Here is a 135336-nt window from a genome sequence, read left to right as displayed (position 1 = left end):
GGGTGAAAACTAAGCTGGTGACTTTTACTCCCTCGAGTTTTTAAAGCTGAAACATCAGCTGAGAAGCATCTGCCCACTCTAATTCCTGGAATCGTCAGCAGCACCTTGGGCAGAACACGGTCTGGGGGGACAGGGTCTTCAGATTGCTACAATATGGTCTACACTAGGGAGGGCATTTGGCCTATTGGTCAGCAGGCTCACCTTCCACACTAGTGTCCTGACTCCAGCATCCTGCTAATGCCAGCCCTGGAGTGGAGTTCCTGGTTCCCGGTTGTCCCAGCAGGTGGATGCCCCATGCATACAGAGAATGAACTAACACAGGGCTCTCTATCTACCTCTCAAGTAAATACATACTTTTTTTAAAAATTGCCCTACCTTACATGCAGGAAAAAACGCGGTTGAATTTATCTACAGCTATGGAGCTTGGTTGAACTGATCCTTTCCGTTTGGCAGATATTCCAAAGATTTCTCTCACCAGGCCCTGAGCTGGAGCTGGACCCACTTAATGTCACCCAGACAATGAAGAGCACCTCTGGAATTTAATTCCAGAGCCGTTCCGCTTTGTGTCTTTTTGAACTCAGCAACTCTGGGAACTTCACCTGAGTGGCCCACAGTGTTTGGGTTTTCATACTAGATTGTTTCACTCAGCTGAACCATTTTGCATTTTCACTGGTACAGTTTGTTTCTTTTTCCTGCTACTTCCGGGCCTGACCCAAGCCCCATATAATATTACAGAGGAGGAAAGAAGAGGAACGAAGGACTTTTTGGTCTCATCTCTAATCTCAAAGGGAGTGTTCCTGTTCCCCATGAACTATGCTTGCTGCATGTTTTCAGAATCTGTCTTTTTTCCAGGTTAAGACAAACTAACAAAAGATAACAGGTGCTGGCAAGGATGTAGAAATAGAGGAACTCTTGTACACTGTTGGTGGTAATGTATTTTGGTGCAGTAATTATAGAACATTCTATAGAAGTTTTCCAAAAAAACACAAATGGTAACTAACATATGATCCAGTAATCCCACTACAATGTGTATCGCCAGAGAAAATGAAGTCACTCTGTTGAAGGGGCATCTGCATTCTCATGTTACTGCCGTTCTAGTCACAACAGCTAAGAAAACATGGACAGTCAAAGTGTCTACTCACTGATGCAGAAAGTAGGGTTCATACATGCCATGGAATACTACTCAGGTTTACAAAATGATGGTGTATTGAAGTGGAAATAACATGGATGGAAACACCGGTCATTATGTTACGTGAAATAAGCCAAGCACAGAAAGAGAAGTATAACAGAATTTCACTCATGTGTGGAGTCTTATTCTGGGAGAAGCTACCGGGATAGTGGTGGTTGTCTGAGGCTTGGGAGAATGGGCATAAGGGAGGGGAAGAAAGGATGACTAATGGATGCTAACTTTAAACAGGAGTAAGAAATTCTGGTGTTCTATTGCACAGTAAGGTGAACTTAGATAACAGTAATGTGCTGTGTATAAAAGAAACCAGAGGAAAACATAGTGTTTTCCCTGTAAAACAATAATAACTATTTTAGACAGATATGCTTATCTGATTTGGACATTATGCAATGTTTACATTCATCAAGACATATGAATGCCATAAATATGTACGATTTTGTACCACTTAATTTTTTATAATTCTTCCATATTTTCATTTGAGTACTGATTTTTGTTTTTGTTCATTAAGATAATATATCTTATTCTTTAGACATGTTAATATGGCAATTCTATAGAGATTAATACGATAATTCTATGAATAAAAATTGTAAAATATGTCATTTACATTTTTTTTTACTAAATCTAACTTAATCATGATGCTATCTTGCTTATTGCATCATTGCATTCATATTTATGAGCAAGATTGACCTATAATTTCCTTTCTGGGGCTCGGCAGCGTGGCCTAGTGGTTAAGGTCCTCGCCTTGATCCCATATGGCTGCTGGTTCTAATCCCGGCAGCTCCACTTCCTCTCTATCTCTCCTCCTCTCAGTATGTCTGACTTTGTAATAAAAATAAAATAAATCTTTAAAAAAAAATTTCCTTTCTGATCCTGTTTTTTGCTAGCTTGAGTGCCATAGTCATTCTGGCTCCATAAAATAAAGTGGGAATATTTTTCTTTTGATTCACTGATCTATTTGAAAGCCAGAGAGCTTCCAGCTGCTGAGGTTGGGCAAAGCTGAAGTGAGGAACTCACTGAATTTCCTATGTGGATGAGAGGGACCCAACGGCTGGAGTGGCATGTGCTGCCCTAGGGTGTGATGCCCTAAGTGGTATTTTCAGCCTTGTCCCAAATGTGCCCCCTTCAATTGTTTTCTTTATGTAAGAACCTAAGAACGAATCGCCTTATTTTCTGAATGTTTGGTACTATTTACATAAAGCCACTTGAATATGGTGTTTTCTTGCTATTGATAGTGTTTATTTTGCAGCTAATGGATTGCTCTCACTTGCACTGTCTTTCAGTGTTTTGCTCAGTCCTACATCTCCAGGCAGCCATGTTTCTAGGGAAGTGCTGCAGTTGTCTAGACTGGCTCTGGACTTGTACCTGTTGGTCACGTCTGTGACTGTGTTTTTCTCTCACTCCGTTTCACACGGATCTTTTAAAAGGAATGAGTCTTATCTTTTCCAATACACAGTTTTGGTTGCATTGATTTCTTTTGTATGTTTCTGTATTTTGTGAATTTCTATTCTTATAACTTCCTTTCATCTACTTCTGTGGCTCTTTGATTTCATTAGATCTTAGCTGTATTCTGGATCTCCTTATTTATTTTGAAAGGCAAGCACTTCATGCTCTAACTTTCCTTCTGTGATTGAGTCCCGTGAGTTGGCAGTGGGCAGGAAGATGGTAAAATCTTGTCATTTCAGTTACGATTTCCCCTTTGACCTCTGAGCTATGAGTGTTATTAAATGTTCACATGAATGGAGTTTTATAATTATCCTATTGGCTTTGCTTTCCAAGTTAATTGCATTGTGGTGAGAAATCCTATTGGCAGATCTGGATCCTTTACAGAGTTTAGAGGCCAGCTTTATCAGGGTGTGCCCACTTAGGTACCTGTGCCACAGACACTTGGAAGGAATGTCCTTTCCAGGGGCCAGCTCATTAATCCAATCCCAGCAGCTGTCCTGTTCACATATTCTATTTTCTTACTGAGTTTCTTTGTTCTGTTTGACCTACCAGTTACAAAAAATATGTAAAATTATCTTTGAAGATGGACATTTTTTCCTCTGACTCTTGGCTTCCTTATTAATCTGTATAGACAACAGTAAGTACAAATAGAATTAAATCATTCGCTTTCAGGAAAGGGGATCACTTAGCATTATGTAGCAAATTTCCTTATTTTGAGTAATGCTTTTTGCCTGGACTTCCTTTTGATATTCATGAGTATATTAGCTTCCTTTCAATATGTTTCTCATCGATTTTTTTTTAAACATTATTCAACCTTTAACTTTTCTGCATGCCTTAAGCACATTCATTTAATAAGCACATTATTCTTTCTAAAATGCAGCAATTAAAGCTGTAACTGGATGCTTTTGCTTACTGTATTTAGTAACTTGATTTGATTTCCCACAACCGCATTTTGAAGTTCTGATTTGTTGTGTTTTACTCCATTCTTGCCCCTCTTGTCCTTCATTTAGAACAGCTGCTTTTTATCTCCTCACTGGTTCTCCTCCCTTTTTTCTCTGAAGACATAAACGGGGTCTCGTCTATTAGTGTCTGCTTGATTGAAAGTAGTCAACAGTTATAGTCCTCTCCAGGATGGGCCATGCATCCCCCAACCCTATTTTTACGCCATGAGAACTTGGTGTTTGAGCTCTAGCCAGGCTGTCTTTGGCTTGTATATAATTGTTGTTTTCTGTTTAATAGATGGCCACATGTTTATCTTGTCTCTCCTGTAACTCACACTAGGCACCTGAGGTTTTGGGTTTGAATTACGGCTTTAGAATCTCTTGCATGAGGGTTATCATGGCTTCAGAATCCCTCCAAAATTTGTTTGCTACTTCCTCCTGTTTTACTTGGCACAGAACCCTTGGCTTTTTAATCAGGGTTTTAAAGATATTGTTTCAGGGCCAGCTCAACTGGCTAGTCCTACACTTCCAAGCATAGTATCCAATATGGATGCCCATTCATGTTCTGGCTGCTGCATTTTCAATCCAGTTCGCTGCTTATGTCTGGTAAAGGCTTGGGACCCTGTCGCCATGTGGGAGACTCAGAAGAAGTTCCTGGCATTGGATCAGCTCAGCTCTGGGTGTTACAGCCATTTGGGGAGTGAGCCAGCAGACAGAAGATCTTTCTGTTTTTCATTATTTCTGTAAATCTGTTTTTCCAATAAAAATAATACATTTTTTATGAAAGGTATTATTTCACTGGCTTTGGTTTCCACTGTTAAAGAGTTTCATTATTCATTTCATTGCCTTATTCTGCAGGTATTCTCTGATAATTTTTATAGCACTCATTTTCAATATTATCTGTGAATCTTTATATGCCTGAAAGAGTACTTTGGGAAATTGGTGGAAAATAGAATTAAGAGCTGTTTGCTTCAGCACAAAAATCATCAAGCCCATGAGTTGCTTTTTTTTAATATAATATGCATGTCCTGTGACCTTTCTGAAGATGCTTCATATGTGTGACTTGAAAGGCTTTTTTCAGGATAATAAGCATATATCTAATTAAATTTTAATGAAATTAAAATTGTGTGTTTTAATATGACTTGAATTTGTTGCATGTCTTAATCTGAGAATGGTCATCTTTCAACAGATTTGGAAAATTCTCATTATTATCTTAATCCAAAAATATGTAAATCTCAATTGCATTTATCCTGCTTTTATTTTCTTCAAATTTGCTTTGTTGTGTCTCCTATCTCCTGCTCAAGTTTCTCCTTTGTCTCTCTAAACGTAGGAAATGGTTTTGTATCTTTCTCATTTCCAGTATCTGAAGTCTTTGTGGATCTCTTCTGCTTGCCACCTATGGTTTCTCATGGTGTCTTGTCTTCTTGGTTTTAAATCATTTAAAATTGCAACCTACTCAGTTTGAATCCTTGTTTTTAAGAAGTTCTTGATGCCTGAGTTCATTTCCTTTCCTACAGTTAGCACTTGAATTTGGCGTGCAGTGCAGCAAGGTCCATCAGACAGAGCATGGGGGATTCACACCCCTCTGTGTGATGGACCTAGTCAGGGCCCCCAGGTCTCAGCACTAAGCCAAAGCCATCCGGGAACTCAGTTAGAGGCAGGGTGGTCTGACCTGGCTTGTCTTGTCCTGAGCCCTGTGCAGCCTTTGGAGACACCCTCAAGTGCCACAGGATTCTGCACAGACGTTCACACAGTAGTTGGCTTTCTCTTTGGTTTGGGTTTCTATAGATTCAGTTGCTTCTTAATCATGTAGGGGATGCATCTAAAAAGATCTATTCGCATCCTTGGAAGGTTGATTCAAGGCTCTTCTGAAGACACCAGCGTTGTCTGATGTGTGAGTCCACTGATAACATGGTACTGCACTTGCCTCTAAGTTATGTACAGCCTCCTGCGTTCTTCAGTCATCTCTAGGTTGCTTATAATACCCTGTACTGTGCAAAAGCTACACCAACAGTTCGCTCTTTGTTATGAAACAATGATAACCAGAAAGCTTGTATATGTACAGCACAGAGTCAGGTTTCAAAATATTTTTAAATTTAATTCACAGTTAGTTGAATACCTGGATTTAAAACCTGTGGACACAAGGAGTGACTACAGATGGGTATAGTTGTATATATAAAGTAATATTCAACATTTCATCTAGTTCCACTGAGAAATTTACTTGGGTTATCTCATCTGTCATTCAACCGCAAAGGGAACTACTATTTTATTTCAAATAAAACATTCCTAGGCTTCTAGGGGAAACATTTTAAAATCAGATTTTTACATTATTTAAATTTATTTGAGATGCATAGACAGCGAGAGATCTTTAATATGCACCACAGCCCTGTCTAGGCCAGCCTGGAACGAGGAGCTGGCAGCACAGTGCAGACCTTCTGTGTCAGGTAGTTGGCCAGGAACTCAGTTACTCGGGCCATCACTGTTGCCAGATTGAGGACGCAGACTTGGGCTTTAGCTTAGGTGCCCCATATGAGGTGTAGACATCTCAAGCAGCTTCTGAACCACTGGGCCAAATACCTGCCCCTACATGTTGGGCCTCAGTACTTAAAGCAACCGTGTTAAGAGGCTATTGAACCATGAAGGATCAGCTCCTGAGAACGGGTCAATGCCGTTACTGTGATCGACGCACAATCAGCTCAACGGTTGCTAGAGCTTGGCCAGAGGCCCCTTCACTGAGCACTTTTCAACTCGTCCTACCTTTCCAAAATCAAAACACCTTCTTTCTAGAGGTCTGATTTACTCCCTAGGTCCTTGCACAGCCATTCTTATATAAAGCCATTAAAAAAAGATTAATTCACTTTATTTGAAAGGCAGAAAGAGACAGAGACCTTCCATCACTGGTTCACTCCCCAGATGGCTGCAACAGCTGGAGCTGGTTGGTGAGCAGCCAGGAAACAGGAGTTCCTTCCAAAGGTCCCACATGCATGCAACGATACAAAGATTTGGGCCATCTTCAGCTATCTTCCTAGGTCATTAGCAGGCAACTTGGATTGGAAATAGAACAGCTGCAGTATGAACTGGCACCCATGTGGGATGCCAGTTCCTACTATATCACAGTGCCAACCGCATAAAGATGATTCTTAAAAAAAAAGACGAATTACACCATGAAATGATATTCACCAACAGCTGAAGAGCAAAAGCAGGAGGGCTTAGGCTCAGGCATTGCTGCACCCACCCACCTCCTCCATCTTTTTAAACACAAGCTAGAACAGAGGACATTCACATTGAGGGACCTGGCCACCCAAGACAGGCCATGCTGGGCATATCATGCCTGTGTGGGCAGAGTCTAGGGTCTGGCTTGTTTGTTCATTTTCAAACATCTGAAGGGCTGTTGAGAGAAAAAAAGTCTATGTCTTGTCCTTGGAGATCCCCAGGGACCCAACAGGGACTCAGGAGTGGTTGCTCGGTGAATTTGATTTTTGGCTCAAAATTGAAGATGAGAACCAGCTGCTTCCTAGAGAGCTTCCAGCAGGGTGAGTGAACATGTGTCAGAACTGTTTACAGAAACTCATGCATGGCAGGATGAAGCCTGAGACCGTGGGAAAGCAAACGGAGGTTCCCACACTACAGCAGCTCCCTTCCCCTCCTCTGCCTGCCAAGCCTTTTGAAGAGACCTAACCCCACATCCCTCGCAGCTGTCCCTGCCATCTTCCCACTGATGTGTATGGATCAGAAGGGCAGGCACGCTGTGGACAGGAAGAGCTATTGGAGGTATAAGAAATCCACCACCTCCTCTTAAGCTAAACACACTGAAGGCTTGAGCAAGTCGGTGGCCTTGCTCCTAAGGAGACCAATAATTTTTTAGTGGTGTACTTAGCTAACTTGCTTCCCATGTCACATTTCAGCCAACAGGACACACAGATAGGTCCATTAGGGAAGAGGGATTGATGAGGAGCTGTGTCTTTCTATTGTTTTCAAGGTCTAAGACACCTAACCAAAACGCTGGGGAGAGAGGAAAGGTGACACCCAGTGGCTCCCTCAGGGTTGAGGTGGAACCGAGGACTGGTACAGCCTCCATAGCTATGAGTCCAGGAAGTGGGGTTGGGACCAGTGGCGAGGGAAGCCTTCACTTGTGAAGTCAGCATCCCATATTGGAGCACTGTTTTGAGACTTGGCTTCAAGTTCAGGTCCCTGTGAGTACACTGGGAAAGCAGCAGAAGCTGAGCCAAATATCTGAGCCCCTTCCAAAGACATGGGATACCAGTACAGAGCTAGCTTCTGGTGTTAGTCTGGCCCAGACCTGGCTGTTGCAACCATCTGGGGGAGTGAATGCTTAGCACACAGGACTTGCATTTCACACAAATGAAATTCAGGGATTCATTGCTCTCAAAATGAGCTCTCATCCATCTTTCCTTCCTTCCTTCTTTCCTTCCTTCCTTCCTTCCTTCCTTCTTCCCTCCCTCCCTCCCTCCCTCCCTCCCTTCCTTCCTTCCTTTCTTTCTGAAAAACAAGTAGTGTGAAAACAGACTGGAAAATGTGCCATGGGACATGGTAGGCAGCTGCTGCTGAAGAGGGCCCAGTGCTAAGAGGAAGCGCGAGTGAGGTTCCCTGCTACAGCGACAGCAGGTGGATCTTGCCTCCCGCCATTTGATCCCTGGCTCGGGTTAAGCAAGCATGACAGGACCTTTGCAGCTGGCCAGCTGACTCACGCACCATTTTGTTCTGGGAAGAAATAAAGAAGCACTGTTACCATAATTCCCACCTCACATCTGCATATTCTATCACCACATCCACACTGCTACCTCTCAAAGTCCAAAGTTTTGCTCCCTCTGCTTGAAAATAATCTTTCAAATCAAGGTCTGTCAGGAAGATGAAGCCGAACAGCAAGCACAGGCTGTGATTCAGGTGCATTTTCTAGGATCAGTTGAAAGGATCATACAACTTTTCTTTAGCCTATTAAATTGGCAGACTATGCTAATGAGGATTTTCAAATGTTGAACTAGTCTTGCGTCCCTGGCATAAGCACCACTTGATGCTGTGTAACTCTTTATACCTATTTGCCGAGATTGCTTTAAACTCTACCTGTACATCGAGGAAAGATGCTACTCCCAGTTTTTTTTCCTTGAATTATACTTACACGGTTATACACACACACACACACACACACACACACACACACACATATATATGATTTATCTGAGAGGCAGAGAGAGAAACAGAAAAACAGTGGGCACACAGGGAGCTCTCACTGACTGATATTCAAAAACCTGACAACAGGTGGAGGACAAGGTTGGGAACAGAGAACACAGTTCAGGTCGCCCATGTGAGCGGTCAGAATCCAGTACCGTGTTGGTGGGAAACTGGAGCCCAGTGTCTTCCAGAGCAGTTAGACAGGCACCCCAATGGGGGTGTGGGCTAAATTCCTTTTCCTGTTTGATAGAATTTTCAATGGCAATTAATGGGCCTAAAGGGTTTTTTTTTTTTTTTTAGGAGGATTTAAATTAGGAATCTAATTTCTTGTGATGCTATTCTAATAATGTATCTCACAGCTTTTGCTTTTCCAGCAGTTGGTCCATGCCATCTGCCCATTTATGCAACAGGCTTTTACCCAAGATTTCTTCATCCCTTTGGTATCTCTTGGGTGTTATCTCTTGGCTCATGCACCAAGTTTTCTATCAGTTTTTGTGGGAGTGTGTGAATTTTGTTTTCAAGGAACCAATTATTTATTACATCGATTTTCTTTATTCTTATTTTCCAAATTGATTTGTATCTTTTTTTAAAAAAGATTTATTATTATTGGAAAGCCGGATATACAGAGAGGAGGAGAGACAGAGAGGAAGATCTTCCATCCGATGTTTCACTCCCCAAGTGAGCTGCAACGGGCCGGTGTGCACCGATCCGATGCCGGGAACCAGGAACCTCTTCCGGGTCTCCCACGCAGGTGCAGGGTCCCAAAGCCTTGGGCCGTCCTTGACTGCTTTCCCAGGCCACAAGCAGGGAGCTGGATGGGAAGTGGAGCTGCCGGGATTAGAACCGGTGCCCATATGGGATCCCGGGGCATTCAGGTGAGGACTTTAGCCGCTAGGCCACGCTGCCGGGCCCGATTTGTATCTTTTTTCATCCTGTCTCAGTCTTTCCTTCAGCTTCTTTGGTGGAAGCTCAAATCCTGGTTTTAGGGGCTGCTGTTGTGGTGAAACCTCACATTGGAGCACCAGCTCTTACCTGCTTCTGCTCCAGCTCCCTGCTAATGCACGTGGAACCGCAGAAGATGGCCCATGTGCCTGGGACCGCATGGAAAACCCATGGAATTCCAGGCTCTTGGATTCATTCTGGCCTAGCCCCTACCAGCACAGCCATTTTGTGGAGTGACCCAGCGATGGAAAATTTTTGTCTCTCCATATTGCTCTGTCACTCTGCCATGCAAATAAATAAGTATAAATCGTTTAAACAAATGTCTGATTTCAGATTTTCCGAAGTATTTTAGCTGCTTTCCACAAACTGATCAATTTTCATTTTCAGAAAATACATTTTAAAAATTACTCTCCTTAGGACTTCCTTTTGGTCCATGTATTTAGAAAGGCGTTGCTTAATTTTCAATCATTAAATTTCCTTGTCATCTCGTATTGCGTTCCAGTCGGATCCCACTGTGGTCATTGTATTGTTTTAAATCTGTCTAGGTTTGTTTTATGGCAGAGGTGATGATCTGTCTTGGTATGTGTTCCGTGGGTAAGTTAAAGAATTTGTGTTCTGTTGCCATTGGGTAGAATGTCCTATAAATACCTATTAAATCCTGTGGGTAGTTGGTTTTCGAATTCTCCAAAATCTGCTGACCTTTTGTCTAGTGCTCCTATAAACGGACAAAGTAGTTTTAGATTCCAAATACAATTGTGAGTTTACCTATTTCTCCATAGGTCTCGGCTGGACAGTTCCTTCTGGTCATTTGCTGCTGATGAGAGGCTTGCTGCCATCCTGTTTCACTCCCAGAAGAAATGTCATTCCCCTCTGGCTGCCTTGAAGACCTTTTCCTGAGGTTTAAGATGTGCTCTGGTGTGGTCTGTCTTGTTCTGGGTTTATTCATTAGCTTGATCCTGCTGGTGTAAGTGGTTCTTCTTGTTCAGTGTGGGAAATTGGCTTTTTCTCCTCCTTTCCCGGGGCCATGACAGACTTGCTACAGTTCCACAAATCTCTAAAGCTTGTTCATTTTCTTTTACAGTCCTCTGTTTTATTGTTGCTGCTGTTTAGACACGGTCATTTCCATCGTTCTGCCTCCTAGCGTATGGCTTCTTTTGTTCTGTTGCCGAACTCCAAACAGCTTTTCCTTCTGGTTATTTAATTTTTCATTTCCAACATTTCCCCTCAGTTTCTTGTACTTTTCTTGAGTTGAGATTTTCCATTGTGTTGCTTGGAGTATGTTTACTGTGTTTATGATCATCATCACTGCTGCTTTAACATATTTTTGGGTAATTCCGGTGTCTCTCTTCTCGCTGCTGGCCTGTAGTGTCTCTTCTGTACTTAGATAGGTTTGTTTCTCAGTGTGTGGTGAGTTTTGGCTGAAAACCAGTGCCTTGAGAAAGACTCTGGCTTTAATTTGCTTATGTAATGATTAATGTATTTGAAAGGTAGAGCAAGAATTTTCGAGATTATTTTCCATTTGTTCGCTCTCCAAATGACTACAGCAGCCAAGTCTGGGCAAGGCTGGGCAGGATGTTAGAACTCCATCCTGGTCAGGAAACCAAGTACTTGGGTCATCTTCTACTGCTTCCTCAGGCACATGCCCTGTTCCTCAAGTACGATGCCCCGCTCAAGCCTCCGCCTCTGCTCTCACGGGGCTTCCAAGGTGCAGAGCAGGGCAGGTGCTCCAGGCGCCTCGTCACACCCAGGTCCTAGGCATCCATGGTCTTTGCTGCAGGATGGGGCTGTGGCTGCCATGCTTCTTCATATGGGGTTCAGCTGCCATAAAACCATCACTGCCATTACTGTTTGACATTTTAGCAGGCTACCCCTTTCCTGCAACGTTGACTGCACAGGCCAGGATTTGTCGTTCTTTTTTGCCACGGTGTCTAGTAGAGGTTCCTGGGTTGCCGAAATTTCCACGTCCAGGTGAGGATACAAAAGGCAGAAAACAAACTCAGGGCACACATGACTTGCATTAACTTTAGTGGGCTGCCACAGGACATTGCAGACGGGATGGCTCAAGCACTGGACACTGATTTTTCTCACAGACAGTTCCAGAAGCCTCAAGTCCAAGGTCATTTGGGGGTGGCAGGGTTGTTGTCTCCTGACGTCTCCTTGCCTGCCATTCTTGACTTCCTGCTGTGCCCTGACGTGGCCTCTGCCCTGTGCATGTCTGGGGTCTAATTTTCCTCTCCCGAGGACATCAGTCAGACTAGACACTAAAGGCCTTCCCTAGTCTCATCATACTCACTCCACCACTTCGGAGCTGTGACGGATGAACCTCACCACACCCTCAGGGCCTGGGGAATTTCAACCTTCCGCATGAACATGCCCATCCCCCACTGCAGGCATGGGAGGTTCCAGGTCAGTCTCCCTGTTTCTGCTTAGACTCTGGTCTTAACATTGAACTTGTACCTAATGCTGTTGCAGGGTGCAAGCGAGATCACACCAGACATGTCTAAGATTTATTAAGGAGTCTTTAGTAATCAAGCTTGAAGACAACAGAGCACAATAGCAAATTACAAGTCCATACAGCAATCCACCTAATCATAATCCCAAAAGAAACAAATGGTCATCATCCTTAAGTCCATCCATTAAGCTAAAGACCTATGTCCCAGCTTCCCCAACAATATATGTTATCCTAAGAGACATGCAACAAATAAGCTGGACACACTCACAAATAACCTGGACACAGTTACAAAGCTGCAGACATTCACCTTTCCCTGGCTTCTCTGCCCACATTCTACTACTGCTAGGCCTCACCCCTCCTGGAACTCCTGATAGTACACAGACCAGAAACAACATTATAACCATTGTCCCATCTAAGCAGCACACAGGGACCATGCTCAGGGGATTACCTGTCCTGGGTCAGCCAAGAGTCAGGGTGCCAGAGTAATGGAAGCACCTGGCCAGAAAGAGAGAGAGAGAGCCCCTGCTTCATGGGCCTTTTAAAGGGGCTTGTGAGGGGAGTGGCTACACACAACAGAATACCGTCCCCTCTCAGTTGATAGGTGAGTTACAGGTGGGCAGGAGCGAATACCTAAGAGTTTTGGGCTAAAGAGTTGATTAGTGCTCGTTAGGATGGACAGGAACAGGAACTGGGCTTGTACTAAAAATGCCTAGACTAATTGGACTTGCAATATCCTGGCTCATTTAGGATGTGGGGGAAGTAGTTGAGGATGCAATTACTATTCCATTGTGTAGGACCCACCTTCAGGAAAGAGGTTGGGGGACACAGCCAAATTTCATTTGCCCACTGTCAATGGGTGCTGGCTATCACTGGCTGCACCCCATAACAATGCTAGCGGTACAGCAGGGTCTGGGGATTCACAGAGGGTTACTTCCAGGCCTCTTGAGGTCAGCAAAGTCCTCGAAGGCTCAAGTCCCAGGGGGCAGTTTGCACAGAACCCATGTAAATCCTCCCGTGTACTTTACACCAGCTCTAGATGACTGGGAACATACAAGCAGCTGTTACACTGCACTGTGGGGAGCAGGGTCGAAGGACACATGTCTTCATGGTAGTAAAATTCCGTGGTCTAATATTTCCTGCACACACCTAGCTCCAACTGCAATGTGGAGTGTGCTTGAAACAACAGGGAAATATGTCTACTTTTCTGACACTTGGGAATTTATTTTGAATTCTTCTTGGTTCTTTAAGGACCACTCCCATCCCACGTGGCTGGCAAACAGTAGAACCGGATATTTGGATTCCTGCATCCTGAGTCTCTATACCATATTAATTTTACTTCAAATAAAATTAAGTCCGAAATACAGAAACTCAAAATTCAAAGAGTATTAAGATGGCATTTTATGAAACATTGAGGTGCTTTAAGTCTTCACTTTTCTTTCCACGTAACTGCTGCTAGAATTTACCCTTATTGCCCAGTGTGGCTAAGCATCAACAGAACACAGTCAAGGAGACACGTGGGTTAATTCTGTTTGCTCACCAGCACAGGAAAGCCCTATTGCTGTACTTGCAACAAGGCAGATCCCTCAGCAGACAGCCCAGTGACAGTTGGAGGAGCAATGCAGGCTAAGCTTCCAATGTCTCACTAAAGATACCCTAAGCCACTGCTGAGAAAGCCCAGGTGAAGCCCAGTATAAAGCACTTCAGTAGACAAAATCTTTATGTGTGTGTGTATGTGTTTTGTCTTTTATTTTTTAAAGTAACGATTTCTTTTTTTAATTTTTGACTATCTTTACATAGTTAATTATGGTACAAAGGGTCAAGGGCTACAGGAAAGTGAGTAAGACTATTATTTCCACATTTTTTTTTTCTGTATCTGGGGTAAATGGGGAAGATAAAGGGAGAAGTCCTACCCAGCCTCCCACCCATCCCAGGTCCCTGATGTGGGGCATGTTCTGAGGCTCCTGCTCACGTGGTTTTGACAGTTCAACAGTTATGGATTGTGGCCAATCTCGTCATTCCAAGCACGACGAAGTCGCTGCAGAAGCCACTGATTGACATAGTCCACCTTAGAGTCTCTGCCCAGTTTTCACTGCCAACATATGGCTGGGGTAGTTGATTGATTTGTTCTGTCCTCTGTTGTGGTGCCAGATATCCTCTGCAGTTCCAACAGACTGCCAGATCCTCCGTGTGCACCTGGTTATGCTCTCCACTGCTCCGTCTGAGCCTCTGAGGGGGTGCGGCTCTGGCACTTGCACTCCATGGCAGACCATGGAACCTGCAATTCTCTTCATGGTTATGGTTCTGAATCCGGCAGTTCGATGGGGGAGATCCCCAAAGAAACTTCATCTGAGGTGATCCCAGGCCTGATTCTTGTGTGTCCTTGCCAGTGCAGGGTCCGGCACAGTCCAAAGCCCCAATCAGCTGGTGGTTGCAATTGCTGGGTCGGTTCTGTTTCCAGCCCTGTCTTCCACTTGGCAGACCACGCTGATTCTGCCCACCACACACTCAGCCCTCACATAAACCAGTGGGAGCTGCAGCCTAGTTGGGGAGACTCCCCATAACCCCCACCAGGCCCGCCCCCTGCCCTGGTTCCCATGCTTGGCAGTATGTACAGAGAAGTCCAGTCTGTCCCACATCCCTTTCAGCTCTCATACATGTCAATGGGCTTTGAAGCCTAGTTCAACCCAACCAGTTCCACTATCCAGCCCACATACATTCTGGTGGTTGCCATTCTGTCCAGCCACCCCTGCCCCAGTCCTGGTTTTCATGCTCTCCAGTGGGAGTGATAACCCACTATTTCCCTCCTGGGCCCACTCCAGGATCATGCACTTTCCTGGTGGTTCTGTAGGTTAACTTGACAGATTAGACACCAGTGCCAGCGTCTGCTATCTGATGCTGTGGCAAAACTCAACCAACCCTCCCCCATTCTGCTTTATGTTGGCACCAGTAAGGACAGTCAACCAAGCCTGGCTCTTCCCTGATTGGCTCACGTGAGGCCCACAGGTGTTGTTACCCTGCCCGGTCTGGTATGCCTGCATCCCAACTCATGCTCTCCAGTGGATGAGGTGTTCCAGCAAGGGGGCCCTCCACATTCCCCCTACCACCTTTACCCCCTCCCTGGTTCCTACTAGATGGGTGCTGCGACCCAGTCTGGCATGGCCCCCTCGCCTCATCTTGGCATTTGCTAGCAGGTGCTGTAGCCTGGTTTGGCCTGGGCCACCCCCAATTTCAGCTGGTGAGGGTTACAGTCTAGCCCAGCCCAGCATGCATTCTATCCCAGCTGAAATGGGTACTGGTAAGTGTTGCGACCAAACCTGGCCTGACCCACACGGTTCTGGTGCTCAGATTCGTCAGCACGTTATGTGAACTGGTTCAGCCTGGTCTGCCCCTGACATGTGCTAAATGTATGCTGGTGGATACCTTTCCCTGGCTTGGTCTGCGCTGCTCCCTATCGTATCGTGGTTCTTACACTCACCTGCAGGGACTGTGTCCTGCCAGAGGAGTTGCCCAGGCTCCTCCATCAGAACCTCTCCCTATACCAGATCTCGCACATATAGGTAGGTCCATGAGTCAGCCCTACTAAGTCCATCTCCTGCCCTAGCAGGAACAGTGGCCTTTCCTGACTGGCCTTCAACTCATCCTGGTTTTTACTGTTGGCTATTTCAGCCCAGCCAAGGCTCATTCATACCCAGACACAGCTCACACATGGCTCAGTAGGGCCAGAGACCTTCCTATATCTACCCTGGTCCTCCAGAGCACCAGATGGTGCTTGAGTCTAGCCCAGCTTGGTGCATCCAGTCCCAGTCCACACTTGTGCCAAGGGAGACTGCAGCCATATCCAGACCAGAACGCAGCCCTCACTCCAGCCCCTGCACTCCTCAGTGGGAACCCCAACTCAGCTTGGGTGTCCCCTTAGCTCCCCAACCCGGTCTGTTCCCAGCCATAGATCATGCGCATGTCAGGGGTTACTCTGATCCAGCTTGGCATAGTCCCTTACCTGTCTTGGCCTATGCCTTACATGCTGTGGCCTAGAGTCCCTGGCTCATGCAGACCAGTAGGTGTAAGACCCTAGCTCGGCATGACTTGTGCTCCATCCTGCTTTCTATTTTTGCTCGTGAGCTAAGGTTTGCTTGGCCCTGCCCAGTTCACCCTGTTCCATTACCAATTTACACGTTAGCCAGCCATTGGAGCTACTTTGCCCAGCTTGTCTGACCCCCCAAGTCTGGACCATGTGTTCACCAGTGGGAGCTATGACCGACCAGGGGAGTTTCCCAAGTTTCTCCACTTGACCCACTCCCAGACCCAGATCTCATACATGCCAGTGGGTATTAGGCCAGTGTCCGGCATAGTCTGGCCTTCCATGAGCTGGTGAATGTTGCAGCCAGGCCCACCCCACACCCTATTTAGGATGCACAATCAGGTGCTGCTGCCTTGACCAGTCCAGACTGTTGTCGGTTCCTTTACCTGTGAGTGATGGCAGGCTCCTTGGTCACACCTAGCTTAGCCCATCACCACCCCAACTCTTGAGCTAACCAGTGGGACCAGTATTTCCACAGGGTTTGGCCCACACATTCCAGACAGAATCTACCCCCGGAAATGGCTCTCCCATGTGCTAATTAATGTCATGGCCCTGCCTAACGTGACCCGTCTCCTGATCCATCATTCTGTCAGGTACTAAGATCTGGTCTTGCTAGACAAGCTCCCAGCCTTAGCTTTTGCATGGACTGGTGTACAGTGGTCAGCACTGTTCGGTGATAACAAGTTCTACACAGGACTCAAAGGAGGATGGTATATCAGTCTGACCCATAAAGATCATCTGGTTCCTCTCCTCCAAACTACCAGGTCTCAGTATCCTCACTTACCTTTAAAGGAAAAGTTACTCTGTCACTGGGAGTCTTCAGGATTGATTCGCAACCCAGAAGCACAGTGGGCTCAATATGGAGCTAACTAGATAGCAATTCAAAACCCCAAAACCCCAGAGCTCACCACTGGGCAGCCAGCAGGTGGAGCCTGGTGCCAAATGGTGCACTGGCCACTGGCAATAAGCTCACTGTGTGTTCGCAGTGGCTGGAATCAGGGCTCCAAGCATGGAGTCCAACCTGGCCTGGGACCTGCCAACAGCCAACAGGCTGCTGGAAGTTCTAACCCCCAGACTCTAAGGTCACCCCCTCCCGATCCCATCCACCGCATGATGTTGGCAGCTGGTGGGGCCCGGGCCCGCCCTGTTCTCCAGAATTCCTCTCTCAGTGTACTCACCAGGAAGGGAGTAGCCTGCCCAAGCACCAGAGGCTACGAGACCAGGGAACGAGACCCCAGGCTTCTCTTACAAGGGTGCTAACTGCACTGATGGGGCCCAAAGGCCACACCTTAGTACACCTGCACTAAGATTAGGTTTCTACAAGGGAATTTAGGGAACGACCCGACATTCACACCACACTACCCTCTTCCTGGGCCATTCGTGGGCTTAACTTGCCATGCGTCCCTGGATACATTATCCCTTTGCTTTGAGAACTTGACACAATTCCTACTCCATCCTTCCCTGAAAACATGGTGGGAATCATAAAGAAAATCGAAAGAATGAACCAGGTGCTGTCAAGTAACAGTGTCAAGAGGCTTCTGTGCTTTGGGGTGTCGGGCTACTCCCAGTGTGATGTAACAGGGTTAATCCTGGGATCTGGGGTCTCTTCCAGCCTGCACTGCATGGCCTGGCTCTGTAAAACTCACAGGGACCCCTGTCTGCACTTCCCCATGAATGGGCTCACCATGGCCCACGTGAGTTCCCAGCTTTATCCCTGCAGCCCAGTCAGTGTCACCTCACCAAGTTCAGGAAGAAGTGATGAATCCAAACCTTAGGAAGCATCCTTGCGGCTTCAGCTCCAGTATCTTCCTGGAAATGCAGCATCCTTGGCTATGGCCAGCATCCTTGGCTATGCGCCAGACAATGATGTAACAAACAACTAAAAAATAAAATCCCAAGGTGATTTTGAAGGACAGGCAAGTGTTGTTGACATGAGTTAGGTATCTCAGCATGTCCTGGTTTTGAATGTTTATGACCTCAGAAGCAAGTATTCTGCCCGCCTGTTTACCCAGCGGCTGTCCAGGCTTTTGTTGCTAATGGGTGGAGCCAATCAACTTGGAAAATGTGCTGCTTTAATTTATTGCATTGTTCTTTAACTTAATAAAACAGGAAAAATAACAACTTAGTATTGTACCTAATGAAAACAGAAGCTCTCACAGTTTTCACTCAATGAGCTTCTTAGTCCACAAATCATCCTGCTAAAGACCAATGGTCCTTCTTGGTCTCCATCGACGCTGTGCGGCCCAGGAGGGTCACAAGCTGACTCTGATTCTGGGGGAGATCTGAACACTTCATACGGCAGTTAGCTCCAGTCTGAAACCCTGAAATTCACAACGCTCTAAAAGCTCTCGCTCTCCGAGTGCCACACTCCAAGTTTTGGATTTTGAAGCATCTCAGTATTCAGATTACGGATGCTCGACTAGCAAGTCTATGGAAATATTCCCAAATCTGAAAAACTGAACTCTCCAATATTCTTGCCCCCAAGCAGTTGGGTACGGGATACTCAACCTGTACAACACGCACAGCCTCGGCTCCACAGCATTTACGCAGTTTTCAGTGTTCACACGTCCCATTATGAACCACACGAACCAGGATGTCCATGAAGTTTCGTTTAAATTCTCCAATGGTTTCCTTAGTAACCCAGTGTCGGTTCCAGGCAGAGATGAGTGCCAATGTTTACATTCAAAGTCCACAGGTGGTAAGATTCCATATTTTATTAAAATAGTATATTTAACCACGGTTGACCAGGAACTTCATTCCCTCCCGCACCCCTCCCCCCCATATGCAGCACAATACAGTAGTGATTTCAAATATCCTTGGTCATGATAACCAACAGAAATATCTCAAAGTCAAGTTTGTAGCTAAAAACTAGACCGTGGAAAAATTCTGGATTAAAACGACACATAAAGCTCTCCAACAGAATTCTTTTTACCTGCCTGAAGGTGAGTGCCGGGACACCACCTACCTGACAATACTGCTCGCTCTCCGTATGCATAGTGTAACGTCTCATTTATAAATAACATCGATGTTTTTCATTCCATTTAATGTCCTTTTCAGCTTCACAAAGAAACCAGTAAATAAAACTGTCAGTGACAGTCACGACATAGCTCTCACAGCGAGATAAAAAACTTGGAAGTCGGCAGAGATGCATCTATGCTATTTTACATCAAAAGACAGATCCAAAAAGTGCAAGGCAAAGTCTGCAGGGTTCTGAGGGGAACTTTTAGGCACATCCATTTCTTTAAAGCAAGCTTCAGGATGAAATTCCAGTTTGTTCTTCATGACACCTGTTAAAAAGTCTTTCTTTTTTCTAAAAAAAAAAAAAAAATACATCTCATCAAGTGTAAAACATGGAGTTCTCGTGTCCTAAGAGGTGAGGGATTCAGCTGTGGCGTGTTCGTCCCTTTTTGATTCTGGCAGGCTTTGGTTTGGGGATGTACTGGTTATTTGCTTGGTATTCCAGTTCTTTACGGAAGTAATGAATCGCTTTGTTTAGGCCTTCCTCCAGCGGGACCTGTGTGAGGACACCACGAGAGAGAGAGAGAGAGAGAGAACGCATCAGTAGAAGGCTTCCCTGCCCCAGGCCTTGCAGGAGGCCTCCTACCATAACAGACAGCTGGCTTCAGGCCTCACTTCACGGTGATGAGAGTGTCACTGCATCCTGAAAGCAGTTGCAGGAGGGCTCCTGGCTTGTGTCCATGCAAGTGGGGCAGAGGAATGGCCGAGACTGGGGACCCTCCACCACCAGGGCATAACTCCTGCACGTACCACAGGCTCCCATCCCAGCATCAGCTTTGCTCTTCTGATGTCTGGTTTTCTTTTCTGCGGGTCATCCTGGGCTTCAGAGAGGAACTGGATTTCACTTCCACTGCCTGGAAAAGGGGCAAGAATCACAAGATGCTGCCTGCAGTGGGGCAGATATAGTATGGGTTCTTTGCACATGGTTTTCAAAGCTGTCAAGCCACCTGCAGGACAGAGGACCGCCCTTGGACACCTAGGGAATGTGGGGCAGACCTTGCGCAGCTTCCTTCCGGTTCCATGAGAGCTGCAGCATGGGGTGCTGGCATGCAGGCTCGTGTGGTTAACACAGCCAGGCTCTCACATCCCTCTGGGCTGAGGAACTGCGCTTCTCACACACCAACATGCACGCAGACCACAGTGCAGATTCTGCTCAGGGATGCCCTGCGGGGTCCAGAGGCTCGCTGCCTGTCTAAGCGAGCCCCGCCCTGGGTGGCAGGGTTAGGAGTGGGAGGCACACAGCAATGCCCTCCGTACACGCATCCTCCCTAGGGCGGCACAGACAGCCTGTGATGGAGAAGCTGGCATGTGGATCTGCCCAGAGCCGTGTGAGCTGCTGGAGCCATGGGAGGCTGCAGTTCGTGTCTGAAGAGCTCTGCATCCTACGCCCGGGGAAATAGGGTCCCAGCTGTCCAGGCATTAGAACAGCGCAATGACAGCTCACGCCAGGTGGGCTATGCGGCTCGTATCAGAGCGCTTTCTAGCATGCTGAGTTGTGGGGGCAGTCATCAAGCCAGTCCCATGTGTCTTGATTTGAATTTCTGGCTTACCTCCCTCCAGGATCAGGGCACCACAAAGAGCTAAGCTACTAGGCCTCCACTAAGACTTAGGTTGAGGCCCAGGACACACAAGATTCTAAAGTTCAAGGGCATGCCTGGACACGAGTTCTCCTTCTAAGGTGACAGAGCCCACGGCACGACAAAGTCAGCCCAGCCAAAGCTGCAAGCAAGCATTTTCAACTTGCCAAAAACTACAAGCCGGTGTTGTTGCTACAACACCCCGAGTCTCCAGGCTCAACAAGAACGCGTGCTGAAAAATCAAATGACCGTCACCTATGCAGTTTGACCTAAAGGAATCATACCCCCAAATGTGGGACAAATCTACTCTTCTAATGTGTGCAGACCTTCAATTAAAACGGAACGAACCAACTGTACCTCCTTTTCTTTTTTATTACTTGCATGGAGAATAGGAAACATGTTCTTGATAAAAAGTTTGCATTGTCTAGTTCAATCAGCCCTTAGGAATCGCCTATTTTCTCACCAAGGTATCATCAACAAATTGGGGGGGGTGGGTGCCACCGATTTCATTCAAGACACGTTTTCTCCTACTTACCGACAAGGTTTTTAATTAACTGAGCAAATTCTAGGATTGTGTGTTCTTCTGGGTTTCCCTGGAGAAGAAACAGTTTCTGGTTATAAGAGAGATGACAGTAACTCAGCAAATCTTCAGACATGCTGTCTACTTCTCGCCTGTGAGACGCCAGACCCTGCCTAATGCTCCGCGGGGGGCTCCACTTACCAGGCGGATTCAACCGAGCCCCACGCTGACCTCTACCTGGGCTACGGAGTGTCCGTGGACAAGGGCCTGTGGCTAGGTCAAGGGCATCTAATGTTAGCACATATGTACTGCCTCAGTTTGCAGCACAGTTGCCCTTACCTAAGGCTTCTGTAACGTCAGGGTCACTTGGCACAGGAAGTCTGAGCTCACACATGATCACGCATCTCCTCTGGGCGTGCTGTGTGTGTAACCTGCTCAATGATGAGCACGCTCACAGACAAGCCTCCTGCGCAGCCTCGAGACAGACTGCAGGCTGCTACACTGAACTTCTGGGGGCTTTGAGGAGAACCGGTTCTTTCCTTTTCTTCTTACACACATCATTGTAGTGACTGTCTACTTCCCTTCTCAGGCCCAGACATCCTAGTTTGGCAACTCCATATTCTAAATACTTCGCATTCCCAATTTCCCAGCTGAGTTTAAAGATGGATGGTCAGAGACCACAGGGGGCCCTGGTTCTTATAAAAACCAAAACATCGGGCCTTGGGTTTGGGGGCAAGTGCCGCTCCTCACAGTGTGGCGGCTATGGGGGGTGCCCCTGTCAGGTCGGACCCAATGCTGGGGGCTCATGCCAAAGACACTGCCGCAAGGCAGTGAACGAGTCCTCGGCCTTCCCCAGGGCGGCCAGTGCACCATGTGGTGCCAGGCTTTGCCTGCTGGCCGCCCGGCGGCAAACTCTGTGATTTTTTAAGATATGTTTGCTGCCTGGGGACACCCATGACTAAGTCCAATTTTAGTGTAGGGGAGTAGTGAATCTTGGGTGATTCCCAGTGACAGGGTCATGGAAGTTTTAGGCATGCGTGGGGACTGAGACCTGGTGGTTTGGAGGGAAGTACCCAGGAGACAATTACGGTTAGTCAGATACACCAACCCAATTCGGAATACAGAAATGGCCTGTTTGCCTAGAACATCACTGATCGTCACACACCAGCCCACACCAATGCTATGGATGGGGGCCTCTTTGGCAGTGATGGGTACCATTACCCAACTGTTTGGTGGAGTGGTGGAGTGGTCACATCTGGCAGGGTCAAGACTCTATCCAGTATGCGAGAGAACTTGGTCTGGGGGTAGACTCTATGGGGTTGTGTGGGCCCAACCCTGTGGAAATACAAGTTCCCCTGGTTAGCTCGCAAGCTGGGGTTGGGATGGACTAAGCTAGATGTGACCATGGCACCTACCATCACTCACAGGTAAAGGAACCCGAAACAGTCAGGGCAGGATGTGGGGTGGGCCGTGCTGCCACTGGAAGGGGACAGAATGGGCAGGGCTGAACAAACCTTAACTCACAAGAAACAACAGAAATCAGGTTGGAGCACAGGTCATGCCAAGTAGGTCCTTACACCTACTGATCTGTGTAAGACAGGGATGCTAAGCCACAGCATCTAACGGGACAGGACAAGAGAGGGGCTCTACCAAGTTGAATCAGAGCAACCACTGGCCTTCACGAGATCTCAGGCTGGGATTAGGCCCGGTTGGGCAGCTAAGGGGATACTCTAGCTGGGTTGAGTTTCCCACCAATGAGCGCATGGGCTGTAAATGGGGCTGCGTTCCGATCAGGATACGAGTGTAATCCCACTTGGCACAAGTGTGGACTGGGAATGGAAGCACCAAGCCGGGCCAGACCCCAACACCATCTGGTGCTCTGCAGGACCAGGGGAAATGTATGACAGACTAGGCTAGGTCTCAGCCCTTACTGAACCATGTGTAAGCTGTATGGGGGTATGGAAGAGCCATGGCTGGGTTGGAACATCCAACAGTAAGAACCAGATTGGGTTGAAGAACAGTCAGGAAACACCACTGATCCTGCTAGGACAGGAGGTGAACTGAACAGGGCTGGCTCATGGACCCACTGGTATGCGCGAAGCCTGGCACTGGGAGAGTTTCTGATGGAGGAGCCTGGGCAACTCCTCTGGCAGGACACAGTCCCTGCAGGTAAGCGCAAGAAGCACAATAGCAAATAGCCCAGAACAGGCTATGGAAATTATCCCACTGGTATACACATGGCATGGATTGGGGGCAGACCAGGCTGAACCTGTTCACATCACCCGCTGGTGAGTCCGAGCGCCAGAACAGAGTGTGGGATGGGCCAGGTTCGGTTGCGACACATACTAGTACACAATAGGGAATGCCAAGGTGAGATGAGCCGTACCAGATGTGGTTGCAGTGCCCAAACAGCACATGTGATAATCAGGGGGAGGAGGCAAAGCTGACAGGGGAATGTGGGCTCCCCTGCTGGACAACTACTTCCATTGGAAAGCGTGAGTCGGGATGGGGGCAGATCAGAATAGGCAGGGCTGTTACACCTGTGGGCCTCATGTGCGCTAGATAAGCGAAGGGCCACGGTGGGCTGACTGTTCCGACTGGTGCAAGCAAAAACTAGAGTGGGTGAGGGCTGGTTGGGCTAGCTACAGTACTAGCTGGCAGAGGCTGGCACTTGGAGCTAATTCTGTCAAGTCAAATGCCAGAACTACCTGGAGAAAGCATAATCTCAGAGTGAGTGTGGCCTAGAAGGGAAATAGTGGGCACCTCTCTCGGGGCTACCACTCTCATTGGACAGCATAAACACCAGGACAGGGGCAGGGGTGGCTGTACAGAAGGGCACCTGCCAGTAGGTGTGTGGGCTGGATAGTAGGTTGGTTGGGTTGAGCTGGGCTTCAATGCCCATCGACACGTGTGAGAGCTAAACAGGATGTGGGACAGACTTGACAAGCCTGCGGTACGTACTGGCAAGCCTGGGAACCAGGGCAGGGGGCAGAACTGGTGGGGGTTATGGGGAGTCGCCCCAACTAGGCTGCAGCTCCAACTGGTTTGCGTGAGGACCGAGTATGAAGTGGGCAGGATCGAACTAGACTACAACACCCGTTGGTTCACGAGGAAGACAGGGCTGGAAACAGAACGAACCCAGCAATCCCAACGACCAGCATGTGCATAAGCTGATTGGTGTGACGGACGGTGTCGGACTCTGTACTAGCAAACTCGCGCAAGAATCAGGCCTGGGATCATCTCAGATGAAGTTTCTTTGGAGATCCCTCCAACTGAACTGCTGATCTTAGAACCCCAACCATGAAGAGACTGACAGCCAGTGGATTCTGAATAGGGTTCATTGCGATTGGAACTGAGAGACTGGCAGCAATCCAGAACTGATGAACTATCAAAACTGTATGAGCAGGACCCTCAGAGCACGCCTCCCATTGGGGATCTGGGATGGGTGGGAGGTTGGGTGGGGCTTTTCCCTTTGTTTTTTTTCCCTGACCCCAGATACAGGCTAAAATGATATTGATGTGGAAACAATGGTATTACCCACTTTCAAAAAAAAAAAAAAAAAAAACAAAAAAACAAACAAAACAAGCCTGGCTAGCTAGCAATACAGAGCCCTGGCAACAGGAGAGAAGGTGGGACTTCCGGGGCTGCTGGAAGACATGTGAGTCAGCTTTTACGGAAGATGAAGTTTCTAGAAGGGTACAGAGTCCCGCAACAATCCAGGGCAAAGTCCATCCAAAAGGAGGGAAGGAAGAGGCTACCTAAGGAGAAGTGTGGCTGCTCTCACAGCTTCGGAAGGAAATGCGACAGGGCTGGTGCCGTGCTGCAGCGGGTTTCGAGGTGAGCATTTAATGGACACGCTGCATGTGTGCTGACGGAAAGCAGCACCAAGGCTGGTGCTACGTGGGGTTCTGAGCTGCCCCAGGGCGAGCCGGGCAGAGGCAGGACTCACCAGGTTGACTGGGCTGCTGACGTTGCTGTTCATGAGCGCCACGAGGCCGTTCACCAGGTCACTGGAAAAGAGGAGGCGAGATGCTACTAACAGTAACAGCCAGAGCTGACAACACACAGCCATGCGGGGAGCAGGTGAGGATGAGAGAGAGGACATCCTGTAGACCGAGGCGCTGTCTGTGATGCTAAGGGACTTATACATGACATGGCAGCCACGATGTTTGTGGGCCTGGACACGGTCAGCGGGATGACAGCTGGCTGAGCGGCGGACTCACTGCTTTGGGGTATTTCTGAAATCCTTTAATAGTTAAGGACTACAGATGAGCTAGAACAGGCATGTACCCAGCACAGAGTTCACAGGGTTCGTGATGGAACCCTGTGTTTGGTGTGAATCCACGAGCTGACCTGTGTCCAGGCTGGCGGGGATGCTTTCAAACAAGATCCTTATAGTGATGAACCCATCTACGTAGGTCCTGTCCTGTGCTTGCAAATCGGAGGAAGCCAAGCCAAGACAGCTGAGGGGATGTGGTCAACGGGAACGGGGCTGCCTGGTGGCCCATCTCCAGAGGGCTTGGTGTCAACCCAGGCATCTGGGTGTCTCCCACGCATCACCATCTGCTGGGCCATGGAGGTGAAACCCATGAGCAAGCTTTGGGTTACCGAGGTTTGTTCTGATTTCCAGCAGCTTTAAAGTGTGCCTCTGTTACTTTGTGAAAATGGCACCTCACTGCTCAACACTGGCTTCCCCTGCCTCAGCTCCTCCTGGGCTGTGTTCTCAGACTTCTTTGTTGGAGCTTGGTAACACGGACCTCTCCCCCTTTGTCCAACTCCATCTGTACCAGTGGGGAGCTGGTTACTATAGGTCATGGTCAGTTCCCAAACGGAAATCCCAGATAGGCATTATTTTCCTTTTATTAAAGAAAAAAAAAAGGGGGGTGGAGAGGCTAGGGTTGTGAATTTACTAAATTGGTTCTTTCTGCTTTCTCACTTAGAACAAGTGGGTATGTGACATGAGCATGCATAAAGTGTCCTATCTCACTGTTAAGTCACCGCTGAACTCAGATGGCTTGCTCTCCTTCACAGAGGATGTGCAGGGCACTCGGTCAGCAGGACAGCGGTCCCGCCATCACCAAGCTCCAGCACACACCTGCACACACTGAGAAGGAGACAGTGAAAGCAGCCGTCCATTGGCCTGGACACACGCACACAGTCGGAAGAGGCTCAGTCTTAAGCAGCTGTCCGCACTCGGGGCAGGCAGACAGCGCCAAGTGTGTCTTACAGGGCAAGTCGTCTTTCTGGCCACCTTTAAGGTGAAAGCTCGCTTAACCTGGGGCTCTTGGAAAGTGTCACTTTGACAGAATGACTGTTTCAAACAACACCCGTTATGTCAATGACGATGCAAGTGCCCCAGGGAAACAGCCACGCAGACATTTCACTGTGTGTGCTGGCCAGCTGCACACGGGTCCCTGCTGACCATCAAGGGGGGAACAGGGAGCGGAACTTAGCGTGGCAGCTGTGGGCCCAGAAGGTGCTGTGCAGGTGCAGGTGGGGCGAGCCTTGTCCCATCAGTCATCCTTTCAGACTGCACTGAAGGGAGACCAGGCTGCATTACCGTGAGCGCTGGCAGTCGCCTTGCAAGTCAACTGGCCGAGCTTTCTGAGTGGTCTGTCAGGCCCGCATGGGAGCTGCGAGTGGGCGCTGTGACCGCTGGGTGAGAACACAGCTCAGGCAACTCCAACTGCCCGAAGCGTTTTCATCGCTAGCTCCCCCAACCCCTCAGTGAATTTTGCCTGTGATGCCTCTGAGAAGTGGGGGTGACCAGTTTCCCCTCTGCTGTGTCCCTCCTACTGCCACACTTGGGGTGGTGGCTGGGGGAGCCCGGGATGTCACAAGGTCCTTCAAGGCAAGTCCACAGTCTGTGGATGTTTGAGTGCCCTGGGGACAGTGGACCCTGCGGGGGTGGGCACATGACAGAGAAGGCAATGACAGCGAGCTGTTACGAACAGCTAGTCTCCCTGCACACAAGAGCTATTAGTGTGGTCTTGCCGCAGGAAGCAGCCAATACAGCATGTGGGCCCTGAGCTCAGCGTTCCAAATGAAGCAGTCCTGAAGGAGCGGTGCCCACCACTGTCGTGCTAAGCGGCTTCTTAGACTAAGCTCCCCCGAGTGTCCCGGGCAGGGCTGGTCATATGACACTTCTGCCCTGCGTGGCATGAGTGGGGAGGTCAAGCCACTGGCTGAGAGGCAGGTCGAGTTGCAGCTTTCTTCTGGACCAACTATGAAAAGGCTGGTCTACAGCGATCACTTCCTCTTATTAACCAGCAGTTCCACTTCTCCAAGACATGGCTACCCAGGACCCTCAGCACATCAGACTAAAGTTGAGGAAGCGCTGGCAAGTTGCCCAGATCCGTGCCCTCTCAGCTAGCCCCTCCACCCCACAGTGCCCAGGAGAAGGCCCCCGGTCAGAAGGAACAGCACTTTCTGAGGGACGGTTGCATGGCCATGACTCAGAGACAGGACTGTGGGTCCCAATGCTGCAGCCTGGCAGGAGGGTCTTGCACAGCTAACAGAAGTGACGGGCTGGTGAAGCCACTCTTACAGACATGACTGCTTAGCAGAAAATGTTCCCCCCTCAGCCCAGCCTTCTGTCTAGGAGCCACTAACCAATCTGATACAGTAATGAAACAGTGAAAACCACCCTGTGAAACTATTCTAAAGGATGTTTTGGTTTTTTATCTCTATTTAGTTTCGGTTCAAAATTCAACATTAGGATACTCCCAAATGTCCCACTCTCAATGAGAACTCTCATCTGTGCCCCAACGCTGTGTTTACCATTGGTCAGGCAGCTGCGGGATGTGTAGTGTCAGGTGTCTAAGGCCATCTCTGCCAGTGTGGAAGTCACCCTCCGGGCTGGCAGTTCCACCTGTGCAACGCTAGGTGGCAGCAGAGGATCAGCACAGGAATCACACAGGAGTCAGAGCAAGCACTTCGCTGTCAGTGATGTTGGTTGCACATCCACACACACATATCCATGACAATGCACAGAGGGCCTGCACTGGCCCAGCCCCTGGTTCGCACCAGCACTGTGTCACAGTAGCCCGGGCTGGGCCTTACCTGACATACTGGAATGCCCTTGTCTGGGAGCCGGATCCATATACCTGGAAGGAAATTTGCAGTTAGGTCTCTGCAAACATCACGCGTGCACTGGAAGGTGGGGCTCCATTTAACTCCAGGGGGTACCTGGACCCCAAAGGGGCAGTGGTACTGACTCAGAGCACCTCCAGGCCCATAGCTCATCTATATTTCAAACTCACAGTCTACTGGTGAGGTGGTAGCACCTGAACGAGGTGGCTTCCATTAGAAGCGGATATGGCAGGTACAAGTTATGCTGCTGGGAGTCCATGTGGCCACAGTCCTGCCACCCACAACTAACCCTCCCTGGCTGCCCATCAGAACAGCTAACACTTGGCCCACTGCAGTCCGCACACCTTCTGGGGATAAGCAGGCATGTCCTAATGTTGCTATATGGCTTTCCCAAGTGATTCATTCTATCATGCGCCAAGGTCACATGGACAGCTCCAGGAGCAGCTCCCAGCCCACTCTGTGTCCCTGGCATGAGTCCACACCTGTGCATCGCAGCTCATCCTTGCCAGTCAAGTTGCCCTTCTCCTGTATCCCAGCTGGCCAGAGCTGCTCACTCCTGGGGTGCTGCTCCTGGCTTACCTCCACGCAGTGCTTGCTCTGGCCGCTGTCCCTTTGGTTCCCCACAGGGAGCTCCTTCCCACCAGCCCAGCATGGACCTCCGCCTCCTGGGACAAGTGCAGACTGAGCACCGCCATTCAGCAACCCACTGAGCTCTGAGCACTTGGGAATGTCAGGGACCATTTGGGAGCTTTAAGGATCTGTGTGCACACCGTGAGCTGTCCTGGGACAGGATCCAAGCCCACACAGAATTCATGGAGGTGTCTTGTACATCTCAGGCACATAAGCAGTGTTTGGGCTGCTACAAGTGACGCATGTGCGATTTCCCACCTGTGGCACCGTGCCATGCCAGAACCAGTTTAAAATTTTGACTCTAGACTGGGGATGCTAAACCTGCCAGAGACTTCCTAAGGCCACAGTCCCAGGGAGTGACAGGGCCCCAGGTGTCTGTCTGCTGATCTCCCGTAACTTGCTTGACTAGGCATCCCAGCGTGAGTGGCCCTGCTGGCCTTTCCCAGTGGGACGCTGCAGCAGCTGGGCCCACAGGACCTAAGCAGCAGAAGGGGCAGGGAAGGGCAGGGCAGGACAGCTTCATGAATTTCTTTTTGGTAACTTGCCATTCACTGATCCCCACCCTGGTCTTTGGCTACAAATCTCTTCTTGCCTAGGCTGTGCCTGGAATGGAGCACACCCCCACCCCATAGCCCCTGAACTGTCTTCCCCTGGTGGGCTAACAAGCGTCACTCTCCAGCGATGTCCCTAACAGAGTCTACAGCTTCTTTCCATAGTGAAGGCCTAGGGCGGATGACTTCTGGTGTCACGGTGTGAGTGACAAGGATAAACATTACACCAGCACTGAATGTGCAGGCTTCCCAACATTTCCCTTTGGAAGACTTTTAACAAGAGACATGATCTGGAATTAAGTTCCAATCCTGCCACACCAGGGCTGTCCAGGGAAAATTTTAATAAAATCATTATATCTTTTTTCACCTGGACACTAGAGTCAATTGTGGTAAGGCACAAAGCAGAGTTAAGACCCCCTGTAAATGTGCCCAGGCTTCTTGGAGGAATAAGCCCAGGAGAGTGGGAGTTTGGTGTAGTAGAAGCCTTCTGCTGACGCAGGTCCATGCCACACTGACCCTTCGCTCTGGCTCCCGACCGGCAGCAGCGGGAGACGCCAGCTGAAGTGCCTGAGCTCCTGCCATCCCTGTAGAGTCCCTGGCTCTGGCATGGCTCACTCACAGCCAGAGTGGGTATTTAAGTAGTGCACCAGCAGATGGGAGAGTGCAGTCTCTCTTAAATAAATAAATCAAATTTAACAAAAACAAATGAGAATACCACGAGGCTTCACGAGCTGGATTTACCCAAATGACTTTTCAAACTCTGTTAACAGGGATCCAGTGTTTCCTGGATTTCTATATGATTCCACTCAAAACACAGCTTCAATATACAATACATTTAGGATAGCAAAATAGTCCCTGGGGTCTCCTAAGAGGTACCCTAACAGGCAGTAAGGAGCAATGCACTAACAGGCTCGGGGTGTCATCCTTGCAGAGGGTCCGGAGAAGGGCCGGGTTCTCAACAGAGCAGCTGTAATGTCAGTGGTCACACGAGCTCAGCGTCAACAAGGAAGACTGGTTCAGAGTGACTTGCCAGAAATGGGGCAGCAAGGGCAAGAGGAACACCTCTATCGCTCCTCCTCAGGAAGGCTGGCTCTGGGCAGTCCCACGAGACTCTGCTACACTTTACCTTTCAACTGGCCTGAAGTGGATGCCTACTGGGGACTGCATCGAATTCCTGGTGGGAAGTAGACTAGAGCGTGACAAAAGCAAACCGAGCATCCTGAAAAGGCTCCGTTGGGCCTCCGAGGCACCAGAAGGCTTCTGGAGGGGATGAAGTCAGGTATACTGTGGATTCATGACGACCCCGGATGGCACCAACAAGCCCTGCTCTCCTGACCCTGGCGCACAAGCACGTTTGGGGAGAGGGGAGCCCAGGGGTTGCTATCACCTGCCTGCCAACGATCCGTGCCTTCTCAGGGTTGCCTGGGAACTCACCCTCCGGCCAAGGAGCCCACACATCAAGAAGTGATTTAATGATTTACTCCACTGATCTTACAGGTTGACCAAGAGTCACTGACTGTGGTGGCTCAACTGGTACTGGGGCTGTCCCCACGAGTGGAATTCTCAAGAGAACAGCTGGCCTGAGGGGTTCCCAGGACACTGATCCCTCAGAATTCCAAATGCTAGCACGAGGGAAATACAGGGTGAAGGAGTTTCCTCTTGCAACAAAAGCTACAACTGCGAGCTTCCAGCCTGGTCCTGGTCACCGTGCACCCAGCCATGAGTGTGGTCTCCACCTCATGCCACTTGGATGCTGTGTACTCAGGAAAGCAGGGACACAGCTACAAAGGTGACAACCTCCTGGTTTTGAAGGGCTTATCCCTGAACTCGCAGCACTTGGTAAGCTAGAAAAGTATTATTTCAGTTGATGACAGGTGCAGTGGAAACAATACAGTTACAAGTAACCAAGGTGAGAACCATTATAGATAATGGGACTTCAAAAAAGTTCATGGCCCACATATGCCCTTCCTTTTGCCCACTGCAATCCAACAGTGCTTCATAGCCACATGGTGACCACTGAACGGCATTTAGACACAGCCCTGGCTCCGGTGCAGGCCAAGAAACATCATCCTGGCAGGTGTGCAGGCAGGAGAGATAAGGACAGACAGCAGGACAAGGCCTTGCAGGTCCTCAGTGGGGCAGGGTGACCATCACCTCAAGCTTGCCCTTCTTCACTAGGGGAATGGGGAAAATACGTGGATATTAAATGGCAACTGTGATAATGTTACTCCCTGTATCAAGACTCACTCATCCCTCACCACTTGTGGGCTACAGTGGCCTCAGTGGCAGCACAGGGCACCCACCGTGAGTGGCTCCCCCTGGAGAGCTTGCAGGATGAAGTTGCTGACCACACGCCCATCATTCATGTGCATGCGTGGCCCAAAGGTGTTGAAGATTCTGGCCACTCGCACTTCCACGCCTTCCTGGAAGAAGAAAGAGAGAAGAGAAAGGAGAGGAAGTGAGGCAAGCCACCCTCTGTGGTGCAAGAAACAGTCTGTTGCTGCCAAGTCAGAACGGCTTCTGTGTTGATTCCAGAAGGTCCTCATCAGACTGACATGGGGACCCAAAGGTGGCCAGAGGCTGCAAAGCGGGAAAGGTGCCAATAAGAAAGTCCCCTCCCCCCACCCAGTAAATATCTGATTCCAAATGAAATCACAGCATGAATACACCTTTAGAAATGATTATTTGAGGTAGAGATGTCAAGGCAGAGGCATGGAAGACAAGACTGTTAAGACAGTTCCCACCCACAGCAGCTGTGGTTGGACCAAAGACAAAGACGGGCCATCAGTTCAACTCCGGTCTTCGCTCCCAGGCAGGTGGCAGCAACTCAGCTAACTGGGCCATCACTGTTGCCAGGCCCCCTCCTCACTGGGATCTGGATTCCCGCAGAGATGGAGCCAGGAGCCAGAGCCCACTTAGGTCAACCATTACTGAAATCACCAGCTCCGCACCCTGCCACCTGCCCCTCAATAGCTCTTTATAAGCCTTTTCACATGAGGTACTGTGCAAATTTGCCACCCAAGAGAGGTGTTACGTTCATGAATATTTGACTAGTAATAGAAGACTAAGAAAGCCCTCTGCCCTGGGAAAGCAGAACTATAGATCTGCTCTTAAAAGGTTACTCTGCACCTATGCCACTAACATATTATAACAAACAAACAAACAAAAAAGAATCTGTTTTAGTGTTCAGCTAAATATGATTTAGCACCCCATGGTGGTTACCAGCTATAGCCAGGGACACAACAATGCTACTGGACGCGGCCATCTCCGTGTGTAACTCCCTACCCCTTCACTCCTTCTATGCATGTTTTAAATGCTTCTATTGCTACAGTAAACACATGCGCATTTTTTTTAAAGCACCAAAAACTTCCTCAACGGATTTCTTAAATTTCACAGACTGCCTGCCATGGAATTGCATGTTTTCACTGAACACCTTGGTTTAGCGGATCTTCATGTGTGCATGTGTGTATTTAGCAGATCTTCATGTGTGCATGTGTGTATTTAGCGGATCTTCATGTGTGCATGTGTGTATTTAGCGGATCTTCATGTGTGCATGTGTGTAGTGCCTGTGTGTTCTCTGGGTATTAGAGGGCATGGAGTGTGTGATGTGAGAACCTGAGGCTCTTGCTTCCCACTGCATCCATGTGACATTAAGCCTCCACTTCCCCTCCAGCTCCCTGCTGATGAGTCTGAGAAAGCAAAGGAAGACAGCCAAGGGCTCGGGACCTGCAGCCGTGTGGGAGACCCTGAAGAAGCTCCTGGCTTTGAACTGACTGAGCTCCAGACACCGCAGCTCTTTGGGGACTGAATCAGCAGATGGAAGATTCTCTCTTCCTTAGTGTAGCTCTTTCGAATAAAGAAAGAAATCTTTAAAAAAGGAGGCACGTGGGGGGTGGAAGAGGAGCAGAGTTTCACAACAGAATGTAAATTTAAAAGTTTCCATCTGTATTTAACTGACAAGGTGAAGAAAGGATGAATAAGGCTTAGAAAAGAAACCAGAAAATAGCTGAAGCCAGGTGCCCAGCAGACACAAAGCTGGATGGACTGGGCTACCTTTCCAACAAGTGACGCTTGTTCCTGGAATTGTATGTGGGAAACATGGAAGCTCTTCTCTTTGTATTAATACGTTCACATGAAAAAAAAAAAAAAGCATCAAATGGCAGAGAAAAACAAGAGCTGGGCTCTGTGGATAGTACAGGCAGCCCTGGCCCAGCCCTGGGAGCAGTGACACTTTCCTTGGGACTTGGCCCTCGAGCCCGGACACACTAACAAGACTAGCTACTCACTCAACTTGGGTTCTCTCAATAACCACACACAGGGACCAGCACTGTGGCTTAGCAAAGCAAAGCTGCCAAGCAAAATACCAGCAATCCGAAAGATGCCAGTTTGTGTCCTGGTTGCTCCCTTTCCGATTCAGCTCCCTGGTAATGGTCTGGAAAAAGCAATGGAGGATGGCCTAAGTATTTGGGCCTCTGCCACCCACTGGGGGAGACCTGAACAGAAGAAGTTTCTGGATCCTGATTTTGAACTAGAACAGTCCTGGCTATTGTGGCCATCTGGGGGAGTGATCCAGATGGATGGAAGATCTCTGTTTCCTCTCTTTATCATGTCACCTTGACTTTCAAAAAGAAAGGAGTACAAGTAGCTCCCCTCACAGACACTGAACTCCATGTGCTGACTCTAGTTGCTGATGTCTGTTCCGTTCTCGCCAACCCACATCTCGGAGAGAGCTCTAACTAATCTATCTCAGACCTGGGCAGAGGGCCACCAGGAAACCCCAAACTCTCCCTCTCCAGGATGCAGTAACCACGCTGAAAATGCAAGCAGTGCCAGCAGGCCGTGGTGTTCAGCTGAAAGGCTCACTCAGCTGTGAAGGGCCAGTCAGCAAATCCTCCTGGCCTGCTCAGCCCAACACCGCCTGCCTCCTGATCTCAGTCTACTGTCTCTCACTCAGGGCCTCTGCACACAGGCCAATGCTCACAAAACCACACCTGACTCCCCTGCAGCCACAGCTCCGTTCTGTGGTCCTGCCTCTCATGGGGAGTCACGAGGCATTTATGACTCCGAACATCAAAAAAGATCAGGAGATCTCTGGCATGCGGCCCCATTCTGGGCATGTCACTCAGCACCTGCTGTAGAGGCCCCGATGCCTCGGAGCCAAGGGTGCACTGCCTTCTCTCACTCAGCTACAGCTGGTTGGGGGAAGAGAGGCCTCTCACTGGAAGCCAGCTGTGGACCTGTTTCCAGGCCCAGGAGCTGGAAGCAAGTTGTGGAGTACCCTCTTCCAACTCTATATCCTCCTCAAAGGGGGCTGCAGGGAGGAGGTGAGTGGGCACAGCTGTAACACTGACAAAGGTCAGGTAGACGCAGGCACTCCAGTGCATCCTCAGATAACACGCCACCTTCTTCGGAGAGCGAGGCCTTCAGACAGGTGCAACAAGGCCTGTAAGTGACACCTACATTAAGTGAACAGAAGCGAGCAGCAGCTGAGTCCCAGTGCCAGGAAACAGCAGTCACTTTGGAGGCTGAGCCACAAAGTCCTCTTCCCCTGTGAAGCCACACCCAGAGGGTAAACCCAACGTTGAGTGGCAGGTGCTTGGGTAAACCCTCCCCGGTGGCTAAGGTGAACCTGGCTCAGAGAACAGTGCTAATGTCTCGTGTTGTATGTCTTTCGCGTCTTGACAGGGCAGTCTCTGTGTGTCCCCAGACAGCCCTATGGCTTAACAGCTTTGCTTCCTTCTTGTTTTGCTGGTTTTCCTGTTTTTCTACGCCTGGCAAAACATCCAGGCATAGCATAACATGTCAGCTATGTGTGTTTGCCCGCACAGGTGAAGAAAGGCACTGTTTTCCTCCTTCTGTGGCCTTGACCCAGATGAGAGCGAATGAGGTGTGGGTCCTATCCCCAGAGCCCCGCTGGGGTCACCTTCTTAAACCAGTGAGTCTCCACCTGAGGGACCTCACGACTCACAACACAGATAGCACGGGTGGCAGACTAGAAACTTCCCTGGCGTCTTCTTAATGTGGACTTATCAGGGCTCAGTGAGGCCCACAGTGACCTTACCCAAGTTCACTTTTCTTGACTATATTGCCCCTTTTCCCATCAGGACTCAACCTATCTACTGTCTCACACGCACCAAAATCCCAGCGGGAGCACCCGGGGTAGGAACACGGTCACCTCCGGCTGAACGCTGCCCGTGAGTCAGGTAAGCATGGTCACCCTCCGACCGAATGCTGCCCATGAGACAGGCGAGCACAGTCACCCTCCCAGCGTGCCTCCAGGAGGCCTTTCTTAGGATACCTTCCAAGTGACATGTCAGCTGTGCTCAAAGAGGAGACTGGGCCCTGGGCCAGGAGGGCAAGCAGCGTCATGAACCCTAAGCACAGAAGACCGGATGCTATCTCAGCCCAGGACCCCAAGGTCCACAGTGTCCTTTCCGGAAAGTGCTAAGCCTGTTGTCCACTGGCAATCCTCAAGCTTCGGCTGGTGATGGAGAATAATCCAGGTATTGTTGCAATGTGCGGAGTCCAAGGTGGTCCCGCAGGGAGCACACTAAGAACCAGGCCACAGATGTGACCTTGTGTTTAGCAGTAACCACCTGGGGGGCCTCCCAGGGCGAGATGCACACCAGACCCCACACAGGCGGCCCTATGCCATGGGAATGATGGGCAGCTCTGGCAGAGGACGGTCCTTGCTCCGCTCTGGGAAGCTGGGAACAGCTGTCCCCATGGCTGCCAAGGAGTGCAGTAATTACAGTTTTCAGGGAAATTCCTTCTATGCAACTGAACTCCTGGGACCCACAAAACAGAAATTTAAATGTCAACATTCCAGAATTATCTGGCTGCTGTTTTGCTGAGGCCTTCAGCGTGTAACTTGTACGGATCCTATGTGTGCCTGTGGAGACCACACGACCATGGCTTCAATCCAGGTACCCAGGCCAGAGCCTGGCATCCCATCAGTGCTCAGAAGTGCTGGTCTATGACTCCTAAGCACGATAATGATGATGAGCACAGACCCGAGGGAGGATGTATATGGATAATCCATTTGCGCACCAGCTTTGCCTGTGAGAACTCACTGAGAAAGAAGTACAGCCATTAGACTACAGAAGAAAACAGTTGGTGATCCTTGACACAGTGACATGCGCCCCTCATGCTCAGCTGTCTTCGTTACCAAGGCACACTAAGGTGTGATGAGGACCACCTTAAACTCCAGGTATTCTGGGCTCGAACGTGATGAAGGCATGTTCTTCAACTAATATCTCTTAGAATACATCATAATATAACCTAATAGCCCCGAGGAGCTTAAAAGTGATCAGTTCTGCTTCTGGCTAAGAAATAAAGCAGAAAGCCTCAAACATTCCTAATGGCACAGATTATTTAACGGATCTGTACCACTGAGCTTCAGTGAACAGCAACAGAATTCCTGGGAGCCTCTTCCCAGGAAGTGGACAGCAGGAGCCTGCTCAGTGCTAAGTGATGGAGGACAATGACAGACTGTATGTGGATGACAAGGCCGGGGAATCTGATCTTGGCCCCAGGCTTGCACTGCTGGCTCTTCCGGGACTAAGATATGTGTGGGGTAACTCCCTGAGCATGATGTAGCCACGCGAAATGCTGAGCTCCCTAGCTTGCAGATGGGCTCTGCTCCCAGGGACAGACACTGCCAGCTATCACCAGCCTGCCCTGGGACATTCTGAGGCCACATTTATTTGCCAAAGTGTACTGTGGTACTAAAGGTCATTTTCTTGAGGATCTCAGAGTGGGGACCCCAACACAAGGACACACTCCCTGAGAAACTAGGCAGAACAGCCCAGGCCCTGTCTGAGCCCCTGGGAGCCCGTCTCCTGAACTCATAGATCCTGCACAGCCCTCAGGTAGGCACAGGAGGTACAATGAACTCCAGCATGTCAGGGGAACGACCTGAGTGGCCAGCGGGCTCCACCACATGGTGGCAGAGCCGGCATGGAAATTTTAATTTCTGAAGTATCAGGGTGAGCAAATCTTTACTGTGAAATAGCCATGTCCAAAACAGCCTGTGCAGAAGGGACGGGTGAGAAAGCAGGAAATAACAGTGAGCCGAGCAACAGGGAATTCATTTTATGCTTAAACAGGCGACTGATCTGCCAACTTGGGGACTTCACGTATGCAGAAAAAGCTGGAGGTGGCTGTGGACAAGCTGGCAGCCTATTTACACCCATCAGTCACGTAACAGCATTCTGCTCTATTGGCTCATCTCCAGCAAAGCTTTTGGAGAGAGAAACAGAGAGAGAGAGAGAGGGGAGAGTGAGAGAGAGAGAGAGAAAGCTGTTGATAATACTGCTACAGCATGCTTTGGGGCAATTGGGCCTCCCCAGGATCCAACCCGGGCACAAGGAATCCTGCCTACTCCGTGAGCAACGGGATGTGTTTCTGTACCTGCTTCATGTAGGCGTAGCACATGGTCTCTGCCACCCGCTTGCCTTCGTCATAACAGGCCCGGGGTCCAATGGGATTCACGTGGCCCCAGTAATCCTCACTCTGAGGGTGCACTTCAGGGTCTAAAAGAGAGAGAAAAAGAAACTGCTTTTATCCATCTTTCCTGGCAGTTCATATACAGTGGAAACGATGTGGGATTCTGATTCAACAGATCCCTTGCAGGAAAGCACAGAGCAAAGCTCAGGAATCTATGTGCACTCTATACCACGTTCCAGTAACTCGGTGGCTTGGCTTCTGATACTGAGTGAGCACAGCATTTTACACAGGGAATAAGCATAAGAGATTAAGTCTTTCAACCTGAACTCTTGCCTATCTTTTATAATTTGCCAACGTTTTTTGTATTAGGCAAGCTATAATTGAATACAATTTATATGAAGAGACAGATGGCTGAATTTTATGTTGATCAGGTCTACAATTACAACAAAACATGTGTCTTGTAAGCAGTGCACTGACTTTCACAGGTGCCCTGACTGGAACCAATCTGAGACCCAGACAAGACGCAGCACCGAGCTGTGCAGGATGGGCAGGGGATGGGGTCTACCAACAGCTAGGCCTCCCTTGACCAGCGTATGCATCAATCACATTTTAAGATATGTGTTTGGGAACAGACTATTAAAGAAACCAAGTAACGTTCTTTTTTGACAAAGGTATATTTCTGGAATGTGAATTAAAATTTACTTTATCTAATAGCAAGAATTTGGACCAAGAAGCCTGGACGAGACCCAGCAGTCAGTATTAAAAATTCACATCTTGTGATTCCTGCCCCTGGCCTGCTTCGTGTCCACTGGGGCCTGAGCAGACACAGAGAGATGAATATGCACGGACCGCTGGGTCACGTGTCTAGGCTGACCAATGCCTGCGGCGCTAACACTGCATCCACAGCACTGCACAGGCACAGAGCAGAGGAAGGTTGCTTTCCTGGAGAGGAGGCTGAAAATTCCTTTAAGATGGGAGCACTTGGGATGAGTTTCCCACCAAGGGGTGTATGTACTGGAATGGGGGCTGCGTTCTATCTAAGAAACAGTTGTAGTCGCCCGAGGCACTAGTGTGGGCTGGGATTGGATGCACCAGGCCGGTTCAGATCCCAACACCATCTGGTGTTATGGAGAACCAGGGTAGGTGTGGGACTGACTAGGCTGGGTCTCAATCCCCTTCTGAGCCATGTGTGAGCTGTATGTGGGTATGGACGAGCCATGGCTGGGCTGAAACATCCAACAACAAGAACCAGAATGGGGTGAAAGCCAGCCAGGAAAAGCCACTGTTCTTGCTAGGACAGGAGGTGAACCGAGTACGGTTGGCTCAAGAACCCCCTGGCAAGCACAAAATCTGGCATTGGGAGGGGTTCTGATGGAGGAGCCTGGGCAACTCCTCTGGCAGAACACAGTCCCTGCAGGTAAGCGCAAGAAGCATGATAGGAAACAGCCCAGAATAGGCCATGGAAAGTTTCCCACTGGCACACATTCGGCATGGGTCAGGAACAGACCAGGATGAATCAGCTCATGTCATCCACTGGCAAATCCGATCACCAGAACAGAGTGTGGGATGGGCCGGGTTTGGTTGCGACAAAACCAGTACACATTATGGAATGCCAGGGCGTGGTTGCCTGTACTGGATATGAATGCAGCACCCAACCAGCACACGTGAGATCCAGGAAGAAAGGGGCAGAGCTGGTGGGGGGAGTAAGGGGCTGGTCCCCTTGCTGGACAGCTACTCCCACTGGAGAGCGTGGGCTGGGATAGAGACAGACCCGACTAAACAAGGCTACAACACCTGTGCACTGCATGTGGACTAGATCAGGGCCGCAGCATCAGCTGGCAGAAGCTGGCACTGGGGACTAATTCTGTCGAGTCAAATCACAGGACCACCTAAAGAATGCATAAACCGGGACAGAGAGACCTGGGAGGGAAAAGTGGGTTCCCCCTTCTTGGGTCACTATTCCCGTGGGAGGGCATGAAAACTAGGACGGGGGCTGGGGTGGCTAGACAGAGAGGCACTCACCAACATCCGTGAGGGCTGGATGGTTGAATTGGTTGGATGGTTGAATTGGTTAGATGGAACTAAGCTTTAATACCCATTGACAAGTACGAGAGCCAAATGGGATGGGGGACAGACTGGTCTACTGCTACACATACTGGCAAACCAGGGTAGGGGGTGGGCCTGGTGGGGGTTATTGTGGGTCGCCCCGACTAGGCTGCAGCTCCCACTGGTTGATGTAAGGGCCGAACCAGACTGGACTGCAACACCCATTGGTTCCAGTGCAACTCGGGACTGAAAACAGAACCAACACAGCAATTGCAACCACCAGCTGATCGGGGTGATGGACTGTGCCGGGCCCTGTGCTTGCTAGAACATACAAGAAACTAATCTGGGAATACCTCAAAGTATCTTGGGAGATCTCCCCAATCGAACTGCTGGACTCAGAACTCTAACCAAGAAAAGACAGAAGACAGAACAGGACAATCATTCATCTCAGCTATATGTTGGCAGTGAAATATGGGGCAAACGGAGACTTTATGATGGACCATATCAATCAGTGGACGACCTCATCGAGCGAAACTGGCAGTGATTCATAACTGGAGAACTATTAACACCACTTGAGCACATATCTCAGAGTATGCCCCACATCCGGGACTTGGGGTGGGCGGGAAACCAGGTGGGGCTTCTCCCTCAATATCCCCCTTTACCTCAGATACATGATGGAAACAATATTGACATAATAGCATTACCCAGTTCCCTACCCCCCTGAAGCTTTTTTCTTTTCTTTTTTTTTCTTTTTCCTTTAACTGTAATTAACTATGTAAAGATTGTCAACAACAATACAATAAAATAGATTAAAAAGAAAAAAAGATGGGAGCACTTCCCACTGCACGACAAGAGAAAAAGTCTAAGGCAAAGAGAAAACTTATTTACAGTGAGGCACCCAATGGCCAACCTGAGATTTCCTGGGGAGTCTCCACAGGGGCTGTGCGATCCTGGCCCCAAGAGAGATGGCCATGTGCTGGCAAAGAAGGAAACAGAAAGGGCTGGGCATCCATCTGCCCTCAACTGGCACCAGCCGGGCTGAAGGGTCAGGTTGCCTAGCCTTAAAAACTAGCCCCTTCCCCAATCATTTTGCCACTTACAAAAGTTAGGATCTAAATTAAAAATAATTAAATCAGTCTCCCTTTCAGCACTTGGCAAGACTAATAGACTTAAGCCGATGTGCCCAGGTTTACTCTCGTTATCAAACATTTAGGGATCAGCAATGGCTGAATTCCACCATCTGTGCCCGAAAATCATATCAAATACATAGACCATGAGTGTGGGGGGAGGAAGAAGCGTGGCCATGGCAAAGACATCACTGTGCCCTTCCGGAGGGAGACAGTTCTACCCTTTAACCATCTGACACACCACCCAAAGTGAGTGATGTGCCACTTTGCCACAAGGGTTACAGAGAATAAGAGGGGACTTCAATATGTTTATGGAGGAAAAGGCACCTGGCACAGGGGTTAGGATATGCGATACGTTAGAGTGCCTGGGTTCCAGTCCTTCCTCTGTTTCTGATTCTGCCTTCTTGCTCATGCAGACCCAAGGAGTCAGCAGGTGACAGTTCAAGTGAGCAGCTTCCTGCCATCCTCAGGACAGACCTGGATGGGCTTCCAGCCTCTTGGCTTCGGCTCAACCCTGTCGCTGCTGCTGTAGGCATTTGGGAAGTGAACTAGGGAACAGAATTTCTCTCGCTGTCTCTGCTTCCCTCTGCCTTTCAAATAAACAAAGCTTAAAAAAAAAAATCTTTAAGTTTCTGGAAAACAAAATTAAAAGCTGAATTAATTTTGGTGCCTGCCATTTTGAAACTCATGTTTAGTGTCTTTATAACACGTGTCTTCTTCGAACCTTGTGGAAGATCCCGGAAGTTCCCCCAAAATCTAGGAAAACGTCTCGGTTGCTTCATCATTTCTCTTTTCTACGACAATATGAAACAGAAAAACTATGCTGTCAGGCTCTGGATTCCACTGCATCACCAGCAGGTCTCCAAAACACTGCAGAACAGAACCTCAACTGCAGTGGGCAGACAGCTCTTAGGTTTGCCGCCGGAAACACCACCTGCAGTGCCGGCATCAGCTCCAAGTCCTGGCTGCGCCCCTTCCAGTCCTGCTGATACACCTGGAGAAGACAGCTCGAGTTCCTGCGCCTCTGCCACCCATATGGGAGACGCGGATGGAGCTCCAGCCTCCCAGCTTTGGCCTGGTTTAGCCCTGGCTGTGGCCATTTGAGCACTGAACTAGTGAGTGGAAGATCTTTCTTTCCCTCCTCTGTCATTTTGCTTTCAATTAAATAAATCCTAAAAATAAGAGGAGGAAGAAAAAGAGCAAGAGAGAGACAGCTCTCCTCCAGGCTCCTTGTGTGCTTTTGTAAATAGTGGGCAAGGAGGGATGACACAGCTTGCAAACACAGCCCCCTGGGTGCCTGGCACTACCTGTTCGAGGTTCTTCCAGAAACTGGCACACCACAGTCCAGCACATGCCATCATTACCCAGCAAGCTTTAAAGGTCAGCTTGCGAGGTACAGTAACTTTGTGTAATAGAGACTGCCATATCCAGATGTGAAGATACAATTCAATATGCATCCCTATTTCCAAAGCAAAGACGGATTCCCAGTGAAACTTACGGACTTATGACTGCTTATGAAGCAATGTGTTATTGTAATAATACGGGGAAAATCAGCAGGCAGGGTGGATAAAATCCCAGACCCTATGGAATTGTACCATAAAACTAAACAAACAAACAAACAACAAAACCAAAACACACACACACAAAAACCCCAGCAAAAACAAAAACAAAATTAAAACACACAGGCCAACTTGCAGGCCACAGCAGGCCTTGCACAGGATTCTTCCTGAAGAACACTGAACTCCATCTACGTAGGCTAAATGCTCCTGAATGGAAGTGACCTGGGGCACTTGTGGAACGCAGTGGCTCCTTTCCCAGTCAGGTGGAAAGCGGTCTTCCTAGGAGTATGGTAACATCCGTGCCTCTCAGAGGACCATGGCAACCACAAAGGTCAAGATGGGAAGTTTCTCAGTTGCTCTGTTGGGGAAGAGCACCTGCAGCCTGGGACTGCTTAGAGATACCATCCACATTCCATTTCTCCTGAGCCCAAGACAGAATGTAAACAGCCCTCCTGACCAAGGAGCAACCCCCACAGGGGCCCCACTCACCTCCATACACCTCGGACGTGGAGGCCAGGAGCAGACGGGCACCGACTCGCTTTGCCAGCCCTGAAAAGGCAAAGGCAGGATTAAAGTATTTCTCAAGTTATTTGACCAAGTACTTTTTTTTGTGCCCAGTTTAAACAGTACATTAAAGGTATCTGATGAGCTACCGAGTTACCCACTCTTAGCATAGCTGGTTTGCAACCAAAATCCAAGCAGAAGCAAGGGCAAGCATACAGTGCGGGGTTAAGATGCTTCTTGGGAGGCCAACATCTATTCCAGAGTGTCTGGGCTAGAGTCCTGGTTTGAGCCCTGAGTCTAGCTTCCTGTAAGGTATACCCTGAGAAGCAGCAGAGGTTGGCTGAAGCAGCTGAGTCCCTATACCCACACTGGAGATATGACTGAGTTTCAAACTCCTAACTTTTTTTGACAGACTCCTATGCCCTCTGTACTATGCCCACACTGGGCATATGTACTCCTATGCCCACACTGTACTTCATCCGGTAAAATCCCCCTGGTAGGCAGTGGGACCTTCGCACCTGGTCTTCAGGACAGGCCACCTGCCTCAACCTGCTCGGAACCTTCCAACTGTGCCCGTGCAGCTCTCAACTGGGCCATGCAGCAGCCCTCCTAAGGCTTCCAGGCCCAGCTCATCCACCCCTTCTCCAATGCTGCTTGCCCTGCTCCTCAATTTTCCTTTTTAATCTACTCTAGTACTTGACTGTACAATCACGCACAGAAGGAACTAAAACACAGCTATCTCCAGGTACCATGGAATTGAGAGCCCTTCAGGCTCTTCTCCAGAGTCCCTGTGGCCTCAGCAGTTTTGAGAAGGCCATGATCTTTATGAGGCCCTTTGCTTTCTAAATACACCCCATCACTGAGCAAAGATTGGAGGAGAGGCTGAGCTGGGCACTGCACCTGGCAGGGACTCCCTAGCAGATCATGTAGAGAAGGGAGATGAGACACGGATGTACACATGTATGGGCAATGCTGGGCTGGGCTGGGCACTGCACCTGGCTGGGACCCCCAACAGGCCAGGTAGAGAGAGAGATGAGGCATGGATGTTCACACGTATGGGCACTGCACCTGGCAGGGACCCCCAACAGGCCATGTAGAGAAGGGAGATGAGACACGGATGTACACACGTATGGGCACTGCACCTGGCAGGGACCCCCAACAGGCCATGTAGAGAGGGAGATGAGACACGGATGTACACATGTATGGGCAGTGCTGGGCGAGGGTGGGCACTGCACCTGGCAGGGACCCCCAACAGGCCAGGTAGAGAGGGAGATGAGGCATGGATGTTCACATGTATGGGCAGTGCTGCGGGGCTGAGGTGAAGGATCTTATCAGAAGAGAAAGCGTGTCTGAGCTTCTGTGGGAAAAGACAGCCATGAAGGTGCACCTTAAGCACAAGACAGCACGAGGATAATGTATGGTGTGGAGACAGAAAGAGACCTGAAAGAGAGGATCTGAATGTTCTCATATAAAAAAATGGTAAATGGTTTGAGGTCCACGATCCAAGTCATGTGTACTGAGATCTGAATGCTACATAATATGTACAAGCGCTGAAACATTACACATACAGTTGGTAGGCCACAGCTACGTTAGAAATTTTGAAAATTTTAAATAATAATTAGATATGGTACCACTAAGGGTGAGGACTTGGTGATCACTGGCACTGAGGCCACCCACCATGTGCTAGGGTGAAGGAACGTCTAGAGAGACGGAGTGTCGTCTGGGGACTTCACAGACCCACGCCCTGCACACCCTACACCAGTAATCAACAGCACCACAGCAGGGCATCAGAGACGGGGGTGTTTTCAACAAAGGGTCTCGTGGGCATTTCAACTTCACCTCATCGCAGCACAACGCACACAGTCAGCCCTCGGCAATCAGCCAGCTAGTTTCATACAGACAAAAAGGAGGAAAACGCAATGGTCAGCCCGGAGTGTCTGTGATCACTCAAGTGTGTTCACACTCATCAGTTACAAACTGTTAGTGCCACGCATAGAAGTACATAAAGGTTATTTAGACTTGCTCCCTCACGATCAGCTCTGAAGGAAGTATCAAATTCCGGGGGCTTGGCAATGAGGGGACCAATACAAAGATTAGACACCAATTTAGTTACAGCTGCTCCACTGCGCATGTGGTTCAGTTAGCTACAGTCAATTGCCATCCAAAAAAAAAAAAAATGAGGTAGAAGCTTTTCGGAAGCAAGCAGAAATTCCTAAGTTCAATTTTGTGCTGTTTTATGTGATAAAATCCTGTATCAAGCCACTCAGTAACTCAGGTGGTCAGATCGACGGCTGTAGTATTATAGTTCTTGTGTTCAAGTCACCCTTCTCTTACTTAAAAATTGCCTCTGAAAGCTAGAAGAGTGATGGTGCCCACTCAAATATGCCAACGAGAATTTATAAAATGCTTCTCTAAGTGAAAAGGTTTAAGTTCTCAATAATGAAAAAATTTCCAAGTATATGTGAGGTTGCTGAGAACTATGGTGAGAATTCATTTTGTACTCATGACATTGTGAAGGTAAACAAAACTCATGCCAGTTTTGTTGTTACACTTCAAACTACAGAAGCACACCGTGGTGTGCGATGAAAAAATCAGTTAAGATGGAGAAGGTGCAAAATCATTGGGCGTGGTATCACCCATGGTCTCATCTACTGCAGGTGGCCTCCCAGACAAGATGGGGCTATTCTACCTACGCCTGAAATCTCACAGGTCCCCAGCCAGGGCAGCAAACAGAAGACAACGACAACTCACCCAGCATGTTTAGCGTCCCAATTGTATTGGTCTTCAGCGTCTTGATAGGATTATACATATAGTTGGGAGGGGAGGCTGGAGAGGCCAGATGGTATATCTGATCCACTGCAGAAACAAAATAAAAGTCTGTTATTCCTACAAAAGGCAGGCATGTATGCATGCGCGCGCGCGCGCGCACGCGCGCGCGCACACAGGCCCTCCCAAGAATTCTACCATTTATTAATGGCAACAGTGTTTCTTTCACTGAAATTCTAGTTGTTACCATGTTACTATGTATAGACACTAATTCACATTTGGTAATTACAACAAAAATACAAAGTCCAGTCTTCTAGAGACAAAACACTCTGAGTCGGTGGAAATCTGATCACCGAGTTGATTGTTTTCTGAGGTACCTGTCCCAGATAAAACACTCAAATCACAGAATTCAGCCTGATTATCCAAAGTAAATGTTTCATTTTGTTGTGAAGCAACATACATAAAAGATCTGGGGCTGGGAGTGGGCGAAGTAGGGAAATTGTAGGGACTCGTGTAGTGGGCTGCAGCTCCCACTGGTGAGCGGGCCTGGCCTGATGGGCAGTGGCACTGCCAGCATAAGTGCCAGCTACTTAGGGGGATTTTGGACGAGACCTGAACGGGACGAGGGACGAACTGGGCCAGTCTGATGCACAAATCAGTATATGCAATAATGTGGCTGGGGTCGGGGCCTGACGGGAGATCCTGGGGGGCCACCCTGACTAGGCTGAAGTTCCTGCTGGTGTGCGTGAGGGCTGAGTGTGTGGTGGGCAGGGTTAGGCTAGGCTGCAGCATTCAGTTGCAACCCGTATATCAGATGGGGTTGGGGAACTAATCGGGCAACTGCAACCACCAGTGTGTGTGTAGGCTGAGGTGAGAGACGGAAAAAGCCAGGCCCTACACTGGCTGGCACACAAGGAGTCAGGTCTGGGGTCATCTCTGGTGAGCCTTCGTTGAGGATCCCCCACACCCCAACTGGACCACTGGACTCAGAACTGCAAGCACAGGGAAAACTACAGGCTGTGTGGTTTGACTGTGGAGTGCATGTGCCAGAACTGGGTCTCCTCAGTTGCTGAAGCCTGTGTAGTGGATAGCAAGCCCAGAAGCACACGGGGGACACGACGAGCAGTTCACCGAGTCCTGCAGAGGACGTCTAGTACCATGCATGCAGAACAAATTGGACAGTTCTGGTCAAGCTCTGACAGCAAATATCTGGGTGAGTGGAGAGATTAAGGTGGACCATGCCAGCCAAAGGACCTTAGCACAATTTCCTCATCCCTGCAGCAATGAAATCAACAGCATCTCAGAACCATCAAGACCACTTGGGCAGTACTCTCAGACATGCTCCACACTGGGGACCCTGGGATGACGTCGGGTGGCCATCCCCCATGTCCAGCTGCTGATGTGTTTGGGCTATTGGGAGTGGCTCAACCCCCTTCTCTCCCCACTTTTCCCAGATATAGGAAGAAAAAAGGCTGCAAACAGTAATCTCAGCCATCTTCCTCCATTTCTTGACCCTCCCTACCCTAGTTGGTGGTCCCCGTGGAGGTGCATTCTTAACAATGTAAACATCACCAAAAACAAAATAAATCTATTATTATTAAAAAAAAAAATCATCCACAGCTCCACCCAATACCACCTTGCTGAGGGCCAATCCTCCAGGAACAATGGGTTCCTAGGGGACACCCACACTACACCCCAACCCTGGTGTATCAGACAACCGCCTAAGTTGTCTTCACTAAAACTGCAGCCTAGTCCTCATGTGAACCCCAAATTACCGGCCAAGTGCTTCAAAAGGAAGCAGGAAGCCAATAAAAAACTGACTACTTCAGAAATGTTAACTATTTACGCAATCTTGGCATTGTGAGAATATACAAGGCACAGAAGAAACAGCAAAGGAATATAGGCAGATCAGATCATATTGAAATGATACCAGCTCAATGAAGTGGAAAGGCAACAGCTAGACTGGGGAAGCAATGCTGTAACTGTGTCCACCGGCTCACGTCCCTACTGCCTAAAACTCTGAAAGTGAGCGAAAACAATTTGGAATTCGTTTTATGAATTAACACTTTAGAAAGTCTAACCTTTTTTAGCAGCCAAAGAAATGCACACTGAAACACTGCTTTCTGTCATGTCAGTGAAATACTGCTAGTTGTTTAAGATAAGGCTCAATATGCTTAATAGAGAAGAGAAGACGATACCACTGAACGATGAAGGAAAGACAACAGCATGCCTGGGCGCAATTAGCAGATGGTTTCTACTGCAGATAGAAGATTCAGACAGGGGTATTTGTAATAACCCTCTCTGGAGGATACCGAGTAGCACTAAGTAGCTACGACATATTCAAGCAGTGAGAACTGCTCAGCAGTGACACTGATTCCTCAAGGTACTTTTTACTGGCACGCAGGAAATGGTTACGATCTGACCCGAAGCACGGAGGACGAGTGGAATGCTACACTCCTGCGGCAGCGGGCGTCGTGGGAGGGGCGGTTAGCTGCACACTTGGAGCTGGATCCAAGGCTGAGTTCTCGGCCGCTGTGCAGTCAAGTCTGACCTAAACTGACTCCAGTTCGCCCTTGAGGCAGGGGTTGTTGAGCCGTGGTCACATAAAGGCGACAATACAGTTAAGTCTGCGGGCTCCTCAGAGGCGTCTATGAGCAACACAGCTTACAGAGTCTTGGAGGAAGCGGACTGTAGTCTCTGGAAGCCTGCTCAATGAGCAGCCCGCGTGGCTGCTCTACTCAAGTACCGCAAACCAGGTGCCTGTACACAGCAGGCAAAGTCTGACAGCAAGGTGTCAGCAAAGCCACGCTTCCTCCAGCAGCTCTAAAGGAGAATCCTCCCCTCACCTCCTTCAGCGCTCCTTGCCATGGCCTCTGTGACCCCACTCCACCTTATCCTCTCTCATCTCCGCCTTCCTTACAAGGACATGGGATTTTAGTCCATCCACAGCACTCAGAAATCCCTGGGCACATTTGCTTGGGTTCATTTGCAAAGACTCTTTCGCCACCAGCACACTGAGACCCCACCCCTGGCACTAAGGTGCTGCCCTGCACACAGTCAGCTCATTTCAAAAGCAGAACACAACACTCGGCGCGGCCAGGCCACAAGGACGGCCCTGGGGGAATCCAGCTGCCCCAGGCGGGACCATCTACCAAACGGAAAACAATGACCACGTGCAGGTTCCTCTCACCTTCAATGTAGAGAGGCTCCACCACATCGTGGTTAATCAGCTCGAAGTTCTCGTGGCCAATCCAGTGCTCCACGTTTCTCTTGCGGCCTGTGAAGAAGTTGTCCACCACGGTGACCTCATGGCCGTCCATCATGAGTTTGTCGGTGAGATGGGAGCCCACGAACCCTGCGCCTCCGGTTATCTGCAGGAGGACATGCATGTAAGACATTCCTGGAAACAGCACTGGAGAGCGTGGTGATAACCATGCGTGGCGCAGCCAGTCGCAGGCCACTCCCACGGAGACCCTCCCTCAACCACCAACCAGGTATTCACACACGCTCTGGTGGACACACTAGCGCGACGCTCTAAGTCACAGCAGTCCTGATGCTTAACAGCCAGCACTACTTCCAAAATGTCCTTTTATCAGAGATAAGGAACTGACACCCAAGCTCAGTTTTTCACTGAGGTCTGCAGGACAGAATAAACCTACAGCCATCCGAAACACATGCTCTCTCCGCCATCAGTTTGTTTTACCTTTAGCCCTCCTACTGCTAAGATTCAGAAACAGCAACATTCTGCCCCCAAGTACTTAAGTGCATGAAATTTGGTCCTCAGTGCGCTGATACAGGGATGCTGCCTCTGGGAGGAATTAACCTCCCAACAGTCCACCCAAGAGGACTGTCTCAAAGAGCAAGCCCAGCTTTGCCCTACCCTTCTGGTCTTGACGCATGATGCCTCCTGCAAGCAATCTTGCCATAATGACACCTGCCATGCGGTCTCCGCCAGAAACCAAACGAAGGGGGTTATATGATAAATGAATTCTTGGACTCCAAAACCATGAGCTAAACACACTTCTCTATACAGAGCTCGGCTCCAGGCATTTTGTTGGGACAGCAGAAAATGGACTTACAAACCTCCATTCCACAAGTGCACCTCCACAACAACAAGAAGATTCTGAAGAAAAATGACTGAATTTCAAATTTGACTCACTACTAACATGCCTGATTCATAAAATTAAACTTCATTGCATTAATAAATCTTCAATTTATTGTATTTGGTCAAAGGTTCCACAGTATCTAAGTCAAAATTATCCTATTTTAAAGAACTTTAACCTCTTCTGATTAATAAACATATATGTAAATGTTTCAAAAAATATTCTGTGGCAATGTAACTACCAATTTACCTAAAATAGCTGGCTGACAGCAACGAGCTGAGTGTAATGCACTAAACTATACACCACCATCTCTAACAGGTCAATATTTTGGCAGTGATATACACTTCCTGGGAGGGGCATGCGTTTGGGGTGGTGGTCAAGATGCTGATTAAAATGCGTGCATCGCATATCAGAGTGTCCGAGGGCAAGTGCCAGCTCTGCTCCCAATTCCTGCTTCCTACTAATGCGAACACCACGAGGCAGTGGGGACGTCTCAAGTAGTGGGTTCATGGCATCCACACCACAGACTCTGCAAGAGTTCTCAGCCCACGGCTCTGGATGCACCCAGTGCCAGCTGCTGGGAACATCTGGGGAGTCGTCTAGCAGATGGAAAAACCTGTCTTTCTACATTTCAAAGAAATAAAATTTTAAATTAAAATAATTATAGAAATTCACCTGGATTACTATGCATTTCAATTATTTTCTTGAGCAACTCTCTTCTATTGAGAATACTAAAGGACTTGTGTGACATAAATGGGAAGTTATAACATTTTTTCCTCAGCACGTTCAGCCCACCAGGCGAGTATTTCAAACGGAAACCAAACCCAGAAGCACAGCCTTTGGAAAGCTTTCTCAGGAACATCACCAAGCTCGTTCCCAAGGGACACTACCGGAGGAGAATGAAGACTACTTTCCTGCAAATGCTTAGGACACGGAGAGCTTTGCAATGTAGGAGCTCAAGTCCACGTGCTTCCAGTGCTTTCTCTGGTGGGTCCTACAGGCAGCTCAAGGTCAGCAAGCACACCCACTTTCTTCTACACTTCCCAACAAAACTCTCCTTTGTCCTAAGGCTTCACCAATCACTGAAAAGCCTTTATGGTCTAGAAATAATGTGTGAGACACATGTGCCAAATGACTTTCCATATGCTTACCCTATGGGACAGCAGATGAGTGGGGAATGCTAGGTCCATTTGTAGTGATGCTGTGTAAAGTGAATTTTACTCTGGAACATTCGGGATCCATGGAAAGAACAGCCCACATGGAAACAGTAACCCTGGCACTACTGAGTAAGTTCCATCTACTAGTGCTGCTGGAGTTTGCGCATGGTCCCCCAAATGCATGTGCTAGAAACTTAACATCCAGGGCCACCACGTGGGAGTTGCAACTTAACGACAGGGGATTAGTCTAGAAAGGTGTTGTCCTCATAGATGGATGAGTGCTGCTACCTCAGAAGCAGATCCATGATTACACGGATGACTGTGGCCTCTTCTTCCTCTCTCCTGCCCTCTCTTTTCCTTTCTGCCATTGTATGATGGAGCACAGAGGGCTGGTAGCAGGCCTGGATCCTGGCGCTCCCAGCCACCAGAACCATGAGAGGCTAACTTCTAGCTCACAGTAAATCACCTAGTCTGGAGTTCCCTGTTACAACAACACAAAACACACTGACACAAGACCATCACATTTTGATTGGTCTGATAAGAAAAAATTAACCTTGAGACACCAATGATTTCAAATTCACACACATTTTGCGAGTGACAGAAAAAACCCTGAATGATGGGCACACAACTGTTGAGATTTTAGAGTCTGGGCCCAATTTATGTAAGCCTTCTTGGAACAGCAGGAGGAACAGAGTCTTTGGGATACACACTGCTACAACCCAAATGACAGGTGAAAGAAAAATAGTCATTTATTGTCACAGACAAAAAAAAAAAAAGAAAGAAATTCTGTGAACAGCTGTGTGAGGCATTCCACAGACCTATTCTCCAACAGTACCCAACTGATGCAAACTTCAATCAGCCAATCAATAACCAGAACTGTAGAAGTCGGAGACAGGCATTTGGCCTTGTGCTTTAGAAGCTGGTTAAGATGCTGATGTTTTTTTTTTTTTTTGCATATATCTATTGCCCATTTGGATTGATTCCTTGGAAAAATATCTGCTCATTTCCTTCACCCATTTCTTCACTGGCTTGTTTCTTTTGTTGTTATGGCCATGCTGGAGATCTCTGTATACTGTGGATATTAGCCCCTTGTCTCCTGGGTAGTGTGCAAAGATTTTCTCCCACTCTGTTGGCTGCTTTTTTATTTTGTTGATTGTTTCCTTGCTATGCAGAAGCTTCTTAGTTTAATGTAGTCCCCAAACTCCCTAGCAATAAGGGAAATTGAAACAAAACAACATTGAGGTTCCACTTAACTCCAGTAAGGATGGCGTTAACTACCAACAATACCTGCTGGTGAGGACGTGGGAGGGAAAAGGAACTCTACTCCACTGCTGGTGGGAATGCAGGCTGGTGCAGCCACTGTAGAAGTCAGTATGCAGATTACTCAAGCAACTGAAAATTCTATTCCTGGATCGTCAAAGAACCTGATACATGAGAAGGCAAACATGCACCCCTGCGTTCACTGCAGCACAATCACAAATTGCAAAAACTTGGAAACAACCTACGTGCCCATCAACAGAGGACTGGATAAAGAAACTGTGGCTCATCTATTCTATGGAGTACTACTCAACTATTAAAAAGAATGAAATACAATCGTTTGTAGCCAAGTAGGCTGAATTGGAGACTATTATGCTCGGGGAAATGAGCCAATCTCCAAAGGTCAGATACCACATGTTTGCTGTGATATAAGATAACTTCTATCAAAAATCTCAACGTTAATATCGCTAAGGATTGTTTTGCTCATCTTCTTATGGAATGGCTCTGTTGTTTCAATTTACACTTTTGTGGGGTCAAATCTAATTATTTTTATAGTGAATCTTGTCTTTTCACACTTACTATTTATTTGTATGTCTCCCATTAATTGATCATTCATAAGAGATGGATTGCTTGTAAACACTTGAGGTTGCAAATATCCATTTCAACACTGTTTTGCTACCTATGATGAGTAACGAAGGTCTAGTTTTTAACTGTAATTTCCTCAGTGCCACAAGGATGCTGCACTGGCGTCTATTCCTACAGGAAGGTTCTTGATTCCTGTTTTCACCACCCCTCTGATGTATTTTTATTTTAGCCGCATGCTTGTTAAATTCACATTGATGAAAACTTATTACTTTCACCCTTATGTGGACTGTGCTCAATGGTGCTGTAATTTAAGGGATATAAAATGGAAGTGTAGCAGGTTTGATATGTTCATATGTGGAAACAAAGTGCTGTATGTCTCTATACATAGAGACCAAAGATGGACTCCCAGTGAGAGAACTGAATATATCCCAACAGTAAGATGATGGGCACTGACAATGTCCACGCCTACCTTGTTGGGAAACATTTCAACATCATGATGGACTTGTGACTGTTCATGGAGGACATCCATTATAAAACTAGAGGGGAAACCAATGGGTGGCGGGTAACCTTGCGAAAGGGCCTGGGCAACCACCAAGTCTATGGAACTATATCATAAGACAACATAAAATATTTCTAAATGTAAAAAAAAATGCCAATGGTTAAGTACCACTGTTCAAAACCTGCCTCTAGCTCAATCCTGACTTATTTCCTGCCCACCCAGCCCCTTGCAGGCAGCAGCGATGGCACCAGCAGCTGGGCCCCTGCCACCCAACTGAGACACCTGATTGAGCTTCCAGCTCCTCGCTTCAGCCTGACCCATTCCTGACCAAGGTGGCCATTTGCAGAGGAAACCAGCTTCTCAAACTAATTTAAAAAAATCCAAACCACAAAATTCTCTCAAACTTGTGTTAGGCATCTATACCAAATGGAGTAACAATTTCAACAAAATCTACACGAGAAGAGCCAAGAGAATATGACACTTGGTTCATGACCTCCTCCCTGTACCTTCCTCTTCCTCTCCTCCCCACCCAAGTTCAGAGCGTGCTGAGTGTGGCTGAATGCTCCTGGACAACACAGCGGAGAACCACAGGATTCGGGTTCCCCCGGCCTACTCCTAGGGCCTGGGCTCCACAGCCAGAGGAAAGGCAGACCCCTCTATCCTCAACTCCACAGCCCTGGCTCGCAGACATCCTCTGCAGACAGAGCTCATCCATGCAAGGGGCTCCACAGCTGTCCTCACAGGAACTGACTTCATTTCAAAGAAAACATAGGGAAGTTCAAGCACAAGCATGTTCTCAAAAGCAGTGGGAGCTTAATGAGCAAAGAGCAAGGGACAGTCGCTCAGAATAAACATGCCGGAATCGAGATCAGCTCGTCTGCCAGAGGAAACCCAGGAAAGGGGCAATGAGGAGCCTTCCCGGCATAGGAAGCAACCTCAAAATCCACCTCTGAAAAGGCCTGGAATTGAACTGCATCTGAGGGAGACTTTACTCACAAAGCACTGTTGGAAGCAAACATCAGCTGGCAATGATCAAAACTTAACAGTTGGGTGTGATGCCACAAGAGGCAGACAGCCGAGCCCAGGAGAGAAGGAGACAGTCCACGGAAATCTGTCAGAATCACTGCTACCAGGGGCTGAGGCCAAGGCTACAAGGCAGACTAACAGGCAGACGTTTCAGGATGTGGGGGAAACTGACCTCCATGAAAGAAAACAAAGATGTCACTTGAACATACAGGCTGCAGGTGCGGGCTGCAGGCAACATCAGAATTCCCACAAAATAGTCATCGCTCAACATCAATAGGGATCTGGCCCAGGACCCCACCGATGCTCAGCTTCTTCACGTGAGAAGTTTAATTTACACATCATCTAGGCAGATCTGTCTGTGTACTTTAAACTGTCTCTAGCTTACTTCTAGCACAAACGTCAGCGTACCACCGCTACATCGTGTTGTTCAGAAAAATACAGAGCCTCAGATGATTACAGGACATCAGTATGTGCACAAATATGAATTCAAAGAGACGACAGGAAGGAGGAGAAAGAAGGAAAAAATTTCAGAGAAATAATTGCTGGGGTCAACACTGTGGCACAGTGGCTAAAGTTGATGTCGACAACACTGTTATCTCACGGGCCCTGGTTCATGACCTGGCTGTTCCTCTTCTGCTCCATCTCCCTGCTGATGTGCCTGGGAAAGCTTGGCCTCTGTACCCATGTGGGAGACCCAAAGAAGCTTCTGGCTCCTGGTTTTAGCCTGGTCCAGCCTATCCATTGTGGCCATTTGAAAGTGAATCAGTACATGAAAAGAAATACATCAATGGTCCTGAGACCCTCAGGATGAGCGTCACAGGACAACTCAACAGGCAATCAGCAGTCATTTCACTAAGCTATGCTGGACAGCTCGGCAGCCACAGACAACAGAAGGATGGACGATGCACCCTTACATAATACTATATTAAAAAGCTTCTCAAAATGGATCACAGACCTAAATTAAAACAGTAAGCTCTAGTCAACTTAAATCAGGAAACTGTTTCTTTTCTTCTTCTTTTTTTGGTAAAGACTTATATAATTTTTATTGCAAAATCAGATACTCAGAGAGGAGGAGAGACAGAGAGGAAGATCTTCCGTCCGATGTTTCACTCCCCAAGTGACCACAATGGGTGGTGCTGCGCCGCTCCAAAGCCAGGAGCCAGGAACCTCCTCAAGGTCTCCCACGCGGGTGCAGGGTCCCAAGGCTTTGGGCCATCCTCAACTGCTTTCCCCGGCCACAAGCAGGGAGCTGGATGGGAAGTGGAGCTGCCGGGTGATGGAGGCCATGCAGTAGGTGTGTATAACACGAAGGTGTGAAGAGAACAGCTCCCTGACTGGCAGGGCCCGGGGAGCTACCAGCTGCTTAGCAGGGCTAAGTGGATTCATCTCTGACCACCTTGACGCAGTTTTCACTCCCCCTCGCATGGACTCTCAACCACCCCACTATGTAATCTATTGAGGCATTGTCTGCCCCTGTGAGATGGCTTTTACAACCAATGTGAGCTTAAGAGTTAATGTTACTGAGGATGTCCTGGTGAGTGGGCCTTTAACTACACACAGGAGTATAATTAAGTCTGTGCTGTTTACCCATTGCCATAAAATCTGGCCCAGATATTTATCATGCTTTCCGGGGAATGGCTTGATAAGAGGAACTCTAAAAGTTATCCTGTTACTGTGACCCTAAAGGTCATTCTGCTATGACAAAGAATATAGTTACTGTGACCCTAAAGGCCATACTGCTATGACGAAGAATATAGCTACTGTAACCCTGAAGCCTATCCTGCTAAGGCAAAAAATATAGTTACTGTGGTCTTAAAGGTTAGCCTGTCCTTGCAATTCTTTAGAATATAGAAAATGTAGCTGTTTTAGTTGTTTTCATAAATTTTTAGCTAGAGGAAATATAGGGTGATTTCACTAACATCATAAAGAGATATTTTTGATTATTGTTTGATCACTTATGAAGTTGTAGAGCCTGCAGTTGTGGAGGAATGTAATGTTTATAACTTTTTGTTTTAGATCTTCATGGTTTTTCTCTCTTGATGTATTTCTCCCATTTAGTGATAGATAAGTTGAATAAGAATTGTATTAGGAGTGTATTACTGCATAAGATGTGTTGTCTACTGAGAAACTCTTGGTTGCAACGTTGGAATGGATAATGCCTTGTCTAATACTGAAACAATTTGTGGAATTGTCTTTGGAAACACTCACTCATCCATTGTAGAGTTGAAACTTAAATAGAGTAACTTAGTTCATTGCTAACTGCAATTCTTTCCGCCGTTTTTACCCTTGCTTTACTTGTTTGGTTAACAAACTGTGAGCTTACAGACCTATGGCCAACTAATGTCAATAATCCTGATCCCCATAGAACAAGGCCCCAGTCCTTTTAACTCATACAAGATAGGGGTCTGGTTGATGCAGATGGCGCCTAGGTTATAGCCCAGACCTGAGGAGAGCAGATGAAGACTGGCAAGCCAAGATAAGCAAGGAATGTGGAATCCTTCCTCAATCATTTCTCAGGAAGTTGTAAATTGTGCCCCCCTGAAGCTGTGTTAATATGCTCCTAAGAAAAAACTTTGTACTGCTTCTGTATAAATAAAGCGGACAGCTTTCTCGTTTTGTCCACTACGATCAAGGAATCTGGTGGTCCGTCTCCTTCTTTCTCTCTTCACGCCTCATCCACGCACCCTTCCTGAGTTCCGAACCTCGGCTGGAGCTGGACTCCGGCAGCCGGGATTAGAACTGGCGCCCATATGGGATCCTGATGCTTTCAAGCTGAGGACTTCAGCCGCTATGCCACTGTGCTGGGCCCGGGAAACTGTTTCTTAAACACGGCAACAAAAATTTTTTTAAAAAGTCAAGGGGAAAAAAAACAGACTTCAGCAATGTGCTTCAAAGAATACCATGGAGAAAGGGAAAAGCAATGGGGTCACAGGAATCTGGCCTAGCAGCTAAGACACTCCCAGCCGACTCGCAATGCCAGATCGCACTTTCCTGCTCATGCCTACCACAGGAAAAAGATCTGATGGCGCAGGTGACTGGGCAGCACGTGGAACCTGCACTGAGCCCCCAGCTCCCAGTGGCGGCCTTAGCCAGTCTACCAACGCAGGCGTTTGAGGAGAGAACAAGCTGCTTTTATCTAACTCTCAGTTTCAGAAAGAACATATTGCAAATCATGTATTTCATAAGAACCTCCTATCTATGCCATATAAAGGATTTTTATAACTGTATAATATAAAGGGAAAATAATCCAATTACCAAATAGTCTGCGTTATCTAAACAGAACATTTCTCCACAGATATGGAAATGACCGGGAAGCTCTTGAAAAGATGCTCAATGTCATTAGCCATCAAGGACTTGTAAATCAAAACCTCAGAAAGGTCTCACGCCACACCTAAGGGGCTAGGACCGGAAAGGCATAGTAACAAATGGTGTTTGGTGTGCACAGGAGCTGGAAGCTGATGGCTACCACGGGGGCGGGGGGGGGGGCGGGCGCAGAAGGGCGGAGTTTGCCTCCGACCAAACCAGGAACTGATGGCAGAATTCTGACGGGCCCCTCAGGTGGTGAGACCACTGTTGCACCAATGAGGGGCACAGACCCATATCTGGGGGGATATAAGGACCGAGGCGACCCCCACCCCATCTCGGCTTCCATGTCAAGGAGAGTTTACAAAGCCCCTTCCCCGTCTCTTCCATGCTCTGTTTCCTCTGCAGCCCACTCCTTCACATCTGCTTTTCTGCTGCCTGGGGAAAGGAAGCCCGTGACCGTGGGTCCCTGAAATAAAGGCCATCTCAATTCTTTTCATATATGTGGCTGAGTTATTTTTTCCCTGGTGGTCGGTGAATCTGTCATTTTGGCGAGTGGCGAATCTAACAGAAGCCCCAAGCACGGCTGCTGGAAATGTATGATGCTCCTACCCTGGCAAACTTCTGTTGGTTACTCAAAAGGCTAAACAGCTTTCATACGATATAATAAATGTACTAATCAAATGTGGTAGCCATACAATGTATTATCTGACAATGAAATACATAAAGGCTGATACGAAGTGTAACGTGAATGATCTTGAAAACATTCTACTAAGAGAAGGAGCCTGTCACAAACGGAGGACTACCACACGAGTCCAGCTTTATGAAACAAACGGCAAAGCTTTGTGAACAGAGAGTAGATGTGGGCCATCTCCGGCTTGCAGTGTGGAGGATGCTGGAAAACAGGTAATAATGGTCACAGGGATTTTGAGGCTTTGGGATTGGATGTGGTGATTACTGCACAACTCCATAAACAGACAAAGTACCACTGGCTTCTAGACTTTCAAGGGTGAGCCACACAGTGTTCGGCTGTTATCTCCAAAAGGCTGTTACTTAAAAAAAAAAAAAGTTCAGTCTCTTTGCTCACATTGTGCTGCACGACAGGCAAAGAAAACTCTTTCACTGATAAATTTGCACTGACCTTCAACAGGGGCATGATTAGTCAAGAAAGCGTCGTAGTCACTGAAGTGATACAGGAACCAGGAAGGTTAAAAACCGGCATAATGGAAAAAGAAGGCATCATACTTTTCCCAAAGTTTCCATCCTATCTAACAGTTCACTCCTTTCCAAAAGCCAGAAGGACTGGAAGACTGTCCACAGAGAAGCTTACACCTGCTAGCTCCACAGCAGTATTACTCAAAATGCTGTCAGAGGATTAAGGGCCACAAATGTCCATCAACGGACAGGCAGAAGAATAAAATGCTGTGTCTGTCCACACAATGAACTACTGTCCAGCTACAAAAAGGAATGGAGTACTGATTCATGCTATGGTGTGGCACACCTCACTCAGATGAAATGACCACAAAAGGTAAATGAATGTCGGCAGCAGATCGTTTCAGAGGCTGTCCAGTGACTCAGCTAGGAAGGGAGAGTGACCACTAGAGGGTGCAGGTCTCTTTTCAGGATTATAACAAGCAGAAGCACTGAGAAGGGCCCAGTACAGTAGCCTAGTGGCTAAAGTCATTGCCTTATATGCACCAGGATCCCATATGGGCACTGGTTCTAATCCTGGCAGCCCTGCTTCCCTTCCAGCTCCCTGCTTGTGACCTGAGAAAGCAGTCGAGGACGGCCCAAAGCCTTGAGCTATTGCACACATGTGGGAGACCCAGAAGAAGCTCCAGGCTCCTGGCTTTGGATCAGCTCAGTTCCGGCCATTGTGGCCACTTGAGAAGTGAATCATCGGACAGAAGATCTTCTTCTCTGTAAATCTGACTTTCTAATAAAAATAAGTAAATCTTTAAAAGAAAAAGGTCCTGAGAAATCAACACACCAAAAACTCAAAAAGTGGAGCTACTGCAAAAACTTATCCACAACATAATTAAAGCCATATATGAAAAACCCAACGCCAGCATCATACTGAATGGAGAAAAGCTGGAACCCTTCCCACTGAGATCTGGAACAAGACAGGGATGTCCACTTTCTCCACTACTATTCAACATAGTCCTAGAGGTACTCGCTGAGGCCATAAGACAAGAAAAAGAAATCAAAGGAATCCAAATGGGAAACGAAGAAGTCAAACTCTCACTATATGCAGATGATATGATTCTTTATGTAGAAGAGCCAAGAGACTCAATACAGAGACTGCTAGAACTTGTACGAGAGTTTGGTAGAGTGGCAGGGTACAAAATTAATGAACAAAAATCAACAGCCATAGTGTATGCGAACAGCCCCAAGAAGGAAAAAGACTTAACCAGCAAGATACCATTCAAAATAACAGAGAAAAGTATGAAATATCTGGGAATAAATCTAACCAAAAATGTAGGAGACTTATTCGAAGAAAACTACAATCTGCTTAAAAAAGAAATTGAACAAGACCTCAAAAGATGGAGTAACATCCCATGCTCCTGGATAGGTAAAATCAATATCATTAAAATGTCTATACTGCCAAAAGCAATATATACATTCAACGCAATCCCAATCAAATTGCCCAAAACATTCTTCATGGAACTGGAAACAATGATCCAAAAGTTCATCTGGAAGCACAAAAAACCACGGATAGCTAGAACCATCCTGAAGAACAGGAAGTTAGCAGGGGGAATCACAGTTCCGGACCTCTGGACATACTATAGGGCAGTGGTTATCAAAACAGCGTGGTACTGGCACAAAGATAGAGAGGAAGATCAATGGAGCAGAATAGAAACACCAGAAGGAAACCTACACAGATACAGCCAAATAATCTTTGACAAAAAGACAAACGACAATCCAGGCAAATGGGAAGGTCTGTTCAATAAATGCTGTTGGGACAACTGGTTAATAGCCTGCAGAAACAAAAAAATAGATCCACATCTCTCACCATACACTAAGATCAGATCTAAATGGATAACAGATCTAAACCCACATCCAGAAACCTTCAAACTTTTGGAAGAAAATGTTGGAAACACACTGGAACACTTAGGGGTAGGCCCTCACTTCCTAAAAAAGACTCCAAATGCAGTAGAAATCGAGACCAAAATAAACAATTGGGACCTCATCAAACTAAGAAGCTTCTGTACAGCTAGAGAAACAATCAACAAAGTAAAAAGGCAACCCACAGAATGGGAGAAGATCTTTGCGCACGACATAGGTGATAGAGGGCTAATCTCCAGAATATACAAAGAGCTACAAAACAACCAAAATGTCAAAACAAACAAGCCACTCAAGAAATGGGCACGGGAAATGGGCAAACACTTCACAAAGGAACAAACCCAAATGGCAAATAAACATATGAAAAAATGCTCAAGTTCCCTGGCAATAAGGGAAATCCAAATTAAAACATCAATGAGGTACCACCTAACGCCAGTAAGACTGGCCCACATGAATAAAAGCACCAACAACACTTGTTGGCGAGGTTGCGGGGAAAAGGGATCCCTACTCCACTGCTGGTGGGGCTGCAGGCTGGTACAGCCTCTATGGAAATCAGTATGGAGAATATTCAAACAACTCAAATTCAACATACCGTATGATCCAGCAATAGCACTCCTAGGAATATATCCAGAACAATTGTTTTATGAGAAACCAACATGCACTCCTATGCTCATAGCAGCACAATCAGTAATTGCAAAAACATGGAAGCAACCAAAATGCCCATCAACAGAGGATTGGATAAGAAAGCTATGGTTCATCTACTCCATGGAATACTACTCAGCTATTAAAAAAAACAAAATGCAGTTCTTTGTGGCCAAATGGGCCAAACTGGAAACCATAATGCTAAGGGAAATGAGCCAATCACAAAAGGTTAAATACCACATGTTTGCCTTAATTTAAGATGATATGATGTTATGTATAACATGTTATGTTTTGAATGTTATATGTTGTGTATAAACTAAATTGAAGTATAGGTGAGGTGGTCACAGAAGGTGGCTGGGAACTCGCATTTACTTTTAACATGTTGGTTACTCATTACTATGTCAATTAATTCCATAATGATGTAAATTTTTGCTGATGGTATGATGGAGCTTTCAATTGACTGGGATAATACTCTGCTAGCTCTGTCTTCAGACCAGAGAGGGTATACCTAAGAAGACGTTGAACTTGACTGGACAATAAGATGCTGGACTCTATGTTTGGTGTATGCTTGCAATGGGGGAATCTCAACTGAACTTGAGCTGTGGTTATGCAACAAGGTGGAGGAATCCACCATGGTGGGAGGGTTTGGGGAGGGGTGGGAGAACCCAAGTATCTATGTAACTGTGTCACATAATACAATGTAATTAATGAAGTTAAATAATAAAAAAAATAAATAAATAAATAAAAGAAAAAAAAAAAAAAAAAAGAAAAAGCCTTGTGGGCAGGTGAGGACTTATGTGTTTGGCACTGTAGCACCTGGCTACAAATGTACTCCAAGACCATATAAATTCAAATAAACAATTTTAATGATAAAAAAAAAAAATAAAATAAAAAAAAAATAAAAAACAAATATCCTTAACTCCGTAACTGGATGCTCAAGCGGTGTATAAACTCAGAAGCTTACACGTGAATTCTGTGCAATGTCAGTTGACTCTCAAGTCAAAAACAAACAAAAACTTTCTTTAGATTACTAATACCAACGATGTGCAAACTTACCAAAATTCTTTTGCGATCCTTTTCTGATAAAAACTTCACTGGTGGGTATTTCTGGGTGAAGCTGTGTAATGTGGAGAGATTGAAAGTGAGAGTCAATCATTTCACAGGACTGTTCTCCCCATCCACCCTCAAGGCCACGCTGGGCTGCAGGACCGCTACTGTTCGCCACTTCTCCTGACTGAAAATGAGAATGGAGGACCAGAAGACTGTCTAGCTGAAATTTAAGAAATATCTGAACCTGTTCCTTGCTCGGAATTAAACTGACAACATGTTTTGAGAGGTGAAAATTTAAGAAGCCTCTTGAAGCTTTTAGAGGGTCCCCTCTCTAAATCACGTTAGAAACAAAGAACAAGGGAGGCAGTGGCGTTTTGAAGACACCATGAGAAGCATGGCAGAAAGCAGCAGCATGAGGCTGTGGTCCAGTGCGGGAGACAGGGCCTCCCATGGTTCCGGAGACAGATAGGTGCCTCCTGTTCTGGGCAGTCACAAATCCAAGCTCCCCTTTCTGACCAGCGACCCTGGCAGCAACTGCTGTCTGTCCATGCAGGCTCTGATCCTTCCTCAGTATCACCTTATGTTTCGATGCCCTCTTGCTCCCCTAAAGGCACCATGGGGTCCTCGGCTTACACAGAGCCAATGAATCCAGACTGGAAACTGCGTTCTTGAAATGACTGTTAGTAACAGAGGCGCTTCAAGAAAAATCCAGATGACCAGCTTCATAGTTCCTGTTTGAATTTCAGAGGTGTTAGGCCAGGCGGCACAGGCTTTATCCAGAGTGCCTGTCCCCACCACAGGCCCATAGCTAGCACAAAGTACATTTTCTTTCATTTTTGCTTGATGAAACAGAGTGTAATGTGTCATGGGACAGAAGACCTTGACAAGTGTCCTTTGCATGTGACGCAGTGTGCAGGGGTATTTAAACCAGTACAAGAGGCCTTTCTATTATAATGTAGACACACAGTGCCATTAAGAGCTTACAGAGTCTCAAAAAAAATCAAGTTTCCCTTATAGACAAGGAAACCAGAGATAGGCAGATGGGAAGGTGTGCCTGGGTACCCAGGCCTTCCCCTTGTTAGCTCTGTGACCCCGTGAGCAGGGGTTAACTACAGCTTTCCTCCCACGGGGTGCCCTGGCCACAGCCTGTCTCCAATGCATACTGCCCACAGTGAGCCCCCGGGCTGCCCTGGATACAGTCTGTCTCCAGTGCGTGCTGCTCACAGTGAGTCCACGGGCTGTCCTGGATACAGCCTGTCTCCAATGCATACTGCCCACAATGAGTATTCTGTCACTGGGTGACAGAGGCAAGTGCTGCTTTCAATGGGAGGCAATTCCGTAGGACTTGGGGGAGAGAGAAGCCAAACTGTCAAATAACTTTTGAGTCATTCTATAAGCTCCCGCCAGCATCCAGCATTCAGCAAGGGGCTGGCAACACAAAACAGAACTGTCTGCAAGTTCCCCTCACCCTCTGAACTTGCAACATTCATGCCTTTAGCCTCAGTGCCATCCCACCCACACTTAGTCACACAGCACAACAGAAACTCGCCTAGCTCCCATCTGCCCTCAGAGCACCATGATGCCAGCCCAGGCTGAAGCCATCCCCTCACTCACTCACTGTGGAAGCCTATTCTCTGCCCCCTCTGGCGGGGAATGGCACTGCAGCTATGTGCAGGAACACAGAAGTGGACGGGGAGAACCGACCCTGTGAGGAGCGCTCCTGGAGCGAGCAGATCAGTTTAGTCAAGAAACCAAGTTGTATTCCAAGTTGCTAGCTTAGAATAAAAATTTCCCCCAGTATCTGCAGGTCACGGGTTCTAAAGTTCCCTGTAAACACCAAAATCCAGATTTCAAATCCCTTCTATACTGTATGCCTATGACCAACACATTCTCTTGCAGTCATCAGATTGGTCTTGGGTGACTCACACTACCTAATACAATCCAAATGCCAGGTAACTAGTTGCTGCATGGTGATGCTGAGGGAATGATGACAAGACAACAACAGGTCCCACCTTTCTAAAGGCATTTTTCCCCACCAAATCATTTTCTGAGGTTGTTGGAACCTGCAGACAGGGGAGTCACAGAGCCCGTCAGAAAGCTTCATGTGAAACTTAGTGTGCTATTTATTCCAGGAAAAAAACGATAGGTGGCTGTCTTGTACTCTCTGTGAACAAAGAGAATGCATGGGTGCTGACACACGCAGTGACTTGTGCAGGATGGACTAAATGGAGGGTATCTAGTGTGGCTAAAACCTTTCATCTAAAAAGCAAAACCTGTTGGCTTCCTGCTTTGTTTTCTTTTAACATGTGGCAACAACTTTTAGATTCATATGCATCATTAACTCATTATGGCATTTCCGCAGAGTGGGCAGCACCTGCAGGCGGCCACTCGGTGTCCCTCAGCACCTGTTCCATTTACCCAGTGTGGCAGGTGGGAAGCAGACTACAGAGAGGCACGGGGCTTCTAGAAGCCTGAAAACAGGACTCCGTATGGGGCCGATTCACTCAGGCACTTCCAGCTGAGCACCTGCTGTGCTAACCACCGGGAAGCCTGCATTCCTGAGCAGGAGACAGGCAAGCAGACAAGAACTGAGAAGAAAACGCCAAGTGGACCTTGGCCTATCTCCTCTCCAAAACAACCCTGCACTACTTACACATGTGATGCTAGAACTAACCTTGCTCTTTAGTAGAAACGTTAGTAAAAAGTAGGCTTATTTGGAATACACGTTATTATCATTATTCGCCATCCATTTGAAGAACAAAGCCACGGAGGTGAAATGAAAAGATATGCAATTGGTCCTCCACATCACAGGTTCTGCAACACGGATTCAAGCAATTGTGAACAGAAAATATCCAGGGAATACAAGTAGAAAGTTACATCTATATTGAACACATGTAATCTTTTCTGCTTGTCACTAGTACCTGCACAATAGAATATACAATCTACTTACACAGCACTTACATTGTATAAGTATCCTAGAAACGACCTTATCCCTGTGGGAGAGTGTGCTTGAGTCAGAGGCAAACACTGCACTTGGCACAAGGGAGCTGAGTGAGCATCCTCCAGGGCTGGGTCCTTTTCCCCAGAGCCACTGCTGACTGCAACAGTGCCACAGGCTCCTCCACCCGCTCCTCCACTCCACCAACCAGCAGACCCTAGGAAATTCTTAAGCCTAAATTCTTATTCTTGTTTTAACAGATCTTGTTTGTAAGCTCCAGGGAAGTCATGCAATTGACACATTTCTCATTTCAAAAGTTCAAATAGGGGTGGACTATAGAGCAGGAGTCAGCCTATCAGTAAAGATGCCCGTGTCCCACCTGCAGTGCCTGAGTTCAGTTTCCGGCTCCAGGGCCTGCCTCCTGCTGCTCCCAGCTGCACCCTGGACAGCACTGACAGCCACTCTGGCTAGAGACAGGGACTGAATCCCAGGGCCTGCCTCCTGCTGCTCCCAGCTGCACCCTGGGCAGCACTGACAGCCACTCTGGCTAGAGACCAGGACTGCGTCCCAGGGCCTGCCTCCTGCTGCTCCCAGCTGCACCCTGGGCAGCACTGACAGCCACTCTGGCTAGAGACCAGGACTGCGTCCCAGGGCCTGCCTCCAGCTTCTGGCCACCAGGTGCATGTGGGGAGTGAACCAGCAGATCATAACCTCCTCTTTATGGCATCTCACAGCCTCTCAAATAATCAAAATTAAAAACATGGATATTATTACCTAAAGAAAATGACTGTATATAGATTTTTTTTTTCTTTACTTCCAGTGGGTTTTCTTGACATACATAAAATATTTTTTAAGCTTCCTTTAAAATATCTCTATATAACTTTATCAAAGGCAGGATTTCTGGCACCTATTCAACACAATGCTATCAGGAATGGAATTTCTACAAAATCACGGCAAGAAAAATTTAAAGCAACTGCAGCCTCATGTTACTAAGGCAATCTACTAAAAATAACCACCAGCTTGCACTCCAGTATGAGTGGAAATTAAGGCTGCCCTGATTGCTCCGCTGAAGATAAGAACGAAAAGAAGGAGCATTCCTCTCCACTCTCATCCCCTGCGATCCCTTAATGCAAAAAGTCAAAATGAATCTGCTCTTCATTTTTCCTTTTCCTTCTGGACTCCTATAAATACTGACTCCCACCGACCAAACTCATCGCAGGAAGAGAATTACATAAATTCTAAAAAACCATCTCCAGTTTTCTTTTTCAAATTTTTTTTTCTTTTTTTTTATTATATTTTTTGACAATCTTTACACAGTTAATCTTTTTCAAATTTTCTTACAATTTAGTTGTTACTTCAGACATACAAAGTTTTCTACATAGACACTCAAAGGAAAAGCTCTGGTGCCAGAAATGCAAACATATTAATTTTTTTAAGAGTCACAGAGAGGACCTGGCGCCATGGCCTAGTGGCTAAAGTCCTCGCCTTGAATGAGCTAGGATATCATATGGGCACCAGTTCTAACCTGGCGTCCCTGCTTCCCATCCAGCTCCCTGCTTGTGGCCTGAGAAAGCAGTAGAGGATGGCTCACAGCCTTGGGACCCTGCACCCGCGTGGGAGACCCAGAAGAGCTCCTGGCTCCTGGCTCCTGGCTCTGGATCGGCGCAGCTCCAGCCACTGCGGTCACATGGGGAGTGACTCATCAGACGGAAGGTCTTCCTCTCTGTATCTCCTTCTCTCCATATATCTGACTTTGCGATAAAAATGAATAAATCTTTAAAAAAGAGTCACAGAGAGGAGGAGAGACAAAGAAAGATCTTTCATCTGCTGGTTCACTTCCCAAGTAGCCACAAGGGCTGGAGCTAAGTCAATTCAAAGCCAGGAGTCAGGAACTTCTTCTGGGTCTCCCACACGGGTGCAGGGTCCCAAGGCTTTGGACCATCCTCCCAGGTTACAAGCAGGGAGTTGGATGGGAAGTGGAGCAGCTAGTACATGAACCAGCACCCATATGAATCCTGGCGTTGTGCAAGGTGAGGATTTAACCACTAGGTTATTGCACCAGAAGTGCAAACATTTTAGAAGTGTGAGTGACACAGAATGTGTGACCCACAAGTCACATGCTCTGCAATCTCTCCAAGTCAAAGAGGAGGAGGAATTTACTTTGGAATGGAATTCAAGTAAGCGTTTCTGTCATATTACACAATTCTGGCTTCTTAGCCACTGTACCTAGACTTGGCTTCCCAAATTCACGCAAGACATAAAGATCTCAGTTATACGGTACGTTAATGGATGGATGCTAATGGCTGATGGATTAGGATGGAGAACTGACTGTACCATGGTGGCTAGAAGGGAATTCTCACATGAGGCTCAGCTGAGTCCTGTTCAGTCTGGCTTCTCTGCTTCCGGGCTTGCCATACAGTCATTCCTTTGCACCTGCTCCACCAGATGACAGATGAGGGAGTGTCCTAAGCCTGAACTCTGACCTCCAAGCTGCAAGCCTAAACATTTTCCTATTCAAGAATGCCCTTTGCATTCCTGAAGGTATTTTAGTTAATGTAACACAAAGCTAATGGAACTCCTGATGTACATTGGGTACAAAAGCAAAAACCGACAGAGAAAGCACGATGTACTGGACCCCACATCTACAGCTCCGACAGTGTCTCCACCCTCCAGACGAGTCAGCTCTGAACTCTGCTGGACTTAGTACACGCACAAGCCAGCTGATGTCCTGCTCAAGTTATTCACAACAGTTTACACACGGGAAAGCCCTCACAGACCCAGATTCATTCTTCTTTCAGAGTTCCAGTGGGGCTTATACTCAAATGGGCCAAAAGATCAAAATGTTTAATGTGGACATCTGTTTAGACTGTCAATCCATAGAAAAACGAACATCACAAGAGAACTTTCGTAATCTGCGCGGTAGAGATAGATAGGCGGACGGAAAGAAAGCGTCTGTCCACTGCTTCATTCCCCGGATGACCAGCAGCCAGGAATGAAGAAGTCCATCCTGACCTTCCCTGTGGATGGTAAGGACCCAGGGTCTGCATTCCCAGGCAGCTGGAGTCAGGAACCAGAGCTGCATCCAACTTGGCTACTCTGGGTAGGTGCTGTGGCACAGGGGACAGGCTGCCTCAGGGAATGTCTGCCATTACATCCAGGAATGCCTGGCTACCTCCCAGCTACTCTGCTTCCAGCTGAGCTCCTTGGTAACGTGCCTGCGAGGAGTGCTGGAGTCCTTGCTGCCTACGTGTAAAACGAGGATGCAGTTCTGGGCTGATGAATTTGGGCTGCCCCACCCAGGAGGTTGTAAGCATCTGGAAAAGCTATCCTTGCAAGGAAGATCTCTCTGGCTTTGTGCCTGTGTGTGTGTCTCTCCCTTTCTCGCCATCACTCAGCCTAAAAAAAAACATTAAACAAACAGAAAAGCACAGAAACCCAGCTACCCAGACACAGCCAGTGTGCTCCTTACTTGAAGTCTTGTTGCTATGCTAAATGTTCACTCCAGAAGGGCTTTAAAGTTAGAATTTACAGTTAGGCTTTAGGAAGATTTTTCTGGAAATGTAAACTGAATAAGTAAATAAACATCCTCGATTCTGGAGAGAAGTCATGACTCATCAGAAAGAGTCTTTCAAAAGAGGAAAAAAAAAGATTTAAAAACTCTACCTTCAAAGTAAAAAGTCTATATTGACCTTTTCATGGAAGGGTTCTTTGAAGGATGCCTTCCATTTTTCATGATGGGGAATTAATTATTCAGCTGATATGAAATTAGATACTGACTTTCCCATATCACAAAGCCTAGTATCAGCATTTTTCTCTATTCAAGATGAAGGCAATACATACCTTTTCTCCAAATCTCTGATTTTCTCTCTTAGTGGTTCAACAATCTGGAATAATAATAATAATAATAATAATCAATTTTAAAACAAAAGCAATCTTTTACCACTTTTTTACCCCATTCTGACATTTCAGATACACATGATAAGATGCAAAATCGATTTTAATTTCTACCAATTGACTTCCAATCTGAAATTCAGGCAACTTATTTGAATCACCATGCTAGAATTAAACAGGTAAACTACATGCTAGATCTTATTCCAGTTACTGTTTACTCACCCACCTTACTAGGAAGAATAGAAAGGGATTCCAGGTTCTTTAAACCAGGCAGGTCAATACGGCCTCTCTCTTTTCAGGAAGAAAAGAATCCCCCAAGAGCAGCCTAGGAAACTTAACCTTCTGTTCCTGCACTGAGATCCAAGCGATCAGCATGGAAACCGCAGGGCACGGGTGAGTCAACCCACATTCACGTTTATAACATGCGCTTGGGCAGAAATAGAGTGACCCAAAGCTTCTCTATGACGCCGGAGCCAACATGAATGACTCCAGTCTCTTTCTACAGCCAAGCGTGGCTATTTATCCATGGCCTCACACTTGTTTTAGGGTCAGGACCTGAATAGGGGAATGCACACTGGTACTCCTCCATCTCTTCAAGGCAATCAGTTCAAGTGTGAGTCAATTCTTTCTGTCGCTAAGGTGAAATTTAACGCATCACACCCTTAAAAACAGGCAGTGGTCACCAAGAGACCGCTTCTACAGGAGAGTAAGCAGGAAGCCTCCTCTTGATTAACGGAGTAATCTTCTGAGCAATGGTTTTGAATCCCACAACAGCACTAAGTTATCCAAACAGACACCAGCACCAGCAGAGACAAGGGAATGGAGAAATGTAGCAATGCAACAGAAGACACCGTGGAAAGTGACTAACCTCTTCAATCTTGCTTTCAATTTTTAGTTCACCGGTTTCCTGGATAGACCTGTTGAGCAGAAAGCTACAAAACTGAGATCAATTGAAAGGCTCTGTGACTTCAAGATTTGCTTCCAACAAATCATGACACAAGCACCTCAGCCCATTTCCTTGTCCCGTTCAAGTGTCTGTCCTGGGTACTCACTGCCTCTAGAAGGGTGTGTCAGCGGGAGCAGAGCTTGTAAACCCATCCATGCACACACCCCTATCCAAAGGGACTGGATCTAGAACTCCTCTCCCACACTGAAATCTGATGATATTTGTCCCTTACATAAGAAGGGATGTTTCTGCACATAATCTAGGCACATCCTCGTCCCATTTGCTTTAAGTCATCTCTAAATGATCTCTGATGCCCGACACAATGTAATTGCTATGTAAATTGTTGGTACACCGTAAGATCGAAGAAAGAATGACCAGGACAACAAGTCTGTACATATTCTGCTCAGATGTAGCCACCAGAGAGAGGCTCAAATCCATTTTTAATCTGCAGCTGATTAAATCCAGGAATACGGAGTGCCCCGAGCATTACCTGACGGATTGTTGGTATGAAACGGAAACAATCTCCTTTCCGTCTTGCCTCCATGATGGGACTTTTAAGGAGAAGCAAGAAGTGTTTCTGTAAGAGCACGTGTTTGTCTGCTGAACCTTTTCCACAATTTAGTGCAAAATGGAGTATTTCCAAGTGAAAACACAGAGCTCCTTCAGATGGGATCTGGGCACCCCACCTAGCCACACACAGCCGGCCTTGTCAGGAGACACAGCAGCCCTGGTGGCGGGATGCAGACCAACACCACCCCACCCACCTTGCAGGGCCAACCTCACAGGACAAGCTACCTGGGGCACAGGCACCGTTCACACAGCATTTAAGGCTGATGCCAACTTCATCATCACAGCTCGGAGTGCTATTCTGACATTTCTCAATGTCATGAAACATAGCAGAGTGAATTTTTCTTTAAATGAAAAACTGTGCTAACAATGTCAAATGTTTTAAGATCAATGCTCATTACTTTTTGTAGATTAAAAAAAGTTAATTACTTATTTAATTTGACTAATTTTTAAATCCTTCTATGAAGACACAGCTTTTGCTTTTACAAGTGTCCCTCCTGACCAATTAGGAAGCACAAGTTACTCACACTTGGAGTACAAAGCTCCCTAAGGCTGCTTTGATATACACAGGTAGCCTCAGGCCCCACATTCCAAACAGGCTGAGCACCCCTCAGCTGAAAGCCCTAAAGCTAAAATGGTCCAAAATCCAAAACTTCCTGAGTATTGATGTGGTACTCCAACTGGAAAAGTCAACATTTTATCTTATGTCACCTGGCACAGTCAAAACATACATATAAATACTGCATAAAACCACCTTCCAGCTATGTGTCTAAGGTATGTGGGAAACATCAATGATGAATGTTCTGACTTGGGTCCCCACCCAAGATATAGCATGATGTACAAGCAAATATTAAAAAAAAAAAAAAAAAATCCCAAATTCAGATCACTTCTGGTCCCAAACTTGAGTTAGTTCCCTGGAGCCAGGTCAGCCGGGTTTTCCGAAGGCTGATCCCTCTGGCAAGGCTCTGCAGGAGCAACGGCTGTGCTGCTTGCCAAGCTACCCGCACGTGGACACTGACCTTCAGTGGTGTGAAAGCCAGGGTGTGCCCTCTGCAGGGGAGGGCAGGGATTGGGCAATCTGGAGGAAAAGCTGCTTGGGTAAGTTAATATCAGGTGACCCTGTGAATATTCATGTAAGAAAAGAAATGGCTTTACGTATGAAATACACAAAATTCAATTTCATTTCAAAAATATTCTCTGATTAACCCATGATATCTATGGCACATCAGTAGCAACTAAAATGTGTCTATAAAACCCAACCATAATACAATTAAAAACAATTACCTCATATTAACGAAGTTTCCCCAAACAGCTGTGAAAAAAGAAGACAAAGATGAGATTTAAAACCACAATACTCAGGGTTTTATTTTGATGTAAACATGATTTGTAATCAATATTTTAAAGCTGACTGAGAAAATGACATTCTAATCCATGAAGACTATAAAGTCGCCACTTGATTTTCCAAAATCCACCTAAAATGAAAACAGAACTCCTGCTTGGCCTTTGCAGTTGAAGGGTGATGAGCTTCTGATGAATAGAATGGCCCAACCTTTGCCTGGGAGAGGATTCTGCAAAAATGGAAAGTTTGCATTCCCGAAGGGAAGTGAAGGGTTCAAGTCAGCCCCTGGCCCTTTAAATGTTGATGAGGCTCTGAAGCTGAGTTTTAGCACCATCAGTTCTAGGCACTCACCAATTTCCCTTCTCCTACAGTCCGATCTGCCAGGCTCTCCCTGGTAGGCAGGCCAGTGCACACAGGCCAATGGACACAGTCCTCAACACAGGGTCTAACCCCAGGGTCTAATCCCTGGTCTAATGTTACTGCAGGTCACCGCTGCAGTTTGAATGTCTCCACCCAAGCGCCTGCTGAAGTGAGGTCTCCACATCAGTGAAGCATGATGAATTGGGACCAGGTGGGCAGACAGGACTGGGTCTAGTGGATTAATGGGTCACAAGAAGGGTATCTTTGTTGTGAAGATCGAGTTTCCTCTGGCAAGCTTGCTGTCCCACTCCATGGTGCATTCCCTTCTGCCCTGACCTAGCAGATGCCTCTGGCATGCACTTGAACTTCAAGAAGCAGGACTTTGATAAACCACTTTCCTTTGTAACTTGTTCACTCTCTGACATTGTATCACAACAACACAAACCAGACTAAGACAATGGTTTGAAAATGCAACTCTGGACCAGGAGCAATCATTGTACAGAAACCTTTAACATAAAGTGTGGAGACTGATATTTTATACACATTTCCAGGTGGCTTTCCTGCAGCCCCTTACCAGATCCTGAATGCCTCTGGGTGCTGGGGACCCTGGGGTGCTTCCAGGGCAGGAGACAGATGCCTGCCTAGGACCGGGGAAGGACGGGGGTGAGAGGCAAGTAACCCAAGCATCTCTGTGTTGATATCCTCTGGTCCATAGTGAGGCTTAATATTTGTAGTACGATTTAGTGACAAGAATCATAGTCTTACAGGAAATTCCCACTGTAAAAAGGGGAGGGGCCCAGGCCAGTAGACTAATGGCTAAAGTCCTCGCCTTATGCGCACCAGGATCCCATGTAGGTACTGGTTCATGTCCTGGCTGCTCCACTTCCCTTCCAGCTCCCTGCTTATGGCCTGGGGAAGCAGCAGAGGATGACAGAAAGCCTTGGGACCCTGCACCCATGTGGGAGACCCAGAAGAAGCTCCTGGCTCTTGGCTTCGGAAAAGTTCAGCTCCGACTGTTGTGGCCACTTGGGGAGTGAATCAGCAGAAGGAAGATCTTTGTCTCTCCTCTCTCTCTCTGCAAATCTGATTTTCCAACAAAAATTAATAAATCTTAAAAAAAAAAGGCAGTGGGGGGAGAATGTTGATGATTCCATAAAGGCACTTCTACCTTTAAACAGAAGAGCAAACTACTGACAGAGCAGGCAACCATAATAAACTCTAGTGGCAAGGAAGTGAGAAATGCGAGAAACTAACATACAGCCGTAGGAGGTTCATTTAAAAAAAAAAAGAATGTCTACATCTTTGGATGTAATTTTACTTTAGAGTATTACTCTCAGGAAATAATTACATATACTCATACAAGAAAGCGGTCTTCAGAAACATCATGACCTTATTTACGCTCACACCCACAAGTAAGAACAAACCTAAACACCCCCAAGCTAGATCAGTTATGCTACAACTGTTCAGGGTCATGGCTGACACTCCTGTAACCAAATACAGGTTAACAAGGGGAAGGCAGAATGACGTCAATGGATCACAGCTACATAGTAGCCTCCAGAATGAAGAGCCAAAGACACAGGGTAAAATCTCTGCTTTATGCTTATGTGTAATGGCCTGGCGACAACTGCAGAAATGTGACAGTGTGTGTGTGTGTCAGTAACGGCCAACAGAACCAGGAGCACTTCCAGCAGGGCCTGTGGGCTCACGTTCTTCCTGAACCCTCTGTGCAACATTCCTTCCTGCTGGCCGTGAGCCAGGGGCCTGTCTGCACTGAGGATCCTCACCTAAGTAAACAAGGGAGCCCAGACAAATTTCTTCGTGGTCAAGGGGAGGGTAGGAAGCCTGGACAAACAGTTTCAAGTTTTAAGGCTGACTATGAGGCAAGGGAAGCTACTTTCTAAGGTCTCCCTTAGGAAGAGCTTGGAATGGAAGGCGGCAGGAACCAGGACGACCTGGGACTTGGTGCTGCTCTGAGGCCTTCCAGCCTCCTCCAGTTCAAAGGACCTGGCAGGCTCAAGGGCCATTCTTTAGAGTTTTCAGAGCCCCAAACACGAACCTGTTGCTATGACACAATCAACTGACACAATCAATACCTGGCATGACTTCCACGCTCCAAATTACATCACAAGAAAGAGACTGAAATTGCCCAAGTCCTGAGCTTATTGTTCCTGAGTGATTCTTCTCCCCTGTATTTATGTACCTATGTGCTTTTGCAAAAGGAGGGGAGAGACTGTGAGTGCCCTGCCGCACGCTGCATGCCTCCGGGGTTCCTCAGTTCTTGGTCTCCAGCCGACTCCAACACTGAGAAGCCCCCACTGGCTGACCAGAGCCATCCAAGGCCACGAGCACTTCACTGTGCCACCTCCAACAACAGGCAGCCTCTCACCTGCTCTGCTGAAGAATTATCTAGCCTATCAAGGAGGGGCCTTCTGTGCGGCGAGGCCCTCTACAAGGTCTTTTCCCATCTGTTCACTGTTCCAAGTTTACTCAGCTCTTTGCTTTCCAATCTCGAGTCGGTACAAAATGTCTTTTGCAGAGGCATCTTCGAATCCCTCTATCATGATCCGATCCATCTCAATGAGCACCAGAGGCTGCCTCCCCAGCATACAGCTTCTCTTCCTGAGCCTTTCTGTCGCTCCCCAGCCCCCAGCACTTTCTTCACAGCTCTCCTGGGGAAGCCGGTGAGGGCCAGTGTGAAGTGTCATCCAAGCCATGGCCTCAATCACCCTCTGTTGCTGCACAGTAACAGACAGAAACGATTCATGCCTAGCCTGCTTTCTGAGGCTCCCATCCTTCCTGGCTCTTGCAGATGTCTCGCCCCAGATGGCCTTTCCCTTGCCTCACCATTCCCTCCTCCCCAGAACTGCCCCCTGCAAACATCCCTGTCCACCTCAAGCCGTCAGCTCCTCTGCAGGGGCGCTCCTGGCCAGAACAGACTCCACATGCCAGTATTCCATGCCTAGGCCTCCACAACCACACCAGGGGACACTGGCGTTGCCCATGTGACCGTGGCATCCTCTCTCGCTGGATGCTTGTGGTGTGGGGTGGGGGGTGCAGAATGAGACGGTTTCTTACCCTGATCTTGGTGACAATGGGCACATGGGCTCCAAGCACTAACTTGGTTAAGTGGAAGCCAACTTTCTGCCTTTCCTTACAACACGTCTTATTTTTTAGTCTTGGGGAGTGGTATAGACAATAAATGTTAATCATTTTTGCCTCAAGTCTCTGAGGTCCCTTACACTAACTGAGAGCTGCACCTGCCTTGCTTGGTGAGGAAGAAGACGCAGCACTAAGGCCCAGAACAAAGACGGACACACACAGCACCCCTGTGGGCTGCAAGGGTAGACACAAGTACTCCCCAACGACTAGGAAGCCCCACTCCATGGTTTTGCATGGGGAAGCCTGGAAGGCTGCACACTGCTCAAAATTACTGCTGCTTCTAGAAACCTGCAGCCTGCTTGCGTTAGTCTGACCTAGCTTGCAGTACCTCAAAGGGACAGCCAGGCATTATTAATGGATGATCTCTACAAATATCTAAATTAAACTCTTATACCTAACACCTGGAGTCAGTATCAAACGAGTAAATACAAGAGACATAAATCCACTATTACTGACCAAAGGTTAAACTGAATTCCTCTGAGCACATTTCAAAACACGCTGATTTTAACAATACTGTTGCACACAAATTGAGGACCAATGGTTTCACAATTCTTGTTATGACTTTGTATATACTCTGTGGTATACCCAGTTCAAGAAAGTCTAAATATTCACACAGGGTCAAAAGTTGAGTTATTTTCAAGCATATGATTAAAAATGGCGGCTGGTTAAGTGGCGCAGTGAGTTAAGCCACTGTTTCTGACACCAGCGCACACATCGGAGTGCTCATCAGCCTTGGCTGCTCCGTTTCCAGTCCAGCATCCTGCTAATGCACCTGGAAAGGCAGTGTGGATGATGCCCAAGCCTCCCCACTCCACCTGCTGCACCTGCTACACCTGGGGCACCTCCAGCACATTCCAGCCTCAGCCCTGGCTACTGCAGTCAATCGGGGAGTGAACCAGTGGATGGAAGATCTCTTATCTCTTCATCCTTTCTTCAAAACAAATCGTCATAAATCTTCACAATAAAGAAAAAATGAGTGTCCTTTCTAATGAAGAAAAAAGAACACAGCAGCGCTTTTGCAGTCTGTGTTAGTCTAAGTAGGTTCTGCATGAGCTAGCACTTGACATAGATCCTTTCGGAGCACAATTTGAATCTGAAGTGGGGGGTCTGTACAGATTTGGTAAGAATTCCTAAAAGTCCAGGGCAGGGGTCCCCTGAAACACACAAAACCCCGTGCCCAGAGCTTTCCAAAGCCTCCAATGAACCAGAGATCACAAGCAGCTGAGAATTCGCGAGAGCTTGGAACTTTTGCGAGAACAGGACAGGCAGCACAGAGCCTGTCAACCCACCAGGGAAGGCAGGTCTGCAGGAGACATGTCCACAGCACTGCGACAATGCTGGATCTATTCCATTCGCTATTTCAAACTAGCAAGCCCAGGTATTTCACGCTGTATCCCATGAAGAGGTAGGACTTCAGGAAGCTGCTCCACCCCTGCTCCAGCACAAGCCCATGGAACACAGTCTGGGTCTCCGTAAGGCATGCCTGCAGACCTGGATGGGCAGCCACACCAGCTGTGCCTCTCAGACTCCTTCACTGCCCACCCACCAGACACCTGAAGAACCTGCGCTGCAGGGCAGGACGGGTGAGACCCAGCACACAACACCTGCACCTTCTACTTGGCAGTGTGTGTTGTGACCAAAATGCAGCAGGATGCTGGGGGAGGAGAGCCTGGGAAGCTGGTTGGAGAAGCTTCCCCTGAACTGAGCCGGTTACCAGAAAGCAGGGGAGGTCCACCCAAAACTGCAGGCAGCAGGAGCATGACACTCATTCTAGGAAAAGAAAACAAAACAAAACCCACAGTACAAGTCACCAGCTGGGCACCGGGCACCTAATCCACACTATGCACCTAGACAATCGAACTGAACCAGCATGGGGAGAAAAACAGCAGGAGCACTGGCAGTCAGCAGGCATAAATGCAGGTCTTTTTAAAATCAATTAGCAACATAATTTGCTGAGTTACTCCTATAGGCCAAGCAAGCCGCGAAGCTCCAGGAACAAGGCTCCTGCCCGTGCCAATCTTCAGCAGTGAAAAGCTCTCCAGGACCTAGCAACGAGTGAGGTCGGGGTCAGGGAGCTCATCCTCCACTTGCAGCCCACAACTTCCAAGCTTCCTTGGGCCTCCACGGCATGGACTCCAGCCTTGAGTCAGAATCTGCTAGATTCTCCAACCTGCCAGGTCGGCCCTCGCCTGAGTCTCCTTCCAACTCCTGCCCTCCCTCAGTCCATTGAGCTCTCGCCCCCAAAGTCACTTGTGGGTGCCTCAGCAATGGAACCCCCACCAGCTGCCCCCAGGCCCGTTCACCTAACAACAGGCTTTGGGACCAGATGCGCTCTCGATGTTCTCAGATATCCCGGGGATGGGACACAAGTCTGTACGTGGAACTGATCTGTTTCATATGTGCATTATCCACAGGGCCTGGAGGTCATTTTTTCCAGCCTTAAAAAAAAAAAAGTTTCATGGTGTGACATTTTCCATTTGTGGCACCACACTGGGGCTCAAAAAGTTCAGACTTCAGACATTTTTAGATTCGGATGCTGGGATTACAGATACTCCATGTTTATTGTCTGTCTCCAATAAAATATAAACACAGATTTTCTGTTTCCTTCATTAGTTCAATCTAAAGTATGCAGACAGAGGAACACCGTACGTGCTGAAAGGAGGAATTATGAAAGCCTCCCTAGGTCACTGGGATCACTGCCCCGGGCAGGAACTGGCAAACGTTTCCAGCAAAGAGTAAGAGTGAATACTTGAGCGTCGGCAGGCTCCTGCTCTCTGTCCTACTGCTCCACGCTGGCGACGCAGCAAGCACAGTGAGCACCCGGTGAGCGCACACCGTGTTCTTACGCCACTGCAATCGCATTTCACATGACTCTCGGGTGCTGTGACTAACGCTTCTGCCGTAACTTTTTCCTGATAGACTCAAAATTGTTAATTTTTTTTTTTTTAACTTTGGCTCTGACAGAGAGAAGGAGAAGCCGAGGCCTGGGCAGCCCAGAAGAGAAGCCACTGCATTGCAAAAACGCATGGAGGCTGTCAGCACAAGTGGGCCAAATGATGGGCACAGATGAGCCTGCAAGAAGAGCTGGGGAGGGGCCAGGCAGGCAGAGGCCCCTGGGGAGAGGAAGAGGAGCGAGATCACAAGATGAAGATGGGCCATGCCAGATGGATGTAGTCATAAAATACTCCCCAGCAAAGTCCTATTAATGAACCAAAGATGTGTGCCATCATGTTCCTCTGCTACTACAAAGACGGCAAGCCTGGGTCAGTTTGCACCAAAGCATGCGGGTGGAGTGTGCGGCCAGAGGCTCCTGCCTGCATTGCAGCAGACCAGCCGACAGAGAAGCTGGGGTAGGGCAGAGCTCCAGGGCCTGGGAGTGAGTGTGCTGCAGGATGGGGAGTGGTGGCGGTGCGGCAAATCGTGGTCTGGGATAAGCACATGTTCAGGCCGTGTCAAGGCATCTTAAAGCAATCCTGGCCAGGATGTCCACCTGGTGAGAATCTGAGACCTGGAGCTTGGAAGGCCAACACCAGCCAGGGGAGCCTCAAGGGTGACCGGGTGAAGGCTCCTTAGGATGCGGCACGGGTCACTGCATGGCTGCCAGGTGGTGGACACAGCCTTGCAGCCAAGCCACACTGCTGCCATCTCCTGAGCACCTACTCCAGGCAGACCTTTCAGGCTCACCAGTCTATCCACAAAGTCAGGCTATCGTTATCTCACACAGCCAGCGGCAGAAAGGAGCGAGGGAAGAGCGAGGGATGTGCTCCAGCCCACACAGTGGCTGCCTGCCCAAACTCTGCCATGCCTCGCCCTTCCATGGTCTGTGTGGAGTTGCCCCATCTGCATGCAAGGACTGTGTGCTCATTTTCAAGCTTGTTCTCAAAATGAGTCCCCATCCCCACCTTGCCCTGACTCTGCAGGTGTATCATGACACGTACGCCTACTGACAGAAACACCAATGAAATCCACAAGGGGCAGGAAAGCGGGCTCCCACATGGAACTCTCCCTGGCTAGGGTGAGGGCATTTTAATAGAGGTCTTGAGCAAACAAGGCACCCTGAGTACCTTTTAAGTATCATTGGCAGAGAAGGTTCCAGGACTAGGCTGCTGCTGGACTGTTTGTTGTTTGCACGCTTTTCTGAGAATGTTAACTGCACCAAGATGTCTGACCCATAACCATGTGGCCGGTGCTCACCGCACAGCTGGACAGCGTCACTGTGGTTTTTATATAGGGAGTCTACAAGGTGGTACTTTTCAACCCTACCCAAACATTGTCTGATGCGCTTCCTGTGGGGGAAGCCTCCATGTCTGCCTTTGAACCTGGGACTTGTGCTGCTTACATCACAGGAAAGGGTGGAGATGACTTCTGAAGATAGTCACCGATGGTCAGCGCTGCTACCTTACCAGCTGGGACATTCAGTTATAGAGCCTGGGCCGCCATGACAGACAGCGATCAGCCTGAACCTACTGAGACGCGGCAGAGTCTGTCCCTAGAGACCCGTGAAGCAGCCACCTGCAGGTGAGCTCTCAGCTCCTGGGTTGTCTCAAATGAACTCCCCACTTCATTCCACACTTCTGACCCAAAGAACCTAGGGGTGTGGTAAGATGATGGGGGCTTCCTCCAGAGGCAGTGAACTGGCTGCTTAAGCCAGCTCTGCCACTCTGTAACCTAAACTTCAATCAACCCACTGAGGCACTCAGATAGCTTTTCCCATTCAAGCACTCCCTGGCAGGTGTGGCTGCACCAAGAGGCACAGCTCTGCAGAGAACAGCCAATCAGGCCCAATCGTGAGGGGCAGAGGAGCAGGTACTGATCCTCCGAGTCCCCGCTCTGGCTCCTGACGCCAGCTCAGCATCAGGGCGGCCCCTGGGAGGCAGCAGTGATGGCTCAGGAAGCTGGGTCCCTGCCACCCACATAAGAGACCTGGAGTGACTCTGGGCCATAAAGCATATGGGAAGCTAGCTTACAGAGGGGAGCTCTCTGTGCCTCTCAAGTAAACTTTTTAAAGCTTCCTAGCTAAAAGAAAGTCAAGGGCCAGGTCCAAAGTCCTGGCAAAATCCTGAGTGCCTCCAGCCCAAGCTGCCTGCTTGTACTCCTCCTGTCCCCAGCTGAACCAAACATCGGATGTGTCCAGGAGAGAAGTGCCTTTACTCACCCCCAAAGCAGCTCAGTGATCCCAGCTCTCTGGAAAGAAGCCAGTACCTGACTCGCCTTAGGAAACTTGGAGGTGGCAGAGTTTAAATGTTTTCCCAAAGCAGATAAGAACTTAAGTCTTGCAATAATAAAAGCACTGAAAGTCTGGCTTAAATTGGCCTAGGTTCCAAAGAGAAGATATTGTTCTCTTTTCAAATTTCTCAAATAAGCAGCACGTGCTGAAGTGAGAGTGCAGTTTCTCTTTTCTACTGAGAGGCTGAGGCTGCTAAAGGGTGGGCAGCATAAGCCACCACAGAGCAGTCCCTCCCCGTGGAGCACACCCTGCCCACGAACCCTCCGCCTGTTTCCCAGCCTGCCAGGACAAAGGCCCCCGCCACATGTGGCCCCTCAATTATTGTGTGTCCTAGCCTCCAAAGTGGAATCTATGGTTCAGAATCTGCCCAATCACATTCTATTAGTAGGAGAAAACAGACTAAGCCATTCACCATCAATTTCAGGGGAAGTATTTTTGTCCAAAGCTGTCATGTTCATTAAATGGGTGGTTGAAAGTGAAGGAAACTGGGGCAGCACAGCACATTAGGCCATCACGTGCAATGCCAGCATCCTATACGCAAGTCCTGGTCCAGCTGCTCAGCTCCTGGGCCAGCTCCCTATTCCCATGCCTGGGAGGCAGTAGGATGTATCTACAGGAGACCACATGGAGTCCTGGTCCAGCTGCTCAGCTCCTGGGCCAGCTCCCTGCTCCCACGCCTGGGAGGCAGTAGGATGTACCTACAGGAGACCACATGGAGTCCTGGTCCAGCTGCTCAGCTCCTGGGCCAGCTCCCTGCTCCCACGCCTGGGAGGCAGTAGGATGTACCTACAGGAGACCACATGGAGTCCTGGGCCAGCTCCCTGCTCCTGGACCAGCTCCCTGCTCCCACGCCTGGGAGGCAGTAGGATGTACCTACAGGAGAGACCACAGAGAGGTCCTGCCTCCTGGCTTCAGCCTGGGCCAGCCCCAGCTGGTACGCGTGTTGGAGGAGTCAATCCGTGGATGGACTGCTTCTTCTTGTCTTTCCTTTCTGCCACCCTGCCTTTCAAAAAAAGCAGTATTTTTGAAAAGTGCAAGCTACTGTGGACTTTGTAGATGATGTCTGGTTCATTAAAAAGTCTATACAGGGCCCGGCAGCGTGGCCTAGCGGCTAAAGTCCTCGCCCTGAATGCCCCGGGATCCCATATGGGCGCCGGTTCTTATCCCGGCAGCTCCACTTCCCATCCAGCTCCCTGCTTGTGGCCTGGGAAAGCAGTCAAGGACGGCCCAAAGCCTTGGGTTCCTGCACCCGTGTGGGAGACCTGGAGGAAGCTCCAGGTTCCTGGCTTCGGATCAGCGCAGCACCGGCCCGTTGCGCTCACTTGGGCAGTGAATCATCGGATGGAAGATCTTCCTCTCTGTCTCTCCTCCTCTATGTATATCCACCTTTCCAATAAAAATAAATAAATCTTTAACAAAAAAAAGTCTATACAGATGATAAGTGAAAAAGGTAATCCGGACAGTATAAACATAGAGTTGATTTTTGCTTCTTAAAACTACACCATGTATATCTGAATATTCTAAAGGGAAGTCTGGGGGACAGAATGTAACGCATTTCTATATGTTGGTACTGAATTATTTTGACTTCTACAATCCACAGGAAGAAAGTTCAAGTGCATTTTTGAAGTCTGTAGAGGATGCTGATTTGGTTTAATGAAACCACAGGGTCCATATCAGGGCTTTCAAAGTACAATGTACAAATCCTGCAAAGCATAATTTTAATTATAAAATAAAACCCAGGTCCTGTGCTGCGGAGTAGTGGCTTAAACATCTACTGTCCCAGGGTAACATGTAGGCGCCAGTTCAAGTGTCTTGGCTGTTCCCCTTCCAATCCAACTCTCTGCTGGTGTGCCCAGGAAAGCAGCAGATAAAGGCCTGAATGCTCGGGTCCCAGCCCCCCATGTGGCAGAACCAGATGGAGCTCCTGGCTCCTGGCTTCAGCCTGGTCAGGCTCTGTTCATGGTGGCCACGTGGAGAGTGAAGACAGAAGATCTCTCTGTGTGTGTCTGTCTCTCCCTTTCTCTCTCTTCCAGACAAATAAATATAATTAAAAAAAAATTAAACCCGCACAATTTCTAAATTAGAACAGCGAGAAATTCAAAATTAATTACTTACTATCTCAAGGACAGCACAAAGGGTGGCCCCAGAGAAGGACAGGAACTTTCTGGAAATGCAGGCTCTTGGGCCCAAAGCAGGGCTTGTGTGACCATCTGACTGCTCACGTCCACCCAAGATTCACAAGCTGAAGTCCTAACTGCCACGGTGACGGTGCTGGGAGAAGGGGCAGAGCCCTCAAGGATGGAGCCAAGGACCCTCTGGAAGAACCCAGGGAGTGCCTTGCCTCTCTCCCACATGATGAGAAGGTACCACCTGTGGACCAGGAAGTGAGTCCCTGACCAACACTAAATCTGCCCACGCCTTACACTGGACATCGAGTGGACAATGGGAATCTCTACCACGGGAGAGCACTCCATATCGCTGTGGATGCTGGTCTACGATGACAGTGTAGAAAGTAGGCATCTGTGGAATTACAAGCTCTGGGATAGGCCCAGCCACAAGAGCTCCAACAAGTGCTCCAGGGAGCGCTGCTGCGACCCACAGCCCGCCTTTACTCTCCCCGCTTGTCTCTGCACACAGCCGGGGTTTGGGCAGCACAAAGAACAGAGTGAACACACACACCAGGAAGCATCGTGTCAGACGCCTTGCCCATGGAGACATGCCATGTCTCCCTGCCTTGCCCAGACAGCTGGCAGACCCTGTGCCCAACCCTTTATCATTAAAAATGTTTTATTATTGACGATAACTACATTTATGGGCACAGAGGGAAATTTGTGCTTTTGTGCTCCTAAAGCACCCAGGTTTATTGACAGTTGTTGTGAACTGGGCTGCAATAAACACGGGAGGGCAGCTAACTCTTTCATATACTGACTTAATTTCCTTTGGATAGAATTGCAGAAACAGGATAGCTGGATTACACTGTAGGCCCATTTTTAGTTTTCTTGAGGAATCTCTGTTATTTACATTCCCACCAACACAGTATTACAGCACCTTTTTCTCCCAAACCTCCCCAGCATTTGTGATTGTTTTGGTTTCTGGACGACATCCACTCCAACTGGAGTGAGGAGACTTCTCACTGTGGTTTTGACTCACATTTCCCTAACACTGAACTTTTCTTTAAGATGTATTTCCTTAAATGAGAGGCTGAGTGACAATCAGATAGGGAGAGATGGACTTTCATCTGCTGGTTCACTGCTCAAATGACTGCAACAGCCAGTGCTGAGCCAGGAGCCTGAACTCGTGAGTCTCCCACAGGTGCGATGGGTCCCAGGGCCATCTTCAGGTGCTATCCAAGGCACATTGGCAGGGATCTAGACACAGAGTGGAATAGCCAGATCTCAAATTAATGCTCATACGGGATGCCCACACCGCAGGGAGCACTTAACCTGGTGTACCACAATGCCAGCCCGAGCATTTTGTTGTATCTGTTGGTCACTGTATTTTCTCCTTTGAAAAATCTCTTTTCACATCCTTTGCCTACTTAGCTAGATTCTTAGCTTTGCCACCGTTACTGACTTTCTTGAACCGCTAATCTATTCTGAATATTCTGTAAAAGATTTGTTTTATTTTTTTACTGGAAAGGCAGATACACAGAGAGAAGGAGACAGAGAGAAAGATCTTCCATCTGCTGGTTCACTCCCTCAAGTGGCTGCAATGACCAGAGCTGACCTGATCCAAAGCCAGGAACCAGGAGCCAGGAGCTTCTTCCAGGTATCCCAATTGGGTGCAGGGCCATTTTTTTACTGCTTTCCCAGGCCACAAGCTGGGAGATGGATGGGAAGTGGAGCATCTGGCATATGAACCAGTGTCCATATGGGATCCCGGCAGATGCAAGGTGAGGACTTTAGCCTCTAGGCTATCACACCTCTGAGTATCTATATATATTGCTATATATAGATATATTTATTAAAGATTTTGTTGTTTTTATCAGGAAGATTTACAGAGAGAAGGAGAGACAAAGACCTTCCATTTGCTGGTTCATTCTCCAAGTGGCTGCAACAGCCCAAACTGAGCCAATGTGAAGCCATGATCCAGGAGCCTCTTCCGAGTCTCCCGCGCAGTGCAGGGTCCCAAGACTTTGGGCTATCCTCTACTGCTTTTCCAGGTCACAAGTAGGGAGCTGGATGGGAAGTGGAGCAGCCGGGAGATGAACCGGCACCCATATGGGATCCCAGCACATGCAAGGTGAGGACTTTAGGCAGTGAGTCACTGTGCCCGGCCCTATTCTGAATATTAACGCTTTATCAGAGGCAGAGGTTGCTAACACTTTCTCTCCTTCAGTTGGTTATATTTTCTTAACTAGATTTTAACAGATTCAGTATGGTTTGCAGACATGATTCTAAGAAAATAATAATATTCCTTTCCTCCTTCATTCTCCCCTTAGTTTTTAAGATAATATATTTTAGATTTACATTATGGTAAAGTAATACTTCTTCGACTAAGAAGCTTAACAAGTAAAAGGCGAAAAGACGCTAATAGGAAAATAGACAATGGCTAGAAACAGTGACCATTTACCCATACACTAAATTTTAAAGTAATCACAGATCATTCAAAGTATATTTGCATGACATTAACTACTGTTTTGGCAGAAGTATAATATTTCATTAAACTATATCAGCAGCAATATTGACAAACACAGGAATTTCTTTCTTTTTTAAATTTCAGCTCTCACATATAAGAGAGAACACACAGCATTTGCCCTTCTTTCTCCAGCTCATTTCACTCCACAGGACGTCCTCCAGTGGCAGTCATTTTGCTACAACTGGTAGAATTTAACTGTTTTAAGTAGTTAAATGGCATTCCATTGTAGACACAGATGACATTCTCCTTACCCATTCACTTGAACAGGGCACCTTGACTCCACACTTGGCTATTGATACAGTGTATTTCTGCCTTTTGGGGATATACCCAGTAGTGGGATTGCTGGATCATATGGTAAGTCAATTTTCAGTTTTTTTTTTTTTAAATCTCCACACTGTTTTCCATAGTGGCTGTATTAATTTAAATCCCCATGTCACTGTTCCTTCCTTTTGCTAATCACTTCCTTTGCTGAGCAGAAGCTTCTAGTCTGATGTAACTCCATACACTTTTTCTGCTTTTACTGCCACTGCTTTTGGGGGTCTCACCCTGAAAGCCTTCTAGAACAATGCCTTGCAATGTTTACCCCATAATCCTCTTTAGTTGACAACTCAAGTTTAGATTCTTGATCCCTTTTGGCTTGATGTTTTATATAGGGTATAAGTGGGGGGTATTATTTCAAACTTCTGCATGTGAAAATCTGATTTTCCCAACACCATTTATTGAAGAGACCGTCCTTTCTCCAGCGATTGTTCTTAGCACATTAGACAAGAATTAATTGGTTGAAGATGTGTGAATATATTTCTGGGGTTTCTATTCTGTTCCATTGGTCTACATGTCTATTTTTATGCCAGGACAATGCTGATTTGGTTACAACAGCTCCATAGGATGTCTTGGAAGCTGGTAGTGTGAGCCAGATGGTCTCCCAGCCTTCCAGCCGCTGCTCTACTTCACAGCTAGGAGAGCGGCACCAACGCTGGGTGGGGAAGGCAGGTCTCCCAGAAGCTGGCAGAGAGGGGCTCGATCTGTGAGCGTGACTTCAACCTCTAATACCAGGTGCTTCGGGTTTTCTCACTGGAGGAGGAGAGCGCTGCCCTTCTCTGAGTAGCTGTCTTGGATCCCCACCTCCGCCCCGCCCAGTCCACTTGAGTATCCACCTGGCAGCAGCCGACCAGCTTCACAGCCCTTCCGGTGCTGCCATCTCCACTTGGCACCACTCTCTCTCACAGCAAGATGGCTTGTCCTGAAAGCTGTTGTCCTTGCCATTTTCCTGTTCAAGATTTCCAAGTCACCACTGTGACTGCTCACCTCTGATTATGGAAAGAATCATGTAATAGGGCTGGCATTGTGCAGCCCAGAAGGCTCACACCTCAGAGCCTCCCATCCCTTTGGGTGCCAGTTCATGTCCACGCTGCTCCTCTTTCAACCAGGCTCCCTCATAACGGCCTGGAGTAAGCAGTGGAAGATGGTCCCAGTGCTTGGACCTGTTATCCCTGTGGGAGACTGAATGAAGCTTCTGATTGTTCTGCCTCTGCCATGGCTGCTGAGACCCCCTGGGGAGCAGATCGGAAGATGAAAGATCTCCATCTCTCCTCTCTCCGAAATACTTTCAAATGATTAAGTAAGTCTTTCAAAAAACAGATACGCACCATTGTATTATGCTCATTAGAAAAGAGAAAATTAAAAGCACGAAGAGGTCAAGACTGTCATGAACAGACCATGGTTTGCTTACAACCCATGAGAATGTAAAAATGATCTGCAATTCATGGAAATCATGCTTGGGATGGTGCAGTGATGTTCGGCAGCAGCAGCCAAGGCTACAGTCAACGCCAGGGTCACCAGGGAAACCACCACACTCCACAGAGCTGCACTTCCGGGTCAGGAGGGAAACCACCCCACTCCACAGTGCTGCACTTCCGGGTCACCAGGGAAACCACCCCACTCCACAGTGCTGCGCTTCCGGGTCACCAGGGAAACCACCCCACTCCACAGTGCTGCACTTCCGGGTCAGGAGGGAAACCACCCCACTCCACAGAGCTGCACTTCCGGGTCAGGAGGGAAACCACCCCACTCCACAGTGCTGCACTTCCGGGTCAGGAGGGAAACTACCACACTCCACAGAGCTGCACTTCCGGGTCAGGAGGGAAACCACCACACTCCACAGAGCTGCACTTCTGGGCTGAGAGGGAAACCACACTCCACAGTGCTGCATTTTCAGGCCAGGAGGAGGGAAACCACCCCACTCCACAGTGCTGCACTTCCGGGCTGAGAAGGGGGGAAACCACCACACTCCACAGTGCTGCACTTCCAGGCAAGGCTAAGTATTCAGTTGGGCAAATTCAATGTACTATCAATGCGTCATGTTTTCAATTATTTTTCTTCCAGAATATTCCCTCTTTGTAAGCCCGACAGCATCCACGTGTGTGAATGTGAAGTAGCAGCAGTGAGTTATACAATCCCTTTTCATAACACTTCATGTGAAGGCTTCCAGCATCCACTTTAATGAATTCCTTGCACCTGTCCCCCTTGCCACCGTGCGGCTGCTCCTCCAGTTCCCCCGGCAAGCAGGCAGTACAATGGGAGCACTCCCAATCCTCCAAACCCAAAGAATACCTTCCAGCTTCTACACAACAGGTGCACTGCCCAACTATGAAATCAATGATGTTGGTCGCAGATGGGCCTCCTGATGGCAAGGAGCTCTCAGCAAAATCCCCCATGAGGGCTTGGAAACAACTAGAAGCAAGGCTCTTTACCTTTACTCTCTGATGCAAAACCTGGCAGGATCATGCTGTCTTCCTATCACCACCAAGCACGCCCAGTAATTCCCCGGCTTGGCTCTAATGCATGGCCACAGTCCAGGTCCTCTCTCCCAACGACTGCTGACCCCTGGGTTCCCTATGTCCCCAGGCATCCCAGCAAATCCTGAGGGCCCTTTGTAAAAAAGCAGTATTCACCACTCCTCCAATCACCTCTCAGTTCTCAGTCCAGTTGTCCTCCCAATGCAACACTGAACACTAATCATAAAGGCCTCCTAAGGGCCCAGCATGATAGCCTAGTGGCTAAAGTCCTCACCTTACATGCACCAGGATCCCATATGGGTGCCAGTTCTAATCCTGCCATCCCCTATTTCTCATTCAGCTGTATAGCAGGCAGTTGGCTCACCCCCTCTGACAACGGGGTACTAGAGGATCGAATCTGTGAGGAGGGAGCCCCACAAGAACTGAATCCCTGTGCTAACCATTTCTGAAGGTAAAACTGAGGTTAACAATGATAACAGGGCCTGGAGCGATAGTGTAATGGTTAAAGTCCTCACCTTGCATGCGCCGGGATCCCATATGGTCACAGGTTCTAATTCAAGCAGCCCCGCTTCCCATCCAGCTTCCTGTTTGTGGTCTAGCAAGGCAGTAGAGGGCGGCCCAAAGCCTTGGGACCCTGCACCTGCATGGGAGACCTGGAAGAAGCTTTTGGCTCCTGGCTTCGGACTGGCTCAGCTCCAGCCACTGCGGCCGCTTGGGGAGTGAACCATTGGATGGAAGATCTTCCTTTCTGTCTCTCCTCCTCTGTGTATCTGACTTAGCGATAAAAATAAATAAATCTTAAAAAAAAAAAAAAAAGAATGATAGCAGAATGTAGACTGCAACAAGAACTTGAACACAAACTGGTTGAGACCCCAAGACATGAAGACGTATTTTACAGTAAAGCCTCACTGATCTAAAAATGAAGTTTTGTCCCTCAGGGGTCTCATCTTATTCAAGCAAGGTGTTAGAATATCAGTTGGGGGTCCGGAGGGTGCCGTGGCCTAGCGGCTAAAGTCCTCGCCTTGACCTCACCGGGATCCCATATGGGCGCCGGTTCTAATCCCGGCAGCTCCACTTCCCATCCAGCTTGTGGCCTGGGAAAGCAGCCGAGGACGGCCCAAAGCCTTGGGACCCTGCACCCTCATGGGAGACCTGGAAGAGGTTCCTGGTTACTGACTTCGGATCAGCGCAGCACTGACCGTTGCAGTCACTTTGGGAGTGAATCATCAGACGGAAGATCTTCCTGTCTCTCCTCTCTGTATATCTGACTTTGTAATAAAAAATAAATAAATCTTGAAAAAAAAAAAAAAGGAACATCAGTTGAAAGGAACAGAAGCCTCCCCCACCCCCTGGAATCCTCACCAGGCAGTCCATGCTCCCAACTCCCTCGGAATTTCTCACCAAGCAACTCACCCGCCCCAACCAGCCGCCCAGAATCCTCACCAAGTAGCCCATTCTTTCAGCTGCAAGAGGACAGTATGACACAAGCCCACTACACATGAATGAAGTAAATTTCTGCATGGGAATATGTGCTCCGAACAGACCAAAAAGAAAGCAAATTTGAGAAAAATTGAGGCATAACACCATGATGGGGTCAGCATGCCACATCCCATGCGGGAGTGCTGGTTCAAGCTTCAGCTGCCCCGCTTCCGGTCCAGTTCTCTGCCACTGCACTGAGAAGGCAAGCGAGGATGGCTCAAGTCCCTCACTCCTGCCAACTGCCTGGGAGACCCTGCTGGAGCTTCCGGTTCCGACTTCAGCTGAGCCCAGAGCTGGCTGTAGCAGTCATTTGAGGAATGAATCATCGGATGGAGCATCTCTCTTGCTGTCTCTGTAACTACCTTACAGATAATAAACGAACAAATTTTAAAATTTACATTTTAAAAGGCTTGGAGAGGGAGACAAATCATCCTGTTGGGGAGGGAATGGGGAGGTAACCGAAAGAAGCTTCCCGCTGGCTTCCATAGAATTTGAGTGCTAAAATTATGAACTGAAAGACTCCACCACCTTGCTGTGCAAACTGTACCTAGCCCTTAACCACCACGTGCCTCAGCACCCAAATCGTCCCAATCAGCTTAGCAGCAATGCTTGCCCATGACGGGGATTACGAACAGGTGGCCGATCCCGAGCAGGAAGCTTTCTGGCTGCAAATCTTCACGGGACAAAACCATTCTGCCTTCGCCACTCACAGCAGTGCACTGTAAACAGGCCAGCTCCTGCCCATCACACAAGGTCCAGTGCTTGGACCTTCAGAAATGTCTTCAACGAACCTTTAGAAATGTCCTCATGTGAAATGTTAGGGGATGGCATCAAATATGGGGAAGATGATAAGCAGAGACAGGAAGGAAGCGAGCTACCCAAAGCGAAACTACCGCAATTCTGAGAGACAAGCATTAAGTGAAGGGAAGTAGGTGTCCCTTTCCCCCGTGGGCCTCACCAACACCAGATGTCTAGCATGCTACGCAACACTTGCCACGTTATTACCTTTACTCATACAGTCTACCGAAGCAGATGCAGTAGCAGCTTATCTAACAATCACATTAATATGCAAGGGCACTGCCAACCGCTTATGGAAATTTATGAAAAAAAACTGCTTGTATTTCAAAGGTTGGGGGGGGGCAGCAAAATAAACCATAAAATGAACTTTTCAAGCATCCTTGTATATATACCCTGAGGGACCAAACAAATGCAGCTTCCGAATTTTCTCTCTGAAGGGAAGAATGGATTCATTACAAATAAAAGAGCGCCAAGGGAGTGCGAGCCACTGGTCCAGGGTGGGCAACATCCAGGTCAAAGGTAGAGAGCCGCTGAGGCCATCTGGTTCTGGCCCCTGTCAGGGCGACCCAAGGTGAGACTCAAACTACAGTGAACCATTGGCACGCTAACTGACAGGCTGACAATGCTGTATGGCTGGAAATGCTACACAGCATTCGGTAGTCAAAAATACTGCTTCTCTGGATCCTATCACCGCCTCTGTTTGTCACATTAAACAAACAAACAAGCAAACAAAGAAAATGGGTTGGGGGAATAATAATGAGTCTCAGGTTACTAACAATGCTGTTTCTAATTGGGCCACTGGTTAGGAACAATGAGAGGGCAAAAACCTCATTTACCATGTACTTTCATGCATTTCTTGGTATGTATACTGTATTTCAATAAGATGATTTAAAAATGAAATAGATTTCATTTACAAAGAGCGCAAAATATTTAGAAATAAGTCTATATTTGGGAAACAAAAACAGTTCAAGTAAAAGAAAATTTGTATAATAGTATACTTCTAGATGAGGAAGTTAAATAAATACCCAGATGACCCTCGGCAGCGAAAAGGTTTTCACGTCCTGCCCGCGCCCACCAGCACAGGACCAAAGGAATCTAACACAGCACCCTTGTGGTGCCCCCAGTCTCACATGCCCACCATGGGCACACTGCTCTCCTCCCATCACTTCTTGCTGGACACACAAGGCAGAAGCGGGCAACCCTGCACAGCCCATGATCCCACACAGCAGCTGGCAGGGTTGCCAGGCCTCTGGAGACTGCTGCGGGCCCTGCCTCCCCCCCTCCCCTGCCCCGGCTTCCTGCAGTGCCAACCATAACATTGATCGGGCTATTCTGGGACTTCGCACTGCCCAGGAAGCCAAGAAAAACAAAAGCAGTGAGGAAGTAAAGGTAAAGCCAGACTTCTCACCATGCTCCTCAAGAAAGGGTATGCCCTGGAATCGGACCCTGAGAGCTAGGAGACAGCCTGGCAGGTAAAGTCACACTGATTCCTTCTAGCAGGTGGCATGCCGTGACAAGAACAAGATGGGAAAAAGGGAGGAGCGTAAGAGGCAGTGGAGAAAGAAGTCAGCCTACGCTCTCGGGTGAAATCTTCTTGTTAATATTTCCTGAGCTTCAAGGAGTTCCCTTACCTGCAAGGTGTGGGACCTGACAGGTTCCAGCTTTCAGGTACTTTCAGGTCTGGGAATATTTGCATATACATAATAAGGTATCTTGGAGCAGGTCCTTAGGACTCAGTAGAAAACCCCATGTGCTTCATAAAAAGCTTACACATACAGCATGAAGGTAACTTGCCACAATATTTTTAATCATTTTGTGCGCGGTGTTGCGTGTTGCAGAACACTGCATTCCTGGATGAGGGATGTTCACCTGTAATGTGTTTGGTATGGCGTTTTTATACAGAACACTGCAGAGAAACTTGACGTATCATTGAAAACACACAATGCCCACGTGACACGGGCCAGCCTGCATGAGGGACTGGAGAAGCTCGCCTGCGTGTTTAGCACAGGCAGCCTCGGCAGCAGGCACAGGCTTGAGGACTGCGATTTCTCTTCCACTTTACTCCCTGGTTTTCTTCCACAGTGACATGTGAAATAGGGTGTTTAAGAGAGGGCACAGCAACAGAGAAGGAGTTGGGGTGCACGGGTGCCTTCAAAAGCCTGCATGGGAACTGGTGATGCAGGGCTCAACAGGGCACATTCAGGCAGGTGCTTAAAAGGACATAGTATATGGGCCCAGCAGCGTGGTCTAGCGGCTAAAGTCCTCACCTTGAACGCCCCTGGATCCCATATGGGCGCCGGTTCTAATCCCGGCAGCTCCACTTCCCATCCAGCTCCCTCTTGTGGCCTGGGAAAGCAGTGGAGGACGGCCCAAAGCTTTGGGACCCTGCACCCGCGTGGGAGACCCGGAAGAGGTTCCTGGTTCCCGGCATCAGATCGGCACAGCACCGGCCCGTTGCGGCTCACTTGGGGAGTGAAACATCGGATGGAAGATCTTCCTCTCTGTCTCTCCTCCTCTCTGTATATCCGCCTTTCCAATAATAATAAATTTTAATAAATAAATACATAAATAAAAGGACATAAGTGTGCAGCAGGTGGCAAGAAACAGATGGATGAACCTGGAGTTTATTCCTTGCCTTTCGGATGACAAGGCTGGGCGCATCTCTGCTGAGGGTCCCATGGGCCTGGCTGTCCAAAGTTGCTTGGAACCCTGTGATACCTTCTTCCCCAAGTGGCTCATTCACTGAGGCTGTGATCTCTTTGAAGAAACCCTTCCAATTTACCATTGTTACTTTTAAAAATTGAAAATATTATTGCCTACAGAAAGTAAAAGAATGCAAGACTTATTTTTGTAAAAGTTACCCCAAGTCCCTGAGTGGGTTGAATCAGGACCGGCATAACCACAGTTTGACAGAACCAGCCTCAAATCATTGCTCTCATTTTCCTAATGTTTTCTAAAGATTTATTCACTTTTATTTGAAAGGCAAATTTACCGAAAGAAGAAAAGGTGCAGAGAGAGAGAGAAAGAGACAAAGATTGTTCACCCACTGTTTCACTCCCAAATGGCCAAAATGGCCAGAGCTAAGCAGATGTGAAACCAGGAACCTCTTCCAAGTCTCCCACATTGGTGCAGGGACTCAAGAACCTGAGCCAGCCCCTGCTGCTTTCCCAGGCCATAAGCAGGGAAGTGGACTGCAAGTGGAGCATCGGGAGACTTGAACCTGCCTGTCTGGGATGGAAGCCCTGAAGTCTGAGCCTGCCGTGCACAGGGCCAGCCCCTCCCACGTTTCCCTGCCTGTCAGGATGCGGCCATGGTTCGGCACCCAGAGAACCTGGTAAGCAGCCTCTTACACATGGAAGTCCTTGGACATCAGCACACCCTTGCTCTTGACGTCTCAGGCGTCCTGCACTGTTCCGGCTGCTTGGACAAAGTCACACAGCCCGCGGAACTTACACACAGTAGGAATTAATTTCCCACAGGCTCCATCAAGGTGTGGCAGACGCAGTGTTGGCTGAGGCCCCGATTCCCACTTCACACATGGCACCCTCAAGTGGCCAAAGGGACCCAGTAGGTCTCTGGGGTCTCTTTCATACAGACACTAACCCTAGGCCTAAAACACGCCCCAGAGACCCCCACCTGGGAGATAAGGATTTCAACACACAGGTGTTGGACCATGGTACCGACCTATAGATCAGTACCTTATGAAATCTACCAGTGAGTGTATTTACCCAGACCGGGGGCCACAGGAGAGAGCAAAGCACAACTACCAGGCTACAGAAGCTGACTCAAATGAAATTGGATTCTGTACACTTAGCTCTCTGTAGCCTGAATGCTCACTCCCCGTTTACTCAGCTAACTGAATCAAATTCACGTGGTGCAAGCTTTCCCGGTTGTACCTTTGTGGACCGAAGGGCTGCTGCTGTCTTCCAGATCTGTCCATCTACCACTGGCTGACTCAACGCCCTGGGCCCTGGGGGCATGCTTGCTCCTGGAAAGCCCCACAGCCCACTCCTCTCATGGGGCTCAGCACTTCAGAACTATGCAGGCAAAGAGAAAAAGGATGAAAAGCAAGACTTCCAGGTCCTAAGTGCAGCTTCTACCCACAGGACACTTCTAACACCTTACAGGTAGGTTTGTCCTACACCAGGAGCCAGGTCTCCACTCCCCTGACAGCGGCTGTATGTCCAAGATCTTGAGTTCATTCTGACCCTGTGCAGCCGGGGTTCGCAGAGACCCCAGAGGCTGTCCCCAGTCCTCCTCAGGTGTCACCTGTGAGTCGCAGGCCTCCTGTTCCCTTGATCAACTGGCTCTCAATCGAAGGTGCCAGGTGCGGTATTCCGTCAGGACAGAAGACAGAAGGCAGTGTAGTTCACTCACCAATGCCAGCTCGTCACAGTGTCAACTTACAAACAGCCCAAAGGAAGAGAGGTACAGGATGAGGCACGGGGAGGGCCAGCACCCTCCCAGCACTTCACTCAAGTCTTTACAGAGCCTGCGCTCTGGAAGCCACCCCTTTCCTGCAAGTTAGGACGCTCTAAGCCCCTAACCTTTGGTCATTCCCCTTGGCCAGTCCATCCTGCATCCAGGCTAACCTCCAGTGTGTCAAAGGGGATCTCCTAGGACAAGCAGGGGACACTCAGGAAATCAACAGGGGTTTCAGGAGACCTGCAACAGAAACCAGGGGCACAGAGCCAATGTATGTTTGTGCTGTATCACCCAGGTTCAAGGACACACCTGCAATTTAATCCCAAAAGACAGCTGTCACCCAATATATAAACATATATAAAGAAGTCCTTAAAAATGAGTAGAAGAGGGTCTAGTGCAATAGCATAGCGGCTAAAGTCCTCACCTTGAATGTGTCGGGATCCTATTGGGGTGCCCTTCTAATCTTGGCAGCCCTGCTTCCCATCCAGCTCCCTGCTTGTGGCCTTGGAAAGCAGTCAAGGATGGTCCAAAGCCTTGGGACCCTGTACCCATATGGGAGACCCGGAAGACTTGGCTTCAGAACGGTGCAGCTCCGGCCTTTGCAGCTGCTTGGGTAGTGAACCATTGGACAGAAGATCTTCCTGTCTGTCTCTCCTCTCTGTACATCTACCTTTCCAATTAAAAAAAAAATAAATCTTTTTAAAAATGAGTAGAAAAGGTGAAAACCCCAACATAAAAACGAACAGACTGCACCAGAAAGATAAATGAATAGGCCTTCCACATTTGAAAAGATGCCCTGTCTCCTGAAAGTGCCCAATCCCATCTGCTGTCTGAGTTTCACACCTACACATAATCCAGGAGCAAACGAACATGACAAGGAGACACCATTTTCCATGTGTAAAACACAAGCATGTGTCAATGAGGTGCTGGGGAGTGGCCGGGGGAGAGGAGACAGCAGCTCTCAGGCTCCGTCCCTGGCTGCTGGCAGCCTGCACATCACCGGGCTCCGTCCCTGGCTGCCGGCAGCCTGCGCACTCACTGGGCTCCGTCCCTGGCTGCTGGCAGCCTGCACATCACCGGGCTCCGTCCCTGGCTGCCGGCAGCCTGCGCACTCACCGGGCTCCGTTCCTGGCTGCCGGCAGCCTGGGCATTCACCGGGCTCCGTCCCTGGCTGCCGGCAGCCTGGGCATTCACCGGGCTCCGTCCCTGGCTGCTGGCAGCCTGCACATCACCGGGCTCCGTCCCTGGCTGCCGGCAGCCTGGGCACTCACCGGGCTCCGTCCCTGGCTGCTGGCAGCCTGGGCATTCACCGGGCTCCGTCCCTGGCTGCCGGCAGCCTGGGCATTCACAGGGCTCCGTCCCTGGCTGCCGGCAGCCTGGGCACTCACTGGGCTCAGTCCCTGGCTGCTGGCAGCTTGCTCATCACCGGGCTCCGTCCCTGGCTGCCGGCAGCCTGGGCACTCACCGGGCTCCGTCCCTGGCTGCTGGCAGCCTGGGCATTCACCGGGCTCCGTCCCTGGCTGCCGGCAGCCTGGGCATTCACCGGGCTCCGTCCCTGGCTGCTGGCAGCTTGCTCATCGCCGGGCTCCGTCCCTGGCTGCCGGCAGCCTGGGCACTCACTGGGCTCCGTCCCTGGCTGCCGGCAGCCTGAGCATCACCGGGCTCCGTCCCTGGCTGCCGGCAGCCTGGGCACTCACCGGGCTCCGTCCCTGGCTGCTGGCAGCCTGCACGGCACCACGACGGGATTTCTGACAGCAAGACGGTTGAAGAAACACCAATGGCCTTTCCTCAGGGTGCTGCAGCACACACCCACAGCAGTGCCACACGCCCATAGAGATGGCAGCACGATAAAACTATGTGCGGCTCCTCCAGAAATACCGAGGGGGAACAAGGAGAAACAGCGTGTGCATTACACGCCCTTTGGGCAGCATTCAGTGTGTGCACAGAAACAGACTCAGGCAGGTGGGCTCAGGATCACACACCAAGCAGGGCAGTAAGCCAAGAAAGAATGGGGGGCGGGGGCGCCAGAGACTGCAGGAGACACCCAAGTGTAACTTCGGGGGTGTTCTGACTTTTGACGTAATTTACAGTCTTAAACAAACAGACCTTCAAAAATGAACCTAGTTTTCGGGGGGGGGAATTATTTCAAGCAACTCTCCAACAAAACACTCTGTACACCCTCACGTGATACAGTCTGAGGAAAAACCACCAAGAAATCCTGCATTTTCTGCAGCTGGCTGTCAGCAGGGTAACCAAGAAGACGGTTCAGAAACTACGCTTTTTATGAGAGGAACAAACATGTACAACACGGACGCTGAGGATGAGGCTCTCCTGACGGTTCAAGGAACGAGAGGGCGGGCTCCATGGGACAGCGGGCTGGGGGACAAGATGGAGAGCCAGGCGGGAAGAGGGACCTGCAGGAACTCACAGCCGGCAAGGACATGTGAGAAGCCCCCCAAAATAAACTCATCTGCCACTCACAATGGACACATCTAGCACTCAGAACCTTCAGTTCTGAATAAATCTCTGTTAAAAGTTAGTAACCAGGGCTCCCTGAGGAAACAGGTAAAGTCCGATTTGGAGCAGAAAAAGAAAAATGAACCCCGTAGCATCTAGAGATCAGAGAATCGCTTGAAGGCTGAAATAGTTCATGAAGGCCACAGTGACTTAAAAGACCAAACAAACAAAAACACCCAAACACATCAAATTGCAGTTAGACGACTGGTGCCTCCCAACTAAGTCCTCACCCCAATTCCCAGGACTTGTGAATGTGACATGAGCAAACGGTCCTTACAGATGTGAGTAAAACTTTGAGACTAAAGATCATCCTGGATTATCCAGCTCTACTTTAAGTCCAGTGATAACAGGCAGTGGCTAAGGGTGGGGACGATGCCCACGCCCCAAGCCCCAGCACCCCAGGCTCCCCTCTTGGTGCAGCCCCAGGGAGGCATTGGCGACTGGCTCCTTCCCCCCCACGGGACACGTGGACTGAATGCCCAGGGCTGGGCTGCAGCTCCAGCCCTGTCCTGGTTCCCGCAGCGATTTGGACTGAATCAGCAGATGGGGGCTCTCCCTTGGTCTTTTTTCTCTATCCCTCAAATAAATAACTAAATACAATATATTTTTTTAACAAAAGAAACAGGAGAAATCTGGTAGATGGAAGGTGAAGCCTGGTGAGGGTGAAAGAGGTTGAAGCGAGGCAGACAGCCAAGACGGCCGACAGCCGCAAAGGTACCTGCACAGGCAACTAGGCTCTCCAGCCTAGTGTGGCCTGCAGAGCTTTGACAGCAGAAACTTCTGTTCTACAGCCCCCAAGTTTGGGGGTAGCAGCATATCCCAGCAACGATAGGAAAGTAATACAGAGACTGAGAAGAAAAACGGAGGGAAAGTTCTCAGAAGAAGCTGTTCAGAAACAAAAGGTACAAGGATTTTAAAAATGAGAAAGCTACCACTTGCAATCCCCAATATAAAAACTGATCTAAGAAGGACGGTCAGTGGATGCTAAATGGCCTGGAAGCAGGACATTTACACGGTCATCAAGAGCCAGGCAACAGGGCCAGGCAGCATGGCCTAGTGGCTAAAGTCCTCGCCTTGAACGCCCCGGGATCCCATATGGGCGCCGGTTCTAATCCCGGCAGCTCCACTTCCCATCCAGCTCCCTGCTTGTGGCCTGGGAAAGCAGTGGAGGACGGCCCAAAGCTTTGGGATCCTGCACCCACGTGGGAGACCTGGAAGAGGCTCCTGGTTCCCGGCTTCGGATCAGCGCAGCACCGGCCGTTGCGGCTCGCTTGGGGAGTGAATATTCGGACAGAAGATCTTCCTCTCTGTCTCTCCTCCTCTCTGTATATCTGGCTTTCCAATAAAAATGAATAAATCTTAAAAAAAAAAAAAAAAAGAGCCAGGCAACGGACTACACAGGGAAGACGCACCTTACGAAATGAAGCCACTGGAGGCCACCCTCTCCAGGGCACTGTCAACAGTGGCACCTCACACTTGGCACCATCAACAGTGGTACCACTTGACGTTACACATGCCCTGACGTAACGACCACTTACAGACATTATATAGTTTAGGGCCAGCACTGCAGTACGGCAGACGCCAGTTTTTATAAGGCTAGCATCTACACTAGGGTGTCTGTTTCGGTTCTAGCTACCCCTTTTCTGATCCAGATTCCTGTTTAAGCACCAGAGAAGGCAGCAGAAAGTGGCCTAAACATTTCTGCCACTACTACCGTGTAGACCACCGCCGAGTTCCAGGCTCGTGGCGTTGGTCCTGCCCCGTCCTGCTGTGGTCCACCGGGGAGTGAAGCCACTGATGAATGGTGATCTTTTCTTCTCTCTCTCTCCAACTTTTTTCTCTTCTCTGCCCTGCTCTTCTGTCTCTCCAGCTGATGGAAGGTTCTCTCTTTTTCTGTCTCTTTCTCTCTACTGGTCTCTCAAAAAAAATAAATAAAGCTAAAGTTTACCTGAATGCAATTTTAAGAAAACAATCATACAAATCTAGAATGCTGGAAGTTTTAATTAGAACTGCTCTGAGCTTTTTGTCTTTCTCTTTTTTTTTCTTTCTTTCTTCTTTTCTTTCAATTTCTTTAAGAAAGCAGTGAAGGCTGATGCAATGACTCAACTGGCTAATCCTCTATCTGCAAGCTCCAGCATTCCATATGGATGCTGGTTCGTGTCCTGGCTGCTCCATTTCCCACCCAGCTCCCTGCTTACGGCCTTGGGACCCTGTACCCACACAGCAGATGGGAAGAGGCTCCTGGCTTCAGATGGGTTCAGTTCCAGCCATCACGGCCATTTAGGGAGTGAACCAGTCAGTGATGGAAGATCCTTCCCTGTCTCTCCTTCTCTCTGCAAACCTATCTTTCTAATTAAAAAAAAAAAATGTAAAATGAAAATTTAAACAAAAAGGCAAAGCAAAAATAGACGAAAAAAATCTGCCTATTATAGCTTAAGAGACTTACAGACAAAATAACCAAATTATTACATATATTATACATCCTGACTGAATCCTAGGTTAAACAAGATAAAACAAAAAACCCAGAAGAGACATGAAAGGTACAAGTGGGAGAAGTTTAAATGTGGACTATATCTTATATAATACTAGTGATGTTCACTGTTAGGGTGTAATATGGTAATGAGATTACATAGGAGAAAGCCTGTATTTTTAAAAGATCTGTGTAAAAGTATTTAAGGGTGAAGTGGCAATTAAGCCTGAAATTTGTAAATAGCTCAAACAAAAAGTGAATATAAAATTTTTATTAATAGAGTGAGACAAAGAACAAAGAAGAAAAGGGACTAGTTTATGCAGGTAAAGTGTTTGGGTGCTGCTGAACTATTCTCTGAACAGACATGACAGAAAAGAGGCACGGAAATTTTTAAATGTTAAAGTTTAAAAACCGTTTCCGGGTTGTGTGTCCAGTCCCTGCTGGAAGGGGCAGTCCTCAGAGGGTTCCAGAGTGCGTTTCGGGGCTCGCTGGGCTGCAGCGGGATGGGGGAGTCCAGGAAGCAGGGCTGCAGCAGCAGCACACACGCATCTTGAAAAGGCCCAGACACGGGTCTCTCCACAGCACCCTGCTGCCTGCAGTCTGCCGGCGTCACCATGATGTCTAACCCGCTGTGCAGGCTCCACGGCAGCAGACCAGGAAATGCTCCCTGAGTGAATTTTTGAGGGCGGCCAAGCTGCCTCAAAATCAATGTGGCTGTTGATTAAGGTCAAAACTGTACTCTACTGAAAGTCCCGTTTCAGAGAAGTTTGCGGTATCACCATAAAAGCACAGCTGGAGCACAGAGACAGGTTATTTAGACGGTGTTCGGGCTTTACGTCTCCTCAGTGGAGTAAGGGCAACAGGAAAGGAAGGTGCCCCAGTTCCAATGTCACTGCATCAAAACCCAGCACACAGCAAGAGGCACAAGGATACTGCCACACACTGTGGGTGCAGAGCGCAAGAGCTGAGGCGAAGACACAGACCCCAAAACCCTATCTAAGTGTCACAGAATGTTTTGCTCCTTCTTGATTTTTCTTTATTTTGTTCCTGCTTAAAGAATAAATCTATATAGACAGGGTAAAGGGGTGGAAGAATTAGCAACAAAACATTGCTGGAGCGGTGGGTGCGGTGGACAGACAGGCCAAGCCTCCACCCTGCAGTGCTGGCCGCCTACACGGCCGCCTGTTGTGTCCTGCCTGCCCCACCAGCGATCCAGCTCTGCTTAGGGCCTGGGGAAGCAGTGGAGAATGGTTCAAGTCCTGGCACCCCTCGCCCACATGGGAGATCCAGAAGAAGTGTCTAGCTTTGGATAGGCTCAGCTTCAGCTACTATGGCCACCTGGGGAGTAAACACAGATTGAAGACTGACCTCTCTTCTCTTTGTATATCTAATGTTCAAATAAAAACAAGCATATCTTCAAAAAAAACAGGCTATGGGAACAGCTAGCTGGGACAGCGGGACCTCGCACTGGGGCAGGGTAAGTTAAACCTCCACTTACAACACCAGCATCGCACGGCCTAGTGTCAGCAGAAGTCCCAGCTCTTCTCATGAGCTAGCACTCCTATTAACATGTCCAGCAAGGCAGAAGATGATGGCTTAAGAACTCAGACCCATCAAATGGAGACTCTGAAGTCAACTGTGTCAGCCAACGGACACTGGAAGGGCTCCCTCATTTTTGGATTGGTAAATGTGACAGCATTGCAGAACTACCGAAACAACCTGGGAAGAACCCTCGAGCAGACTCCACATCAGGACCCAGGGTTAATACTGGGTGGCTGTTTCCCATCCCTGGGTACTGGGTTTGGGAGGCTGGGTATGGCTTTTCTCCTTATCTCCTCTCTCCCCCCCCCCCAGAAACAACAAGAAATAGAAACGTTGGAAACAATGATCACATCCACTTTTCCCTAACCCCCAATCCTTCTCACCCTGATGAATGCTGTAAACACTATCTAAAATTAAAACATAAGAAAAGAACTTGGGCCAATGCCACTCTCACGGGAGATCAGGATGGAGTGCTTGGTTCCTCATCTGCAGCCTAGCCCAGCTCTTGCAGGCATCCGAAGAGTCAACCAGTAGATGGAAGAGCCTCCCCGCCCTCAACACTGCTCTCCCCTCTGTCAAAGGAATAAACAGATCTTCACAAAGATAAATGAATAAAAAGAACTGGTGTATCTGCAACAAGTGAAGGCATAAGCCTGACTTCCAGAAATGTCTGGGCAACAGGACAGCTTCTGGCTCCAGTTTCTGTTGCCACGAAGTCCAGTGAGTCCATCCGTGACCTGGAGCAGCCCGGTCCAGCTGCAACAGTGGGGGTTGTCACTTAGCCTGCAGCTCTCTCTTGACGCAGCTCCAGGACACAGCAGGAGAAACAGAGGGTCTATCACCTGCTGGTTCCCTCTCCAAGGGGCCACCATGAGCCCGCATGACAGAACCAATAAGGCAGCAAGGCGGGAAGCTTCCAGCAAGGAACAGCAAGGGCATGCTCAACGGACACTAGCCATCAGCTCCCGAGTTCCCCACTCGGTAACACTCCCAGGTAATCAACTGGAGCTTAGCCTCAAACTGTAAAAGGAAAGGCATCTGGAGGAGGAAAAAACTGAACACAGAGAACTATCGTTAAGAGAACATAACCACGGCAGCAGAATGAGCCAACTGGCCAATCCTCAGCCCACAAGAGCCAGCATCCCACATGGGTGCCACTGCATGTCCCAGCTGCTCTACTTTGGATCCAGCTCCCTGCTTGTGGCCTGAAAAAAACCACAGGAGGATGGCCGGAAGCCTTGGGACCCTGCACCAACATGAGACCCAGGAGAGGCTCCTGTCTTCAGATTAGCTCAGCTCTGGCCATTGAGACCACGTGGGAGAGCCCGATGGAGTGAAACAGCACATGGAAGACCCTCTGTCCCCCCCTTCTCAATAAAAATAAATACATCTTTAAAGAGACAGAGGACCCAACCCAGGCTGGCATTTGGCTTCATGGTTAGCACTGCTGCATGTCATTTCAGACGACCTGAGTTCAAGTCCCAATCCCAGCAGCTGAGTCTGCAAGTCCGTAAGAGACTTGGACTGGGTCACCATCAGCATTTGGAGAATGAAGCAGTTGGTGCGACAAGCATGAAACAGAAACCATATTCTAGGTTTTTACTAATTCAGTATAGAACTCATAGAAATAAAAAATGATGGGACAAAACGTATAAAATCATGAGCAGAGTATAAATACAAAGAAGATTCTGAAAAGTAAGGCTACACTTTAAAATACTGACAGATCAGAAAGATAGTGAAATAAAGTACTTTTCCAAGCAATACTACAAAATGACCAAGAACAACTGGAAACTGTCAGAAATGAACAGTCACGGGGCCCAGCGGCGTGGCCTAGCGGCTAAAGTCCTCACCTTGAATGCCCCGGGATCCCATATGGGCACCAGTTCTAATCCTGGCAGCTCCACTTCCCATCCAGCTCCCTGCTTGTGGCCTGGGAAAGCAGTGGAGGACGGCCCAAAAGCTTTGGGACCCTGCACCCGCGTGGGAGACCCGGAAGAGGTTCCTGGTTCCCGGCTTTGGATCGGCACACACCAGCCCGTTGCAGCTCACTTGGGGAGTGAAACATCGGACGGAAGATCTTCCTCTCTGTCTCTCCTCCTCTCTGTATACCCGCCTTCCCAATAATAAATCTTTAAAAAAAAAAAAAAAGAAATGAACAGTCACAGATGCTGGATGTCCAGGGCTCCAGGACCCCCAGCAACTGGAGAAAGCAGGCCAAGGCCTCGTACCAAGGCTTTGTGAGCTCTGGAGCTGTAGCAGCCAGGCGGTCCCATTCAGCCACAGCAGCCAGCTAAACGGAAACCCACTTAGGCGTCACAAATTGATCCTCCAAGTATATTCCAAGGGCTTTGGGTTAGTGGGAGGCAGGGCTAGGACACTAAGCACCATCATCTTGAACGCTGCAAGTTATTTATCCAGAAGGGAAGAAAGCTCGAACAGCAACTTAACACTCACTGCTGAATGTAAGGTTCAGATGCAAAGGACAGCATTTATGCTGATTCCCGGGCAGGCCACAGTGCAAGGCTGCACCCAGCCGCCAGCCAAGCGGCAAGGAGGGCCATCCCAGTCAGATCCAGGAGCGTCACATTGGGACTACCAGGTGCAGGGCTGCACCCAGCCGCCAGCCAAGCGGCGAGGAGGACCATCCCAGTCAGAGCCAGGAGCGTCACATTGGGTCTAGAGAGGGAACAATGACTGCTAGGGCCATAAAGGAGACCCAACAACTTTCCAGCAAGAAAACGACTGGCTTGAAAGTCCTTCGCAACATGAGAAGCCAGCAAGGGTTGGAACAACACTTAAAACTTTGAAGGAATCCTTTCTCTTGAATTCCACATTATGATCTAGCAAATGTGACCGAAAAGTCACATACAACTCTTCTCCAGTCTGACCCAAACCAGGGAGTGAAATGCGACAACCACACGGTCAGGACACATGAGCGCTTGTGGCTAGCAGCGCCGGGTGACAGGCAGAGCTGGGGGCCACTCCTGGGCACACAGAGCTGGGGGAAGGCTCCGCTCCAGGGGACAGGCAGGGCCAAAGCTAGTATCCACTCCTGGGCACACAGAGCTGGGGGAAGCTCTGGGATCCTTGCAGCAGGTGCACGTGAGTAACAAGCTGTCACTCAGGAACATCTCAGGGCAAAGCAAGGACAACTGGCCAAGCATATGGAGTTGGATTAGCTACAGTGCGTAGACAGCAAAGCAAACAAGACAAACAAACAAAAACAATGTACAACAGGGTTCACCACGAACAGCGTCTACACAGTCACATACAGAAACACTAAGTGTTGATCTTCTCAAAATCACACCACATCTTCGAGAAAGGAAGAGAATAAACAATCCTGCTCCAAAGAACAGAGTCACTGCGTACATAACAGCTCCAACTGAAAAGTCAGGAAGCTGTGATTCAGCGGAACAGAGATAAATATCAAAATAATGAGCCAGAAGTGAGGCACTTCTGCTGGGGGAGAGGGATGGCATGGCAGGGCTTGTCATGCCCTAAGAAACCCTGCAGCGGTTTTTGTAAACGCCACAAACATGATCTAATTCTTAAACTAAATGCATACTAAAAGATAATAATAAAAAAACGCATATATATATATAAAAAACCCACAGGTTGGTGTGAGCAGTGACCGGCCGGTGACACTGCTCTGACTGCTACGAGGGCTGAAGCACACAGACACAACCCTGAGCTGAAGGACCGGGAACCTCATGGCTGCCAAAAGCATACGCGCGGAAGAGAATTCGAGGGCAGTGCCCAACAGTCTTAGCGCAACCAGAAGGCAGATGCTGGGCCACAGTGGGGGACAAAGACTTCGGGAAAGTTCTAAGCAGTGGAATGAGAAAGACTCAAGGATATGGGGTCCCATGCTTTGAGCCCTAAGTGGAGACAGCAGGTCCCTAAGTGCATGGGGTTTGGTCCCGGCACACATTCACGCCACTTGCAATGGATCCAATCCCACCCACCTCCCCTTCTGGGAGAGTTTTTCAAAGTGGGGCAGCAGAGACCACAGCCAGAACACCACAGGAGAACCTATTAGAAACCCGCACTCTCGGGCCACACCCTAGACCCACTCAATCACCTTCAGGGGCTTCCGAAACACCCTGTTAAATCTGAGAGCCTCCATGCTAGACTGAGGGTCTAGCCGGCTGGAGCCAACAAGCTTCAACAACAGGGGACCCTGAGGACTCAGTAAGCTCTGTGAATGAAAAGCTAGTGAGAAACTGGCCCTGTGATTCCCTGGTCACTAACTCTTTGGAATTCTCCACCACCAATTCAACAGTGAACCCGCTGTTCCTGAACCTGGATCCCAGCTCCAGCTCGGAAGCCCCGCTGAGCTTACCCTTCCATCCAAGTCACCATCTAGGGACTTCCTAGTCGCTCTCAGCCTTCATTTGCGCATCTCCAAATCGGAAAAAAGGTATTTCCCAGGGTCAGGATAATTCACTAGCCATGCCTCCGCGCGCCCGATTTCAACACACAACAAACTATGGTATCATCACTGCCCTTCTTAGAATCGTTCAACTTTTCTCCGCTTTCTCGTTCACGTCTAATGGCAAACACTTCTGCAGAGCGCCTTTTCCCTAGCAAATCTGCTCACATCTCACGCCCATCCCAGGCCTGAAACAAGCAGCAGCAGCAGCAGCAGCAGCAGCAGCCCAGCTCCACCTCCCTGGACAGCAGGGCTACAGCACACACAGGACGGCTGTCCTCACACTGGCCTAACTAGAGCTCAGCTGAAGTCACCTTCCCGGTCCACACACACACACACACACACACACATCTGGAATTACATGAAGTATCCGTCCCCTCCACCCCCCACGCTCACCCCAATCAGCCACTGTGCAGGTTGGACTGGGAGATAGCTCCAGTCTGATTTCGGAAAAGTAACTAACAGAGGCGATTCAAATACATGCCTATAGAAGAAATATCCCTTTAAAAAAAAAACGGGTTTCTGCATCCCTTAAGAAGCAGAGGGTCCAGCACGTGCCTGCAAAGTGGCCCAGTGCCCCGGCTGCGCGCGCCCCGCCCGGGCTCCGGGGACACCTGGAGTGCAAGCTGGGCAACCACGACAGTGCCAGCCTGAGCAATTCTCCTGAGGAGCGAGCGAGCGAGCAGTCGAAGCGGGGACTCTGCCAACGGTATTTTGATCCAGCCGAGCGGCGCGCGCGGCCGCGGGTGTCCCGAGGGGTGTTCCCGGCGCGGCCACCCTCCGGAACCGCCGGCTACCGGGGCGACGTGGACAGCGGTCGGCCGGGGACGCCGGTGGGCAGCGCGCCCGGGGCCTGCGACCCAGCCGGCCGGCAAAGGACGCCGGTGGTCAGCGCGCCCGGGGCCAAGGCCGCCCAGCGCGCCAGGCGGGCGGACGGGGTACCCGCTCCCCGCGCGCGCGCCCCGGGGGCGGCGGGACCTCCCCTCCTCTCCCAGCCCGGGAATGAATGGGGCCGCGCGCGGCCCGCCACACTCACAGGCGACGTAGGCGAGCAGGGCGACGGCCAGCAGCAGCTTCATCCTCCTGCGGTTGACGGCTGACACGAGGCGCAGCAGCGCCTTGCTCACCATGCCCGGGAGCCGCGCCGGTCCGCGGCCCTGCTGCACAATGCGCCGCGGCGGCCCGGCGCAGCCCCGCCCCCCGAGCGCTCCGCTTCCTGCCGGCGGCCGCGCTGCGCAGGCGCGGCCACGCCCCCGGGGCCACCCCACCGCCGCCGCCCCGCCCGCCGGCCGCGCAGGCGCAGTGGGGAGGGGCGGGCCGGCCCGGCGCAGGCGCGGTCGGGTGTGTTTGTCTCGCCCTGGGGTGCTCCCTGGCCCGGTCCTGCACGTGGGGGGCGCCGGGGTGTGGCCGTAAAAGGAAACCCTTATTTATGCTGTATTTGGCCGCGTCTTTGAAACTCTTTGAACGGCCCAGTTGACTGCTGCTCTGTTTGCTTGGCTTCTGGCGCTCATTCAACGGCCGCGAAGACGGCAAATCCCGGAGCTCGGCCTTCCCTGCCCTCTTTCCAAATGGAAGGAGTTTTGTATTTATTATTTTTTTAAGATAGTGAAGGAACGCTGGGTATATAAATGTAAACTAAGCCAGAAACGGACGGGCCGTGCCTGGGACGCCTCCCCTTGGGTGTCCCGTTTCCACCTGAACGCAGCTCAGCGGCCAGTTTGTTCCCATGTTAACGTGTCTGGGATGTGCAGGGATCCACAGAGGGCAGGACCTCTGGACAGGGACAGACAGGGCCACCTGCACAGACCCCCGAGAGGCCGTGCGGTGGGAAAAGAAATGCACAGGACTTTTGCCCAACTCAGCAATCCAATACCGTTCTTTGTTGGAAACTTCCAAGAAAAAAAAACAAACTACGGATAAGCAGCGATACATCAAAGTTTGTTACAGCCTTCAAATGTGGTGACTCCGGGGTTCCACCAAGGGCAGAGCCACGCTGTTGGCCATGCTGGCCAGCTGCAGAAGGGCCCTCCTTCCCAGCAGAAACCCAGGGTGAGTGGTACACCTTCCGTGGAGTTCCTGGGTTCCCAGGAAGGCCATTCCCCCTGGAGTGGAGCAGCTCAGAACAGACCCTCCCTGTCCCTTACTGCTGGCATTTTAGATTTGAATAAGATCCATCTTTGCTTGTTGGTTTTGAAAAGAGGAGTACCTCTCATTCTGTGAATCCATGATTTGTTTTAGGTTAACCATGAGGAGCAGAGATGGTAGAAAACATTTGGTAAACACCTACCCTCTAGCCACAATCAGATGTGAAACCTCCAGGCAAATTTGAGGCTTTCAGGTTGTACGTGTTTTGGAGCTGATGGTGATGGGATGCTAGTCATGTCTGTGCAGAACTCCTTCAATCCAACTTTTCACATCCCTTTTTTCCTGCTGCCAGCCACTGGTGCCAACTTGGCCTCATTGGAATACATCTGTAGGAATGTCATTAGCCCCTGCAGCCACTGTGGAGCTGCGGCCATGATGGCTACACGGAAGGCAGTTGGGGGCCCAAGACCCTGCTGTCCAGCCCAGCTGTTGGTAGAACTGGGGAGTTGACAAGCACAGCATGCAGCTGGTGGAGTTAAGCAGGCTTGGGTAAAAGGAGATGGTGGAGGTCTCTGAACACTTCTCGAATGCTTGGGGATCCCTGGCCTACTTTCTTTCTTTCCAGCCGGTCCCTGCCTGCCCAGAAGCCTCGATCTCACCCTCGCTGACAATCCCTCGCTTTTCCAGTGGGTCTATTAACAATATTTTTGAGCAATTACTGGTGACAAGGCAGTGTTCCTGACACTTCGGGCAATTTTTATATGGCTCCTCTCCTAGAATGTTAAAAGCCGGAGGAGGAGAGTAAAACTAATATATTTATGAAATTCCTACCATGTGCCCGGGCTGTGAAGTGAAGCCGGTTCTCACAGTGTCTCATTGAATTCTTCTGACAGCGCTCGGGGGAGGGTAGCTGTTACTGCGCTTCTCTCTCCCCTTCCTTTAAATCTTTCTAAAATGTATTCATTTTTAAATGGACACTGAGAGCTGTGTGTATTTGTGATGGGCAGCACAATGTTTTCTGGATACACTGTGGAATATCTGATTTGCATGCCCCCATGGGCTCACATACTTGTTATTTTTTTTATGGTGATAGCATTTGAAATCTTGCATGTTTTCCTTGTTATTAGCCCTAATCCCTGTGGTGTGCAGGAGTCCCTTGGACTTCCTCACAAGTGAAAGTTGGCACCTCTTGGTCAGTGCCTCTGCTATTCCCTCCCCTCCCCTCAGTGTCCGTCTGCTGTCTACTTCTGTGAGTTCAACGTTTTCAGATCCCATCTCAGAAATGGTAAGACTTCCTTCTGGTTTTTCAGGCCAGGTAGTAGTCCATTGTAGGTACGTCCACATTTCCCTGCACCATTTTTCTATCGGTGCACCGTTGGGTTGATTCCACTTCTTAGCTGTTGTGAACATTGTGTTATGAGCTTGAGTGTTGTACCAACAGCTGTCTGATACCCTGCTTTTGATTTTTCAGAGTGCATACCTAGACATGGAATTGCTGGATTAGTTGGTGGTTTTATGCTTAGTTTTTTTTTTTTTTTTTTAAGAACGTCTATTCTGTTCCTTGGTGTTTGTGTTGCAGAGAACTGCATCTGTGCACATCTGGCGAGTGTCCATGCTTACCGTCATGGAGCTGTGAGTGGGAGGCTCACAGGTCTCAAGCCACACCTTGCCCCTGTTGAGGACAGCTTTCCATAGGTGAGCAGAGCCTTGGGCAGGAACAGCTGCCATTCACAGGAGCGTGTGGTGAGTGCACACTGCAGTTGCATGAATGCCTATGGAATTTCACAGAGATATGCTTTTAAGCTGTGGAGTGGGGCTTGTCATGGCCTGTCCAGCTGGCATAGGCTCACAAGAACTGGCCATCCCCAGTTCTTCCTGTGGGAGTATTTACATTGACAGTAGAAATGAGCGTTGGCTATGAATCAGGGTCTTTGTTTCTATCAGCTTCTTTCAGCTTTTCAGTGAGATGGTGGGAGAGAAGGAAAGAGGGAGAAAGAGGGCTTGGTTGGCTGTGCTATTCCGGAAATGCCTGACGTGAAGTACAGGGTCACAGGGTCTTCCTGATTCTAAGAGGCCACACAACCTAGAGCAGAGTCCCTCTCTAAAGGGTGTTATTCCATGCCTTCTCAGGAGAAGGAGATATGGGAAGTAGGCTGTGCTTTCCTATGGCTTTAATTCCTACCTCATCATCCCAGGAAGAAGGTGACTGCAAACTGGCTTAACAGCACAGTACAAATTAATTGAAATTACAATTTTAATATGCCTGTTCTTGAGTCATTTTGTTTTAAAGATGTATTTATGTGCTTGAAAGTCAAGACTTACAGAGAGAAGGAGAGATCTTCCACCTGCTGGCTCATTCCCCAGTTGACAACAGTGGCCGGGAATAGGCCAGGCCAAAGCTTAGGGCCAGGAGCTTCTTCCCAGTTTCCCCCGTGGATAGGGAGGCGGGTCCCAAAATGTTGGGCCATCTTCTGTTAGTGTTCCCGGGACACTAGCATGGAGTTGGATCAGAAATGGAACAGCTGGGACAAGAACCCACACCCATATGAGATGCTGCTGTGGGAGGTAACAGATTTACCTCTAGCCACAACCTCCGACCCCCAAGTTACTTTCTTATGACTTTTTTGAAAGAACAGCTTTACATATTGGTGGGAAGGGCAACAAGGGAAATCCCTGAGCCTATGGAACTATATCATGAAAAAAATTGTTTTAAGTTCTAGGGAAAACTTGAGAGGATGTTGCGAGATCTCATATTTCCTATGGTGAGCATCTTGCATCCGTATGGGTTTCTATCATTTTGTGTCAAGAGTTCACATTGCTGTTGACCTTGATTAGGTCAATGCCAGCTGAAGGAGTGTTGATCAGATTTCTACCCTAGAATGTTGTTCTTGCCACCCTTTCTCTTACAGCGCTCTTTAGAAAGAAGCTAGCTAGACACAACACATCCCGATGGGTGGGTGGGTGAGGTGTGATCTGCCCTCTGTGAGGGAGGAGGAACTATGTTACATGTTAGCATCCACCCATCTTTGTGTGGTAATCTTTTCTATTTTCCTTAACCAGTGTTTTGTTTATCTTAAGAAAGACAGACTGGTAGAGAGAGAAAGAGCACCCACTGTTTGGCTGACTCCCTGAATGCCTACAGTGACTGGGGCTGGGTTGGGCTGGAGCTGGGAGTCAGAAACATAATCCAGGTCTCCCATGTTGGTAGCAAGAGTCCAATTAATTCAGTCATTATCTACCTCCCAGGATTAGCATTAACTGGAAACTGGAAACAGAAGCTAGAAGCAGGAATTGAAGCCAGGTACTGGTGGCATAACATTTGGCTAAATGCCACTCCTATTTTGCCCCCTTTGCTGTTTGTATTCCCTTGCTTTCTTACACTGCAAGACACACCAAGCTTATCTTGTGTATTTCTTAGCACAGTCATAGAATCACATTTCTCTGAGGATTCATGGTTCTTTTTGTTGGGAAACAGCATTGGTAACCTCAATATGAAACTAGATGTCCTGACATGACTGGGGTATCACTGTTCTAGGCCTTACTACCTGACAGAACATACAAATATATGTGTGCGCTGTAACCCATGCATGTAAGCATGTTAATGAATATTCCTAGAGGCGACCATCTGAGTGTCAACAGGAGTTCTCACTGATGTCTCCATGTCGTGTGTACTGATGCTTGGATCAGCCTGGCTCCCTTCCCTGCTTAGCTGAACTCACTTCAAAGATGAGAAACCTGACTGCCACTGTCTGATGAAATGTTGTGTTCCAGGGAACATGGAGAGCAGTATTGGTTGTGAATCTTAGACTAGCTCATCACTGGGAATAATGTCTGTGGCTTCCATCCCCCCCCTGCACACACACAAAATAATTCTACTACCAGAACTTCATGAAAAAACAGAATTATGGGTGCAAGTTTATTTTGGTACAGAAAAATCCAGGTGACTTTTCTTTTTCATGATATATGGAAACTGCATTATGAAAAAAACATGCATGAATTAAAACAAAATTTTTAGTTCTCCAAAATGTACTCGTTTTAAATTCTGTTTTTCCATCTTTGAGGCATTTTTGTGTATGTACACACACACACACGCACACACCACCACCCCTTCCTTTTCTCTCCTCATCCCTTCAACCACTTCCCATCCCACCCAATCCTAGAATTACTGCTTATTTCTATGCAATGCTGTTGCCTCAGTAACTCCCTCTATTAATGGCCTTGAATTCCTCTCCCCAACTTACTTATGAAAGTGTCTTTGTAAGCAAATCTGGCTCCGTCCGGTAAAAGGATTTGGCTGATGCTCTTTACAGTGATCTGCAGCCTGATCAGGATGAGACCTAAGTTTGCTGCCTGAAAACGTCAGATGTCCTTTGTCCCTCATGGGCACCCACTCCCGCTGTGCAGGAAGGGTTCTGGCAGTGGGTGCCAGTGACAGACAGGAACAGAGCCTGCCATACGAGTTGCAGCGAGAGTGGGAGTGGACAAAACAGAGAAAACTAGTCATTGCAAAAAGGATATGAATGATCACTTCCACAGTATTTTGGAAGCCATGGAAGTTTGGGATGATTCTAGAGATTCCAGTGCAGGGAGATGAATGACATAGGACTCTAATTTTGGATACCAGGCTGCAGGTCCTCCTGAAGTGTTACTCAGGAAACATCGGTAGTTTTCCTCTAAGGTGTTTTATTGCAATGAGACTGCTGTGCCAGATTTTAGGGTTGTCAGGTTTCACATGCATGCCAGTCAGTCACAGTTTAAGCCTGTGTGGAGCTTGCAGTTAGGTGGGGTTCTTGCATGCAAGTGCAGTGGGAAAGTGCAGTGTCAGCGCCAGTGCTGCGTGGTAGTGGCAGGGAGGGTTAGCATGGAGAGACTGTGTCTCTTTTTGGTTTCCTCATTCTGTTTACAAATCCTCTCCAGCTGAAGAATTTCACAATGCATTTTTAAGGACTAAGAACTACCAATGATGGAGCCAGTTTTAAGCAACCCCCCCCCCCCCCCGTTTCTTCTCAGGTAGCAAGCATGCTTGCTTTTCTGGTCCATAGTTACTTTTGCATTTCAAATAAAAACAACAAGGAGGTGGACTAAAGCCCCCGAATTCCTGAGAGCAGGACACTATGTGATAAGGTAATGTGAATTAATCAGGTTTGATATCAGCTACTAATAAGTCAGACCTTATAAAACCCACACTACTCCAAGGTATAAGAACAGGTAGGCATCCAGCATCTTATTGTCCAGTCAAGTTCAGCGGCTTCTTAGGTATACCCTCTCTGGTCTGAAGACAGAGCCAGCAGAGTATCATCCCGATCAATTAAAAGCTCCAACATACCATCAGTAAAAATTTACATCATTATGGAATTAATTGACATAGTAATGGACCCTATGGACTCTACGGACTCTATGGACTCTGTGTTTGGTATATGCTTGCAATGGGGGAATCTCAACTGAACTTGAACTGTGGTTATGCAACAAGGTGGAGGAATCCACCATGGTGGGAGGGTTTGGGGAGGGGTGGGGAGAACCCAAGTACCTATGAAACTGTGTCACATAATACAATGTAATTAATGAATTAAAAATAAAAAAAATTAAAAAAAAGAATAAAAGAAAAAAAGAACAGGAAGGCGTGAAATTAGAAGAAGAGCTGCCGTTGGACTATGAAATCCTTTTTTTATATATATTTTATTTTTTTTATTCATTGATTACATTGTATTATGTGATACAGTTTCGTTGGAACTGGGAATCACCCCACCCATCCCCCCTACCCTCCCCCCATGTCGAATGTTCCACCTTGTTGTGGACTATGCAATCTTTGGATCCAAAGCAGAGTTCTCAATAGCTCTTGATGTAACTTAATTCCATCTAGCAGGAAATTGTCCCAATGAATATGTACTATGTAATAGAAGCATTATCTTTTCTGTGATATTGTAATCTTGGACCGTACATGACCTATACAACTATAAATGTATAGGTGGTCAGAGCAGGGTTGCAGTGTGGTTGTGCAGGAAGGCAGAGTAGGAAACAGGAAGAAAATGGCTTCCCATTACATGTCTGAGGCTGAGAAGTTACAGAAATTAGATTGACTTTGCTTGGGTTTCCTGGCGCACAACCGGTGATCACACTCATTGAGGCACTTGAAGGAGGGGAGGCAAGCAGCTGGTGCATGCCAAGTAGTTAAATAGTTCGCTTCCAGTTCACTGTCAAGAACACACAGAGTCAAGGATAGCATTTAAGGAGGGTGGGAGTGACCGAATTCAGTCAAAAAGCGAAGGAGGTAATTGGCCATGGAACTATAAAGATATAAAACTCATAAAATTGGTGTGAAGACAATTCCATAGGCATTTCAAGGTGGTAATTTTAAAGGATAGTCTTGATTTAAGTGTGTGTGCACAAGTCAGTTGCTTTACTTTTTCATATTTCATATGCAGCCTTCTATTGCATGTAAATTGCCAGTCTAAGGAAAAGCAGAGACTGTGTGATATAGCAAATCTCCATCAAAACATAGGGTGTAGATCTCAAGGTTGACACAGGGAAAATTTTACATGTCAACGGGACAAAATGGATTTTTTTTTTTTTTTGTAGAATGAAAAAGGGACTGGGATGGGGAAGAGAGCCCAAAAGATGCAATCCAATGGATGTACTTTGCTCTTTTCGAAGACAAGCAAGCATATGTAGTTTAATATACGGATTCAAGAGGAAGCCAGAAGCATCCTTGCAATTGTAGCTTGAGAATACCCAAGGCCTCTCTGCCTTTCCACACATCAAATACTGATTTTGCTGGGGAAATATTTGAACTTGGGAAAGAGCTTTAAAAGATATCCCTGGGACCGGCATTGTAGAATAGTGAAATAAGCTACCAACCACAAGTAGCCAACAGTTCGACTTCCAGTCCTACTCATTGGTACTATTAGTACCTGCTAATATACCTGAGGAAGTAGTGGAAGATGACCAAAGTACTGGGACCTTGCCACCCACACAGAAGACCTGGGTGGAACTTCAGGCTCTAGACTTTGGACTGGCTCAGTCCCAACCATTGCATGGTAGTGACCCAGTGGATGGAAAGTGTCTCTCTCTTCCCCTCTCTCTTTCTCTAATTTTCTTCTTCCATCTCTCCATCTCCCCACTCTCTATAGTTCTGCCTTTCAAAAGAAAGAAAGAAATCCTTTTTTTTTGGGTGGGAGAATGCCATTCCAAGGTGAATTGATGAATGATGTTAAAATTACATTACCCAGCTGTCCATTAGTGGTTGAATGGATGAGCAAAATGTTGTATGAATATATAATGGTGCACTTTTCAGACTTACAATTCCATTATAGGGCAAAATAAAATGAATCTTGAAAATATTAAAGTAAGTAAAGTAAGTCGGTTACCAAAGGATACATAATGTGTGGTTTTACTTGTTTGAAGTACCAGAAATAACTCAGAGCAACAGAAGGTGGGGTAATTGATGCCTGGAGTTAGGGCTCAGAGAAATGAAGAGTTGGGTTAATGGGTCAGTGTCACTAAGGGAAGCTGAAGTTCTAGAGATAGGTGGTGATGGTGGTTACCTGGTAATGGCAGTGTGCTTAATTTCACAACTCTGCGTGTCTAAAAGTAGTAAAATGGGCAGTAATGTGGTACTGCTGTTAAATACCGTTTAGGATGACCGTGTCCACAGCAGAGCTCATCGTTAGGATGGCAGTGTCCACATCAGAGGAGCTCCTGTTCCGGTTTCTGCTGCCTGCCATGTGTACCCTGGTAGGCAACAAAGCACGGCTCGAGTACTTGTGTCCCTACCCTTCATGTGAGAGCTCCAGATGGGGCTCTAGGTTCCCGGCTTCAGTCTAGCCCAGCCTCGGCTCTTGCGGCTGTTTGGGGGAATGGAACTGTGGGTGGAAGATTCTGTCTGTCTCCCTATCTCTCTGTCTCTCAACCTTATATTTAAAAAAAAAAAAAGTAACCCGCGCTTATTGGTATGATCAGCAATGTTACCTTTATTGCAGTTTTTGCTCAACATAGCTGACTCTTAATATAGTGACAAAAAGTGCACCTTGAAGCCTGTGAGATTGATAGTGGATTACAAGTAATGATAAAACCAGCAATCATCACCATTAGTGGATTTTAATAAAATCCTTCACATCTGGGTTTGCTAACTCTTCGACGCTTTCTATTAATTTTCTACTTTCTGTTGTTTTGAGAAATAGAAATATCATACAGAAAATGTGACGTCAAGTCATGCTGACATGTGCCTTCACTAATAAAGAAGAAAGTATCTATGGTAGATTGTGCAGAAACATTATATGATGTCCTGTGACAATCAGCAGGTGCTGCAAAAATGAGGGTTGCAATTCAGCAGCATTACCCTAAGAGCTACCAAGAGAAGCGTCATATTTTGTCCTCTAACAGGTTTTTAATCAGATTAGAATAATGGAGGTCTCAGGTGTGATACAAAAGGTATGTGTCTCTTAGCACTTGAAAACCAATCTCAGATGGCTGGTAATTGTTGCAGCTCAGTTTTTATGTGAGGACATTTACATTTGCGAATGTCCAAAATCAACCTGGTCTGCTCCAAGGGAATGGTTGGGGTCTGTTGACTAAATAACATGGTTATAAGAAGAGCGGTACAAACTAGGGCCTCAAGTACTAAAAGTGGGAGCCCAGATTGCTACAAAGACTGTGTCTCCCCCTACTGCTCTCTCCTAACTCCAAACACACACACACACACACACAAACACACACTCCCAAACACACACCCGAACATACACACACATACCCAAACACACACACACCCAAACACAGACACACCCACACACACACAAAGACATATACACACATGTGCACACACACACCTCCCCCCACACCAAAACACAGACATACACACACATCGAAACACACATGCACACACAGACATACACACAAACACACACACACACTCCCCCACTTCTCTCTTATGCAAGATGGAACCTCCCCCTGCAGGTGGGAAACATGGTCCTGAGAAATTCAAGGGTTACCATAAGTGAACAAGCGGCAGCCTGTATGTAGGCTGCTTATTTGTGTATGGATTGCAATCTAAGAATGGCTATGTATTTTAGATGCTTAAAAACTGAAAGTGGCATTTTGTAACATGAAAAATATCTCAAAGTCACACGTATCAATGCATCAGGTTTATTGTAAATAACCACAATTGCACATTGGTTGCTTTTGTACTGGGAAGGTAGAGCTGTGCACTTGCCACAGAGTCTAAGTGATGCCCTCATCCGTTTACCTTGCTGTTCCCCACATGACAAATAGGGTCACACTGCTGTCATGCAACAGAATATTACTGCAATATACTCATTAGGTCAAAATAAGAAAAAAATATGAAGTAGACTTGGTGTATCATGCTTTCTGAAAAAAATTTATTTGAGCACAGAGAACTCTCACCTGCCGGCTCTCTCCCACCTCCTCGCAGCAGCTGGGGCTGGCCCATTTCATCCAGATCTCCCACAGGAACGGCAGGAACTCAGTGACTTGTGCTGTCACTGCCGAGTCCCAGCACGAGCCAGAAGCTGCAGGCGAGGTTGAGCGGCCAAGTAAACACAGAGACTCCAGTAAAGGATTGTGAGCATCTTAACTGGCATCTTCAAGTGCTGGGCTAAACACAGGCTGCCCTGCGTATGCCTTAAGGAACAGTAAACTAGGGATTATTTTGTTGGATTAGAAGGCAAACATGCAGTGACACTGTAGTGGCATGACTGAATTCTTACCCAGCTTGGCATGACCAGGCTAAGCATCCAAAACAGAATTCCTGATCTAAAAGATTGTCTCACCCAGCAGACCTCTTTCTCACAAAATAAAAAGGAAGCTGCAAAGTTGATTTCTAAGTAACTCATTTGTCAGCTAGATAAGGACAAAATGTATCAATAGGAGATTAATTAAATCATATTTTGTTGCAGTGGCCAAAGAAATCTATCCAGGTATAACACACTTGTCTAAAACTGTTAGCCTTTTGGTGAGAAGCAGTTCTGTATAATGTTGAAGACTGAAGACTTCGGAATTCCATCAATAGTTAAGAAAATAGCATGGTTTTTTTTTTTTTTTTTTTTTTTGGCTCTTGGTGAATTAACATTTTTCTGAAACTATGCAACTGTTGTTTATTTGGAAAGTTAGTGGAGAACTTGAAGTAACAGAATAATCAGCCTCTATAACCTGTGAGGAAGAACTATGGGTGAGAATATTTTCAGAGGTTAAGAAATCAAAATTCAGTGCAACCTGAGGTAGAATCTGCTAAGATGTGTTTCATCTATTGGTGATAAAAATGGGTTGAAAGAAAACCAGCTAAGTTGGACAAGCTCATAAAGTTTGTGAAACTGCAAATTGTTCAGAATGTATGGCTGTTTAATATTCTTTTAAAAAAGATTTATTTTTCTTTAAAAGGCAGATTTATAGAGAGAAGGAGATACAGAAAGATGTTCCATCTGCTGGTTCATTCTGGTGTCTACAACAGCCGCAGTTGACCCAATCTGAAGCCAGGAGCCAGGAGCTTCTGGGTCTCTCACATGGGTGCAGGGACACAGGCTTTGGGCCATCCTTGACTGCTTTCCAAGGCCACAAGCAGGGAGCTAGGAAGCTCAACAGGAGGTGGGGCAGCTGGGACATGAACCAGAGCCCATATGAGGATTCCGGCATGTGCACAGTGAGGATTTTAGTCAGTGAGCTATGGCGCTGGGCCCAATACTATTATTGTTGTATTTGAAAGGCAAAAAGAAGAGAAAGATCTCCCACCCACTGGTACAAACCCAAATGCCTGTAAGAGCTGAGACTGAGCCAGCCAAAGTCAGGAGCTGGGAACTCAATCCGGCTCTCCCACATCTGTGGCAGGGGACTCAACTACTTGGGCCATCACCTTCTTCTTAAGTTGTACATTATTAAGCTGGAATCAGGTGCAAAGCTGTGTCTCAAGCCTAGGCACTCCATTTGGTTTTATTTTTATTTCTCTTTTAAGGTTTTTTTTGTGTGTGTGTTTTTATTGGGAAGGTGGATTTATAGAGAGAAAGAGAGGCAGAGAGGTCTTCCTTCTGCTGGTTCATTCCCCACGTGGTCTCAGTGGCCAGAGCGGAGCTAATCTGAAGACAGGAGCCTCTTCCGGGTCCCTCATGTGGGTGCAGGGTCCCAAGGCTTCTGGCCTTCCTCCCATGGTTTTTTTCAGGCCTTAAGCAGGGAGCAAGATCAAAAGTAGAGGAGCTGGGACATGCAGCAGCACTCAGATGTGATGCCGGTGTTTGGAGGTGGAAAATTAACCTGTTGTTGGTCTTTGCAAATGGCATCTTAGCTGCCCCAACAACTCTTTGCCCTTCATTATATGATTAATGAGCAGGCTATCAAGGTGGAAAAATATGTGAATATATCTGGTGTTACTGAACAGTTAATTAGATCAGTAGTCTTCTCCATTAGACTTAACCACCGTGAACTCCTGTCAGAAACAATATTATTGGGGTTCATAAAATACCCCAAATACTGGCACCTTGATGTGGTAAGAAGCCTTAGAACCCCTGTTGGAATGAAGGTGCGCTTGTCCTTCCCTTGTTACAGACCCTTTTGACTCAGCAAACTGAGAAACTTTCTGCAAAATTCTCTGTGCCAAGAAAAACAACTGTCTCTAACCCTTAGCCTACGTGAGCTAAACGCACACCGACCTTACTTCACACACCATGATCTTCTATTTCACTCCCATTGACTATCACAAGGGACTCCCTTATAATCCATTGATTCTTCAGGACGAACATTCTTTGTTTCCAGGTTTTTGTGCATTCTCCAAACCTTGTGAGTTACTCTGAATCTCCTTTGGTATTCCTCTAAAAGTTTATAGTCTCTCCCTCTCCTAAAGGAAAGAGGGTTGTAAGTGTATGAGCAACATTGGGCTATGGGTAACATATCCCTGTGGTTTTCCTAATCTTCACCTTAATCAATGTGTTTTATTTTTTTTTCTCTCACTTTGTCTATCCTTGCCCTTTTATTCAGTGAACCTTGGGAGTAAAGGGGAAATTTTTTGCCCCTACAGTATCTTGACTTGCCTTACGACTTGTTCAAAGAATAACCAATGGAATATTTTATTGTAATTTTTTAATTACAGGGTAAATTGAATATTTGCAAAAAAGGGAAACACTGCACTTAGCCCTTTTTATCTAATGTCAAATAGCTATGGATATTAGCTTATGCTGCCGAGTACACTGTTTTGTCTTTCAAAAACAAAAGAGATGACAACAAGGAGTGAAAGAATACTTTAGAGCTGGCATGGTGCAGGCTAATGCTTTACCCTGCGGTGCTGATACCCCGTGTGAGCAACGGTTCACGTCACAGCTGCTTTACTTCCTGTCCAGCTCTCTGCTTGTGGCTTGAGAAAGCAGTGGATGGTCGCACAAGTCCTTGAGTCCTTGCACCCATGTGGGAAACCCAGAAGAAGTGCCCAGCTCCTAGCTGCAGATCAGCTCAGCTCTCTGGCTGTTGCAGCCATTTGAGGAGTGAACTAGCAATGGAAAAGCTTTTATGTCTCCTTTCTCTCTACAAATATCTACAGTTCAAATAAAATAAATAAATCTTAAGAAGAAAGAATACATTTACTCTTCCTAGATGCCCACAAGTCCATTATCATGGGAAGAATGGCAGGGGGTGAGCCTCCTTGGTGCTGCTCTTGGTTGGAAGGCAGCGTGTTTCACTCAGCACTCTGGGGAAACATGTACTAACTGAGGGACTCAGGCATCTGAGAGCCTACAAGATGAATGAGACCCCCACAAGCCCATGGGGATTCCAAGGGATGGTCTCAACAGTGAGTGGCACTAAGTCGGGAAGCTAGTGACAGAGCCCAGGGATGCTAGCCCAGAGAGAACCAAGCCTGAGCTTGAGGTGTGAGAATGGGGAGGGGAGTGTGCCTGCCTCTATTTCTTACTAGTGTTTGGGACTTCTGCAAAAGCAATTGCAAGTTTTTAGAATGTATTTTACAGGTGGGGAGGTGAATGGATGGGGCACTATACACTCCAATCTGCTGCTTTGCTCTTGAAATGCCTACACCAGCTGGGGTTGGGCTGGGGCAGAAATCTGGAGCCCGAAACTCCAAATTCAGTTCAGATTTCCTAGGTGGAAGAAAGGAACCCAACTTGCTGAGCTGTTACCATTACCTCCTTGTTGGAGCCTGGGCACATACTCCATGGGTGGGCACAGCCATCTTAACCTCCAAACTAAATGCCTGCACCCTGGGTTTGTTTTTATGAACAAACCTCATCAACTGGTAGTGTAGACCTGGGGACTTGTAAGGCTGCTGCTGAATCCCCAGACTTTTTTTTTAAACAAAACCTTCCTGTCTATCTTGCTGGCCTTACCCAGAGCATTGAACACGGGTATCAGTGGCAGTGGCCAACAACCAAGGAGGGTATCACCTGTGTGACTATTAATTTTGAAAGTTTTTAGCTCCAAGCTCTGTGGAACTTGGAGTATTTACAAGTGGATCATGCAAAGACTTGTGTGTTGAACTACTCTGCTAGCTGGTGAGGAAGAGAGTGAATAGGTTAGGGCAAGGTTCCCAATGGGCAGGCAATCGATTCTCATCTTTAATGCCCATGCCAACTTTGATTGTGCATGCTCGATTAATACTCACTAACCATCTGACTCCAGGTACATCACCATCTCAATTTATTTTGTGAAGCATTTGTTAAACATTGAAGATTGTGATTTCCCTGCAGTATGCTGAGCAGAGGTTTCCTTCAGTGAAGGAAGAGGCAACCTTACCTAACCAACAGCATGATTCACCAAGTCTATTGAAAATGATGAACAAGTGTAGAGACAGAGTGCTTACTTTGTAAAGAAATAATCATTATCTTCTTTAATCTTACTACAAGTCTGGTTGATCCTTTTAAAGATTTACGGAGTTAGGGAAAAAGAAGAGAGTGAAAGACAGATCTTCCACCTGTTATCTCACTCCCCAAATGGCTGCAATGGCCGGGGCTAGGTTCCGGTCCTCTCACAGGAGTAGCAGTAGCCCAAGTGCTTGGCCCATCCCCTCCTTCCTTCCCAGCACTTCAGCAGGGAGCTGGGTCACAAGTGCGGCAGCCAGGACCTGAACTGGCACCTGTATGGAATGTCATCACCACAAACAGTCGATTTTCCCACAATGCCACAACATAGGCCCCAGATATCCGATGAATTTTAAGTCCTTTAAGTATATGGCTGCATACTAATACCGATTTTTGGAGAGAGAACTCTAGAGGCTTGCAAAACAGTGTTGAGATCCAATCTTTGGTGCCCAGTTTGGAAACCTATTTCCTGCTGGTAATTCATGCCTTAATCAATACTCAGTGTTATCTGTTTCCCTTCAACTGGGAATACAACCTTGTAAAGGCAAGATTGGTTGTGTAGGCTTGCAAAATATCCCCGTTTACTCTTTCTTTAGCCCAAGTCCCCATGATGTTCAGAATAGGTTGTGGAAAATGAGCTTTGGAACCTTTTACTCACCTAGAAACAATGTTTAAGTTTTAGCAATGGTGAAAATGCTGTTTAGAAAGAAGAGCTGTTGAGAAGTTTACTGTGCATCGTGTAATATTTTCCTCGGGACTAGTTAAAAAGAACACTTTGATTTTCTAGCATGTTTTTTTAAAAATGTTAAATACAGAAACACATTTATATTTTGTTTTTGAAATTTTATTTTTTCTTTTTAAACACATGCGTTAATATTTCTCTCAAAGGGAGTGGGGTGGCAACAAGGTTCTTGGACCTGGGGTACGTGGTTTGGGAATAAAGGAAGGGAGGAGGGGTGAAGAAGGTCCTGTTTGAGCAAAAGAGCTAAGATACTGTTTTAAAATATGGCCCATGGATTTGGGTTTACAAACAGAGAAGGAATGACCTCACCTATGATGAGGTCTGACAAGGGGGAAAATTTAGTAGAGGGAAGAAGCTTTTGTTTCCTGCTGGAAGATTCAGAATTCAGCACCTGTAGCTATAATGTGGTGCTACTTCTGTATTCAATTGGCTAGGCTCCAGAAAAGACACAAGAGTGAAGGCAGGCACTGCCAGCATGCCACCACGCGTACATTCCTTCCTCCAGTCTCCCAAGGACAATGGACAGGAGCGCTATGAAGGCAACCTAGCAATCCCTAAGAGGGCGAACCCAGCCCACTGAGGTCAATGGGTAGGTGGGTAAGGAGGCCATGGACAGCAGCAGCGGGCAGCCTGCCTGCTCTGAGAGTTTCTCTCTCCTGGAGCAAAATGTCTCTCCCTTAGACCTGCCAGGTTCCACTAAAGGGACCAGAGGAAGAGAACCACTTGCTGCAGCCAAGACTTGCAAAGTCAAACTTCCAGGATCACTTATCACCCTGTCAAATGTGCATGGAGAACCCAGTGGGCTGTGCCTCGGGCCATCCCATAAAGATGGCTGAGGGGAAAGGCAGCAAGGAGCTGGCCTCACTGTGGTTACTTCCACATCAAACAAGAATGGGAATTCTTTCACTTCCCCAGCCTGTCCAGTGCAGCTCCCTAGGTAAAGGCCTCAGGCCTGTGCCTTGCCACCTGAGAGTTCCTTTTCCTGAGGTCTCTCCCTCGAGGAGGAGCGAAAGGGTCTGAGGACCGTCACTACAACCCTGTGGATGTGCTTGGTCAAGGGACCAAGGTGCAGATTTGGACAAGGGGGTCAGGGAGCAGGGTCAGGAAGCAAAGGCAAGAGATGACATCTATAACCTGCGAGGCCGCTGCCTTCGAGCCTGCAATCGCTGCTGAGGCCTTGGGCTTTTGGATGCTGTACCAATGGAGAATGAAGGAGTCTCAGACTTGAAAGATCCAGTTAAAGCAAAGCCTTGGGTGGGTCGTGAGGACACCTCTCTGCCTTTTCCTGAAGTAGGAGTGTTTTGAGCAAGGGTGAGTGTGGAAGTGCCTCCAAATACAGGCTTGCTAGCCACATTGAAGGCTGCTGGGTCCTGATTGGATGCACCCTGGATCTTCCGAATCAAGGTCCCTCCAAAGGAGGTGGTATCTTCTACAGTCCCACTCTGCCTCGCCCTTAAGCTGAATGCTTCAGAGGGGGAGCTGGTGACCTGAGTGGCCGTACTGAGCCTGAAGCCTCCACTGCCAGTGTGGGCTGATGATCCCTCAAATGTGAAGGGTATGCCACTGGTCCCACTGCAGGTGGTTTGGGTGGTAGCCCCAAAGGTAGACATGGTGGCTGTACCAATGAAAAAGCCTGCTTTGCTGCTGCCAGTGGCTGACTGGGTGTTTGCTGTGGCACCCAAGGCAGCAGTTGTAGATTTCAAACCACCAAGAGGCAACTGTGGGGTACTGCCAGCCACTGGCTGAGTGGGGGCCAGCACTGATTTTACCTTTGGGGCCGGGGCTGTCAGGTTCCCCAGTGTGACAGAGCTACCAAATTTTTGGGCAAGGGCTGACTTGGCAGCCCCCTGTCGTTGCCCATCTATGGCCCCAAACGTGGGCTGTGTGTTGGCCCCTAGAGATGGTACTGCAGTGGGCTTGGCACTTGAGCCAAAGGACATATTGAATGTTGCAGGGGCCACGTTACTAAACTTTAGTGGAGGCTGCCCAGTGGAGATGGGGACTGAGTTTGTGAGGGTGCTACCCGAACCGTTAAAATGGGCAGTGCTGCTGTCGGCCATGTGAACAGCACTGGAGGACTGTCCAAAAGTGGTGACTGTGGCGGAGGCTGGCATGGTAGGAGGCTTGCCAAATTGGAATGTGGAGCCCTCAGCTGGGGTAAAACTAGCTCCTGAGGTAGGGGGAGCTCCAAAGAGGAAGGGTGGTGCTGTAGAGGAGGCAGTGGTGCCAGTCTCACTGCTCAGGATGCTGGGCACACCCGTGACACCAAAGCCAAAAGCAGACTTTGAAGCTGAGTCTGTGGTGGTACTGGCTGTGTTGACAGAGGCCACCTGGGAGGTGACAGTGGCTAGTCCAGCGAAGGCAGGGACAATTGAAGCTGGGTTTGGAGTGTGCTGGAAGGGGAAGGGAGTGGCCAAGGGCATGGGTGCAGGTGGACCTGGGATACCACAGTTAGGCATGACAGTTGGGGTGGAAGTGCTGGTCAAGATCTTACAAGATGCTGTGGTTGTGCCATCATGGTCAGACAGCAAGGGGCCTCCATTCTCAGTTTCAGCTGGAACTTCAACGGTGGACTTGAACCTGGAGGGTGCTGAGGGCCCAGCTGGAGCTGCCGGGGAGAGAGAAGAGAGAGAAGGCGGTGCTCAGCAAAGCTCCACAGTAGTAGGGACAAGGGAACGGGTAGGTGGGGATGAGGCTTTAGCAGTTGTCTGAGCCTGAGCAGCTGGAGGGGACTTACGGGTGTCAGTGACTAGTGTCAGGAACAGCTGTGGGTATAAAATATGAAAATTTACCTGGAAGGGGCCCTGGCTGAGAAATGGCAATAGGAGCCAGGCCAGATGTCTTTTCAAGTGAAGGAGCCACGGTGGTGCCACTCTCTGCCTTTGGGGTCTCTAATGGTGGCGTAGTGCTGGGAGCCGGGAAGGTGGCTATCAAAGATGCACTCCCGCCGACAGCCGGAGCCAGAGTAACAGGCTGCTTCTCCATGGCAGCAGGGCTCGCTGCATCCTCCAGCTTGTCCACCAAGAACCTGTTAAGCCATTGGAAGACAGCTGTCTTTTCCCCGTCGTACTCCTCCACACTGATGGGATAGCCCAGCTGTGGCCCTGGAGGTAGGGTCAGCGGCTCCCCTCGCCTGCAGCGTAGCAGCTGAACCTTGCGTTTCCGCGGCCTAGAGCTGTCAAGTGGGCTCGGAGACCGGGACCTATTTTCTATCTTCCTGGTGGCTGAATCTGCCGCCCGTTTCCCCTGCGACTCCCTCTCGGTGGCCAGTGTAGGCGTGGAACCAGAAGGAGAGCGGGGCTCCTGGTCCTTTGCTTTCTTTCCGGGCCTCCTTGGCACCTGCAGCTGAGATGAATAAGAGCTAGAGGAGGAAGATGAAGGGGGCCCACTCCTCTTTCGTGGCTGCCGGAGGCCTCGGAGGCCTCGGAGGCCTCGGGTGGAACTGTAGGAGCTGGTAATGGCATTGTGGCCGGAGCTGGGGATGCCTGCCGCGTACTTAGTAGCCACAAATGAGGGGCACAGACTCATCTTATTCAAGAGCTCATCCGAGTTCTGGGAATCGAGTCCTTTCGTCAGAGGCTCAGCTTCAGGCGCCAGAGCAGCAACGCCCTCATTGGCTGCCTGGGACTCCAGTGTTGAGAATCCACTGCCTAGGTTATCAGGGCGCCTTCTTTTATTCTCCAGACCACCCAGGAATATCCGGTGTTCTTCGTCCAGGGTCCTTTTCCTCCTCTCTTGGAGGATATTCAGTTCAGCATAATTTTTCTTTGTGACCATGTCTGAGGGTGAGGGCAGTGCCGAGCGGGTGATCCGATCTGAGATTAAAGTATGCATCAGTTTGCTGTGAGGAGGTGCGATCCTCACGGTGCTGGAACCACACACCATTTTGGAATTTCGAGCAGAGAGCACAACCTTCTTTGGACTACCATCCCAGCTTACAGCGGGAAGAACCTTCACAAGCGGGTGCCCGGTCTGCCGGATTGGATAGCACCTTCTAGGTGTTATTATAAAGCGGTCTGAAGGAGCCTCCAGGTCCCGTGGGGAAGACCTCCTGGACTGCGGGTGAAGAGAAGTTAGATGGGGGTGAAGGTAGAGTGTATGATGGGTTGGGGCAGCAGGCGGTGGTGAGCGGGCTGCTGGGTGGCAGCCGGTCTTTTCCCGAACCTCCTGGGTGCCGGCCGGCTGCGGTGGGCCGGCTCTGCCCAGGTAACTGCCCATAAGGACAATTCAAAGGGGTCAGGTCCTTCGAATAGAGTCAGCGGCTCTAGGAGTTTTCGATTCACTACCAACTTAGCCAGAGGCGAAGTGGGCAATGTCCGTTGGAGCGCGTGTTCCAACGAACTGAGTGTGACACGAGAACCCCGGGGGGGCTCGTGCCTAGGTTCCCACGCGGTCCTGGAGAAAGCTCGAGGTCCAGCAGCTTCGTGTGCCCATCGCTGCCGTCTTGATCCACCACTGGCCCCCATGTGGCATGTGGCGCTCTAGTGCCTGTGTTCCGGACATTGAGGAGGGATGATCCTAGGGCAAGAATCTCGTGGCCAGGAACGACTCCTCCCATTGAATAGGTGCAACAGGAGGAACACAGAAAGCTTAGTACCGGGAGTTCAGGTCAGGGGACACAAGGCGTTTTGACTGGGTGGGGACGCCCCAAGTCACCCTGCAGAGGCCCTGAATCTAGAAGGATCATTCGTGGAAAGCTTTTCCTCAGCTGAGTTTGCAGATTTTTTTTGGTCTTGTGTTTAATTAAAGGATATGATCTTGTTAAAGAATAAGGAGGTGAAGGTGGAGGTACTGCAACAACGTGACACAAGTTGTATACACTGGAGCACGGCTGGTTTTTGTTTTCCTGGGATATGTATCTGAAAGCATCAATAACCCTATATCTAAAGGGGTTATGGAAGAAGGCAAGTGATCTTGGGTCTGCATTCGGCTTTCTGGAAGAGCTTCCCGGTACTTCTTCCTACACAACAGCTCCCAGACCCAAGCAGTTGCTGTAGCTGTTTGAGGGTCTCTTCCTCCTGTTTGAGGGGTCCTTTGTCTCTAACTTTGCTGTATAACCTTTCATTGGAATTTTGGTTGTTGTCGTTTTATAGTTTGTTGCTGTGCCTTTAGATATCTGTGAAGATCCCAAATTGACTCTGCTATTGCCACTGCAATTTCCCCAGGCCTGTCTTAAATGCACATGCGTATTTGAAGAATAACTTCACTGAGATATACTACGTATATCATGAAACTTGCCCCCGAGCTACATGGTTTTGAATTAAATAGAGTTTTCCCCCAATACATTGGCCAATAAAGTGATTAAGTTCAGGTGAAAATATAGCTACATTTTGATACAGTTGTTATAGATCAGAAGATCTTGTTTACTAAGATCTGTGACTTCAGGACTTTCATTAATGACCTGTGTTCATTTATTGTGACAACCAATCGGGATCTGGTTTTACAAAGCATGCTGAAGAGTTTCCATGTCTTACACTTGGCCTAGGTCCGGCATGATTATGCCTGGATAGAATGTATCAGCATCTATCTTGGCTTCATTTGGCTCTTGCTTGTCTAGGATATACAGCCATTGCTAACAAAATGATATTAAGATTATATAAACTCCTACTTAGGTATGTGTAGATGACCGTTCTCAAAATATTTCCTATGCAAATATGGAGATTAGGATGCTTGCTGGTGACCTGGGGGACTGCAGCAGGAACTGCTGTTAAGATGTTAGCAGAACCCAGTTTTAGCTAAGGCTTTGTGCACTTCATGCAACCAGAGCTGTCTTTTGGAAGTATGAGAAAATAAACCGAGTTTGACATTCCTGTTAGGAGTTGAAATTTTTGGATGAGTTCATCCTTCTGGGAAGAAAAAAAGGCAATTTCAGTCTGAGGTGAGGAAGTCGCAGTTTCTAGAGTGAGAAAGTGATGTTGCTTGTATATTTTCCTTGAAGTAGATCTGTAGTATTCATGATTTCTAGAACTTGCAGAATATAGAGTAGTTCAAAATTTAGCAGTTCTGTGCCCTCTTCTAGTGTCTAATTACACTTACTTATTTGTTTGCTCATTAGTGTATTGATTATAATCAAAGAATGGACTTTGCCCTAACTTGTGTTGGCTTTGTATTATGCTAACTCTGGCAAAGTATTTAACAAAACACCAAGTTATCCACAACTCAGACTAGGTTTGCATGAGAAAAATCATCAGCTGACCTGTGTATGTAACAGTCCTTAGTTCTACAACTTTGATTATTTCTATCCCTGGGTACAACTTCTGTGGCTTTAAGGAGACAAATGTTGTCTTCAACACAGAAGTCTTAACTTCAAACTCTGGCAGTGCTAAGCCCATGTGGAAGTTATTGTATGTTTTGGAGCTATCCAAGAACTGGTGAGAAGATGAAGAGGTGTATGCCAGTGAGGGTGCCAAGACCTTTCTGCACAGCGGGTGATCAGGAGGAGGATAAGCAGCAAGAATGCTTTCTTTCATAATCAGACTCATTTCCAGCATAGTGGACACGTGGGATCATCCCTGCAAACCTCAAGTTGCCTAGCTCAGTGCTTGGTTTATAAAGCAGATACTCAGGAACTGTTGTTGAAAAGGCACAGCTATTAAGCCAAGTGTTGGGTGCAAATGATCACCCACTCATTGTGAAGGGCAAATCTCCCTGATTTATTTTCTACCCACCATGACATGTCTGTCGCAGTCCTGTTAAGTGCCTCATTCTTCCCCCAGGGACGTAACATCCATGCTTTCCATAGTCAAGAGATTTGCAAAGCATTTTCATGGATGAATCACATTCCCTCAAATTCATATACTGGAGTGCAAATCTTCAGTAATTGAAAATGCAATTCTACCTAGAATTAGAACTTCAAGAGGTAGTTATTGAGAAAGCTGTTTGCTGGGGTCCATGTGGTGGGTGTGGAGGGCACGAAGGTGTGAAAAGAACTGTTCCATTGCAGGCAAGGCCACAGAGAATTTCCCACTGCTTGGCAAGGCCTGGCAGATGTCTCTGTATCCACCTTAAGGCAATTCCAACTCCCTTTGCATGGACACTGGACAATCCCGTTGAGAATTCTGTAAATGCTTTAGGCATTGTCTGCCACTGCAAAGTTGGTCTTTACTATCAATGTGAGCTTGGAAGTTGATGTTGCTGATAACCTCTTGGCAAAAGGGCCTTTTGCTATTCATGCTGTCTCAGCTGCCCCCATTGATCATATGCTAATCAGGGATGTAGCAGGAACCTATGCTTAGTGTTTTCCTGCCCCACTGACCATATGCCAAATGAAGGGTGTTAAGTCCCTAGGTGTAGTGGAAATCTATTCTTTCCCTCTTTCCTTGATCTTTAGCTCCCTCTTTTTGTGATGCACTTCCTGCTTAACTGATTCAAGATTAAGTTGTGGAATGAGGATTGTAATAGGAATGTGCTACTGATTGATATGTGTCTCTTGAGAACTTCCTGACCACAGGATTAAGACAGCTGATATCCTGCCTCAAGGTGAAACAGTTGGCAGAACTATCCTTAGGAATGCCCGCCTGACCAGGTGTGAAAAGTCTGTGCCAGCCTTTGTAACTGTTTCTGTATAAATAAAGCAGACAGCTTTCTCGCATTGTCCATTATGATCCTGGAATTGTAGTGGTCCATTTCTTTCCTCTTTACACTTAATCCACACACCATTCTTGAGTCCCGAACACAACTGGAGCTGGACTCCAGCAGCTATGGTAGGAACCAAATCCAATCTGACTGTTGATCTTACAGAAGGAAGAAGTATAGGTGCGTACAGTGATACCCACTTGGAGATTGTAGTGAGCAGGTGGCTGCATCCATGCTAACCAGCAGCCTCAGACCTCTGGCCTCCAAAGTGCCATTTCAGTGTCACCACAACTCCACCCATACTGTGCGCTTTGTCATGGCAGCCTTAGAAAATCAATACAGATATTCTTTAATCCTTACAACCAACTCACAAGGCCAGTGTGGTGATCTATACAGTTGAGTAAAGCTCTGGCTCCAAACCTGCTGTGCACCCTTCTCTATCTATTCAGCGCTTATTCTTCCCTTACTGTCCCACTTTGTGCCATGTCTCACAGGGAGGTTCTCTACCTAATTCCTAGTTGGTTAGAAGCAGTTCTGGATCTATTCTAAGACACCGCCATTACTATATCTCTATAGATCAATTTCTTGGTTGTTTTTGTTATTGCCATGTTTCTGTGCTTTGGAAATTTAATAAAATAAGACATTAAGCTTTGGATTTTCAAGAAGTTGATCAGTGATAGTTTCTCTACAATACTAACAAAAATTTTAAAAAGGAACCCAAACTTCTCTCACTTCAAGCATTATTGAACTGTCAGACTCAAAGACTTTAGAGCTGGAGACTTGATGTTTTTGTGAACACACAGGAAAGCTATGAGGCTGAGAGAGCAAATGCATTGCTTAATGTCAGAACACAGTTTCAAGATTTGAAGACATTATTTCTCAGCTCATGGGCAGTTGATAGCAGGAAATCATAGAGAGAGAGAGAGAGGAGTGATACTGGAATTGCGGATTAGTACTATAAGCTGCTGCTTATGATGCATATATCATGGTGCTGGTTCAAGTCCCTGTTGTTCTACTTCCAATCCAGCTTTCTGAGACTGCACCTGGTAAGGCAGTGGGTGGTCACCCATGCACTCGAGTCTTTGTCACAAATGTAGGAGACCCAGAAGTGGTGCCTGGGTTCTACTTCAGCTTGCAACAGCTCTGGCTGTTGTGGGTGTTTGAGGACTGAATGGCGGATCTTTATCTCTCTTCATCTCTGTTCTCCTGCCTTTCAAATAAATGGATAAATAAATATCCCTGGGTTCATCGTTCCATTAAATAATTGAAATTTACGATGAACCTTGCCAATGAAGAGTTATTAAATTATCTTCCACTTCCATTCTGATTTCCAAGGCTGGGCCATACTAATACGATTTATGAACGCATGCATGAGTAACTAACATTTTCTGGGTACTGTGTGTCAGGGTCAGTGCTACCAGCTTTATAGGGATTATCTCATTTTAGAAATCTTTCCATCTAAAATCACTTTAGCTAAAAATGTTTTGGGACACAACTGCAATTGGGCGGAAATTCACTTACATGGAAAAAACTCTTGCACTAAATAGCGTTTGCTTAAATGACTTCCTCCCCACACCCCATGCATGTATATGTACTCCAGAATACTTCAAAGACCTTATGGAAATACTAACACACATGTATATACATACGGATATTTATTCTCATGTGTATGTGTATACACATCCATACATTCATACATATGTAAGGGTATTTCAGAATGTTTCTGTTAAAAGTAGATTTATTTTGGTGCCAAAGTTGGAAACTCATGCATAGTTTTTTCATAGTGTGTGTTTTGTCTGAAATTTGGAGGGCTCCTCATGTGTTTGTAGGTGTGCATATTAAAAACACAAACACTTGAGGCTGATTATGCTTGTGAGTCAGTCTTCATGTACTTGCTGATTTCCTGTTCCTTTGGGTCTTTCGTCTGATCTGTGTATCATACATCTTTCAGCGGTTGATGGAAGTGACTTCCTGTGGTCACCTTCATCACCACCTTTAGTCCCTTTTGCTCCCTTCTCTGATCAGTTCTCACTTTTCTCCTGCTCATTCCAGCCTGTGAGATATGGCTGGCCACTCAACTTTTCCTGTGCCTGGATACAGCCACCAAGTCAATGCCTAACTCCTTTGAACCTTAGATTCTTAGATCCCTGAATACTGTTATCTTTTGATGCTTGCAACTGTTGCAGGGAATCACCTGTATCATGTTAATTCATTCACTAATCCATCCTCTGAGGGCTTTGTTTTCTTGTGTGTACAACAGAGAGTATGTCAACTGGCGAAACCATATCAACAATTAAATCCTAATAGCCCTGTGGGGATTGTTGCGATTATTAATGAGAATAACATAATTTTAACTTAATTATTAGTATATGTGTTAATTATTATAGTATAGTTCACATAGGACTCAGTGTGCTTTTATGTGATACATAAAAAAGAATTTTAGCAACATCGCTGTAGTGAGCAATTATAGAAGAGAGCCCAACTTGGGCCTTGTGTGAGGCTCCACCTGCTGCCACTGAATTTATGGAATTACTTGCTTGATTTTATGATTCAGCTTGCTCAGAATTTCTTCCTCAAATTAAGGATGGATAGACTGTAATGTAAGTTATTCTGTGCAGTAGACTGCATGCTTGTGTTCCCCTGAAGCACATAGGTTGAAACCTAATCTTCAATGTAATGGTATCAGGATACGTGACCTTGAAAGAAGACTGAGGCGTGAGAGTGGAGCCCTCATGAATGCAACTAATCCATTTATGAAAGAGACTGCAGAGAGTTCTCTTGTCCCTGCCACCAAGAGAACACAAGACAGCAGACTGTGGATTAGGAGTGTCGCCTGACAGTTCATCTCTCAGCATCTGGATCCCGGGCTTCTGGTCTTCAGAATCATGAGAAATAAAGTTCTGTCATTTGTTAACCTCCCAATGGCTGGTGTTTTGTTACGGAAGATCACATGCACTAGGACACTCTACAAGGTGCTTGAGGTAGAAAGAATGTGCCTGCTGAGCCATCTCCTGACAGCACTCTGCCAAAGCAGAGAGAGCAGCTCAGTACGGCTGGACTAAAACTGACTGGAAAGTAGGGGTGAACCCATCATCCTCTGCTCTGGCTGCCTTCGGTTTGTTTCCCCTCCTTCAGGACACACAGTTGTTTGTGCTGCAGCTTCCAGCAGATTCTGTTGTTCTGTGCTATCAATATTTTGACCGAACTATTTGGTTTGGATTGGATTTTCTTTTCTTTTCTTTTTTTTTTTTTTTAAACCAAAAGGGCTTCCGTGAAAGCAATCTCTAATGTTAGGTATTTTCTGTTCAAGTGGGATGGCTGAACCTGAGAAGGATAATGTCAGGACAGTGACATGAGACTGTTTTAGGAAACAAATGCCTTTTCATGGAGCTGGTGCTGTGATGGATCAAGTTCATCCTCTGCCAGCATCCCATATGGGTTCATGTCTTGACTGCTCCACTTCCAGTCCATCTCGCTGCTTATGGCATGGAAAAGTAGTTGAGGATGACTCAAGTCTTTGGGTTCCTGTATCCACGTGAGAGACCCAGAAGAAGCTCCTGGCTCCTGGCTTCAGATCAGTTTAGTTCTTTCCATTGTGACTATTTGGGGAATGGATCAGCAAATGGAAGACCAATTTCTCTGTCTCTTCCTCTATGTAAAATCTCCCTTTCAAATGAAAAATAAATATTAAAAAAAAATGGTGCCAGGGGTGCTAGTGCAATGGCTGAAGTGGTTAGTCCTCTACCTCGCAATGCTAGCATCCCATATGGGTGATGGTTCATATCCTGCTTATTCCAGTTCCAGTGCAGCTCCCTGCTTATGGCCTTGGAAAGCAGTTCGGAGCAGCCCAAAGAATTGGGACCTTGCACCAAAATAGAAGAGCTGGAAGAGGCTCCTGGGTTCAGATAGGCTCAGTTCTGGCTGTTGCTGCCATTTGGGGAATGAACCAGTGGGTTTCTCTGTGTCTACTCTCTGTGAATTTGCCTTTCCAACAAAAATGAGTGGATATTTAAAAAAGAAAGAAAGAAAGAAAAAGAAAAACTCAAATGCCACTCATTACAAACATGCCCTATAGGATCTAAAATATGGTCACAATATGTTTGCCCAGAAATTTCTTTCCTGAATTTGAAATGCCAAGGGAATGAATTTCATTTTTTCAAAACATACTTACACATTTTACAAGCACTAATTATGAGTGCTTATAAAATACAGAAATGCACGCCTGTTCCAAGAAGTGGGTGGGGTCTGGAACGAGTCAACACTCTGATTTTTCCACCTTCAGATCCAAAATCTGCTTTTCATTTTTGAGCCTTGACATTCCTTAAACCTTAAAACTGTCTATTTTGTTGTTGTTGTTTTCATTCATTCATTCATCTATATGGGCTACACTTTTGGGGTGGAGGATTTTTTGGTTATTATTATTTTCTATGATCCAAATTTGTAGGTATAGGGACTCCATGTCCTCCTCCCCCCATTTTTTTTTCTCACTCCCCATTATGGGCTGCTGTTACTTGAAAATCTTTTCATTCCCAATGGCTTTTCATTTGCCGAATCTTTTAATACAAGTTACATTGAGACTTGTTTTTTTTCTTCTTTTCCTAGTCATTTCTGTTCTTATTCCCTTTTTCTCCCAAGTTCTCTCTTAACACATGAGGGAACAAATCATGCCCTCAGGTTCAAGAAATTTTTGATGACTCCCAGGAGCCTACAAACAGAAATCTACACTGTTCACCATAGAACTAAGATTCTTCAGAATGGGTTTTTCAATGTTTCCACTGTACTTTTCCATTCTGTGCCCCCTCTGTTCTTTCCATGTTGGTTTCATGCATTGCCCATAGCAGTGAATTATTGTCTTTT

At 47.8% G+C, this 135336-nt stretch overlaps 1 protein-coding gene across 2 annotated transcripts; it reads right to left on the bottom strand.

Moving 5' to 3' along the window:
* Positions 1-19551: 19551 nt before the first annotated feature.
* UXS1 (UDP-glucuronate decarboxylase 1) lies at positions 19552-107487 on the bottom strand. 2 transcript variants are annotated; one of them, XM_058667446.1, is made up of 15 exons: positions 107315-107487; positions 72382-72409; positions 70453-70516; positions 69534-69577; positions 62762-62822; positions 49261-49441; positions 46056-46160; positions 43290-43349; positions 38033-38154; positions 31924-32043; positions 28410-28453; positions 25297-25357; positions 21363-21420; positions 20001-20104; positions 19552-19746 (listed from the first exon to the last, which is right to left on the bottom strand). In XM_058667446.1, the coding sequence occupies exons 1-15, from the start codon at positions 107406-107408 to the stop codon at positions 19615-19617; spliced, it is 1278 nt and encodes a 425-aa protein (XP_058523429.1). In that variant the 5' UTR covers positions 107409-107487; the 3' UTR covers positions 19552-19614. The 2 variants fall into 2 exon arrangements, with proteins under 2 accessions (XP_058523429.1, XP_058523430.1); XM_058667447.1 differs by having other exon boundaries at positions 70453-70501.
* Positions 107488-135336: the final 27849 nt, after the last annotated feature.

This window comes from Ochotona princeps, chromosome 8, assembly GCF_030435755.1.
Source record: "Ochotona princeps isolate mOchPri1 chromosome 8, mOchPri1.hap1, whole genome shotgun sequence".
Classification (NCBI taxonomy): Eukaryota; Metazoa; Chordata; class Mammalia; order Lagomorpha; family Ochotonidae; genus Ochotona; species Ochotona princeps.
Note: the sequence above shows the minus strand (reverse complement) of the source record. Positions and strands in the feature narration are given on the sequence as shown.

Bases quoted from the DNA above. Each gene is read 5' to 3' on its own strand.
- UXS1 (XM_058667446.1), bottom strand. From the start codon at position 107,408: ATGGTGAGCAAGGCGCTGCTGCGCCTCGTGTCAGCCGTCAACCGCAGG. The intron at 49,442-62,761 runs GTAAGTTTGCAC...GTCCTCCTGCAG, and splicing joins AGGATCGCAAAAGAATTTTG to ATAACCGGAGGCGCAGGGTT. The intron at 46,161-49,260 runs GTGAGAGGAACC...TTGTTTCTGCAG, and splicing joins GGAGCCTCTCTACATTGAAG to TGGATCAGATATACCATCTG.